The 143771-nt window shown below is 38.0% G+C and overlaps 10 protein-coding genes and 1 pseudogene across 10 annotated transcripts; 4 read left to right on the forward strand and 7 right to left on the reverse strand.

Annotated features, from left to right (window-relative positions):
• Positions 1-1475: 1475 nt before the first annotated feature.
• On the reverse strand, positions 1476-15310 carry LOC145782216 (uncharacterized). The gene is made up of 18 exons (XM_082593990.1): positions 15146-15310; positions 14606-14707; positions 14400-14535; positions 13780-13987; positions 10213-10295; positions 10044-10121; positions 8449-9773; positions 6844-7872; positions 6412-6565; positions 5923-6103; positions 5177-5350; positions 4824-4922; positions 4163-4477; positions 3672-3773; positions 3444-3546; positions 3015-3148; positions 2507-2652; positions 1476-2127 (listed from the first exon to the last, which is right to left on the reverse strand). The coding sequence occupies exons 1-18, from the start codon at positions 15308-15310 to the stop codon at positions 2042-2044; spliced, it is 4620 nt and encodes a 1539-aa protein (XP_082450116.1). The 3' UTR covers positions 1476-2041.
• Positions 15311-15319: 9 nt separating this feature from the next.
• On the reverse strand, positions 15320-18913 carry LOC145781692 (uncharacterized; the record flags this gene model as incomplete). The annotated part of the gene is made up of 3 exons (XM_082593365.1): positions 18777-18913; positions 17020-17241; positions 15320-15451 (listed from the first exon to the last, which is right to left on the reverse strand). Coding segments are annotated over exons 1-3 (420 nt in total), but the record flags the coding sequence as incomplete, so codon positions are not given.
• Positions 18914-36848: 17935 nt separating this feature from the next.
• LOC145781986 (uncharacterized) lies at positions 36849-51574 on the reverse strand. The gene is made up of 5 exons (XM_082593708.1): positions 51449-51574; positions 50730-50901; positions 45323-45849; positions 37933-38186; positions 36849-37160 (listed from the first exon to the last, which is right to left on the reverse strand). Exons 1-5 carry the CDS (start codon positions 51493-51495, stop codon positions 36940-36942), a joined length of 1221 nt encoding a protein of 406 aa, XP_082449834.1. The 5' UTR covers positions 51496-51574; the 3' UTR covers positions 36849-36939.
• Positions 51575-51591: 17 nt separating this feature from the next.
• On the reverse strand, positions 51592-61139 carry LOC145781987 (protein PBDC1-like). Its single transcript, XM_082593709.1, has 5 exons — positions 60928-61139; positions 59369-59428; positions 54621-54761; positions 54388-54496; positions 51592-53092 (listed from the first exon to the last, which is right to left on the reverse strand). The coding sequence occupies exons 1-5, from the start codon at positions 60958-60960 to the stop codon at positions 52959-52961; spliced, it is 477 nt and encodes a 158-aa protein (XP_082449835.1). The 5' UTR covers positions 60961-61139; the 3' UTR covers positions 51592-52958.
• Positions 61140-70336: 9197 nt separating this feature from the next.
• On the forward strand, positions 70337-75372 carry LOC145781584 (histone-binding protein RBBP4-like). The gene is made up of 3 exons (XM_082593255.1): positions 70337-70898; positions 71345-71771; positions 71986-75372. The coding sequence occupies exons 1-3, from the start codon at positions 70369-70371 to the stop codon at positions 72313-72315; spliced, it is 1287 nt and encodes a 428-aa protein (XP_082449381.1). The 5' UTR covers positions 70337-70368; the 3' UTR covers positions 72316-75372.
• Positions 73220-73917, reverse strand: LOC145781693 (uncharacterized; annotated as a pseudogene).
• Positions 75373-75406: 34 nt separating the features above from the next.
• Positions 75407-81826, forward strand: LOC145781583 (CDK5 regulatory subunit-associated protein 3-like). Its single transcript, XM_082593254.1, has 10 exons — positions 75407-75548; positions 75888-76067; positions 77068-77205; positions 77591-77817; positions 78018-78174; positions 78341-78517; positions 78981-79109; positions 79301-79506; positions 79828-79999; positions 80478-81826. The coding sequence occupies exons 1-10, from the start codon at positions 75447-75449 to the stop codon at positions 80547-80549; spliced, it is 1560 nt and encodes a 519-aa protein (XP_082449380.1). The 5' UTR covers positions 75407-75446; the 3' UTR covers positions 80550-81826.
• A 2613-nt stretch (positions 81827-84439) lies between these two features.
• On the forward strand, positions 84440-99152 carry LOC145782285 (phytanoyl-CoA dioxygenase domain-containing protein 1 homolog). Its single transcript, XM_082594072.1, has 8 exons — positions 84440-84549; positions 84655-84815; positions 86667-86745; positions 88503-88640; positions 91992-92150; positions 95696-95830; positions 97678-97790; positions 98826-99152. The coding sequence occupies exons 1-8, from the start codon at positions 84523-84525 to the stop codon at positions 98989-98991; spliced, it is 978 nt and encodes a 325-aa protein (XP_082450198.1). The 5' UTR covers positions 84440-84522; the 3' UTR covers positions 98992-99152.
• Positions 99153-104757: 5605 nt separating this feature from the next.
• LOC145782430 (B9 domain-containing protein 2-like) lies at positions 104758-106055 on the reverse strand. Its single transcript, XM_082594214.1, has one exon. It carries the CDS (start codon positions 106026-106028, stop codon positions 105501-105503), a length of 528 nt encoding a protein of 175 aa, XP_082450340.1. The 5' UTR covers positions 106029-106055; the 3' UTR covers positions 104758-105500.
• Positions 106056-109307: 3252 nt separating this feature from the next.
• LOC145782331 (intraflagellar transport protein 122 homolog) lies at positions 109308-126838 on the forward strand. Its single transcript, XM_082594121.1, has 26 exons — positions 109308-109466; positions 111860-112011; positions 113402-113480; positions 114165-114241; positions 114835-114901; positions 115631-115777; positions 116528-116603; positions 116910-117104; positions 117719-117937; positions 118302-118442; positions 118912-119049; positions 119399-119563; positions 119720-119958; positions 120309-120462; positions 120545-120706; positions 121486-121652; positions 121934-122105; positions 122554-122656; positions 122758-122898; positions 123008-123105; positions 123472-123575; positions 124168-124333; positions 124702-124813; positions 125445-125629; positions 126034-126195; positions 126413-126838. The coding sequence occupies exons 1-26, from the start codon at positions 109408-109410 to the stop codon at positions 126512-126514; spliced, it is 3582 nt and encodes a 1193-aa protein (XP_082450247.1). The 5' UTR covers positions 109308-109407; the 3' UTR covers positions 126515-126838.
• Positions 126839-126840: 2 nt separating this feature from the next.
• Positions 126841-138407, reverse strand: LOC145782333 (leukocyte elastase inhibitor A-like). The gene is made up of 7 exons (XM_082594123.1): positions 138011-138407; positions 135123-135256; positions 134673-134786; positions 134314-134560; positions 133664-133848; positions 133356-133523; positions 126841-127338 (listed from the first exon to the last, which is right to left on the reverse strand). The coding sequence occupies exons 1-7, from the start codon at positions 138210-138212 to the stop codon at positions 127153-127155; spliced, it is 1236 nt and encodes a 411-aa protein (XP_082450249.1). The 5' UTR covers positions 138213-138407; the 3' UTR covers positions 126841-127152.
• Between the last annotated feature and the right edge of the window lie 5364 nt (positions 138408-143771).

A 143771-nucleotide genomic window follows, 5' to 3' on the forward strand; every position in this document is an offset into this window, starting at 1 on the left:
TCACAGGGTATAAAAACCTAGATATAGACACCAAAACTACGTGTTTTGGTCATGTGATGGACCGAGTTATGGTTAATTTACTATGTTAATTTAATGGTTTGGCGGCCATCTTGTATTGCCATATTGAATTTAAAGGCTATCAGATAATTTAACAATTCTGATAATTTCTGATAATAGTCTCATTGACTTTACAGGGTATAAAAACCTAAATATAGACACCAAAACTACATGTTTTGGTCATACAATGATTGAGTTATGGTTAATTTACTGTTATTTTAATGGTTTGGTGGCCATCTTGGTTGGCCATATTGAATTTGTACGCTATCAGATAATTCAACAATTCTGAGAATAGTCTCATTGACTTCACAGGGTATAAAAACCTAGATATAGACACCAAAACTATATGTTTTGGTCATATGATGACCGAGTTATGGTCAATGTACTGTTTTCTTCAATGGTTTGGCGGCCATCTTGGAAGCTATCTTGAAAATAACCACTTTTCGGAAGTTGGATTCCTTAAGATTTTGAATATGTTAGTACTGACACCCAATACTAATCAAATCAGCTGAAAAACCTTTTGTTGCAATTTTTTTGGGGTCAAACCATATATGCCCCAACCTATAGTTATTGCCTACCTACCATACTAACCTATAAGAAAAACATCTGGAAAAAAATCACATAACAAAATTATGACGTCATTCATGATGCACTACTGACGTCATATTTGAAGGGGTAATTATTTTAGCTTTGGTAACTTATTGTAACCAAAAAAGTAACACCAACAACAAAGCGACTACAATAAGAAAAAAACAAGCAGAAAATTAATATATGACGTCACAGTGACGTCTTTTAGACTAACATAATTTTGTGTGATTTTTATCTCGTGTATTTTGTAGTGGCAGTCAGTCCAAACGTAAAAAAATAACGTATCTAATTGCATAAAAATGCCGTGAAAGGAGCTCAAAATTGATTTGGGGGGATTCCCCGATTTGGAGGTGATCACGTGACCCAAACAGTTGCGGCACCCACTTAAATTGAAGTTAGATTCATCAACTACAAAAAAACGAAAAAAAACAACGTGTAACACGTTTCGCCTAAAGGTGCTCATTTTTGCCCCTAAGGGCCTGCTCTAATAAATGGACTCGTTTAAAAGAAACTAAACACGGTCATGAGGAACTACCACATATAGCTCTTCGTGAGAGTGGTAGCCTACGCACCCTCTCAGGTGGAATATTGATCTGTATGTAGGCCTAGTAGATATTACCAAAGGCCGAAGTTGCAATTCTCCAGCGGAAACATCCTGCCAATATATTGCCTCCGGTGCATCACTAAAAATCTCAGAAGGATCGCAATAATTGCAGGATTCTAGATAAATCGCAATCAAGCTGGATTCTTGTGAGCTACCTTGCTTCAAGCAAGACTTCTTTTCTTGAATTTTTAATTCACTCTCAGTCTGCTCAATTCTGAGAATGCAATATGATAAACACCCGATGTTTATTATCACCATGAACACGATTTGCCGCAAGTACTCTTCAATCCCAGCCAGGAAATCGGTGGAAAAAGACTGATCCGCTGGCCGGGGTAAACTAACACGCAAAGTTTAATAACAATGAAGAAAAACGTCAAGTGCACACAGGATTCGGGCATAACAACCTGGAAACAACACAAACGAAAAAAAATGATAACCGAAAACAAAAGAAAACGGGACAACAAAAACATGCCTTGGCACGCATCCATGCTGACATATGCTGTCAGGTTTGTTTTGAGTTATCACATGAAGGCAAGGCACATTCACAATTGGTTTCAGAGTGAATGCAAGGCTAAATTGATTCATCGAGAGCAAAGTCTCAGTGAGATCGGCGAAGTTGAAATTAGAAAGTAAATTACGTAGTGACGACAACAGTGGAAATGAATGCGAAATCGTAAAATCGAAAAAGCAAAAAATCCAGTCAGCTCTGCTGTAACTACAAAAAAGGGTTTTGACAAAAATACATGATTGACCCGAGTGTCTGTTCTCTTGTGCTCGCTCACTTCGTTTGCGCTAAGACCTGCGCATCGCTTGCCGGAGCAAGGTGTCGAAGTCATCTTCAGCCTCGTCTTGCTTCAACCTTGTTTCCCCCTCATCGTCTAGAATCACAGAATAACCACAAGCATTAAAACCAGTGACATAGCCAGGAAGAAATCTTTTTTTTGGGGGGGAGGGGGGCAAAAACAACTGTTGGCGGGTAAGCATTTTTTATTTGAAACAAAAGAGTTTGTTTAGAAATATAGCTAGGTCTAATGAATGCAGACGAACATTTATGAAACGTCATTCAACATGTAATGTCATTATCATTAAAAGAAACTTTTGTTTTGGGGCGATTGCTTCCCCAAGCCCCCCGTGGCCACGTCTATATCCCAGACAGCAAAATCTGTCAACGTTTCCAGACGTTGAATCAATGTAAAATGACGGATTTTGTTGTCTGGGATACTATCAAACCAAAGCTAGCCTCCTCCACATGCTCACCAAGATCAGCATAGTCCACTTGACAGAACTGTCGTCTTCCTCCATAGCACAGTACGTAAGTGGGTGACGCGTCACCCTCATTGCCGTGATCGATGGCCGACGTCGCATCGCAAGAGAAGCGAAACGTGACAAACGCGTAGCTGTCCCTGCAGAGGAAGAGATTGAGTTTGTGCATTGTACAGTGCGGAAGGTCTGAACCAAAACCAAAACACTTTTCACGAGGAAAAGGCTTGAAACGCGCTCCCAGAATTTTGGAACGCTTTATTGATTTATTCGAATAAATCTATTTTTCAACGTAGCCACTGTCGAGGTTAATGCACTTTTCCAGGGAGTGTTTTCATCGATTTAGGGCCTTTTAAAGAACTTTACAGAGCCCTTTGTATATCATGTTTTTTCTTGTCTCATAGCGTTGTTTGCCGTCTACGGCGGTTAGTTTGCTAATTCGAATACAAGCAGCAATTCGAGTAGTTCTAGGTGTTCATAATTCACACAGCGCTGTCACACTGACTTTCCAGTCCTGAAGTGCAGGGCCACGTCATCAATCTCGCCAAACTTGCAAAATCGCTGCTGCAAGAACTGCTTGCTCGTGCCGTCGGAAATCCCGCCAACGTACATGACGCGTCGCTGACGTATGGCTTCGTCCTGGAAAACAACCGAAACCGGTAAGCTGAAGAAAGCAAATTACACAGTGGGGGAAGTCAAGACGTGATACGCATGTTTGTGGCATCATAATGGCAAATTTCCAGACAGCAAAATCCGTCATTTTTATATTGATTCAAATGACGAACGATGGATTCAAATGATTGAAAAATGACGGATTTTGCTGTCTGGGTTTCTGATCAAGAGGGTCAGGTATGGTTTAAAACATCTTTTGTTCATTAAGAAAAATCGACAAATGCTCAATCGTTTTAGGCCATGAGCCGGTGAGAAAATTCACCTTTGTCTGTTGGATTTCATGCTTCTGTTTCTGTTTCTCCCATCGTTGTCGTTGACCCCATTCAGACTCACGGGAAGACGATCGTCGTCTCCGGTATCTGGACCTGGAAGAAGCGAGTTGCAAAGACGTTGAAATGTTTTTTAACTTTGCAAGCTGACCTCAATTTCGTGTCTAAAGATGAAGTTTCTCAATGGAGTCACGAAACAAAGAAATAAAAGGAACAATTACCGAGATGTTCTGTGATCGGACTCGGAAGAGTATCTGTCTCTCTCATGTCGCTGAGAACCATGACCACATCTTCCACTGCTTCGTTCGCGTCTCCAGGATCGTCTGGAATAAAGAAATTTGCAATCAAAGTGATCTAAAAAACGTGATGAACAATCTACGACCTGTCGAATTGTAAAACAATGTTGCCGGCAGTAGCCTGACAATATCAAAAACTAGCCCTTGTCTAAACTAAATATCTTAGTTTCTGTTGGCAAAAAAAAGACAACTTCATTAAAAAGAATGCAGTTTTACAACATTCTGGGTTTAACAAATCGTTTTTCAACTGTAACTCACTGCTGATATTAAAACGTCTAATTAGATTAGATTATGAAGTAGTTTCTTTCACTTGTTCCGCCGATGGTTAATGATTAAGCTATTCTTAAAACCGCATTTTCCACAGTCTTAAAAATAGAAACGTAACACAAACAAACGAAATGATGTAGATCACTAACCTTGGACTTCTGGAGCGTGATCTGGAGGAGCTCATGGATCTGTCGCTTCTTGGAGAATACGATCTTCTGTAAGATCGCCGTCGTTGCAATGGTGATCTCGATCTGGAATCCATCTCCGAATCAGAGGAAAAGCTCCGAGAAGATGAGTAGGAGTGTTCCGACGCGCCTCGCTCCGGAGCAAGTTGCCTACGACCGGACAGCAAGTAAGATGGGAGCTTGGAATACAGAATCCTGTCTGCATCCGATCGCTTTCCGCTCTTCCTATGCTTCTTTCGCTTCCTCTTCTTTCGTTTTTTCCTCTCCTTTCTAGATTTTCTGCAAAAATATATCTTAATAGGCTAGCAAAATAGTATATCAAAAGCAAACTAAAAGGTTTACTGTAATAATTAAACGCTTGATTGACAGACTGTGCTTTCAAAACTATAAGTTTTAGCGATCAAACTGAAAGCAATCTGACTTAAAGCGGAGCCATGGCTATTGGCTAGCCTTAGTAAACTTATGACAAATGCGGGTCACAAAATTTCAATAGATGTCGGATTCGAATATACTGGCTAGAACCGCATGCTTATGAGATTGCATGTGCATTGTGCAGGTAATGACATTATCTTTTGTTTGCAATCGAGATTAAAAAACATTAAAGATCATAAACAAGACAACTGACCTTTCTTCGTGTTGCCTTTCAAGCGTTTCCTCCGTCACGACGTCATCGGGCTCGTCCGGCGGTTGAGTGACAGTGTCAACTACGTGAGTGCGTCCATAGCTTCATGAACATCACACCTCGTTAGCAATAAAGTATACACGGGATTTTGAGTAAAAAAAAAAAAAAAAAAAAAAAAAAAGAAGTAGAAAAATCCTGAAAGCATGAAAAGTGATTTTAAAACCGGTTTCTTGAATTTAAACAATGGAAGTTGTTCAAACGGGTTCATCAGAAGAAAACAGCTTAAGTTATCACAGTAGCCGAAGCAAAGGTTACGAAATATCAGCTCCTAGTTTAGTACTCAGTTTTCAGTTCACCTGTAGTAAGAAGGCAATCTCGAGTAAAAAGTATCGTCCGTGTCAATCACGTTCCCGTCTGGCGTGTACTTGAGCTTGCTTGGAAAGCCCGAACCCTTCTTCTGCAGGTCGCCATCGATAGTGACTTCGTGTGCGATTTCACCGCTACTGCCTAGTATGAGGTCGTCGCTCTCCCTGCAATATCAACTGGTGAAGTGTCTTCTTTCGATAACTAGTGACTCCACAAGATAATTTCAAAATGGAATATGAAGGGGAAATTGGGAGCATTTATTTACAAAATAGAAATTTAACAATATGATATATAATACAGTAAAATTCGCCTACAGTGACATCTGAAGGGACCTTTCAAAAAGTGTCACAATAAAAAAATGTCACTACGGCTGAATATAATGCATTTTATAATAATAATAATAATGTTAGTTTTTATATAGCGCTGTATCCATCGCAGAATGCGTTGCTCTACAGCGCTTTACAAAGCAGACAGTGTCAATGCAGCCGTATAGAGGCGCAACTGAGTACATTATTACCCGAATCCACTCTATTACTCAGTGCCAAGCAGAAATTAGATTCAGTACCATTATTAAAAAGTCTTTGGTATGACCCGACAAGGTATCGAACCCATGCCTACCGATTCAGAGGCGGGCGCACTAACCACTAAGCCACCGAGCCGTTTGTGGATTTTCAGCTTACCAAATGTATTGGGAAGCTCCGGAGAGAGAAGCTTCACTAGTGCAAAAATGAAATACCTTGGGCCCAGCTTCCCACTGCTGAGGTAGTGAGGCAGCTTGTTGTACTGGATGTCATGCTCGGGATCACCAATCTCGTTACCGATCAGAGGATCGTTGCTAAGTTCCTTCAATCCCGTTCGGGAGGAGTGGACATCACTGCATCCCAGATAGACTCGATCGCGCATGCTGTTGCCTGTGTCTGTTGAGAGCCAATAGAAAGTAACTAACAATTCAGTGACGTGGCTCAGTGACGTATCTCCACTAAATTTATTGGTTGAAAGCGAAAAAACAAAAGTCGCGTAAAGGTAACTTGATACAGTTTAAACGTATTATTATCTCTCATTTGCATCAGACCAATCAATAAGTCCCTGGCAAATATACAAAAAAACAATACATTCAATAATTACAATAAAGCAGTTAACAGACAATGCTGTTGCGGAGAATTGTCAATGAGTAAACTGCGAATGGCACCATCGAAGTACGACGGAAATGTAGAACCAGACAAACCTGTTTCGTTGAGCACCTTCCCACTGTACATGTAGGCGGGCAACTTGTTGTAGTATTGCGAGTCGCTTCCAAGGTTATTGGCCGTCTCTGCTTCCTCGAGGTTGTTCTGGACTTTGGCAGATATTTGAGGCTGTTGCAAAGTGTACACTAAGACCTGGAAATGCAAAGAGTTTCAAAATAACTTGGTAATTTTGAGACAAAAAGAATGAAAACACATGAAGTAATGAAATTAAACCAACACTCATGCTGGAATTGATGCAAAAAATATACAAACCAAAACTGCTGTAAAAACACTAAAACAACTGCAGCATATATGTGACATTTAAATATTAATACATTTACCAATGCCAATTGTTGTTATAGTTAGATGATAAGTTACTAATAAAAACGAAAAAAGAAAGTCTTCAAATTGAAACAAACGATTTGTCTTACCTCTTCTTGGTTACTCTCTATGATGTCTCCCGCCATCATTTCAGCAGCAGCCATGCTCCTACGGATTGGTATGTCCTCCGGTTTGTGGGATATTACATCTTCTCTCAGATCCATCACTGCACATTGAGTCAATTCTTCGGACCTTGAACTCGACGATGAAGCGTCAGAAAAAGCTGGTGAAGACATTACAGCAGCAACAGAAGAAACATAGTCGTGTGACAACTGGTTGACTTGCACTGATTGACGACTTTCGTTCCTGGCGACTCTATTACAGATTTCATCCAAAGTGTCGCGAACTATCAACTGTGTGAACTCGTCAGCGTACTTGTCTTGGTTGTCCACATCGGTGATTGGCTGCTGATCAATGATCACTGGAATGCGTGAAGGAACAGCTGTAGCTGAGCCGACAGCGCTGCTCAGCTGCTTAGAACTGACTGGCTTGTCAACAAAGATGTTCAAGTAGGGATCTTGAAGGGCGGTCAACACTTTATTGTCGGTTTGAAATTTCGGTAAAACCGTCGGTAGCGGGTAAGACAACCTGCAAGAGGTTGGATTATCCTGTGCAGAAACAACGGGTTGGCTTAGAACGGAAGGGGAAGAGACAGGCTGAGAAACCGAAGCGGGTATTTTATTTAACGATGGGCCGGATTGTTCTTGGGCTGGCTGCTCGGTGACGGAAACGTTTGTAGATCTTGACCTTGATCTAACTTTTCGCGGCGTCTCTGCAACAGGAGCTGCTTCTTGAGGCTTTGACAGAAGACTAACTTTGCTCATTTCGTTCTTTTTGCTCATGTTTTGCTTTATTTCGTGTATCAGCGATAGAGGGGAAGGAACACTTAAGCTTTTCTTGCCCCCTTTGACAGTTGGCTGAACACGGCTGGTAATGGCAATGTTTGACGTGTTCATCAAGGGGCGAGTGTCGACGACCGATGGCGCTGTGGAAGCCGGCTGCTTGGACTTCATGTTGGTTATAGTCGCTAACAAACGCTGCTGCAAGTTTGAAGTTTCTTTTTGCTCCTTAACCTCTCCCTACAAAAGATCGTCACAACGTGAACAGACGGCAAAGATTCCAGATAGCAAATCAACCGTGTTTTACATTGATTCAACATTGATGCAATGTTGAATCAATATAAAAACGGTTGATTTGTGATCTCGGATGCAATCTGTGATCTAGACACCAATTTGCGAAAGAAAAGCGTTAGTTCAACGTGTAGTAATGTATCGCTCTCCAGCTAGCAAAATTGGTCTCATAAACGTAATTGGTCTTAGTTCAATAAAAAAGGATCGATTTTGCTAGCTTGGTCCGAATAGCACTAAAATAATCATGTTCAACTAATTACCAAGTTTTGCACTGATTAAGCATTGCAAGCGCTTTAAATCGTTTAAACTGTTGCAGTTGCGCGGCGTTAAACTCATAAGATAACCTTAGAAAAGTTAACACATAAAAGCATGATTTGTGCTACAAATTCACAAACACACAGTTAGTTTACTGGTGAAAAACTTTATTGATTTATTTTTAATCTCATAACCAGCAACATGGTGAATCAATTATTAGCGATTTGGAGAATTTTTATAAAAACAGAAGTAGAATTGAGAGCGTATTACCTGTTGTTGCTGACGCGCAAGCAAAGTGAGGATTTCCTTCAACTGGCCGGTCACTCCGCTCAATATGAGCGATTTTGTTTCGACGCCAGCATTGCTTGAAGTAATTAACTTGAATGTCGGTGAGGAATCTGACGTTTTCTTCCCCTCAGGATTGCCACTAGCTTTCGCTTTAGTGGACGCCACCTGCTTGGGAACCGCTTTTGCAGAACTCCATTTCTCTCGAGAAATCGACTTCAGAGCTGTCGGAAGGGGTTTTGTCTTCTTTACTGATATTCTAGGATCGTTTATCAATTCACTGAAAGAGATATTGTCAGCATTTTTTGGTTGCAGTGGAGGATTCTTTGCAGAAAGAACTTGACTTGTGACAGGAGACATCACAGTTTTTGAACCAGATGGCTTCTGCGTCGTGGTCACACACGGCAATCCAACCACGTTGGCTGCACTGGCTCCGGTGGGAATTCGTATCATGACCAACGGCTTGTTGGCTGACAGATTAGTCTGTGATGACGTCACGGCGGCCGTGTGCACTTTGCCGCCACTGTGAATCTTAATGAACGGCTGCGAAGGAGCGATCGGTCTCGACTGTTGCACCACAGGCCGACACGATGACATGGCCACCGTGACCGCTGCAGGAGTGACCGGTATTGGGGTCTGGCTGACTTGAAGGATTTTTCCGGTCGCGTTGTTCGATCCGGTCAGCGAGTTGGATATCGCGGCGTTTGCGACCTGCTGACCGCTTTGCAACTTGGCCAGATATTCTTGGAACTCCTGTAACTTGATGGGATTTTGAACTTTAGTCTGAGTTTTGATCGCAGCTATCGGATCAACTAGCTGAGTGACTGGTTTCGACAGTTTCTGCTTCACGACGCCGGTGCTAGTAGTCACCATGAAATTGTTCACAGGGCGTGCTGAACCCCGTACGATCTTAGGTGACGTTGTCGGGCTGTTGGGTGCACTTCTTGTGCCCAGCCGAACCCTTTGAAGGTATTCCTCCCATTTTAAAACCTTGTTGTTGCACGGCGGCTTTGAAGTAGGCACTTCAAACTTGTAATCAGACGATTGCGTGCTTGCTAGCCCACTCGCTTGGATGGCTGCTGAAAGCACGTCCTGATGACCAGTTGTAGATTTGTCGGTGTTGTGCTGGCAATAGTCGTGTTCAGCAGATGGCCGATCGGTGCATTGCTTGCTTTCAATGCCCACCCGCGTCACGACGTTCGGTTTCTTCGTCTCTTCGTTTGCACGCAAACGCTTTTTCGGCAATGGGTCGATCAGCACAGCTCCCCTTCTTTTATCTGCGGAATGACCGAAAGTTTTTCCGTCGGCTTCTGCAAAAACACATAGATGCTACGTTAGTTGCATCAATGCTACGTCATAGATGCTTCGTCAGTTGCGTCAATACAGCACCATCTGAAGAGTTACGTTGAAATAAATCGATCTATATTTTTCCCAAACAAAATAATCACCTTTCTGACAAGCTTAAAATGTCGCTGCAATTCATTAAACGACGCAATCAAGGCTCAAATCAGCTTGCAAAAAGTGGGTCACGTTGCGTCGTTTCAACGTCGTCTTGCGAAATGGCAACTTACTACACTGACCTGAGTTGAGATTCCAACCTTGGGAGCGTTCAACTTCAAACATGTCCAGCAAGCTGTCAGCGTCGGGAGCGACTATCACTGAAAAATATATCAAGGCATCAACTATCAAATCAAGGCATTGGTTGTAAAGAAATTGCATGTTTAGATCACAACTGCACGATTGCTCTACCTCTTTCGGATTCTTTGTTTGTTTTGGACTTCAGTATTGTTGACGAACTCACAATTGGATAGACTTTTGTAACTTGGGATTTTCTGCCACGAAAAAAAGTGGTTAATTACAAGCAAAAAATCCCTCATTGATTGCCATTGAGTATTTTACTATCAAAGACAAAACCAATTGCGATCACAAGAAAAAAAAATGGCTGCAATCAACCACGCATTAATTTTCTCACCAAGTGGCTTCGTTAAGACCAAAAGCACTCGTATAATCAACTAGCTCAGGAATTCCCCACTAGGGGGGAATTTTGTAATTTGTAGGGGGGAATTTGGCTTTACGATTGTAAAGCTATTTAAGCCTAGTAAGTTGGCCTAGACTAGAGCTTTAGAGCGTGTTCAAATCACTTTTTAAATTAATATGTTTTCACACACTAAAACTTTGTGATTTCATATCTCTCACTTAACAGTTGAGAGTATCAATAGGTACCGCAATGAAAAGATTGAATTTGGATTGCGCGCTTACGAATTCCTCGCAAGCTGGGTATTTTAGCTTTGTCCTGTAATCTTAATATCACCTACATTTTAATGTTTGTACACACTGTTAATAAATATTCTCACGTTCCTCACTGTATCTGTGTAACATACTGAATATTCGCCGCCCCAGCGTTATGCCAGGATCTGACAATGCTGAATGATGAAAAGCTGATGCCTTCCTTCAAGATTTTCCCCATCTGGCAACACAGAGGCACGTGCCTTCGTGTTGCAGTTGCAGACAGACAGGACAAGGCAAATTGCAGAGTTTAGTCAAAGCAGGGCCGCCAATTGCCATACCAGTTGCATATAAGGCATCGTTCAGTAACCGTGTCAGTAATACGACGATGTAACACAGCTCACGAAATATTTATATTTTAGTTAGTCTTATTTGTACAAAACTCAACTGATGGTGAATAGACCAAAGTTTGTGTCAGCAAGTCAACGGTGATATGACCATTAAATTAGTGCTAGATCACTGGTAATTGACTTGTCAAAAAGCAGTTTAAACTTCATTTAGGCTACTAAAACTAGGGATTGTTAAGTGTGAAGCCTCCATTATGTCTTCAAAGTTTTGTGCCAGTGATCACAAAGGTATAATGTTGTATACTGTACTACTTTAATGCTATGCCAAATCTTTCAATATATCTGTAGGCTATAATTTTGATTTGATCGCAGCATTTACTAGTTGAGGTAACTTTGCGTATTTATTCGCTGCTTGTAGCTGGGTTTCGCTACCTTGGCCAGTAGAAGTAATTGTAGCCTACATGCTTGCTTCAGATAAAAGTTTGTGTTCAGGAATAATCAATGTTGTATTTTCTAAATTGTGTTTCTAAATTTTTCTTAGTAAGTAGGCTAAGCAAAATTTTATTCAGCAGCGTTGAAAAGTAATTTTACCCTAAGTCTTACTTAACATGAGTGTCAAAAAAAGAAAACAAACAATTCATATATTGAATATGGATTTACATGCATCAATAAAAATGGAGAAGAGAGACCTCAATGTGTGATATGCAATAAAGTTCTGTCAAATGATTCTTTGAAACCAACTAAGTTAAAACAGCATTTACAAAATGTTCACTCACAATATAAGGATAAAAGTAGAAGCTTTTTTGAGCGTCACGCTTGTGCTTTGAAAAAGATGAGACTAGATTCAAGTGGGACATATTATGAAACAAATACAAATTCAGTAGAAGCTTCTTACTATGTTGCTTTGGAAATAGCGAAGCATAAAAAGCCACATACAATTGGTGAAGATTTGATAAAACCTTGTGCTTTAAAAATAGTTGAACTTATGCTTGGAAATGAAGATAAGAAAAAAGTTGCTGCCGTTTCCTTATCAAATAATACAGTTCAGAGAAGGATAAAAGACATGGCTTCAGATATAAAAGATCAAGTTATGCAGGAGATTAAGTCTGCTGCATGTGGCTTATTTTCGATTCAACTGGATGAATCTACTGATGTGACATCGTGTTGCCAGTTAATGGTATTCGTAAAGTATGTCCATTCAAACGCATTCAAAGAGGAGCTTCTTTTTTGTTCCTGTCTTAAAACAACAACGAAAGCTGTTGACATCTTTGAAAAAGTTTCTTCTTTCTTTAAATCCGAAGATCTTTTGTGGAAAAACGTATGTGGGTGTTGCACAGATGGAGCCCCAGCTATGTTAGGAGCTAAATCTGGATTTCAAGCTCATGTTAAGAGCCAAAGTCCAAATGTAAAAGGTATTCACTGTATGATTCATCGTCATGCGCTGGCTTCTAAAACGCTTCCTGCTCTATTACGTGAAGTACTTGATCAAACAATTAAAATGGTCAACTTCGTTAAAGGAGGAGCCCTTAACTCTCGATTATTTAAGGAACTGTGCACTGACATGGATGCAGACCATCACGTACTTCTTTTTCATACAAATACTCGATGGCTTTCAAGAGGAAATGTTACCAAGCGAGTGTTTGAGCTCAGAGACGAGCTTAAATTATTCTTTGAGCTTCAAAAGAAAGTGGAATTTGTTTCATCACTGAATGATAATAGATCGATAAGATGTCTTGCTTATTTGGTTGATATGTTTGATTAATTGAATAAACTAAATCTGAAGATGCAAGGGAAAAACACCAATATAATACTATTTAAAAAATGCTTTGGAAGCTTTCACCAGCAAGCTTGATAATTGGAAGAGAAAAGTTAGAAAGAACAATGTTGCAATGTTTGAAGAATTATCATCAGTTCTGGTTGTTGATGGCAAAGAACAAGCTCTTCCAGAGTTGGAAAAAGAATTGATTTTGCAACATCTGACAGCATTAGAATCAGAATTCATTCGATATTTTCCTGAAATTAATGACGATGAGCTTTGATTTAATACGAAATCCATTCACTTTGTTGGTGGAAAGAGTTCCCGATAAATTGCAGGATGAATTTTTAGAACTCAAAACGGATTCTTGCGCAAGAGACTTATTCAGGAAAAAATCAATCACTGAATTTTGGCCACTGATGTGTAATTCCTATCCCAAAGACCCAAAGTGGCAGAGAGAGCTATTCGAACTATCCTTCCGTTTGTCTCCACTTATCTGTGTGAATCAGGTTTTTCAACTCTTTTGCAAGTTAAAACAAAACAAAGAAACAGATTGAACGTGGAGAATGATATTCGCTGTGCTCTTTCCAATACTCTTCCACGCATTCATGAGTTATCGAGACAGAAGCAGTCACAAGCTTCACACTGACTGTTAAATGCATCATGACTCTTATATTTTGAATATATTCTTTGAATAAAATATTTATCAGCAAAGTTCATGATTAACTATTTTAGTACAAAGAGGAATATCATAGGCTAAAGAGCTTATAACTAGTGGGAGTTTAATTTCTGTTCTAACAATTACATTAAAATATTAATGTAAACGATATTTTAGCAAACTAAATTTGTAGGGGGGGAATTAGATTTGAATATCGACTAAAAGGGTGCACAGGATAAAAAAGGTTGGGAACCACTGAACTAGCTGAAGCGAAAGCAATTGTACTTAGAAAACAAAGAAAAAATAACACGGGACTGCCTAGTGCATACTTTCCAGTCGAGGTAGCTACGAGTGGTGCTTTGATGTTCTTAGAAGAAATGCTCGTTTGAATAGATGCAGGTTTCGCTACGAGGTCTCTCTTTGCCTTGACATTTCCGGCATCAGACACAGGAGAAGCCACCCTGCTGGGTGGCGCGGAGCAATACTGTCGCATGTATCGGTTGACGTTAACAAGCTTTGTAGTCGGTTTTGCTTGTCCTGAAACCGAAACTAAGTTTCAGTGAGTGCAGTTGCCACCTTTGCACAACTGTATTGATTTTAAATGTACTACAGTAGCAAAGAAGAGCACTTTGAAACTTAAACTCGCAAGTCGATAAAGTTGACAACGTTTCCAGAAAGTCGTCCGTAATACAATTGCTTACATTACGTATGTCCCAGAACCAATTTAAAAAGCAAAAAATAGAAGCCGTAATCGCAGATGCAAAAAGATTCTGTCCAAATGAAATGAATTTCCAGATGGAACGAAAATTTATTTACATCTAAAGTACTTTCAATAGAGAAGATGCACCTGAAAAGGCATTGCTTGACGCATACATGAAAATCTTTAAATGTCTTTTATTACTTCATTTAAAGTGCTGCGAAAAAAGATAAAGGCGTTAAAATAACCAACCTTTGGGTTTCTCGCTACCCGGGCTTTCGAGATGTTTCAATAATTCCGTGAAAGGCTTTTTTGCAACTTTCTTCTTTTTCTTCATTTTCCTACTCAGTTTTTTCTCTTCAATTAGATTACCCGAACAACTTGAAGCCTTTAAAATCAATCGAAATTTTATTTACTGGTTTTATTGTACAAACAAAGATACATGATGAAGAGCGTACCTTTGGCAACACTGGTTCGGAAGAACTGTGATCGATACCATTGCTGCCAGAATCAATTTCCTTTGGATAGTTTTGATGAGGATTGAGCAAAAGCTGTTTTAACTGCAAATGAGCAAAAAAGAGCATGATAAACTGCAGCTACAGACTTTTAGGTCATCAAACTATTACTGCAGCTCACAAAACTACTACACGATGTGTGCAAAGCCAAGTGCATGCAAATCGGGCAACTGCAATAGGTTGGCTCCGCGACGGAAAGGTCGGGAATCACAACACTCTTGCGTTTATGTCAATACTATACTGTGCCCACCTAAAGCCTACGATCGCAGAACGTTTAGAGGTGCGCTCGGGAAACTTCGTGAACTTTCGGAAATCTAGTTCGTAAATTACCCATCCCTCTCGAAAGCAGTCGGGACAAAATCAATCTCCAATAATTTCACGATATTTACTTGTAAAAAATTTATGGCAATTAATACAACGTCACACCCAAGATTGCAAACCCATTGAAGTTTCAAAAAGAAAAAAAATCTATACGATATGTACCATAGATTCGTTTTCCAAATTCCTGTTTGCATCTTCGGGCGGAAGCGAGGAGGAGTCTAAGGATCCGTTTGAAACTTCATCAGCCAGAAGAGTGGACGGTGAAGACATATCTTCAGTTTCAACCGATTGCCCCACATCCACAGTGACAGGCAATGTGGTATCCATGAAAGATAGAGAGTCAGCTCCCTGCTGAAAGTTATAGTTGCTTGGAAACATATCTAGTAGAACTCCACATTCAAATTGATCTTCCATGGACTGAAGTGCTTCCATAAGTCCAGCTTCGTTTTCTTCAGCAAGCTGTTTGTTCTGTAAATATTCGAAAGCATAAGAACACATTAATTGCTTGTTTAGTATGGAGCTATCTTTATCCCAGAATAACTTTTCACTGTACCAACAACGAACAAGAGTACAGTAGCTTCATAACTCAAAATGCATAGCTGAAGTTCACAGGAGTTACAAAAATCGTTATGTGAACAGCCTTTGGAATCTTGTTCTGTAAGAGTGTTGTTGAAAATTGAATACCACTTCATGGTTGAAGCTAGCTGGGATGCAGCGTCTGATCATTGATCAAAGCAGAAACGTTTGCATATGTTGTAGGTTTGTCCTTCTGTATTTACGTCATTGCGCATCATTTTTATTAGCAAGTTGCTCTCGATTGTAAACCGCATGTAATAGTGCGAAAATATCATAACAAAGCGTAACGTGCATGGGTGGATTATGGATTGTTATGGACAATCGGACATGTGGATTGATTGTAGATTATGCTGTCGCATAACTTTCAAGGTGTTATTTTTCCTGCTTACCAAACAGATACTAAATACGACGACTATGTTAATGCGCATTCTAATCGGAGGTACATTTTATTCACATAACTGGCGTTGCATAAAGACAATGCGAACGCATTGTTCGAGCGAGTGTGCGAGAACATTCATTGATTTATCCTGCAGGCTTGGACATTTGTTGACCTATTTTTAGACTAACCTAACATGGCAGCATACTACAGTACTTGTAATTTTAAAGCAAAAATTTGGTCTCATAAAAAATGTAAGCTATCCTTGAACTTAAACGGCATCTGAAACGATAACCTTGGTGAGCTGCGGAATAAAATAGATATGGTATGCAAGTTGATGGCAGACAGATAAACATTAGACTATGGACAGAAAAACAAGAAAACCGACCTTCTTTCTTGTCATATGTGTTCTACACATGGCTCGGTTTTATACCAAAGTGTTAAACATATATCCTCACAGCGATAGTAGGTTAGGACCTCTAACTAGGCTATGCATGCACAAGTAAGAAGTGTGAGCAGGTCCTTACTGGGGTGTGGGGCTATAATCTTAGAAATGTCACAGGATCAAATCATTATGATTCATCAAATGTTTGTACCAGACCTCAATTTATTTCTATTTTGGCATATGTGACACCTTGTTAGCACCACTGTCACTCTTTCAGCGCTATTAAGCATGGGAGTTTTGTAAAAAATCCTCTAAAATAATCATCCTACTCCCATTCTTGTTTGAAGCTCCGCTTTTCCGGCAACATTAAAAAGGTCAATTGTCAATTTGATAACTTTTTTATCCTTGCTACTAGCTTGAATTTTAATAAAAAAAAAACTTTGTAAACCAGAGAAAAAATGTTAACAATTCAGCCAATTCTAGTGTTGAAAATTAGCCAAATGCGGATGTAGTTCAGTATACCCATGAGCAAAAATCCCTATTGCACAAATATGATTGCAATGCAGCTTTGCTGCTACTGTAATAAAACAATAGTATGTGAAAAAAGTTAAACAACAAACAAGAAAGTGGAAATTTGTTTGTTACCGGTACTTGAAAATAAAGTCCAGATGTAGCCTGCTTAAAAAGACAATGCCTTACTTCAAATTCAATTTGGGACTGACACAATCTGTTTCGCAACTCCAAGTGCTCCCTGCACCAAGCTACATCGTCTGCATAATCAATGCATGATGAACATGATGCAGGAGTCTGAATGACGTCACTTGCATTTCCAACATCCAGCAAATCATTGATGTCAAGATAGTCTTGGGACGCATTCAATGAAGACATAATTTCATCAACGTCCAACAAACCAGCATCAAGCTGAAATGTAAAAACTAAACATGAATACCTGTAAAACGAGTAGTAAAAAAAAACTACAAACCATGTACAATTGTACATATTAAGTTACCTTGGAAAGTTTCAGGTTTAAACCAAAAAATAAAATGCAAGTGACACATAGGTTCTTTGCTCGACATTTTTGTTTTTCAAATATATATTTTACTTTATAACTACATTAATAGTAGGCTAGTCCCGCTTCAAAACCGGACGACTTTGGGCTTATAAAACAGGTGGGCCTGGCCTATTGACCAAAGGACAATTCTCTGACACTCATACACATTCAGTAATTCCGGACCGGACCAAATTGGGCTTAACTGGGTGGGCCTATTTACCATGGTTTTAACAAGCGGGGAATACTGTATTGAAAACAACACAAGGTAAATTACAAAATAAATATATTTTGAACATTGCTATGCGTGAGCACTGAGCACAAAAACCTCCAGCATCTTTCCAAGCATGCAAGACATGCAATTGCATTGTTCCATACACAACACCTCAAAATAAGCAAAAGTTATCACATATACAAATAATACTTTCTCCGAAAAAGGCTGTCTCCGAATCGGGATTTATCCGAATCGGACTCTCTGAATCAGATTCTCCGAAACAGGCCATTCCGATTTCTCGGAATGTAAGTTTGCCATAAATTTACGTAGACGATTAACTTGACAATACAAGTAATTTGAAAAATACCACAGGCCACTCAAAACCTTCCCGCGGGCCACGGGTTGGACACCCCAGATCCTAAGTAAGGATGTACAACACGGTGCATAAACCAGGACACAGTCTATGCCCAATGCCCATGATTATTTATGTTGTCTTCTCAAGTTACTGGTTAACTCTGCAGTGCAAACGATGATTATAAGGAGAACTAAGAAAATGAAAACAATGAGCCATCAGAGCAGCATTGGTTTGGCATACCTTCCAGAAAAAAGGCAAGTACAATGCACATTTAAGCATGTTGTTATCAAAATAAATTTGACCCTTAACCTATGGTTTTCGTATAAATGATGCTTATCTTTCACAAGTCATATCAATATATGCTAGCAATGCAAACCATGCAATAATATCTTAGTTTTAGGATATTTATTAGCCTAGCTTTTTTATATACGAATAATTACTATATGATACTATATAATTAGAAAATTAATTTAGTTTTTTAAATTCTATAGAATTTTATCTTTTTGTGCCAAAAACGTAAATAAACCAAGTATTATCGTTATCGATCTTGTGATTAGTGAACACGTTTTTTTTTCAAGATATATATAAACAAATTTTGTTAAACAAAAATGAAAATATAACCTTAGTTGTCATTCCTTGATGCTGGTGGCAAAAAAAAATTGACAAAATAAACATGAAACTAAGCAACTTCACCTTCACGTTGCTCTGCAACCAGCACATTTCCCAACATGCCAGAAAGGTATAATAAATTCATCATACTTGATGCACAATATGCCTCAAACAAAATACATTGACTTTCAAGATTAAAGACAATATTCATATCATAGTACATCACATACCCATGATGAGTTATTGTTTGGTCCATCTTGGTTCAACGACTGACTGAGGTCAAATATTTGTGACATGATATAGTAAGGTATGACTTAAATATCAACATTAAATACTACATTGCAGCAAATTTTAAAGCTGTTTCAAATTATATATGTGGCTAGAAAAGCAGGTACATTGCATAAAGTATTTTAAAATGAAATTCCCAGCTGATACAAAAACTAATTTCTAATAAGCTTGAAAAGGTCTACAAGCATTATAGGCCAAATATCAAAATCTAATTATTGATCTTGACAATACAAAAATATCCTTTGAGCAGAGAAGGCCAGTAACTGAATTTCTGACCTCTGACATACCCTAACAGTGATATGACACTTATTTGGCACAATTATCACAACTTGTTCGTTAGCTTGCCTTGTCCCCCGATTTCGTCACCCAAAAAGATCAAGAAAAAAAATACAACAGAGCCGAAGTCGCTGATCGAAGTTGCTGCAAACATTTTAAGATTTTCCCTTAAAAAGATTGAGAGAAAAAATACAGAAGCGCCGAAGTCTCTGATCAGAGTTGCCGTTGCCGGAGTTGTTATTTTGAAATACTGGATATATACCAAATATAGCCTCAATAGGATTGCCAGATAAGGAATTCTGCCCTAATTTGAGAAAAGTTTAAAGCTGTTGAAAACAAAAACTTGGAATTTTTTTTAGTCCTGGGCAAATATCAAAACCCTAACCTTATTGTTAACTCTAACCCTTACCTTAACCCTTCATAACTTTAACCCTAACTCTGGCAACACTTGATTGTAACCATGGCAACAAGTGGGTAAAAATAGCCACTTCCTAAAAAGAACAATATGTATAGATGAAAACGTTCGCTTTCTTTTATTTTTGTATTACACTGTGAAATGTTGTATTGTTGCTGAGTTATGTCAGATTATTGTTTCTACTGTGTATAATACCTTTCAACAAGATGTGCTAAATGGTCTGCAAAGGTGAAGTTTCATAAATCATTGTAAGAACGTACACAACTACCACCTAACGTAAAACCTCCAATCACACTTGAAAAGCTCATACACAGCAATCGTTCCACACTACCACTAGCCACGTGGACAGTCAACTAAACTATGTTTGTTTTCAAAACGTCTGTCGCCTTCCTATTCAGTCACTGGCAAGCGAACTGCGAACAGAAGAGTGGTAGAAAAAAGGCTTCAAACTCTCCACATAATCCAGAAAGCAGGTTTCCGTTTTCGATATCGTTCTAACGTCTGCCGACGTCAAAGCGTAAAAAATATTAAAGCGTCAGCGTCAACGTCGCATGATTACAACAGGTGAACGTCAGCGAAGCAATAAATCAACCAGTTTGTCGTTGCTTTTACTTTCATATTCATCTGATGAACGTTACAACTAGCGCTAGAAAGTTAGAAACGATTCATTGAGAAACTGATTTACCCAGCCAGCAAATCAGTTTTTTACGTTGGTTCAACGTCTGAAAATGCACACGCGGAATCAACGTAAAAATTACTAATTTGGGTGCTGGAAAGAGCAACCACAGATGTGTGAATGCCAATTCAAATGTAAAAAAGACGTCACTGCGTATCGCTGGGTGGTACCAATGCAAACCAACAGAAAATCATGTATTTCATGCAACCAACGCCGCTCGCACCATCTGCACGTGTTCAGCCAACCACGTGGATAAGATGATTTGTCAAGACAGTTCGCGCGAAATGAAAAGCTGGCAGAAACCGCAGGGCATTCGCGATCTCGCCACCAGCAGCAGTAATTAATTACGACCATCGGATGATGCAGAAAAAGCGATACAATAGCGTATGGATCATTCAAGGCTTTTATAATGTAACCAAGGCCATAATCTAACCTACAGTAAATGCACAATGTATTGTTTTGACAATTACATTTACACTGCTTGTTTGTTAATTTTTGGCGTTGTTGAAACAAAATAAATTTACTTGACTTGACTATAAAACAGAAACAACATCAATTGACATGGCAATGACAAATATTACAGATCGTGATTTCAACTAATAATTCTCATTTACATTTTTTTTTTTTTTGAAACACTTGTTCCAGTAACTAACTAATTTTGTGGAAGTTTAACCCAAAAAACAAACTCATTGTGATCAAAGCTACAAACTAAAAACTATTGCCCGGTGACGTATTGAAGCAAAGCAATCCAACAACAGAACGATCAAATGCTTTTTCTTCTAACTGGCAAGCAGACGTAAAATCAATGTAAAAATACGACTTATCAATAGTGTTTTTCAAAATGACCTTCGCATAGGAGTAGCAAAACGAATGCTCGTGTCACCAACGAAAAAGAAACCTTCGAAAGTGCAGCATCTGTTATGTAACAATGACAAGAAAGCATTTCCCTTGAAAGGGTCTGCATTATCGTGAGACTCTGACGACGAAATCATTTCAGCACTAAATCATGTCAATTCCATTATTTTTACTCTGCCAAGCAGAAATGTTGAAGGGATTTTTGTCATGAATTATTGCATCCAATCGGTGCCTTTGAATGGAGAACAATCTTTGAAATGTCTTGCTCAAGCGCACACTTTGAGAGCCGAACTCACGCCACTTGATCTTCCGGTTTCTTTGAGCACAAAACCAGGCACTAAACTAAACCAACTGAGCTATCGGGGAAGAAAAATTTAACAACACAGACAAGCACAACAAAACAGTGAACTTATTAATAAACCGCCAAGATCAATAATAATAGTTCATACTGTTGATTTTCACGCAGAGCAAATCTTACGTTTTCACAGAGCTTCCGAAACTGTGGATTGCAACTCAGATAATTGTCACCAAGACATCGGGGTCCAGGGATGAATTGCGAACATCTACGTTTTCACAATTAGTTTACATGGTTACAAATACAGTCGCAATACACTCTTTTTCAACAAGTTTCAGAAGTCTACAATTATCTTACTAAATTGTTCCGCCAAATCACCTTGGATATTATCGCAATATTGCTTTCATTTATTTTGTCAATTTCCGTCTTATTTGAGCAGTAATTTCATTTTCAGGTGAAAGACTGCTATTGCTTCATAGGCTAGGCCTAAAGTCTGCCAAGAGGCTTGCCTTATTAACGCAGGCGCAGAAACGCTACACGAATGCACTGGAGATCAAATGTGAACGCTTAGCTTGCTAATAGTGAAAATACTCAAATTGCTCATGAATGATATGTTTTTATATAGCGCTGCCGCTGTATCCATCGCGGATATGGGTTGCTCTTAGGGCTTCAAAGTATAAACGTCTCATGCTCATGCTTTATGACCAATAAACTCATGCTATAAAACTATTAGTCTTTAACGCTTGAAAAATGAAAATTCTTTCACTGCTGGTAATTTCGAAATGTAATCTGTACTGTTGTCTGTATTAGAAAAGCTGTAGAACCAATAGCGAACAATGAAACAAAGGACTGAAATTCAATATCACCACCTCCATGAACGTCATTGTGATTTCACTGTTATGTCACACACTACGTCACAATAAAACACACGCAAAAGGCGACACATGACTTTATGACGTATTATGTTATGTAACAATGACAAGAAAGCGTTTCCCTTAAAAGGGTCTGCATTATCGTGAGACTCTGACGAGTGACGACGAAATCATCTCAGCACTAAATCATATCAATGTCATATTTTTACTCTGCCAAGCAGAAATGTTGAAGGGATATTTGTCATGAATTATTGCATCCAATCGGTGCCTTTGAATGGAGAACAATCTTTGAAATGTGTTGCTCAAGCGCACACTTCGAGAGCCGAACTCACGCCACTTGATCTTCCGGTTTCTTTGAGCACAAAACCAGGCACTAAACTAAACCAACTAAGTTATCGGGGAAGAAAAATTTAACAACACAGACAAGCACAACAAAACAGTGAACTTATTAATAAACCGCCAAGATCAATGATAGTTCATACTGCTGATTTTCACGCAGAGCAAATCTTACGTTTTCACAGAGCTTCCGAAACTGTGGACAGCAACTCAGATAATTGTCACCAAGACATCAGGGTATAGGGGTGATTCGCGACCATCTACATTTTTACAATTTGTTTACATGGTAACAAATACAGTACATTCGCCAAATCACCTTGGACATTATCGCAATATTGCTTTCATTTTTTAGGCAATTTCCGCCTTATTTCAGCAGTAATTTACAGTGAAAGACTGCTATTGCTTCGTAGGCTAGGCCTAAAGTCTGCCAAGGGGTTCGCCTTATTAACGCAGGCGCAGAAACGCTACATGAATGCACTGGAGATCAAATGTGAACGCTTAGCTTGCTAATAGTCAAAATACTCAATTGCTCATGAATGATATGTTTTTATATAGCGCTGCCGCTGTATCCATCACAGATATGGGTTGCTCTTAGCGCTTCAAAGCAGACAACATGCTCATGCTCTATGACCAATAAACTCATGCTATAAAACTATTAGCCTTCAAACGCTTGAAAATTCTTTCACTGCTGGTAATTTCGAAATGTAACCTGCACTGTTGTGTTGCCTGTATTAGAAAAGCTGTAGAACCAACAGCGAACAATGAAACAAAGAACTGAAATTCAATATTGCCACCTCCAAAAACGTCATTGTGATTTCACTGTTACGTCACACACTACGTCACAATAAAATACAGGCAGAAGGCGACACATGACTTTATGACGTAGAAAAGGACATAAAGCGCGCGATGCAAGACCGGCGTTGCGCAACACTGGTTAAACAATAGCTCCTTTCTCTGGTATGATAATAATGTACCAAATATTTCTCTGGCGTGACTAGTAGTGCAAATGAAACTTGCACGCTACGAGTTGCAAAGAGTAGACCTACCTTACTGTGATTCCACACAAAAGTACCAAAAATGAACCAAAGATTATTTTTACCATTTCTTTGCCTTTCACAAGTGCTGATATAAAAAGTTTATGAACGATCGTTTCACACATCACGTTGAACGAAAGTGTCACAAAATTGAAACACGTGTTACGATATGAAACAGCCAAACAGGAAAGCTTTTCTTGTGACGAAACTGGTTGACATGGCGTCGTTTCATCACAACTTGTCGTTGTGTTTTGCGATGCAAGAATTGTCTGCAGGCTGTGAGGGGGAAACTTGTGGCCTGAAGTGTATGCGTAAATGTGACTAAATGCTCCAACTAGCCCTTTCAAACCAAGTTGAAGATTTTTTTTAACAGATAAAAACAAATTTAAGAGCATTTTGCGGAAAAATGAAAAGTCTACAAGGAATATAACTTTTGAGCTTTTTGGAAAGCATTACTGTAAAACCTTTTGTTTCTACAACTAAAGAAATTTTCAGAACAGTTAAACTTGCTTAATGAATTGAAGATATACAAGAGCCAAGAGGGCTAAGTCTGGAACAGTGGAACAAGCATGGCACAAGAAGTTGGAGAATCAAAATGAATTATCTTCATTGGTAGAAAAAGTAGTAGAAAAAAATGTGTGCTTACTCTTGTGTAGGTTATTTATAGTAGTCTTCAGCACAGACTTTTTGCATGTCACACTTCGGTCGCATTAACCAACAACGCTGAACGCTTGCAATAAATGAATCATAAAAATGTTAATATTTCATCTCGATACTATTCTGTATTTTACTACAAAAATACGAAAACCTTGCCACTTATTTTGTTTCATATTCAGCGAAACTGAATGCTCTTTGTTGCCGGCCGCAAAGGAGGTGACCACAGCTGTTCTAGAACATGCCGATCTGCTTGCCAGTTGCAGCGCAGCGACGATTACAATGATTCTTCACACGCTGTGACCGGTTTCTTCGTTGTCAGAAGCTTCTTCGCCAGTTCAAGGGTGGAAAGGCTTCTTTCTATCACTATTCGGAAGACAGTGGCTGTGGCCCGGATTTTCGTAAACATACACATAACCTGGCTATAGTGCCAAACTGAAGGCAAGGTAGTCAGCCGGTAAAGCGGTTACTACAGACAATCGAGATATAAAAGATGAAGCTACACAAACAAGGTCGGGCCATAAATGGATACATGAATTTGAGATTGCCACAGAGACTAAGCGAAATCTCAATATACAATCTCATCTTACTTTAAAACAAGCCTTCAGTGTTAACACTTTCTTTGAACTGTTTCAACGAATGGTGTGGTCACGCCTAAAAAAAAACTGCGCAAAGGCTTATAAGGTTATACTTGGTACTGTGATATCTAGTTAGGTTCATAAACTCTCGGCTCCACTGATTGTCAAGACTACTACGCTGAAAAGAGGTCTTCTGTCTTGTGGTATACCTGCACATTGCACACGCCGGTGACTTGACTAGTACCATCACTCTACTTCAAACGTATATCCGTTGTAAGTGATATATCGAATACACCGCTGTGGACTTGATGGTTGCCAAGCCTGAGTTTTAATCGTCAATGAAGTCTGTTCCATAGATAACATTACGTTATTGTTAGCAAAGAAACAATCCCAACTCGACACTAGCACAAAACGAGACACAAACAAAACCCTCGTTTTCAAATCTCACTCAACGAATGAGCGACTTAGCGTCCTGAAAACAAAGGATTTCTCTTTGATTGGGAACCGACACGATGCAATCACAAACAAAACGAGACATCCTTTTGTTTCTTAATTCATTGGATTTACGAGCTGGGATCAGACTTAAAAGAAAACTTGAAAAAATCTTGCTGCACATTTATGTATGTTTTTGGACCTAATCTGATGTGGTAATTGCCCAACCGACAAAAGTTTATGTGTTTTTTTAACGTTTAGCGACGTTGAAACGATGTCAAAAAGTTGCTTTTGTTTGGTTTGATAGAATTGCATGAAAAGGGAATCTGCAATGAGATTTCAATAATATTTTATTACATTGACCTTGGAGTGGAAAACGCCTGTGCCGTTGAGTAAAAGCAAATATTGAACGTTCAAGTAAAACAACTTCAGATCGTTGACGAAGTCAGTGCGGCTGAAAGAAAAAAGAATCAAATGCAAAATATGATGTTGTTGCAACGTTGCTTAACACTGTTTACCAGGGCAGTCCCTTGCGAGATTTGTAAGGTTGCATGAGGCTTCAGAAGAAACAGGTATGTGGTTTAGCATTGTATCTTCAGTGAAAACTTGAATAATTCAATACATCAACCAATCTGTGTAAAGTTTTACTCCTTACATTTAAACAGCTAATGTAAAAAATGAAAAGGTGGTAGAAATTTTTTGGTAAAAATTTGTTTCCTTTACATTTCAGGATCACTCTACTGTTCATACCACAATAAAAGGTAACAAAAAGAAAGCTCTGCTAGCGGCGTATACTTTTTACAAGAAGCAATGAAACTTCATTTCTGCTGCGGCTGATTTTAATATCCATATTTTTTACATTGTTGTGTTTACCTAACTGCTTAATTGTTTTACAAAATGCTATCAATAATGTATTTGCCTCCACATTAAGACTCATATACAATTTACTACGATAAATCGAAATGGTAACCAACTCTCAATCAAAGACAACATATAAACCAGTCAAACTAATTCTCTGTCTCTAATCTCTGCAACCTTCATTAATCTCCTTCCAGCAAGCTTTCGTCGAAGCTTGTACTGGAATGCAGTTTAATCAGATGTACAATGGACAAAACAGAAGTAATTATCGCCTCCAACTAAGTGCGGGTTGGCCCAGCAGCGCTACAATGAGCTGTTCTATTTTGAAACCAACCTCTTAGAAAATTTTTACGTCGGTTTATTGCAAACGAACGTTGCATTATGCTGAGCTACAACCGCTGCTCTGGATAGCTCTGAATCTTTTATTCTGACCACTGGTCTTGTGACCTACTTTAAAATTAACAACGCTTTTTCACAAAAAGGCTTGTGATAACTTTCAGAAATAGTGAGGAGGGATGCATTGCGAATCACAAGCAATGACTGATGTCATCAGAGTTGTATTCATGCAACCAAACAGCTGCATCTTCGAATCTGTATTGATCAGTTTAACAGAAATAAATTGTAAACTTTACCAAAACTCTCCACTAGCTTACAAGATAAACTTCAGGATTTTGATGGAGATTTGAAATCAATAATCCGCCAACTGTGACAGTTTTAGCAAAAGCAAATTGAAACTAAAAAAGGAATAGATGAGAGTCCAGCTACAAGCTCAGCTGCCAGAGTTTGAAGTGACAGGACACCTTCATATGATCAATCTTATGAAGCTATTTGCAAAGATGTGAGCTCAATGAATAACTCAAGTCAGTTGTGTACTAAAATTAGTAGCAGACTATACTGAAAACAGGTGATCCAAAATATCACTCAATTTTTAGCATGAGAAAGCACAACATTCCATAGTAATCAATCATATTTATTTGACAAAAGTTATTATGGGATATGCAAAACACTATTTTGTTTTAATGATATTTCACAAAGTCGCTTCTATATCTGTGTGATAATTGCTTCTATGCGTTGGTACCAAAGCTGTGCTTGTTGACAGTCAGTGATGGGCATGTTGGCATGCTATAGGGTCAGATCAAGTTAGGCTTCACCCAGAGATGTAACTAAACAACCAATCGACTGTGTTCTGTTCTTTCTAAAAAAGTGAGGATGCAGGGAGTCAGGAAAATATCACCACACACATTATAGGTACATAATATAAATTACAAAAACTGCAATGGTACATAAAATAATTTACTTAAGTCATTCTTTATAATTTGAGTGGCAATGGTTAATTGACAATAAAATTAAGGCTCGTGGTACCGTACCAGAGATTCTTAGAAGTATAGCCTGTAGGATGCAAACTGCCTTATTAAACTTGTTGTATTAAGTAATAGTGTCACCAGGTGTTTTTTCAGTATAAATGTTATTTTCCCTAAATCAAAAATAGACCAATATAGCACTTAGTTTTATAAGCCTATCTCTCTTCTATCTTGCTGCTCTCCATACTGCAATACTGCAACAGAACCTCAACAAATGTCTACTCTGTTTCTCCATTCCACCTGGTCCTGAAGGTTGATCGAAACAACATCTGCCGACCACAGATCCTGATAACTTTTTTCTCAAAATTTGCAAAGCCATACAAGTTTATTTTAAAATTACTCATCAAAGCAAAAGCATTTGAAAATTTAAGAGACTCTTAAAATCATACGACCTAAAAAATGCCAGTTTACCAAATTCTGCAGCGAAAAGCAATAGATATATCTATCAATTAATATATCAATTTAATTTCCTTGTAGGTTATAATTATACAGGGTTAACTAGGCTACCTAGACTGTAAAGTTATTGATATTATTGCATTGACAAGTAGCTTTGTTTGCGCTAACCAGGCAAAATATTCAACTGATTGATAAAAAAAAAACTTGGTTTAATTTTCACATTTTTGAAAATTTTGGGCTTTGTTGGATTAAAACATGTTGATTTGTATTTGGGCTAAGTGATAAAAAAAAGATTTTGCTGGAAACGTAAGATCTGACAACAACACTATTGTTATTTTGTATGATATATATATACATCTTTCTAACTCATTCAAGTCTCAGAATGACAAAACTTCTCAATCTTCTGCATTAACTCGATTGCCTTTAAAATGAAAAAACTACCTGGAAATTTCAGCAAAGTCGCAACTTATGATTGAAAACCAACTGTTGCAAAATTAAAATGCATCAAAAGAGCCACTTAGTTGTTTTTAGCGACAATTTATTTGTAAATTGTTTTGTGTCAAATCTTGCAGTCAATATAATGCAACAAGAAGTAATGACACTAGCATAATTAAGCTGGTGGTTAGCCAACCAACTTCCATGCAAACACGTACTCCGGCCATATAAAAGCAATTAAAAATGAGCAAAATCAGAGTAATTTCGCACATGAGACCATGTCTAGAGTATTCATTGTCAAGAAGTGAACATGAAGTATTGACATATTAGATTTTTATGTAATCTGTCAACTTCAAAAGAAAAATTCCAATGCAAAAGAACCAAATTTGTTAGCAAAATACAAGCAGGGCATACATGAACAAACCATAAAAAAAAAACTTTGATCCATATTTATATGCATATCACAGAAAAAATCTGGCTAGCACCAAGTCAGCTTCTACTCATAGATTCAAAAAACAGCAATAAAATATAGTATATACATTATACACATATTTTCAATGCACAAAAATTAGAAACAAATACATACATCTGACCGCGGAATGGCCCGTTTCGGTGAGTCCGACTTACCAAATCGGACTCACCGAATAGTAGCAGACCCTCTGACCGGCATCTTGTAAATTGCACAACCAGACAAGAACATCAAAACTCTTAAATTATCTTAACAGATTAGCTTTTATAAACTCATTAAATTAACGTAATAATGAAACAAGTGTGAGAGGCTAATGAACAATCATTAACCACAATTTACCAATTGTTGTGCTTAATTATAGGAAGTATGCTTACCTTTTAATCACTCCTGCTGTGTGTTGAATAGATAAAACTTTGGTATTACACTCAGATCTTAAATAATGAAGTAAATAGGAGCGTTGTTAAATTCAAAGATTGATGTAATAATTCCATCCAATAACATCGTGTTTTACAGTAACTTAGCACACTATAAAAAATTTAATCATATGTTGACATCAAAAATAGCAACACAAAAATTGAAAACAGTGTAGGGCTATCTTGCAATATTTATACCTACTGAATTACTGTAAAATGGTGTAACTTTGGAAAGATATTCATAGGCTTATTGAAAATAGTAGAGAGTACTGTACCACACTAAATTGGCAAATTCAAGTTTACTATAGCTTTCGGCACACAAGTGTGGATTCAGAATAATTATGATAAACTGCCAGGATTAAGCTCTGCAAGAAGCTTTCCCAGTCCGAGGATAATTAAATTCAATCAATCTTAAAACAGCAACAAAGCTAAAGTGGCAATAGGGAGGGCATGTATCAAGATTGACAGACAACAGGTAGGTTAAAATTACTAGAGCGAATACCAAGAAATACAAAAAGAACTAGAAGACTGAAAAAAGATGGCAGGATGACATTGAGAAAAGAATGATAGGCTATCACCTGCATCAGCGTAGTCCAACTGCAGGCCCGCGGGCCAAACTTGGCCTGCAAGCTCCGCTTTTTTGGCCCGCAAACTGATAGTGATAGTCAGCTTTGCTGTAATCTAGCAAAATATCATTTCAATTTTTGTTTCTTTGTTATTGTCATTGACAAAAAAACTTTGTGAATGATCCTTTGCGATGCATAACAATACTACTTTGTTCAAAATTTTTTTCCATGGGCGAGACAGTTAGTACCGTACACAGCCTCAGAGCTTCGACTTCAATTATGGGAACTTCAAAACGATCCGTTTTTGCTGTCAAAAAAAATGAAAAATCATGCAAGCTTTAGGAAGTTAGTGTCAAAGGAGAAATTTCTCCTTTTAAAAGATGCTGTTCTAAACCTGTAGGCCACTCGATGTTTGGCCACTCGATGTTACATACACTTGCAAATGTACGTTTTTGGCAATGAACAATATTAAAACCAAAACTTGAAATCAACTTGGAAACAAGGCTCTTTAGGCTTGCGTTCGCATGGCCACAACTACGATTATCGTGGATACCAACGTTATTGTCTAAAATTAAAATCCAAAGTTGATAAAGTTAAAGATGATCTCCCTTTTAGGGTGAAACCAGCTGTAGAGGTTTTAGAGAGTAGTAACTATATGCCAAGCCAATGTATATTTTGCCAGCAATAAGCCTATGAATCACTATTTAAAAACATTGACCCCTAAGTTAAAAAAAAAAGGTTTTTGGCAGCGATGAACAGAAGTAGGACCACGCTGACCTGAATGAAAATAGCAAGACAGAATGGTGTGGAGGTCATCTGCCAGCAGTGGCATAACTAGTTGATGATAATTGTGTTTAAAATTAGTGAGAGCAATCCATAACATAAATTGCATAATCAAAGTATGGCTAGTTTATTCTTTAAATTTTGATTGCTTAGCTTATTTTTTAACCATAAGCTCAGGCGTATGTACTTCAACACCTCATCTTTCTATAAAGTTGATAAGATAGAAGACAAAATGAGCATTGACAATTACGGTAATATGAAAAAATACAATATCATCAAAAGTGTATGGAGTGTTAAACCAAGGATATCTATTTCTACAGTCTTGTCTACACTAGGCCTAATATATCAATCAAAGGTGTGTTTGATAGAATAAAGCAATCAGCATGATGCTTTTGTGTGATCTTTAGTCTTGAAATGATCTTTGCGTATATGTTTTAGTCAGTATTTCTGCTCATAAATACAACAAAACCGCTATAGAACATTCCAGTTTTGCTACTCTGAAGACCAAAAGCATGAGGTACGGTAATTTGTCCAAGATGCGTCACTGAGCTACTTTTAAAAATACATTTTGAAAGTTTGAAATAACTTGACAATCTCAGAGTATCATTCAAGGTCACAGGAAAATTTATGTAACGTAACTAACGTTAACAAAAAAAAAACGGCGCTCCGGTTTCATGTGCAATGTGATTTTACAGTATTTGCAATTCTTTATTTTAAAGGAAACTTTGTAATTGGCAACCCTAAGAACACGGCTTTATCTATTTGCACGAAATGCGCATTGAAGACACACACACCACACAAGCAGCAACAAAAAAATGTGTTGGGATGATACACATACAATAGAACAGTTGGTCACAACGGTAAAATATAATCTCTTCGTGGGAAAATTGTAACATAAATTTTCCGGATCCGTTCGTCTGCATGCAATGACCGAAAGAAACACTCTTCCGAAAATGTCTATTCAAGAATTGTATTTCTGTAAAAATAGCCTCAAGGTAGTAGAAGAATGGAGGAAACACCGTACCCACTAAAACTTGTCACTGCAATACAAATTACTGAGATAAAAACGGAAATTTCGTCTAGTTGGTATAAGCACAAACCAGTAGCGCACACAGAAAAAAAAGTTAGGGGGGATAATTCTGAAATGTCGGCCGATTGATTTGCGACAATAGTGACAGCAACGAGATGGTGACAGTGACAATAAGCCAAAGACCGTCCCATTGATTAATATTTGAAGGCACTCACAGCCAGTGGCGTAGCCAGGAATTTTGAAAGGGGGGGTTGACGGCCGGCGGACGAAGCCCGCCGGCGTGTTCGTCTAAGTCTAAGATGACACCCAGCGGCGGGGGGGTCTGGGGGGGCTCCCGCAGAAAATTTTGAAAAATTACTTTTAATTTGGTGCATTGTGAGAGCATTTTCAACAAAAATGTGGGTATGAATATTCCTGTAAAATGGTGCTGTCTGGTGGTATAGCAAAAGGATAAGATCATGTTTTCTTCGGCATTTTTCGGAAATAAAGCTAAATCTCTATGTTGTCTTGTTGCTAATTCCTGGCTGAGATAGTTGAATGTTTGGTATTGGCAAAACTCGCTCTTTTAATGCAATTTTGCTTAAAATTAGGCAAACTTTGTTTTAAAGACATAAAGAGAATGAAAGTTGAAGCCTCCCCCCCCCCTTGGCTACGTCACTGCTCACAGCCCACCGGTTGCCTATACATCAGGATTCGTTCTCTCAATCAAATTAGAAGTTGAAACCCCATGCTACTAGCACCATCAGTTTATAGATCTCGACTTTTTCGTCATGTATGCCGAAATAGAATTAGCTTTCCGTTTGCCAGCACAAATAAGTGCGAAAACAACAACTAGCACGAAAACAGTTTGAAACAAAACACTAATTTTGTTAACAATAAATTTAATGTGGACGTTTTTTCTACTTACAAAACTTTCTTTTTTTCTACTTACAAATGATTTTATTTGTAACCAAGAGTAGCCTACTGTGAAGCCGCCTTCACGGCGGCGAAAGCTCTACGGTAGGCTACTAATAAAATATTTGTAGTTACCAAACCTGGTTGCTTTTTTACTCATTCAAATTTAGTTCGTATTTTCAACTAAAGTCCCAGAAGTTTTCGTCTCTCTGCTCAAAAGTCATATACAGTTTTACATGTCCGTGTGATTCGGCATTGACGTACGGTATATCGGTACGTATGTCCACCAGACATTTGACCACGAGAGTAGCCTACAGGAGCATCTGAACTTTATGGAGTTAAAGAAAAGTGCCATTAAAGATCATATCATGGAGTGTTCTTTTTGCTCTGATCGAAAATTCTCTGCCGACTCATTTAAAATTTTACGCAAAGATAAATCCCAATTTGACGCCAAAATTTAGGAAGCACTGTTAATCAAACGCTATAACTCAAATTTAAACAAACAATTATTTGCTGGAGGCGTGTCTATCTTCCTCAACATTTACTTGATGTAGCTATCACCTTCCCTGCGGAGCAATTTTTTTCGTAGTTATTTATGTAGTTGCCTTTTCCTAATGTAATTTTACCTTCAAGAAGTTGAAATCTATAGCATTTTTATAAATATTTTCAGATTCCTGATGAGGGCTTTAGTTAAGCCGAAAACGTTCAACAGTAAAAACTATTTGTACGTTAATTATGTAAAATATATTGTTATAATGCCCAGCCCTGTTGTATTGTTGTGTCTTATTCATATCTAACCTGTAAGCAAAATGTATAAATGAGGAGCATACAAAAACTTTATTTTTAGTGGCGGGTTTGGGGGGGGCTTGAGCCCACTAAGCCCCATGCTGGGTGCGCTACTGGCACAAACAAAATCGTTTTAATATGCGACCAACTTTTCAAGCAACAATTTTAAGAATGAGACAATAGATTGCAATATTCCAAACGGCAAACGCACGTAGCCATCTTCTGTGACGTAATAATGATAAGCTTTATGAAGCTCAACATCATGTTTTCTTCGGCATTTTTCTGAAACCAAGCTAAGTCTCTATGTTTTTTGTTACTAATTCCTGGCTGAGATATTTGAATGTTTGGTATTGGCAAAACTCGCTCTTTTAATGCAGTTTCATTTAAAATTAAGCAAACCTTGTTTTAGAGACATAAAGAAGGGCGTTATAAAGGGGGTTTAAAACCCCCAACCCCCCCCCCCCCCCTTGGCCACGCCTCTGGTTGCCGATACATCAGGATTCGTTCTCTCAATCCAATTAGAAGTTGGCCTAATGAACCCCATGTTACTACCACCATCAGCATCCTCATCCCTATGGTCACAACGGTAAACCCTAATCTCTTCGTGGGAAAATTGTAACATAAAGTTTCCGGATCCGTTCGTCTGTATGTAATGACCGAAAGAAACACTCTTCTGAAAACGTCTATTCAAGAATTGTATTTCTGTAAAAATAGCCACAAGGCTGTGTCACGATTTTTTCTATCTCTTACCAGAAAAGAGACTTGGAAAGGTTCAATGACGTAGTTTAATGGGTTATAACCAAAAAGCAGTCAATTAAATTCACGGATAGTTCTACTAGTGAAATGATATATGAACACGCTTGAAGGACTCCAACGAATGGTTCACCACTTCCAGCAATTAATCAAAGTAACAGAAACAGTAAACAGCAATAGATTCCAATACTTGCGACTATTGATCGAGTTTAACGTAATCCACCCACAGCTTCTCATACAATTCTAATTTCAATCAGAAATTATATTAGCATCAACTATGCTTTACTCGTACTTAATAACTTCAACTCTCGATCAACAATAATCTTTGCATCTACTACCAACTGCCACCACTACAACAATGATCTCTCACAGTCAACTTATAATAATAATGATTACGCAAATTACACCGCTATTTATAGAAGGTTTGTTCGGTCTAGTAACTTCGAGAAGGTTACGTAATAATACATCATAGGACTCATTGTTCTGTCGAGTTGCATTAAATTGTACACAACAGAAGTCTGGACTACTGGTCATTGACCGATAATAACATACCGCTCAAGAATTCCATAATTAAAAACAGCACGTTCTGTCAAGATACAAAGCAACCCGTCGCGAAACCTCGCACATTGATTGTGACAGGCTGTCCAAATTGGGACGCAACACCGCACGCCACTAAAACTTGTCACGACAATACAAATTACTGAGATAAAGACGAAAATTTCGTCCAGCTGGCAGGCACTAAGCAAAACAATTAAATATGCGACCACCCTAGATCCACTCTTGCAATCTTTTATAGATCTAGACTTTTTCGTCCTGCAGCCTATGACAAAATAGAATTAGCTTTCCGTTTCCCAACACAAATAAGTGCGAAAACAACAACTAGCACGAAAACAGTTTGAAACAAAACACTAATTTTGTAAACATTAAATTTGATGTGGACGTTTTTTCTACGTAGAAAACATTCAAAATTAGTTCCTATTTTCAACTAAAGTTCCAGACGCCTTATCGTCTCTCTGCTCAAATGTCGGATGCAGTTTTACATGTCATACCATGGAGTGTTCTTTCTGCACAGATCGCAAATTCTCTGCTGGATCATAATTTTACGCAAAGGCAAGTCTCAATTTGACACCAAAATTCAAGAAGCACTGTTAATCAAACGCTACAACCAAAATTTAAACAAACAATTATTTGCTGGAAGCGCGTCCATTCTCATCAACATTTAGGCCTACTTGATGTAGGGGAAGACCTTGACCTACGAGCCACTTTTTAGATTTTTTGCGTTAACTTTTTTTTGCTGAAGATAGAATGCTCAAATTTTTAAAGCATTTAACATAACTATTGGAGCAGATCATGGGCGAGTTTCAGGTCAATACCTTTAATAGCGTATCAGTTATAAACATTTTCCTGAAAGTCTCCAAAGTGGCTCAAGGGTCCTGCTGGGAATGACCCATAAACCACCCCGAATTACCCATGAGCCACTGCAATTAAATAAACCAACTTTGTTTGATTTCTGTTATGAAATGTACTTTAGACGCAAAAAAACACAAGCATACAAAAACTACAGTTGACTACGAAGGTAGCCTACTTTTAATTGACCAACTGAACAATCCCTCCCCCAGCAAAATCCGTAGTTTTTTCGCCCCTCCTAGCATAGCTCAAAATAAGAGTGGGAGAGGAAAATAGTTCGGCTGAGCACAAGTGGGGGAAAGATTTCAGCAAACCGTTTTCCTTCCCCCACCCCATTTGAGGATTTGCTAGGAAGGACGGAATTTCTACAGATTTCGATGAGGGAGGTATTCTTCAGTTAAACCCAACTTGCGAGGAATTTGTAAGCGCGCAATCCAATCAAATCTTTTCATTACTTATTGATACTCTCAAAAATTTTAAATATGATTTGAACATGCCCTAACCCTACCAAGCTAAATTACACTTAAACCTTACAACATAATATACCTATACAGTCCTACATACTATGACATAATGGCATCACCCATGAACCACGGCTCAAGAGTCATGCTCCTTGGTGGTTCATGGGTCAAGACCAGCCTGATAGGTATGCTTTGCATCAGAACTAAAAAATTAAAGCAAGTTATTAGCCACAGTCTGACTAAGATTCAGCACTAATGCCTACAATTGCATATCCGAAATACAGCTTCCTGCACTGAGCTAAACCTTAGGTACCAGAACAAAAAATCAATGGTACCAAAATTTTACTCTGGAAGGCTCAAAACAGAACTTTCTTAACAACTGGAAAACTCCTTTGAGCTCTAACCCAGAATTTTCCATGGAACCTTCTGAGGCATTAGCACGTTCAGCAATGGTAGAAGTTGGCGCTAGAGTGCAACAGAATTTTTTTTGAAGGGGGTGGCTCATGGGTAAACCCGGTTCATAGGTCAAGACCTTCCCCTACCGTTATCACGTTCCCTGTGGTACAATTTTTTTGTAGCTATTTATGTAGTTGCCTTTTCCTAATGCAATTTTACCTTCAAGAAGTTGAAGCTTATTGAAATTATTTCAAATTTCTGATGAGGGCTTAAGTTAAGCCGAAAACTTTCGACTGGTAAAACTATTTATAAATATGTAAAATATATTGTTATAATGCTCAGCCCTGTTGTATTGTTGTGTCTTATTCGTATCTAACCTGTAAGCAAAAGGTATAAATGAAGACCATACAAAAACTTCATTTTTGGAGGCGAGTTTGGGGGGGCTTGAGCCCCCTTAGCCCCATGCTGAGTGCGCCACAGGGCTATGCTGTGCTACTTCAAAGCAGGTTTATTCTCGCGTACGAAAGCAAAAAGAGTGTGTATGATGATGTTGACAGAAAAAAATGGAAACATTTGACTCAATTTTTATGACAATGTTTTGACGGAGGTTGGACTGACGAGACAAAAACCTTGTAAGCTACGCTGTCCAAAGCAAACACCCGATTGAGATCATACTACAGCAGCCTTAAATTTTGTTTTGCAGAATTGCGTGCAGACAACAATGGCAAAGAAAACTGGCGATGTGTTTTTCTACTCGTTGCGAAAAAATTCAAATCATCTTTGAAGAAATGCGAAGGGGATTCCGAAGTCTTGGGCCTGAAGACATTCAATGGCTTGTGTCGTAAAAAGCATATTTTGAAATCTTTACAAGTCGTAAGACGTCTTCCATTAATTTCTACATAAATAAAAATAGCCTGATTGGTTGGTGAAATCCATAGGCGCATAAGCATTCGCTTTTCCTCAGACTGAGAAAACTTCAGTGGAAGTTTTGCTTTGCAACTTTCGTATAGGCTACTACGTTTTAAAATAAAGACAGTGGCCGTTGAAGTATTCTGTATGTAAATTGTTTCATCCACTCGGTGTTGTTGAAAAGAAATAGTGATTGAAATAATAGTCACAGACAGACCCAATGGCCAAACAGTTGGTACAACAGTGGACCAACAGGGTTAATTACTTAGCTGTTGGCCCACTGTTGGTCAACCGTTGTACCAACTGTTTGGCCTCATGTTGGTCACTGCGTGTCCAGTCCAGCCATGGCTATGTAGGCTAAGGTACCTCCCCGTTAACCGTATAGCTTACTGATTGCAGCTGATCCATTGCCTGGTTGATTTAAGTGGTTGGTTGGTTTTGAATCTTCATCCTCGGACTAACAAAGCGGCAAAGCCTTTATAGGTTATTCCTGGTAGTTTCGCATACTCGCAGAGGCATTTGATGCAAGGCCGGTTATAGAGATTGACAAGAGTGAAGTTTCTGATTGTTGAAGTGTTGTTGATGGGGAATTATTCCTTCCATTAAGTGCCACTGAATGGAGAGCAGTCCTGAAATGCGTTGCTCAAGCGCACACCCTAGACTCGAACCAGTGCCGCTTGACCTTGAAGCTTTTACGTTCACCAAGTCACGCGCTAACCAACTGAGCTATCGGGGCGGGCAAGTGTTGATTAGCTTACCTATCAAATCATCACTTGACTTGCTGAAATGTCGCTTTTCTTCTTGTGGAAAATCAACCCGAAACTTTGTATTTTTCTGCTTTGCCTCAAATGCAACCTTTCTCGCAGGCGGCTTTCCGTTTATGCCAGCAGTGCTGTTTGTCACTGGGAATCTAAATCCAGCTGATTTTGATCTCATTATGTGTTTTTGTAACTTGTCAAATATATCGGTATCCAATATTGGAGCAAAAGGTTTCAACGCATTATCTGAATCACTGCAATTACAGTAATAACGTTAATTAGTGCTACTGTCATCATCATTTTGTTCCTTCCTCGTATGGAGGGTTGGATACAATGCGCCATTGTTTTCGACCATGAGCTGTGCGTACTGCACATTCATAAGTTAATTTTGTCCATTTTGTGATGTTTGTTGTCCAAATCACTGTTATCACTTGTCCAAATCACTGCTACTGTAGGCTACTTCAAATAAAAGTTGACAATGATTCACATCGTATCTCCAAAAATCGGGATGCGAAATTACCTTCTCAGAGTAGGGTGTAAATAATAGCATTGACAGATGTTTTTTCTGCATTGTCATTGATTGAATCTTTATCTTCGGACTGGGAAAGCTTCTTGCAGAGCTTAATCCTGGCAGTTTCGCACCTACCGTACTTGTATTGTAGAGGCTTTGAATCACTGACGCAGGCCCGGTCATGGAGATTGACAGAGTCAAGTTTCCGATTGTTGAAGTCTTGTTGCCGGGAAATTGTTCCATCCATTAGGTGCTACAGAATGGAGAGCAGTTCTTAACGTGCGTTGCTCAAGCGCACACCACGAGAGTCAAACCAGCGCAGCTTGATCTTGAAGCTTCTTCGTTCCAGAAGTCACACGATAACTACCCGCACAGCAAACAATGTCGGCTGATCGTTGGCCAACGGTCGCGAACGTCGCGGTCGGCTTTTCGCCGCAAAACAACCATTTGCCAACTAACATTATTTCTTTAACTGGACAAAGAATCAGTAAAAAAGGGTACAACATGTTATAATTTGGTGATATAAACCACATAAAACATTTTTTTTACCAAATATGTATTGTGTAAAACTTGGTTGTGGACACAATGCTAAGACAATGGTGGGCCAACGTCGCATTTGTCGTCGTGGGCATTCAGTTGAAAACCAACCTCCAGCCACCGATTGTTTATTTTGATATTCCGGGTGAAATAATCTTACATAATGAAAAGTACCCATTACAATTCTGTGAATTGAAGCTTTTATAAATTTTTATTTCAACAAACGTCAATATCATAAATAGGTTGTTAACACAACGTTGAACCAACGAAGAACCAACGTCACGTACGTCACCGTGGGCATTCGGTTGTCAGCCAACCTTTTGAGAATAAATCTCAATTTTGGTGTTTCTGGCAAACGAATTAAGAGATATGGCAAGTATGTATTATAATTCTGTGAAATGAAGAATTTTTAAAGTTCATTTCAACAAAAATTTGATATGACTAATATAGTTGTTGACGCGACGTTGTGCCAATGGTGGACCCCACAGCGCGTTCGTCGCCGTGGGCATTCGGTTGTGAATCAACCTTTCTACAACAAATATCATTTTTCGTATTCACAACAAAATAATTCGAAGTATTGGCCAGTATATGCTACAATTTGACAAAATTAAAGTGAACAAAGGTTTATTCTAACAAAAACGCTATGTAAAAAATAGTTTGTTGACGCGACGTTGAGCCAATGGTGGGCCCCACAGCGCGTTCGTCGCCGTGGGCATTCGGTTGTGAATCAACCTTTCTACAACAAATATCATTTTTCGTATTCACAACAAAATAATTCGAAGTATTGGCCAGTATATGCTACAATTTGACAAAATTAAAGTGAACAAAGGTTTATTCTAACAAAAACACTATGTAAAAAATAGTTTGTTGACGCGACGTTGAGCCAATGGTGGGCCCCACAGCGCGTTCGTCGCCGTGGGCATTCGGTTGTGAATCAACCTTTCTACAACAAATATCATTTTTCGTATTCACAACAAAATAATTCGAAGTATTGGCCAGTATATGCTACAATTTGACAAAATTAAAGTGAACAAAGGTTTATTCTAACCAAAACGCTATGTAAAAAATAGTTTGTTGACGCGACGTTGAGCCAATGGTGGGCCCCACAGCGCGTTCGTCGCCGTGGGCATTCGGTTGTGAATCAACCTTTCTACAACAAATATCATTTTTCGTATTCACAACAAAATAATTCGAAGTATTGGCCAGTATATGCTACAATTTGACAAAATTAAAGTGAACAAAGGTTTATTCTAACAAAAACGCTATGTAAAAAATAGTTTGTTGACGCGACGTTGAGCCAATTGTGGGCCCCACAGCGCGTTCGTCGCCGTGGGCATTCGGTTGTGAATCAACCTTTCTACAACAAATATCATTTTTCGTATTCACAACAAAATAATTCGAAGTATTGGCCAGTATATGCTACAATTTGACAAAATTAAAGTGAACAAAGGTTTATTCTAACAAAAACGCTATGTAAAAAATAGTTTGTTGACGCGACGTTGAGCCAATGGTGGGCCCCACAGCGCGTTCGTCGCCGTGGGCATTCGGTTGTGAATCAACCTTTTTACAACAAATATCATTTTTCGTATTCACAACAAAATAATTCGAAGTATTGGCCCAGTATATGCTACAATTTGACGAAATTAAAGTGAACAAAGGTTTATTCTAACAAAAACGCTATGTAAAAAATAGTTTGTTGACGCGACGTTGAGCCAATGGTGGCCCCACGGCGCGTTCGTCGCCGTGGGCATTCGGTTGTGAATCAACCTTTCTACAACAAATATCATTTTTCGTATTCACAACAAAATAATTCGAAATATTGGCCAGTATATGTTACAATTTGACGAAATTAAAGTGAACAAAGGTTTATTCTAACCAAAACGCTATATAAAAAATATTTTGTTGAAGTGACGTTGAGCCAATGGTGGGCCCCACAGCGCGTTCGTCGCCGTGGGCATTCGGTTGTGAATCAACCTTTCTACGACAAATATCATTTTTCGTATTCACAACAAAATAATTCGAAGCATTGGCCCAGTATATGCTACAATTTGACGAAATTAAAATGAACAAAGGTTTATTCTAACAAAAACGCTATATAAAAATAGTTTGTTGACGCGACGTTGAGCCAATGGTGGGCCCCACAGCGCGTTCGTCGCCGTGGGCATTCGGTTGTGAGCAAACCTTTTGCCAAAAAATCTTAATTTTATTTTATTTATTTATTTGCAATCAGACTCAAAGTCCATAGAATTCAAAATGCTTAGCCTACGCAATTGAATCAAATAGTTTTCAATTAGAGAAAACACAAGTCTCACGAAACAAAGTGTTACAATCACTTATACAAATAGCCTATATTAAAATGTTGCATGACCAAATGCTGCATAAATTTGATTAAAGAAATTCATCTTTTGATAAACGTTTTTACAGCTTTTCAATAGTTTATAAGTCAGTATATAATGAAATAAGTCAGTATATAATAAATGAAATATAAGCCGTCGCCAAAAATTCATATAAAAATAATATTTTGTTGAAAATGCAACCAAGAAAACTCAAAATGCAAAAATTTTGTCTTGTTTGAGGATAAGGATTTTCGTTAGCCTACATCTGCCGTATTTAACGTTTGACTAGAATTAACTACATCAAAATAAAATAATTTAATTTGGACCAAAAAAATGATTTCATCATGTTTTTACAGTAACCGCAAATATCCCCAATAAAGTAGCCTACAAATGATCATATGAATGTTTGTGGTGGGCAAAACTATTTCTCAACCATTCAGACTTTCGAGTGTTCAATACAAATTACTTCCTTTAGCCACAAAACTTGTTGTTCTCATCTCGTTTGCTTCGAATTTTCGAAGTATTTCGTTTCGACCTAAAAGTTTCTATTGAAAAGCAAAGTCCAATTTTTTCACATTCATCCAATGTTTGAAGATGTTGAATCAATGTAAAATGCCTGATTTTGTTCGCCAGTGATTTAACCCAAATAGAATTGTGGTTTAATTAAATCCAAAGTTTGATTGAATTGAATTAAGTTTAACTACTAGATTCACCCGGACAACAGAGCAGAAATTGATTTTCATTGATTCAACGTTCACAGATGTTGATACAAAAGCATGCTTTGCTGGCTGGCAATAAACAGCTCTTTGTTAATTAGGTCATGCATTGGTGTTAATTAGGTCATCCTCTTCTTTTTTCATTTTTTTCCCATGCTGCCCTGCTTTCAAATTTATTCACAGTAAGTTGTGACGGCTTGAGGGCTTGTACGAATTACAAAGATAATATTGCGGTGCTTTGGTATGTCAGCAAGGTCCAACCAATGAAATTGCGAAAGATTTTAAGCCTACAAGCTCCAGCCTCGAATACTATCATTATTCGCCTGGAAAAGCATTGGTGAGTGTATACTAGGTACTGCATATCGCTGTTTTTATTGTTGTTAGCATTTTTGATAAAGCATGAGATGGTTCAATTAGTTCAATGTAGTAGCCTACTATAATTAATTATAATGCAATACCGATACATAATTATTCATAAATTTAGATTTTAGGACACACCTGGGTGTGTACTGTGCAGTGCATTGATTTTTGTGTTAGTTTTGATAATACTAAATAGCTTATCTCCTGTTTTTTCGATGAAGTCAACTTTTTGTAGCAAGCTTGCGCGGTGCGTTTTTTGTAAGGATTCTGAAAGTAACGAAAAGGTTCCAGATGCTTGTTTAATAGATCAATGAAAAGTCAATTCAATACCATTACTTATTTTAAGTCAGTTTGTTTTAAATGGACACTGGTAAGCAAAATGTTTCCTCCTACATTGATAAAAAAAGCTCACCCTCAATAATTTGTTTATTTTTATGTCGCCAGTTTTGTGGCTCAGACTACTGTCTTGTATCGCAATTTTGCAATTTTGGTACGATCTAATTGATTAAAAACAATTAGTTTTAACATAAAATCTAAAAAAACACTAAATTATTGGGTCAAGTTTTTGTTAGGTCATTAAGGTCATTTTCACATTTTAAAGTAAATTGTTTTGAATATTCAGGTCGATGAAAACTTGCTCTATTTGTGAGGAATAGGCTGATGATGATGGATGATGGTGATGACGGATGATGATGAGGCTACATCAGATTTCGATAATCCTTTTTCACTACAAGCACAAGCATGGTCAGCTTAAGCATTTACCCCTTTACCTTATGTTTCTTTTTCAACAAACTCTCAGTTTTTAATGAATAATAACTACAGACAAAGCTTCTGTAGTTAATTTAATGCAAGGTTGCATGAAAAAGGTGTTTATTACAGTGACGAAAAATCATAATTTTGTATTTGTAATAGAAGTAATTCGCAAAATCTTTGAAGAAATGATTTCAAAGTTTATTTGTAGCAGGATAATTCTCATTTTCTTTTCCAGACTGTTGTAATCAATGTAATTCTGAGTTTATCCATGGGAGATACTTTCAGAACTTTTTCAGTGTGATTAGTTCATTGCTTTATGGGAAAAAGTTGCTTGTTAGAGTTAGTTACGTGGCTTCAGCAACCAACCTTTTCCACTAGACATATTGGTTTGGACCAGCTATTGGCAATTTATCCCAATGACATTATTATTTTTAGATGGAGTACGAAGAACCCATAACTTGTCCACAGCAACAAATTCAAATATCCATGCCGCTATTTCAGACTGGCTGAAATACGTAAGAGATGAGGACTGAGAAGTTTGAGAAGAGGAAGACAGGAAATTTGATTTAATTTGCCTCATGCCCTTTTCTAGACCGCTGTTATATTTAGCATGTTCTTTGTTTTTGCTGTGATGGTTAGAAATAAAAACAAACTTAACTGCCATCTGTCCTACTCTTTGCTTGTATGAGTGCCTTTTCTAGCAATGTTGTACCGAGTGGAATGCTAGTATGGTAAGTGATAAGGTTTACTGCGAATTGAGGCCTCAATCCCACGTCTTCGTGGTCATCATTTTCAGCACAGATTAACTTGAAAAAAGTGAGTTAACAACACGCCACCATGTGGTCAAAGTTAAAAAACGTTTTCGGTTTGGTGAGGTCGTAATGTCTAACCCTTGTCAGAGCAAAACGTGAGCGTTTGGTCGTAGATTAGCAAATGATGGCCAACGCTAGGCCCACGAGTAACCAAATCGTTTTCGCCAGAGGGGATGATAGTAAATTGCGTCTTCCACGTCGACCCAACGAAAGCGTTTGGTCGTAGGTTGGCCAACAGTGCACTAACGTTGGTTCTACGATTAAACAACTCTTTTTTGCCACAGTGAGGATAGTTGTAGGCTAAATTGCGTCGTGGATCCCACGTCGAACCAACAAAAGCGTTTGGTCGTCAGGTTGGCCAACAGTGCACCAAAGTTGGGTCTACGATTAGCCAAGCATTTTTTTTGCCACAGTGAGGATAGTTGTAAATTGCGTCATGGATTCCACGTCGAACCGACGAAAGCGTTTGATCGTAGGTGGCAAATGGTCGGGAAAGGGTTGGCCAACAGTGCATCAACGTTGGGTCTACGATTAGCCAAGCCTTTTTTCGCCACAGTGAGGACAGTTGTAAATTGCGTCGTGGATTCCACGTCGAACCGACGAAAGCGTTTGGTCGTCAGGTTGGTCGCAGGTGGCAAATGGTCGGGAAAGGGTTGGCCAACAGTGTGCCACCGGGGGGTCTACGATTAGCCAAGCCTTTTTTCGCCACAGTGAGGATAGTTGTAAATTGCGTCGTGGATCCCACGTCGAACCAACGAAAGCGTTTGGTCGCAGGTTGGTCGCAGGTGGCAAATGGTCGGGAAAGGGTTGGCCAACAGTGCGCCACCGGGGGATCGACGTTTAACCAACCGATTTTTGTGACTGACGATTCGCCCAAGGTGGCCCGCTGGCCAAATTTGTTACGCGCCAACGTCGGAAACCAACGGAGGGCCCACGGGACGTTTCCGATGGTCTAACGTTGGACCAACGACACGTTGTTGTGCGGGTAACTCAGCTATCGGGGCGGACAATGGTTGGTTAATTTAAATCTTCTTCCTTAGACTGAGAAAGTCTCTGATAGGTTAGGCCTACCCATGGCAGGTAAAGACTTTAAATCACTGATGTAGACCCGGCTACCGAGATCAGAAAAATGAACTTCCCATGTGTTGTTGCCTGTGAATTATTCCATCCACCAGGTGACGCTGAATTGAATTAGTGAATTGAACTCACCCTCTTCTGAGAAGGTAATTTCGCCATCCCTAATTTATGGATGCATTGTTAGAGTAATCATAATACCACATCACAGTTGAGATACATTTTAGAACAGGATTTTAATATTCCAAAGCCTAAATTTGAACTGGATAGGCTACAGTCAGTGAAACCAACCTGCAAATTGTGTGGTGATTGTGGTTGAATGGAAGTTCACTTTTGCAACTATCACCTGAAGATAAGCATTTGCCGGTTTTACATTCATCCATATGGTCAATGGCAAGACAAAGATCCTTTATTTTTAATTCATTGTTATTGATTTCAACATCGTTGGAGTGGGCAACAGCTTTTTTTCTTTTTTCATCGACTTCCTCTTTAGACATACATTCAACTTTCTTTTGTAAATAAGGTGGTTGTATTTTGCATTTCAATTTGTTTTCTTTTTTTGATAAACGGTTGAATACAGTTTCAACATTTTTATTAACCTTTTGATTGGAGCAAACATGTGATGTTTCTGTTGTGTCTCGTCTAAATTTAACCTTTTTGCTTGCTTCATGAGTAAATTTTGAGTATGGTCGTCGATGGATGGGAATAAATTTTGTTGTTAAAGCTGAATTCAGTTCATAACGTTGATGCCATACGTCACTCAAAAGCGGAGGTTCAGGTGATTCAAAATCACTATGTGAATCACAACTGCCTGTGCTCTAAAAAGCAAGAGGTGGTTAATTTTATAGACTTAGTTCGACCACTGTCAAATAAATTGATAAGCTGAGAATTATATTGAATGTGCTGTTCCATGTTCCAAGCATACCCATTTGGGACAAATCTTGTAAGTCCAACAAATAAATCTCTGCTATAAACTTGCCGACTAAATTAAACGCTGTTTTTGAGGCATGATGTACCAACCAAGTCAAGTTGGTTGGTTTTGAATCTTTATCCTCGGACTGACAAAGCCTTGATAGGTTAGCCTATTCCTGGTTGTTTCGCATAGGCCTACTTATAGAGCAGGGCTTCCCGATTGGGGGTGCTCGCACGGTGCGAGTAGCTGTTTCTGGGAGTGCGAGAATCCACCGAGGAAGAAGAGCTATAGCCTACCGGTACCTTATATACAGATGGATTTTGCTTAACGAAGGAGGTGGTGATTATCTCTCAGAGCATTCTATGTTGGCCTATAGCCTACAGCACAATGCGCAACAAAATACCACCCAAGTTGCTGAAAACAAAAAGGCTGTGGTGCGAACGTCACATGATTGGTGGCGGGATAATGCGATAATATTGTGTCAGCAGTTGTCTCATTATTGGCAATTTCTTATCGTACACATTGGGTAAGAACGCGTTTTAAGTGAGAACAAAGTTTTTCACGTTGTAGACTGAGGATTGACTTACGAAAAGGAAAGTGTCAGCTACTAGTCAGGCTAAAAACATAATTGATATTGGCCTGACTAGCAACTGGATTGGTTTTTCTGTCAATTTGAGTGAGCTAAGTTGGACTGATTGGCCATTGGCATTACACGCCAGTGGCCCTTGCAATAAAGGAAAGGCAGAGGCAGGAGAAAACTCAAAGATCTTTATTAACGCCATTATTTTCTCAGTTTGTGTTATTTCTTTATTTACATATTCGCTTTTGCATTTTGTGCGATTGCGTTGTTGAAGGCTGTCCTTTTTCCTATTCGTTAGCCATTTAGGCCTAAAGCTGCTTTTCTGCGTTGTTTTCGTACGTATTTTGAATTTTTTTCCAGAACCACTCCGCTTCAAAACAGGGGGTGCGAGATTGGCTTTGTCAATCCCATGGGGTGTGGGGTGATAAACGAATCGGGAAGCCCTGTTGTAGAGGCTTTTGACGCAGGGCTGGTTCCGAGGTTGACAGAGTAAACTTTCCGATTGTTGAAGTGTTGTTACTGGGAATTATTCCATCCATTAGGTGCCACTGAATGGAGGGCAGTCCTGAGAATGAGTTGCTCAAGCGCACACCCCGAGACTGGAACCAGCGCCGCTTGATCTTGAAGCTTCTTCGTTTCAGAAGTCACACGCGCACGTCACCTGGTGGATGGAATAATTCACAGGCAACAACACATGGGAAGTTCATTTTTCTGATCTCGGTAGCCGGGTCTACATCAGTGATTTAAAGTCTTTACCTGCCATGGGTAGGCCTAACCTATCAGAGACTTTCTCAGTAATGACCGAGTGGTTAGCGCGTTGGGCTCGCAGTCGAGAGCCTGCATGTTCGACTCCAGCCACCCCCACTTGCTGTTGTTTCTCTGGGCAAGAAACTTTACGATAATTGCCTCTACCCAGTGATCGATTTCGAGTAATGGGTAGTACCAAATTTAGGTCATAAGTAAAGTAGACAATCGAAAACAGACATTGCCGTCGGCTGCAGCGTGGGTCAGGTGTACGTCGGAAGGCGTACACCGATGCATAGCGCTCAAGTCCGCTTTCCCGCAATGCAGGGTAAATATATGAAAAAAACAAACAAACAAACAAACGCTAACTAACCGAGCTATTGGGGCGGAGATGGTGGAAAACCAGTTTCTTTTGAGAGGATTTAGCCACTGAGATTGAGAAACAACTGCTAATAGTTGAATCTCCATTTTCAGACTGAGAAAGTCGACGATAAAGATTTAAACCAGCGACCAAGATTTAACCAGGGACCAATATGTAATATCGCAATATGTGCATCTATAACTTTTATTATCACGAAGCCGTTCGCACAGTCATTCACTTAGCCAGTGTTGTACGTTGACGCCGTCAATTTGACGACGTCATTTGACGGCGTCAACTTTTTGTTGACGCTGAGGCTAGCGCCGTCAGTTTATTTTTCATTTGACGGAAGTGATAGCGCCGTCAACTATTTTGCCGATTTTAAGCGTCAAGCGCTAAGCGTCATTTTTTGTTTTCATGGAAAATCTCGTTTCACAATAAGAGTTTCACAATGTATTCTGGCCAGCGCGACTCATCTGAATTAACGGCTTTTGCGTTGGTTGGAATGGCTCCCTGGAATACATGCAGAAGAAGTTCGCCAAATGGTGATCACCCATGTATTGAGAACGAGAGATCAGAGACAGAATGCAAAAAATCCATGAATGGCATCGCGGACGTTGAATATACTTTATTTCAAGAGCTCTATCGTCACCACCGTGTTATCTCGGAGGCGACGGCTCTATGCCCCTGAAAAGAGCGATGTTGGTGCAGTGGACCTCGTTAAAAGATGTATACATGCTAAACTATCACAGCACGCTTGGAACAGTGATACCTTTCCGACTAAACGTTTTCAACTTGTTTTTGAAATACAACACACCAATACCAACCAGCGCTGCTGTGGAACGCATGTTTTCACTTGGAAATGACAATATGCGCAGGGGCGCCGGAAGCGTGGGGGAGCGGATGCCCCCCTGCCCTCAAATTTCTGTGGATGGGGAGGGAAGAGGGGGCAATGGTGCCATTTTAAGGTCATGTAAGCTACTGCACACTTTGCAATATAAAAATTTATGCTATCCGCTTTTAGCCTAATTATAATATTCTATTTTTGCCTCAAAATAATAGCCTATTCTCGACACAAAATTCTCCATCACAGTAAGTCATATTACACATTGTTCTTTGTATAGCGGACACTTGTATCATTACTCGATAATGAGCTGATAGATGAGCATTATCGCTATATCTTATCTTAACACTTACAAAAAAAATTGGCCTTTCAGCAACAAAAGTGCCCTTTTTTTAAACTCCTGCCCAGTGCCCATCCAGTCAAAAATTGCTCTGGCGCCCCTGAATATGCGTCTCAAACGCAGCAGATTGTCAGACAAACGTTTTGAAATGCTTGTTTTTCTGCAAGGAAATAACTAATAGGCTGAGCAGCTAATTACAATACAGTCTCAAAACATAATACCTGCTCTTTATTTATAGGGGAGACTGGGGTAAAGTGTGCAATGGGGTAAGATGAGCAACCCCTGTTTTTGGAAAAATGTCGGAAGGACAAAAATCGGCGGAATTTTTTTATTATTATTCTGGATGTATCACTCATAATGCCACTTCATTCAATGTATTTGTTATGTCCACTGAGAATTGCATTTTACAATGGCACGCAATTATATCAGATTATATTGCTTATGTCGAAAATTTGAAATTTTTGTTTTTTTGCCAAAAACTGAATAACTTTATTGTTACACTATGTAAATCAAATCTGTTTTTTTGTATTGGTAAGCATAAAGTGTGAGGATATTTAATAAAACGTTCAGGTTGGTTAGTCTTGTAGTTTTTTAAATATTTGTAATTTTGTCACAAAAATCAGGATGGGGTAAAGTGTGCAATGCTAGTTGAAGTACTGTATGTTGGAGCAGTTGCTCAACTTACCCCAAATGAAATAGCCTTAGCTTATTTAATGTTTGAACTGTTGAATTTGTGTCTTTTTAGGTTCGTATTGGATAAAAAAACAGTGTTGTGAAGCATAATGCCTCACAATTATACAAACAAACTGACCGGGGAGCAACTTTTGAAAAGGTACCATTATAAAATCCCCTTTCAACTTGGTTTGGTAATTAGAGAAGAAAAAAGAGCAACAGCTGTGGTGGGAATCAAACCCACCTCAATGTGATTACTTGGTTGGTTTGGTTTTGAATCTTTATCCTCGGACTGACAAAGCCTTGATAGGTTATTCCTGGTACTTGTTCGCATACTTGTAGAGGCACTTGACGCAGGGCCGGTTACCGAGATTGGCAGAGTGAAGTTTCCGATTGTTGAAGTCTTGTTGCCGAGAAATTATTCCATTCACTAGGTGCCGCTGAATGGAGAGCAGTCCTGAAATGCGTTGCTCAAACGCACACCCCGAGAGTCGAACCAGCGCCGTGTGTTCTTGAGCCCGGCGCGTAACCACTGAGCTATCGGGGCTACCACCGCCCTAACCCAATGCGCCAAGCCAGCCGATGGGGAAGGAATGACTAAACTGAGCTAGAATATACGTTTTCGTTTGTTGCGCAGAGGGGATTTTTTTATGGTACCTTTTCAAAAGTTGCGACCGGGGAATGCTTCAACTTAATCGAATTGCTCAACTTACCCCAGGTCATTGCTCAATTTACCCCATACAATTCATGCCGGGGTAAGTTGAGCAACACGCGAATAAGTATCAATATAAAAATCGCAAGGTGAAAAAACTCAATCTAAAATGTAGCTGATTCACTAGTGCTTTAAGTTCACCCAATTTAAATTTTCCAAAACAAACCGTTCTTTTGTAAAAGCGACTTAAGCAAAAAGGTGCTCATCTTACCCCACCCTCCCCCTAGCTATTGTTAGCCTGAACTTGGTTGAAATATTTTCGTTTTACGAGACGCTGGCAAAAAATAGCGCTAGAAATTAGCGCTGACAATTTCTTTAAGACCTTACGCAGTCCTTTACGCCGCAAAGTTTTTAGGCAATTCGCGCTGACGCCGTCAAATTATTTCAATGACGCGTACAACACTGCACTTAGCCTACATGAGACAAAATGTGACTGTGTGCTAGAATAGGCTATAGCGTTTGCCAAACGAATGTTAACTTATGAAACTTCACGGAATATACAATAGCCTATTTTACAAATCACTAACTTACGTACTCCAGTGAAAGATGAGTCCAAGTAACCGGTACTGTTTTCGTCTGTTGTAACGTGGTTATTCTTTTTCGTAGCAACAGCTGCGCAAAATGTTTTTTTCGTGTGTGACGCACTGGGAAACCTCTTGCAATTTTGTTTTCTTGTATCAGGCTTTCGTTTTGATGATCCAGCAAAGCTACACCAAATTTAATGAAAGCTATTTTTATGAAACTATTCAGAAAAGGTTGGGCTATCACAAAAATGATGCGATAGGCTATCCAATTTCACACAAAGCAGATAAAGTAATTGTGCCCTTAACGCCGAGGTTTGTCCGCCCCGATAGCTCAGTGGTTACGCGCTCGACTCCAGATCATGCGGCGCTGGTCCAGCTTTCGGGGTGTGCGCTTGAGCAACGCATTTCAGGACTGCTCTCCATTCAGCGGCACCTAGTGAATGGAATAATTCCCCGGCAACAATAATCAGAAACTTCACTCTGCCAATCTTGGTAACCGTCTCTGCGTCAAGAGCCTCTACAGGTAAGCAAAAAGATTCAAAACCAACCAAATAGGTAAGCTGTTCAAACATTATATGGCGCCCTCCAAGAGTGGTTGTTAGAACCATCCTATTGGAATAAGCACCATTAGCCAATATCACATTCGGACAACTCTTAACGTGATTTCTATAAAATCCGTCATATAATAATAATTGATCTACAAATAATAGCATGGTACTAGGTAGCCGACCTGCAGTTCCGCTCTCTTCCCATACGATTTAACCGTTGATCTTCCATAGCTGAATCGAACACAAAACTAATATCGATGCAATAATAATTAAATTATTTCACAATCCAGCACTTGTACGCAATTCTGACAAGTGGTTTGGCTCAATTAGTAGTTTATTTCAACAAAACTTAACAACTGCTTTGTTGCGTCATAAAAACCAAATTTGTGAATAATTAAAATAAAGTGGACATTATCACACCCAATCAATTTTATTAAATAGAGCTTTAGCCACATGCTAACACATCAACTCAGACCAGAAGTTGGATTACAAGAGATGCCCGACGCTTGCGCAGAACAATGAGATTTAACGCTTTAGTTTTGAAGTAGTTCGTCAAAACTTACGCAACACGTGCTTTTCCATCAGCTTACTGCACCACAGTACTGTGGAGTGCATTTATTTTGACAGTTTCCACATACGTAGCCTATCTCCCGTTATTGAAAAGCTTACATTGCAGTTGCTAGCCCACTCTTATTCTTTATGCACAGATTTGACAAGTATATTTGGGCGTCAGGCGGAATCCATTAATTGGTTATTGCAAAGGTGGGAAAAACATTTAGTTCTGTCGGACCAAGCACACCCAGCCACAACCGCGTTTTATACATTGATACATATGCCTTGACCGTTGAACTTAACTGTGATGATATCGTGGTATAATCAACGCAGATTTTGTGACCTTTCCACCGACCACAAAGCTTCGACGTTTGGACCGCATTTTCTCCGCGGTTTGCACACATTTGAGTTGCCGTACTGCAACATGGACGAAATCATGAAAAAGCTTAGTTCGAGTTAAAACAAATCCCCGTTAGGTTTTAAACTGGCGTTGCCCTGTCTACGCTTCATTTTAAACTAGAGTGACAAGGCGATGTAAAAGACCATCTCCGTCAAGCAAAAGATCTCCGCTTATCGCTTGAAACAAAACCCGAAATTGCGTGCAAGGGAAGCTGTGCATACACCAAGTTTGAAGCATTTATACAAGTCAACAGAGTTTCTACCTTTTTGCATTAATTATTCGTCGCTTCACCTCACTTCGTCACGTTTTTCTAAACCCTTTGAGGTGAAGAAATAAGCAAATTCCACGCATGAAAGCGAAGAAAGCCTCGGCCAAACTAAAAATGATACCTTTTGAAGGAATAAATAATTTATCAATCCTTGTAACTTCTGTACTGTGGTGTCCGTAGCGCATACTGAGACCATAAAACGGTGCAATAAAAGACTAGCAAACAAAACAAAATGTCCACATGTTTTGCAGCAGATAAGATTTGGTATGTCGTCAACTTGTTCTGAGCAGATAATTAAAAATGTACAGTTGCAAATGTAATCATTTTGACTGTTAAAACAACCACAACGTTCGCTAAGATCCTCTACGATTTCCTTCAACCTCTTGAAAACTAACGGGGTTAAACCTGAACTCGATGCCAAAAACTTGCTTTGCATCCATAAAAAAGGTTGAATACACAAATTAGGAATCGGTTACGTATCAATTGTATCGTTGCTGATTGCTTTATGTCCAAGTTTTCTTTTAGATAAATACTGGTTGTATAATTTTTTGCTCAATCCTTCTCTGTTCCTTGCAATTTCGATAGCCAGGAACTGAATTCGAGTTGCTGAAATAAAAAAATGCAAGACTTTATGTTTAAAAATTAGTGGCACGAAGTTGCTCGAGCATTAAAAATTAAGCAGAATACTTAAGAGATACATGTAAGGTGCAAAGTGCAAACACTAAAAGATATAAACGGCAAGCAAATGGATTTGATAGTTTGTAATTTCTTCTTGAAGACAGTTATTAAGTGGAATTTTTAACTTTGAAAAAACTATGTTTTTCACAATGATACGCATCATAATAAAAGTGGTATAACTGCATATAGACATTGAACAAGATGCAATATCCTAGTGCTACATAACGCTGAAAAGCAGAGTTACACGTCTGAAAGAAGTGAAACAAATGTTTTAACAATTTCGGTAGATGGTCCTTCTGTGAGGTAAGCATGGTAGTTCACAAGTAGCCCGCTTTTTAACAGGACTGGAAACTGTCTGGAAGCCATGTTTCGCACGTCATAAGATAAGCTATCGAGCAAAACCACAAGGTGAACAAAAAGTCCTTGGACTATTTTCGTATTATGATTAAACAGATTGAATGTCATTTATATGCCTTTTAATATGCTAAATATCTTGCTAAACTCTCTAAATTTTAGGTCTAATTGTAGGCATTAATTGCAAGGACTACCTAAAATGAGCCAAAGAAGCCATCATTCAGCTCCATCGCGCGAGGAAAACCAACTCTGAGATCATAAAGGCCTTAAAAGTTGTCAAATCCACCGTCTACCATATTGTAAATAGATGTAAAGAACTTGGTACATCTGAAGATCGTCCTAGGAGTGGAAGACCTCGTAATGCTCGAAGAAAGTGGTTAAGACTGTCTGAGAGGGTGAGGAGAAACTCAAACCTATCCATCCGTCAAATGGCCAAAGACACGAATGTGAGCAACACTTCAATAGGAACCATTGTGGAAAAGGATCTTGCTCCTAATCGCCTGATTTGAATTGTGAGTGGTCGTTATTGAGGACACAGGCCTGTGACGTTGCTCACCCAAGTGGTAATGCTCTGAAGCGATTACTGTTGCGGAAATAGGTCAAATACCCCTACGTGCCTCAGTCAAAAACTTCCGACAAAGAATTCAGAGAGTTATCCAAGTGAAGGGCAGCCACATTGAAACTAAATAAAGAAATTTATGCCTAGTACTGTAAGCTCTCATTGTGATACCTTTTTAATAAAATTTTATTTATTTTCTATTAATAAATCGTTTATTAAGTTGGTCCAAGGACTTTCTGTTCACCCTGTGATCCTGTATTCCAATCTAGGACGGTTTCTAATTCATCTATTCTAAGCAACAAATAATCACCAAACATTGTGTTTTCATCAGAGTAAGGAAGAAAGGGATTGATTCTTAAAAGCGTTCCAAAATTAAAATCGCGCAAGTCTTCAAACTTGTTGCAAAATTCTCGCCATTTCTGAAAAAAAAAGCTTTGAAAAGCTTGTCAAAAATGTTATGAACTGTTAAAAAACGTACAAAACAGAATGTGGAAGGTTGTGCTAGTGCACTGTGCAGATGTAAATAATGTGAAATTAACTTACTTTCTTAGCTGGTTCGGTTTTCATTTCATCTTCTGATATGTGTTCTATGTTGAAGTCTGGAAAATTTGTTCGAAATTCCTGATAAATCTCATCGTCATGTGTTGAAAGTTTTAGGCAACTGGGATCGACAGTGGTGATAACCTATAAAATTATGTAAATTATAACAATTTCCAGCAAGATACGTAAAATTAGAGAGATACCAACAGAGGCAAACCAAGCAGGATTGGGCCAACACAACCCGACAGCAAAAGTAACTTTATTCGCTGTATATGTACGTCGTACGAGTACAAGGTTGGGTTAAGTCAGGAGTCTCAAACTCAAATTGCTCTGAGGGCCAAATGAATACTTATAATTATAAATATACCTGAGGGCCGCAAAACACAATAAGAAGCATTAACAAAATCACACAATGCAAACACAATCAAAGAGGCAGTAAGAACACACCAAGAATGTAAGATGGTAATACCCCAAGCAAAAATAGTAGTAGCCTAAGAACAACTTTAGAGAGAAAAAACACCGAGAGCAAAAAAAAAAAGCAAATGCACCGACTTGGACCGGCAGAGGAAAAATCTTGCTACCGACATTCAAAAAGCACAGGAAAATTCAAATTCTTAAACCGACTGAGAAAATTGCAATATCCGCACAACAAGTAATGTTATTGTGATGTATCAACATTTTCGGATGCAATAAAATAGGATGACAGACTCAGTGCTATAAAAGTCTCAGAATGCATTGCGAGCCGCACCAAAACGTTGTCTCGAGCCACATGCGACACGCATGTTTGTTACCGTCGGATTAAGGCAATTAAGGCATGGTGTTGCAACAAACATTTCAAAGACCTATGTCAACTGATCCGTCTCCCATTGTTTTATAAGATTATTAATAGCGAGACGCCTGACATTCAGGTACTGTAGTACATTCCTGTAGCTTGTCAAACAGTTGAAATTGTGACTAGGATTTCATTTCAGACATGAGTTCATAGAGGTGAGATATAAAAAATAAATATTGTTACCTGTTTAAGTTTGCTTTGGTAAGTGTAGTAGTAGTAGTAGTCCAGTTTTAATCCGGTGATGTCCCCGTTACCGAGGGTGGCCGGATTCACCTCCAAATGCCGCAACCGCCTTCACACCCTGCCTCCACATCAATCTGTCTAACGTGTCCTCTCTTGTTAAGCCCACCTTGCTGCTTTCTTCCTCAACTTGCCTTTTCCACGTTTTCTTGAGTTTTCCTTGTTTTCTACGACCCTCCACTCGCAACTCCAGCGCTCTTCTCAAAACATCATCTTCATCCCTTCTCAAAACATGCCCATACCACCTTACTCCATTCGCTTTCGTCAACTTATCAACATTTTCATTCAACCCAAGCAAGTTCATAAGCTCTTCAGTATTCCTTTTGTCCATCAGCTTCACACCACACATTGCTCTCACCATCGCTCTCTCAGTTCTTCTTAAAATCGCCAATTCGTTTTCCCGTAAGCACCATGTCTCACTTCCGTACAGCATTGCAGATCTCACACCACAACTAGTATAAATTCTTCCTCTCATTTTCAACGCAAATCTTCTACCACATAACAACTGCGTAGTCGAGTGGTGAGAACGTCTGCGCGACGTTCGAAAGGACGTGGGTTTGACACCGCCCCAGAGCACGCGGCTGTGTCTCGGCGAAAGACACTTAAAGGCAAGCCAAAATAAAGAGAGCAGCTAACTCGAAGACTATATGTCACTTCGCTGCTTCCTGTCGTCTGTTGTATCGCATCTGTGATCGCAGTGTACTGTATGTTATCGCAATGGGCGCAAATAAAAGCATGATTATGATTAACTCTCGACACTCTCTGAATTTCACCCAACCAAACCTTACTCTTGCAGTCGCTGCCGCTTCACAACCACCACTTGCATTCAATCTATCTCCTAGATAGCAAAAGGCATTCACGGATTCAACTTCGTCATTCAGCTTTTTAACAGGACCAACCATTCCTTCTTCAATCTTCCTGCATCTTTCACATTCAAAACCATCTCCGGATCTGCATGTCACTCTCTTCATCTTTGCACATCTCCCATGCACCCACTTCCTGCATTTTGTACACTTAACAGAATTTGCCATCACTCTTTTTCCACATACACCATGTGGTTCAATTTTGCTCATTGTGATTTCCCCTTCCGTTCCACTTATTACGACCTTTGTATTTTTGATGTTCACACGCATACCTTTACATTGAAGCGACTCCTTCCACATCTCAAATTTCTCTCTCAGGTCTTCCATTGTGTCACTCAACAAAACCAAATCATCCGCGTATAGTATAAGAGTTAAAGATTTAACTTTGTACCAGAACTGCAAGCTATATCTCTGAACAGCACAATCTTAGCAACTGACACAAGAAACAACCAAGTCTCGTGTCATTCAAGTTAATACCGTACTGCCTTAACACTATCACAGCAATCATGTAAAAAGTTATTACAGTCTTGATGCATACAGACCGAGTCATTAGAGTTAGTCATTTCAACTGTATCACAACGATTTGCTCAATAATCTAACACATTTTACTTGACTTTGTAGTGGCATGTTGCAAACAATGAGAAGGTTGCGTGACTGCGTGTTCATATCATCTCGGAGTCACCAAAAATATGTAGTAGCTGCACGCTGCTTGTAAGCATGCCCGCTCACAAACCTCACATGCAGTGGTCGAAGGGACAACAACACTTCTGGGCATGATGATGGCGAGAAGTGATTAGGACATGATGGTCTTCGCTATTGATTCATTCCAACATAATAAGCTTGACGTTAAATGACAACATCCAAGCAACAAGAACATCAAATGAAAAATACCAGAAGAACGGACAGTCCCACCAACAAAAATTAACATAACGCTCTGTCGTCCTACATTGCCAACTTAAACTCAAAAATTAGGAGTTCTTCTTGAATGAGTGAGAATGAGATTGAGTCAGAAATCATGGCTGTGTTCACTTAAAAAGAACCTAAGTAGTCTTGATTAGAAAAATGCCACTGTAAGCATTGCCATCGCTGTACACAACGACAAATCTAAGTGTATATGAAACACTAGCCAGAATGTGATTAAGCATTCCTTCAAAAATTCAGTGCTTACAATCCCTTAGATTTCTAAGCAAGATGGGGGATTGCGCTAAAAGCCAGCAAATTTGTACAAATTAAGTGGATTCAAGGATTTTGAGGCGACGCCAGTGAAGTGCGTGACATCAAACGAAGCTCTTGGGCACTACAACTCGATTGCATCGTAAGATTAACAAAGCTTCTTTTGCAGCTATATATATCATGTTACCTTTAGTCACAAAGCTTGATGCTTTGACTTAAGATACCATAGGCGCCGACTTTTCAAAAAACCTTGGGGGGCGAGAAAGGTGATGACGTCATAACCGTAACGCTATTTTACTCAATTAAAATAGTCTTTGATTAAGCTTAGTGTCTTGTTTATATTGACAAATAGGTCACAAACCGAATTCATTAGAACCGCTGTTTGAAACGATTAGTTTTACGCATGCAGACGCAGTACGCCTAGTCGTAAAAATTTTGATATTGTTAGCTCATAATTGGAACAGTTGGAAAACAAGACGATTCGTTTCCGTTTCGTGCGAGTGAGTAACAACGATCAAGACAGTGAAGTTATCGAAATAAAACGCAAAAAATCATATTCTCAAGCAGAGTGAAAACCCGCTATCAGTTATATTAACCTCGTTTCGCTAATTACTTACTTTCAAAGCGTTGACAACGGCGAAGTGTTTCCTCTTCTGTTTTTTATCGAAAGTCTTTGTAGTCTTTTATTGAATACAGTAGGCTATATACTCGAGTACAGGTCGAGATGTTCGCAAGTGATTTTCACCTCAAAAAGGCAGTTCAACTAACACGTGGACATGCTGTTGTCTCCAGCTCGGCAGTTTTCAAAATGAACGCACTAAAAATCATTGTCGACGTAGATTACGGAGTGTGAAATCGCGTCGGCCTAAGTAAAAGTTTTGAATACGTTTATTTGCAGTGATTCAAACTTAATTTTCAAATTCAATGATTTCTTGTCAATTCTAAACTTTATGCACTTGTTGAGCAATATGCAAAGCTCACGAGACAAAACAGAAAGAGCTGTTTCAAGAGATCATTTTTTTATTTTTGCGTGTAGGATATAATCGTTCTTATTATTACGTAACATTCCATGATCGTTAAAGTCGATGTCAAACCTGAGCGGCCGCATAAAACAATGATGTCAGGTTAGCTAGGTGGTAATAGCGGTAAGAGACGTCGTTAATGCAGGCAATATCTGCGACCAAGACCATTAAACACCTTTTCTTTTATCGGTTTTCGATTTAATTCTCACACATTGCGAAGAAAACAATGCGTTCTGTTGAATCATAATTGTCTCACAGCGGGAAAACCTCGTTGAAAATAGCGCATCTAATTTAGCTGGTTTACTGTCCAGCAGCGTAAGTTACTTTACCATCTACTTTGAAATTTCCATATCGTATGAGAAAGCCATGCGATCAGCTGCTGTTTTGCAGGCAAGAGCAACGTAGGCTTTTCTTGCTTTCGGCATTCTTTAAGTCCGTTTAAATTATCTAAATTTCTTTCGCAAACTTTTTATCTTTAAAACACCACTTGGAATCACCATTTTTGTTGCCCCTCAACCATAAATTTACGGGGGGCGCCGCCCCCCGGAAGTCGGCGCGTATGTAAGATACCATAAACACATCTTATAACTAGCCTACAGAAAAAATAATAAATCTACTTACATTAAAATGAATTTCGGCTTGTTCATACGCTTTGTATGCCCATGCAATCTCCACATTTTCCTGCAATTACGAATGACTGATGATTAAAATAAGATTGCATCAATAATCCAGTATTAGTAGTGTCACTGCTTTGCTTGCAGATGACCATATTAGCTTGTGCTAATTTTTACTCATAAAAGCACGTAATCAAAACAGTCTTTTTGCTATCATCAGTACAGTAATCATTTTTTGCAATCACAATCAGTATAACCTACTAATAAAAAAAACGTACAATTTAGTAATATTTCTAACACTATGCACATGGTTAAAGTAGTCGCTATAGTACTTTTTCAACAAAATCTTTTTATGAATAGAGTTTTTTGATTGATTGATTGAATCTTTATCCTCGGACTGGGAAAGCTTCTTGCAGAGCTTAATCCTGGCAGTTTCGCATACTTGTAGAGGCTTTGAATCACTGACGTAGGCCTGGTCACCGAGATTGACAGAGTGAAGTTTCCGATTGTTGAAGTCTTGTATACACTATTTATATAGTGTATACACAAGCAACATGGATATGATCAATAACTCATTTTGTTTTTCAACTTCTTGTTTTGTTGAGCATTTTAGAAATAAAATAAAAAAGTTTAATCTACTTTGCTACTTAGATAACCGTAATATTTTGTTATAAACTTTAATATTACATCTTGTTGCATGTACGCATTGTGTGTATAAGTATATTGGATACTATCTGTAAAATAAGAATTGTGTTCTCTTCTATATGATGTAGCTCAGATTGTTTTTAATGGTGTTTGCTTTATTGTATCACTGTGTCTTGCCAGAGTTATATCTGCTTTAACTGTTATACCGGTACCTTGAATGGTATTCCATACCATTTTCTTCATTGTATTATTAGACAACTGCAATGTATCTTGTAGTGTTTGCTCTCTGTTTCTTAATGTATAGCCTATATATTATATACCTTAGTTAGTGGACTAATTTGTAAGTTTATTGTATGCTATAATTATTTAACTATGTCATAACAGGTGAAAAAACACTACCCCTGGTATGTGTTGACAACACTAGGCCGGATGCAGCCTATTCCGCCCCTGAACACTTTGTCCTTTGAAAAGATCGAGAAAGAATAGAACAAAGCCGATGTCCCTGATCGGAGTTTTCGCAAACATTTTAAAATTTCCTCTGGAATTTTTATGGGCTACAACAAAATAAGTGTGACTAACCCAAACCCTAACCCCAATTTTAATTTGATAACCCTAACCCGAAAGTGAGGTTCGGTTTAACAACTATTTCAGCAACTTTGGCACTTCTGTATTTTTTTCTAGATCTTTTCTAAGGAAATATTTTGAAATGTTTGCGGCAATTCCGATCAGTGACTTTGGCTCTGTTGTATTTTTTTCTCGATCTTTTGAAGGGACGAGAACAGGGGACGAAGTGTTTAGGGTACGGAACAGGTGGAACCCCGCAAGGCCAATTATCATTACGGTATATTTTGTTAAACATTATAAGGTTAATGGTATCATATTAAAAGCCCTTGTTTTAGCAAAAACAACAATTTAACTTACGCTGTTACTATAGTTTGTAGCGTTTTCATCCATTTCCAAGTTTTTTAAAAGATTAGTTATGGAATAGGTACTGTATATGCTTAGCAAAATATATGCATATGGTAATCAAGTTGAAATAGACCGAGGAGACTGTATATATTGTACAGATACTATTGTGCGCAATGCACACTTGCTGATAATAAAAAAATATTTGAAGTTAAAATATATCACAAGGCATAAACACTTTGGTCAGCGTTTTTCAGGACAACAAAGACTGACTTTTCATGTACTTTTACCAAAACCTTACGTAGCCTGAAAAGGGATACACTGGTTAACAGCGTTACCTATCAGTGAATTTTTTGCAAGAGAGCTTTAAAACATCAAGCAAGCAACGGATGATAACTAATTCTAATGTGTTTTCTGAAGAAAATATACAAGAATTAATGCCAAGTTCGCCTTCCTAACTGCCTATTTTAAGAGTAAACTAGGACAGTGCAATGTTTCCAAAGCCGATCTGGCAGCAAGCATGATTGCATTTGCATGATTGTATGAAGCACGGCGAGCTATAATAGAGGCCAGCGCATCGTGCACGCACGAGATCTGACTGACGGCCGATATGCTTTATGTAAAAAAACACGATTTTGTCACTTTCCTGGAACGTTATTAATAGTTAGGTGATGTTTCGTCAAAATTTATTAATTATTGTAATTAATATACAAACAATATCACATGGATATAACTTGATCATCATATGTTTTACTGTATTACAAATAGCATTTAGTAATAACAGCAGTTTTAGTAGTTTAGGTAAGCAAATGACAGTGGAATCGCTGCATAATGTTGATAGACCACAATTTCTACGAATCAGTTTTCTGCATTTCTCCTATTGACTTTAAACAGTATTATACTTACTGTAATTCAAAATATTCAAGTAGCCTACTGGATGCATAAAATATAAAACCATTAACAGTTTAAAAGCACAGAAAAACTTAAACATGGTAGAAATAAAGTACTGAGCATCATACATATCTGCAACTAATTTCCATGCAACATTAATAGCAATTTAAACAAAATCGTGCTGATCAATAGTTTTCAATTGAATCATGCCTTCACAGTACAATGCAGGTGAGCCGGACGTTGCTCAAACTATATCGTTCGTTAGATCGCGCTGCAAAAGATCTTATGTGTTGGCCTTCTAGACAGATATTACATCCAACTCTCCTATACAATCAGAAAATACAGTGAGATTAGAGCAGTAGAAACTAGTAAACAAAAATACGCCTGCTGGTAATTTTATCCAAAAATAGTTTTGAGTTTAGACAATAGACATATACACAAAACAATAAGCATGTAAGCAGTTCTGGCCACATCAAAATGAGTCAGTGTTCACCCTCTGAATCTGATATTGTATGGTTATCTCTGAGTCATCAGTTGATGGAGGGAGAGGCACCTGGTGTTGGTTGATCAGGATCAGCGTTGGTCTCTGTAGTTCATACCATTGATAGTGCGATGTTCTTCTGCCATATAGTCACTTATAAATGGTGAAATTCTGTTTTCATATTCATCTGACAGACAGAGCTATACTTCAAAACTTTAAGCTCAACTCTTCAAATATCAACAGTCAATAAATTAATCAATGAAGCCAGTCTGCCTAGCCCTAGAGCGACTGCCTAAAATGCAAAAACAATAAGGTTAAACAAAATATAAAGCTGTAATTTTACAAAATGAACGAGTAGAAGAGAAAGTCAAATGAGTCACAATTATATTGTGATTTACTACAATAGAACTATAGAAGTGGTTAATTGCAGATGGTGAATGATTACTACTGATAAATGCAGCCATATAACGAAGTAGAAAATACTTACTAAATAAATACAGTAGAAATGTTGTTTAAAAACATTAAAAGTTGCATGGAAAGTAAAAGCTTACCTGGAAAAATATACAAATAAACTACCAGGCATTTTTATAACATCAGATCAGCTAAATAAAGATTCAAAGAAAGATTATGCCTTTAGCTATCAGCAATCAGCATGTATAGACTATATTCTACGAAAGTTTTAGCACTTTCAATGCACTTTCTTTTGAGCATCTGGGAGACTGCAACAGGGCATAGTTCTTTAAAAATACATTAGCCAATGTGCGACAATGAGACAATGTCATGAAAAAGCAATGTCGTTCAGATATGGATAGAAAGTTACAGGAAATAAATTTTCGACACATTTCGCCAACAACACTTGTAAAAAAGATGTAACAAAATACACACCACTGTACAACACTATCCTTAGGACGTGTCAGACCACCTCGATTTAATTTATCAACATATGAACCAAATCTTTCATAATAGAAGTATGTGTCTTCTGCAATAGCACATCCATTCTTCAACTCAACATACCCAGCAATATAAACCATTGCAATTAAAACCTCTTCTGAAACTTTCCCTTCCAAAGCACATAAGCTATCCAAAATTTCAAGCTCACTTTCTACAAGATCACGATTACAAGCGGCACAAGCATGACCTTCGGCAACATCAAACTTTAAATCTAATTGCAGTGAGAGCTTCGCATGTTGAATTCTTACCTTTTCCAAAACTGACTGAGCAGTAATGAAATAGGTACCTCCAGACCCTTGTCGAAGTTTACTGAAGCACTTTTCTAATGGGTCTGTTGTAAACCAGCCAAAGATTACAAAATCATTTCCACATGAAAGTAAATAATTTGCTAGATCTACAAAACCATGGCATATATGGTACAAGAAGTTGGCAGTATCTGCCGTTAACTGACGAATTCTGACTGAGCCAGTTTTCTTCATTTTTTCTGCCATGCTTGCAACATCTAGCAAAAACTGTAGCCTTGGGTCATCGGGTGACCGAATCACTGCCCTAGTTGGATCGTTAAATCTCACATCAGTACCAAGTCTTCTGACATTAAGAATCTTCCATAATTTAATGAAAATTTTGATAAAATTTGCTGTACCTGCAACAGGAAGATGTTTCAGTTTCGGATGAGTTTGTAAAGCGGCGACAGTTTCATCACAAAACACCTTCAGACAGGTTGACACCTTTTGCCTCTCAATTGGTTTTGGAGAAACAGCCACATTTGTTAACTTCGAAAGCTTCAGTAGATGATTTGTTTCCATTTCATGTAACTGCTTTAGATCACTCCACTTTGCAACCTGTCGCTTACCATCAAATTCAAATTCCAGCTCGCCACACTTTTCAGTGAGCCAGTTATTTCGAATACATTTCATAACATGAACATAATCATACAGCAAAAATGTTCCTTCATCTTTGAGCCATGGTTTCCCCTTAACCGTGTTAAGTTTCCTAAAACATTTTTGGTTGGTTTGATGCCCATCTGCAATAATTGCTAAAATGTTTCCACCAGACTGATTGATACATTGCAAAATAGGTTCACTTTGACTGATTAAAAAATCTGATGTCAAATTACTCACTGGTAGAACTTTTGTCAGGAACTCCGGACCACCAAACAAGCACTTTACCATCATCCCCAAAACAGTTTTTGCTAAGCATTCTGGATGATCTGCAGCTTTGCCTAATAGTGTGCCACCATGGTATGTGATCATAGATTTAATATATACTTCATCCCACAACAAAACACAGTTACGTTGACGCGCAGGTAAACCATCTAAAACATTTTTTAAGAAAGCCAAATCAGTTATGTTATCCACTTTCGAAGTAATACGTTTCAGTGTACTAACACTCGGGAGCTTGTAATCTTCACGAAATCGGTTGTATAATGATCTTGACAATGCGAAATATTCAAATGCTCTAGTGACTGAATCTGGTGAATAAATAGCTTCCCCAACTTTCTCTTTTCCCATGGCACTCAGTTGCTCAAAAATGATTTGGGTTTTGTGGTTTTGCTCTTTATGTTTTAAAAATCGAATAATTTCATGAAGAGTAGACCAACGATTGCAAGAAGTGACTCTGTTTGCTGAAAGTGTGTTAACTGTACATGAGGATCCACAGTGAAATGATTCATAGGTTAAATCACTTTTTATTTTGATTATGAAATGTGGTACACCTTGCGTCATTTTTTTTGACTGAATAATTTTACTTTCATCATCACTGTACACAAATAATTCTGAATCATGTAACTTCTTCTCAACCTCATTCAATGTAAGCATATCAGCTTTTCAAACTCTGCGATCTCATCTGGCAAAACACTTCGAACACAGACAGAAGATTGTATTGTTTTTCTGCATTTGGGAGGAGGTGAGGACAAACAGCTTCTTGGAATATTGGGAAAGACACTTGGGGGTTCACTGGGGCGCAGTTTTCCACGACAAGCAACCATCTTGCAATCATCTGGCCAATGTTTGCGACAAATCGTAGTGTGTTTCGTTACTACTAAATTTGAACGCGGTATCATGGCTATCCATTTCTTTCTGTCTTCCTCATCTTGTGGTAACTTATATATGGACACAACAATCCCAGTAGACTTATAATTTGAATTGCAGTTTGGTACGCAACACTTTAAAGGCATTTTTTAAAACAGAGGAATTATCTTTCATGCAAATTAATCAGATTAGTAAATCTAAATAATATCAAACCATGCATGTTAACTACTTTCTACTGACATGCAGATCATGAATTCTCACGATGTATGTATTGCAAAAATCAAAACATCTTGAGAAATAAATGAAAGCATAACAAATAAAGATCCCCCATCATGCATGTATTAAATGAAGATGCTACAAAACTAAACAGTTGTTGAAACTGGGCAGTCAATCTATTAAAAATTGTTGTACTACCAGTATAGCCTATTGAAAGTTACTATTTAAGTTAGTTAAGATTTGTTAGAACTCTATACAGTAAGTACGGTAATCCACACAAATTAATAACATTACATTCTACAAAGATTAGCTTTGGTACTGGTATTTAAGAAAATAAATGTAATATCAGTGAAATACTTTTTTGTGAATATTGATATGTTATCTATAAGAAAATGGTGAGTGGACAGAAGACATGTATTGTTGCTGGCAAGCAAAAAAATACGGTACATGAAGATTTGTAATATAAAGTACAGGTAAACATTTAGTATCAACATTCAAAATTGACTGAAGCTGTTAAACTAACTTACCAGTAGTGAGTAACATTGCATACAACTGAACATATAAATGGAGATTTATTAAATAGGCCTACCGTACTCTATTTGCTAACTTTAATAAACCTGGAAGAAATACAATTTTCTGCCTACTTTACCCACAACATGCTACAAGGAAACTGGGCAGAAACTTATTATTAAAGAAAACATAGATTGGTAATGGCAGTTTGTTGTGAATTTTCTGTGTAACCAATGACTTCATGAACAGATAAAAGCTCCTTGAAACAAAAACATTGTAGCTCATACCTAATTTTGTTAAACTAAGCTGCATAACTGTAACTGCTTCAGCTTTTCATAAAGTTTGTAACTAAACTTCTACTTTCTGGCAAAGATGCATAGTTAGTGAACAAGTTAAGGAAATAAGTTCAGTAAAACTAGAACCTTAGCATAAAGTATAGACTATAGATGAAGCATCTTCCTCACAACTGATTAAGTTAAGAATAGGCCGTCAGTCACGTTTGAAGTACGCGCGATGACCTGGCCTCTACTAGAGGGCGCCATGGTATGAAGCATTGAAGCTACTCAAGCATGACTTTGGTATTCAGAGTTGCCACTTGCCAGATAATAAAAAAAACAACAATTTTAGCCGACGCAGGATTTTCTTCAGGAAAGGGGTCGTTTCATATCATCGATCACTGTTTTTTTCACTTTTACAACTATCTTTTTTTTTAAGAGAAATTTTACACAGTATTCAACCTGAACTTCAAACTAAAAACTGCAATAGCTTCCAGTTACCATCCGACCTGTTACCTGGGTGCAGAGATGTACGTATACGCCGCAAATTCTACGCCGCATACTTGCGGCGTAGACTTTCTGTTTGCGCTAACGCTTGCGGCCACATTTTTTTGGATAGTTTGCGCTTGAGGCTACGCCGTAAAGTTTTTGCGTTTTTTAGCGCATAGCGTCAACGCATACTTTTTAATGTCTTTTTTTTGCTACAACACGCAAATACCTTCCAGCGCTGCAGTTGAAAGAATTTTTTCAATGGGCAAAGACATATTGAAACCAAAACACAGCAAAATGTCAGATGAACACTTTCAGATGCTTGTGTTTCTTCGTGGAAGTTCAAAATAAAACTTGTTTGTTTCGAGTGGTTTATACCGTGTGACAGTGGCGTAGCCAAGGGGGGGGGGGGGTGTTGGGGGTTACAACCCCCTCTTTGGCACGCGTGTGACGTCACGATATTGAGAATGATGTTTTCAGTCAAAAAAAAATTGCTTAATTTTGAACAAAATTGCATTAAAAGAGCGAGTTTTGCCAATACCAAACATTTAAACATCTCAGCCAGGAATTAAGCAACAAGAAAACATAGAGATTTAGCTTTATTTCCGAAAAATGCCGAAGAAAACATGATCTTATCCTTTTGCTATGCCACCGGACAGCACTATTTTACAAGAATATTCATACCCACATTTTTGTTGAAAATGCTCTCAGAATGCACCAAATTCAAAGTAATTTATCAAAATTTTCTGGGGGAGGCCCCCCAGACCCCCCGCCACTGGGTCGTCAAAACCCCCCCCTTTCAAAATTCCTAGCTACGCTACTGCCGTGTGAAAGGTTGGCACCTAGCAAACAAAATGAGTTTACGCTAGTGTATGCGCTGACGCTGACGCCGCCAACTTTGTTTACTAGTTACGTTGACGCATACGGCGTATGATTTTTCGAACGTTTGCATTTACGCTGACAGCGTCAATATTTTTTGTATGCGCGTACATCACTACCTCAGTGGTTAGCCTACGTGCACGAAGACTCTAGCCTACATCACGCGGCGCTAATTTGGCTCTTGCGGTGTGTGCTTGCTTGAGCAAGTCATTTCAGGACTGATCACCTTTCAGCGGCATCTAGTGGATGAAATAATTCTCCAGCAACAACATTTCAACAATTGAAAACTTCATTCTGCCAATCTCGGTAACCGGTCAAAAGCTTCTACAAGTGCAAAACTACCACTTTCAATGTAATTTGCCGATGCTTGTCATTTGTCACATTAAGAACAGGGAAGCAGTTGACTCGATGATTCATAAAAACTTACACAAAAAAACTTAAAATTTATTATATGAAAAAACTTTGTCTGTGACTGTTTTCATTGCCACAACATTGACGAGTGTTATCGCAAATTTTTCGGATTGAACATTGTTGATACTACGTAGACCTAGGCCTACTACTCACAAACTGGTGCTAAGTACTACAGTAGAATTCGCCTATAACGGCTTCGTTTATAACGTCAATTCGCCTATAACGTCACATTTCGCTCGGTCCCGGCAAAATTCCTATCTTTTACATACATTGTAGTTCGGCTACAACAGCATCGCCTATAACGTCAATTCGCATGTAACAGCACCCTTTATTAGTCCCCAGACGTATTTTGTTCGTTTATAACGTCACTTTAAGCCATCACCTTCACCACGAACGGTCAGTCTTTTAATCCAATTAGCGCTGCTGCTTGCAAAATGTCTTCCATTTATTTTGCTACGTCGTTCTCAGCAGGGACTTTAACTGAATTAACCTTTTTCTCGCGTGAAAAACTATCACGTGTAAAAAGCAGCTCTACAGCTGACCTTTAAACAACTCAAAGCAACAGTTGTACGTGCAGTACTGTATAAACTAATTAACGTTTTTTCCCGCGTGAAAAACTATTAGCCTACGTGTAAAAAGCAGCTCTACATTCTAGTCTACAGGTGTGTCAAATCCGTGTCAAAACCGAAACAGCTCAAGATCAATGCCTTCTTCGCTAATAAACAATGAACTTCTCTACTACTGTATGCAACGAGCTGTAGCCTATTGCGCAAATTTCCTGTACCTTTCGCTGTAGGTTATTTTTTTAAACAATTTCTTTGTTTACTGTATTTTCTGCGTGCCTTTTGTCAGTTTGGTGGTACCGGTAGGCTACACAGTAGGCTAACCCTGATTGGATTATACACCTCTTTCTTTAATCAAAAGACAGTTGTGGAATAGTTTGCGGTAGTTCGTCTATAACGTCAATTCGGCTATAACGTCAGTTTTTGCAAATCCCCTAGAGGTGCCGTTATAGGCGAATTCTACTGTATTTATTAACAGCTGTCATCTTATTAACTGTATTCAAGTCGGCCTATAAACTGACTGATTTTGTTAAGGTTTAAAGTTATATACTATGATTAGGCCTACTTTTAGTGTTCATGCTTCGTCTTTTATGCTAGCAGTTAGAAGTTGTTGTTTATGCATAGTTTTTTTGTTTGTTTTTTTTTTTTTTTCTCATAACTTACTACTTTTGTAGGGCATGATTTTTTTTTTATATTTGAATAAAACCACAGGAATTCACTTGACTGTCGCAGCAGTAAACAACTTTTTGTGTTCATTTTTTACGGAACTTAAGCTTATCCTGTTTTAACGCATATCTTGGTTTCAACGTAATGCCGATGTTTGACATTTGTCACATTAAAAACACGGGAAGCAGCTGACTTGATGACTATTGACTAATATAGTCTTTCGCTGCTTCCTGTCTGTTGTAGATTCTAGTTATGGTGCTATTTTATTTGCATTGTCTATATTTTGTACCGTATACTTTTCTCGCAACAGACAAAATAAAAGGTTTCTCTCTCTCTCTCTCCCTCTCTCTCTCTCTCTCTCTCTCTCTCTCTCTCTCTCTCTCTCTCTCTCTCTCTCTCTCTCATACAGTCTTTTGCTGCCTACTGTCTGTTGTGGTATCTAAATTGCTATGGTGCTATTTTATTCGTACTGTGTATAATTGTACCATACTATTCTTGCAACAGACAAAATAAAAGATCTTTTTCTCTCCCTACTAGGAGAAACTTATCAAGGCTTTGTCAGTCAAAGGATAAAGATTGGATTTTTCACTGGAAAATATTAGGCTACCGTATCATAGTGAATTTTCCATGGAGGATATTTACCAGGGTGGATTTTCCGAAAGATTTAATGTGATTGTGGGAATCTTGATCTTCAGACAGAAAGTTTTTTTGTGAGCTGAATTCAGGCAATTTTGCATGCTTGTAAGGGCTTTGTATCAAAAATTACACAGACAGACCTGGTCACCGAGTTTTGTAATTTATTCCATCCACTAGGTGCCGCTGAATGGAAAGCAAAAATTTAGAAAGTTGAAACTTGAAAGTGTGTTACTCAAGTGCATTATTCCTTCCAAAAGTCGAACCAACACTGCTTTGATTTTGCAGTTTTTTTATTTGTAAAGTCAGGTGCTTAACCTTAACCAACAGGGTTTTATAGATCATTAAATAAATAGAAAAGGGTTAATTTTGCTAGCTGAGTTAGTAGAGGTTTTCAATATTTGTCTACATTCCTTAAATGCAGCTAGGCAAATATTTTTGAAAGATTAAAACACATTGACATGGAAGATAAAAGTGAGGATGCTGCAGAGGATCGTGTTATCAATGAAGAATATAAAATATGGAAGAAAAACACTCCATTTTTATATGATCTAGTCATGACACATGCTCTTGAATGGCCGAGTTTAACTTGTCAGTGGCTTCCCGATATTACCAAACCTGAAGGAAAAAATTACACTGTACATCGCCTAATTCTAGGAACTCATACTTCTGATGAACAAAACCATCTCATCATTGGTAGTGTTCAATTGCCCAATATTGATGTTCAGTTCGACTCATCTCTTTGCAACAGTGAAAGAGGGGAGTTTGGAGGTTTTGGATCGGTCAGTGAAAAAATTGAGATTGAAATTAAAATCAATCATGAAGGAGAAGTAAACAGAGCAAGATTTATGCCTCAGAATCCATATATTATTGGCACCAAGACACCATCAAGTGATGTTCTTGTATTTGACTATTCAAAACATCCAAGCAAGCCTGATCCTAATAGTAAATGCAGTCCAGATCTTCGATTACATGGCCATCAAAAAGAAGGGTATGTCTGTATTTTAAGACCATGGTTTTTAACGTTTATTTGTGTCACAGCTCAGTTCAAAGCCTGTGTAAACTTAGTCCCGACGTGAATAGTTGTGTTCACCCCTGGTAAGATTTCATTTGTCAGAGCAAATGTTGCTGCTGCTAATTTTGCAATCTTTGACTAAATGACAATGACTGTACAGAAGAACAATGATTATGTATATACTTCAATTATTCAACTTTCAATGTATTGTATTTAAACGTTTTAGTTTGATTATAATTTTTATATTTAATCAAAGCCTTTTATTTTAAACTGTTTAATGTAGTAAAAACAGAGAGAGACTGTTCACCAGGCATTTGATAATTAAAGTACGGTAACTAGTAAATAGTCACCAGAAAAACGCAAGTTACTTTAATTGTTTAATGTAGCTTATATATATATTATAATCTTTATTACGGTTTTAGGTATGGTCTTTCGTGGAATCCAAACTTAAGTGGACATCTTCTTAGTGCATCAGATGATCAGACCATTTGCCTTTGGGATGTTGGAGGCACTCCAAGAGACGGGAAAATTTTAGATGCTCATCGCATTTATACAGGCCACACTGGTGTAGTTGAAGATGTTTCATGGCATTCGTTACATGACAGTTTGTTTGGATCTGTTGCTGATGATCGAAAATTGATGGTCTGGGATACTCGATCACAGACATGCACTAAACCAAGTCATGATGTTGAAGCTCATACAGCTGAGGTCAATTGCCTGTCATTTAATCCCTTTAGTGAGTTCATTTTAGCAACTGGTTCAGCAGACAAAACTGTTGCCTTGTGGGATTTGAGAAACTTAAAGTTAAAGCTGCATTCTTTTGAATCACACAAAGATGAAATTTTTCAGGTAACGTTGTGTTGTAGTTGACTATTAAGAAATCTCTTGTCTTTTCATCACCTTTTCTTGAAACTGATAATATTATTGTGTGTTATATTCTTCAACATACCGTACACTTTTAAAGAGCCTCTATCTTAATCGTGTTTCATTTACTGGTAGCCTATTTCTCAGGTAATGGAGCTTTGTATTGGATGATCTTGTTTAACTAGTGAAACATTTGTAGGTTCAATGGTCACCTCACAACGAAACAATCTTAGCTTCAAGTGGAACTGATAGAAGATTAAACGTTTGGGATTTGAGCAAGATTGGAGAAGCACAAAGTGCTGAAGACATGGAAGATGGTCCTCCAGAACTTTTATTTGTACATGGTGGACATACTGCCAAGATTTCTGATTTCTCATGGAATCCAAACGAGCCTTGGGTTACTTGCTCAGTCTCTGAAGATAATATAATGCAAGTTTGGCAAATGGCAGAGAATATATACAATGAGGAAGAAGCAGAGACCAAAGGAACTCCGGCTCCTGCTCCTAAGCTTCAAGAAAGTGCAACTTAAAGTTGCGTCAACAATTCAATTCAGTGCAGTATTTTCTTTTCAATCGGTTAATATTCAACACTGCCAGTTATGTACATCAAAATTTCCAACTATTTTTATACTTTTTCTTTGTATAAGCCCAACCTTGTTGCCACAGGCTTTCTCTCCTTATATTGATAGTAGAAAGTACAACTGTATAGTGGATATGTGTGTAATGGTGATACACACCAGGTGACCGGCATAGATGCTTTTTACACAGCATGATTTAACTATTTCCACAATGAATATTGAAAAGTTTGGGTGTTCATCAGAAACATTATCCTTTCTAGCAGTAGTTGCAGCGTTCATCTGATAAATGCGAAAATGATATTTCTGCTTTTACTTTCTCATTTATCAGATGATTGTTGCAAGAACTGCTAGAAAAAAGATTTTTTCACAATCCTACAAAAAGTTACATACATGGATGCTTAATTAATTTGACCATTTTTTTGACTGTTTACTTTCATTGGTTGTGCTCCAGTGCATTGCATCAATATTTACATCTCTCTGTCTAGTCTAGTGATAAATTATAGAATTGTCATAAAAAGTGTTAAGATAGTCTGTAGAGAACCTAACAGTACACAATTGCATACTGCGCTGTTTTTTTTTATAAAATTTATTTTTTTCAAGAAACCGTTGCACCTTTTATATTAGTCATCATCCATTTTGCTTCAAAGATCCCTTGGTCTTTATCCGGAAACATCAGGGTTGACCAGTTGTCTGCAGCGACTCTTCCATCTCTCTCTATTGTTGGCATCTTCAATTTCCAGGTTTCTTTTGTTCATGTCATCTTTCACGGTATCATCCCACATTTTTTTTGTCCTTCCTTTTCTCATTTTTCCTATCACTATCTTATTCCAAACTAGCTTTGTCAAATTGTTCTCATTCATTTGTTCAAGATGTCCAACCCATAACCACGCAAGGACTTTTCAGTATTCTCAATATCAATCCACTCTCTCAAGACATCATTTATTATTTTGTTGAGAAGTGTCTTGCCACACATCATACGTACCATCCTCATTCCTATCATTTGCATTCTCCTAATATATGCCCTCTTCATCGCCCAGCATTTTACTTCCATAACACATCATGCTTCTTACAGATGCTTTGTACAACCTTCCTTTCAATCTGCAAAAAAAGCATTCCACCACAAAGTGTGCCTGACAACTCTTTAAACCTTTTTCAACTCGCACGTATCCTAGCCGTCACAGCTCTGCTAGTGCAATTATCTATTTCTAACATATCTTCAAGATAGCGGAACTCCATAACAACATCTCATCGCATCCCACTGTCACATGCTTCTCGTGCTTTTCATCAGCTACATCATCTTCTACTGTATACTCAAAATGCATCCCACTCATCAACCTTCCATGAAAGCCTGAACATCTCTTGTGCACCCAATACTTGCATTTAATACACTGAACATAATGGCTCATTACTCTCTTGCTACATATTGTGCATGCATCCATAACATTGACTGCCAATACCTCATTTGAACGTTTTATTCACATTCACTTTTAAACCTTTCTTTTCCAATGCATTTTTCCATCTGACATATTTTTTCCACCTCTTTACAACTGTCATACTTGACACATACCACTAAATTGTCAGCGTACAAAATTCTTTCATTGTCTTATCCAGTTCATCTGTTAAAGCATTCATAACTATTACAGAAAGCAACAGACTGAGTACTGAACCTTGATGAACACCCACTTTCACTTCAAACCATTCTGACATTTTATTTTCCAGTTTCACTGCTGTCTCAGCTTTCTTGTACATTTCCATCACTACTCTTACTTCTGATTTCATCACACCTTTCTTTCTTAATGCCCACCAAATCACTTTTCACGGAACACAATTGAAAGCTTTTTTTCTAAGTCAATGAAGACAAAATACAGTTCTTTTCCGACTCTTTTGTATTTTTTTAACATCTGTTGTATAGCAAATATAGCATCTACTGTACCTTTCCCCGGCATAAACCCATGTGAATTTTACTTATATATGTCAACTCTTTGTCGGATTCGCTCTTCAAACACTCTTTCCAAAACTTTCTTCGAATGTTCAAGCATTTTCAGGCTTCGATAGCTAGTATATTCTTTTGTCACCTTTACCCTTGTTTTGTGCCTGGTTTCATTTTGAACATAGCTATGTTTACATCCTCTACTAGAATTTCTTTCACGGGTCCTATATTTTGCTTCAATTCAAAATTGTTATCCCACTGACTCTCTTTATTCAATAACTCTTCACAGTATTTTTTCCATAATTTTAACTTGTCTACCATCTTCAACTGGCGGTCTTTGAAGATGGATTTGGTAGACAATTTGAAATTATGGAAGGAATAGGCTACTTAAGTACTTATATTGGTGTGCCTGCTTAATTAAGTACCGGTAATGGTACGCAAAGTTATTTTGACTAATTAAACATGTATCACTTTTTGTTAGCAGTTTATAATTGTTAGAATTTTCTAGGTATTTCTTGACTCTAAAGAAAATGGTAAACTAAGTTATTTCATACCATGCCCCTTTAAAAAGAGTCAAAGTTTCAATTTTTTCCAGAAAGTAAAAAACTTCTGATACAATCCACTACTCTGATGCTTTTACTCATCTGGCGTTTAGTTTTGAATTTCAAGAAGTTCCAAAGAATCATTTCCTGCTCGTAGTGCTAATGTTTAGTCACGTAATCATTGAGAATGCATGAGGATTTAGGAGTAGTAGGATTTGTTGTGTGCAGGTCATAAAATTGCTCGCAAAGTTTCTTGGTTAGTTGTTTAGACGAAGAAACATTGTTTATTTATGTGGTGAAGTGAAGTGTTTGCAAAATTGGGCGCAACCTCAACATACTGCCGGTTGAACGACAAAACTTCCTTCATAACTGTAGTTTATTGATGGCTTTCAAACGTTTTAAGAAACCACTGCTTTGTGTTCATTACATGTGATGACAGTGACGTTTCACTGCTATGGATTCATGTTAGTAGGCTATCTGTGCACTGTATTTTGAAAAACTTGCTGTTTTGGAATTTAGCATATTTCGTTTCACAGATTGAGATTGGCCGTTTTTATTTTATTTTTTTAATTTGTCAGTAGAATAAGTGTGTTACAAAATAGAAACTAATCATGGATGATGACATCATTCCTATTGATATCCAATGCAATAAGTTAGTTGACTGGTTAATCGACAGAAGACATTGCAACATCAAGTGGCAAACAGCAGCTGAGGTAATTATGTAATTGCAATATAGCTTAGTTTGTCTAATCTAAAAATAAAGAGCCCAAAATGTAGATACTAAACTCATGTTCAGTAAACACTTCGAAAACTAAACTGTTTATCTTCTATGCTAAATTTATAGCACTGAAGACGAAGACAGTATAGTTTTTGAAACGTTTGCTAAACATGAGTTTAGTATCTACATTTTGGGCTCTTTATTTTTTCATTAGATTAACCAGGCGTTCCAACCGTTTTGCTTCTCAGCTTAATTTGTTTCTGCCAAAAATTGGACAAAAAGTGTGTAAACTCAGTACTGAAATGCTCACTTAATAATTGTTTTATATTATTAGGTTGTAAAAGAAAAGATCGCTGCAGCCTTGAATGACATGCCAAATACACAGGAAATGCAAAACCTTCTGGAAGGATCTTGTTTCCATTATTTTAAATGCCTCAAAATTGTTGACGTTTTGAAAGATACAGAGAAAGGCAGTAAAAACATTTTTGGCATGTACTCTTCCAAGCGAATGAAGGTAGTGGCTGCAATTACTTTATCAATTAACAAAAGAAATAATTGCGTAGCCTAGCCCACTTCATATTGTGAGTTAGCTCACTCATATATGTAAATATTTTTCAGATTTCGTATGTCGGTTGGCGTAATTGTGCAATTTAAATTATGAAAAAAAAATGAAAAACTTAGGTCGATTAGTTTTCAAGTGATAATTATTCTGTTGTTCTTCCCATTGTGAATTGCGATCACAGATGACAAATTGCGATCACGTAGTGAAGGGCATGTAGTCGTTGAGTCAGACAGACAGACATTCTTTCGAATGTCGCATGGAAGTTCTCACTCTTGGCCATTCAGCTGACAAATTTATCATGTGTTTAATGTGAAAACCTGCCACTTAATGGAGATTTCAACAATGCTTCAGTATTTTTTATATTTCTACATGTGCATAGTTATTGGATTCTTAATTGTGGAAAGGCTTATTCCACGGATTTTAAATATTTATTGCAAATACTACGCGCAGACAAAATTTTGCAAAATAGGCGTTATCGGGTTTTGGGCTGCATGTTGCATGATGAACTTTCGTTGAATCTTCTACTTTTTATTATCTAACTAAGGTAGGCTACTTTTTGGCAAATTTTTGATTTTTCAGTTAAGCACATATACAGCTTGTTATTAATTAGTAAACTAATTGGTAATTATTTAGTGAAAATTATCTGTTAAAAACCCATTAAGCTTCACCAAAACTCATCATGTAGACCAGTGGTTCCCAACCTGGGGGTCGCTCAAAGGTTTTGTGGGGCCACGACCATCGACTTTGTTTGTCGCAACCGTCGACACTGATCTTGCTGTTTAGAAAAAATAATTGGGCAAAAGGAGAGGAGTCGCAAGATAATTAAAATCAACATAAGAGATCGTCACCCAAAAAAGGTCTGGAACTGCTGATGTAGACAGACTGTCTAAAAATCTACTCTCACCAAGAAATATACTGTCAAAAATAATTTTGATATAATTTTGCATTACAGGACTGGCAAGAAATTGTAAAGCTTTATGAAAAAGAAAACCTACACTTGGCAGAATTATCAAGTCGCTTGTTGCGTAATTTAAACTACGAATTACCAGCCATCAAAAAACAAATATCAAAGTGTGATCAGTTACAACAGGTATTTATATATGATTTCATTGAGGCTAAATTGATTTGTTTTTTATTACCGTACACAGCACAGGTAATATATTGTTAAAAATTCTATGAACTTTATATCAATTTAAGTCAGAAGTTGTCATACATCAAAACATACATGCGTAAAAAATAAAACGATTTAGGTTTTCATCTTTATTTTTCACATAATAGTGAAGCTGTTGCTGATCATGATTATGCAGCATGACATGCGATAATGTCCTAGGTCCCGCTACAGTACTGATCCAACAGCAAAATTTGTCATTTTTTATATTGATTCAACGTCTGCACACGTTGAATCAATATAAAAAAAAAAACTGACGGATTTTGCTGTCTAGGGATCTCACCAACTACGTTCACTGATTCTGCAGGAATGTAAAAAGAAAATGCAAGATTGTGACCGGAACACTCGTGACGTGCATAGGAGGTATGCCGAGGGGTGCAAGAAGGTTGGAATACCTGGAAAGAATGTTCGAAAAGAATTATTCGCTCTTGTGCGTGATCTTCCACAAGAATTTGACAATGTTGCTAAAAAATGTAAAGATATCTTCTCCGTTCTGGAATATTACGTTTCCTTTGTCGAGTTTTCTCTTTCAAGGTGAGCATTCACAAATCTTTATCTCAATCTCAACCTTGTCGTTAAAACTTTTAACAGTTTTCAGTTGTTTCAAATGAAATGAAAATACAGAGCTTGTTGAAGTTGGTTCTTCATGACCTTCTTACTTTGGAAATGAAGCCAAAGACAATGTTAGAAAATGTGTTTTAAAGCTCTCCTTGAAAAATTGTTCGTGATTTTAGCGACAAGTATTCTTCCGAAGTGACACCGATGATACGACATTTAAGCACAGTGGGTAACTCAACTGTCTACCAATGGAAACACGGTGTTGTGCCTGATCGAGTCATAAAAGAAGAATCAAACAAATCTGAAGACATCGAAAAAGATGTTGACGGAGAGGTAATCTCATCTTGCAAAAATATATTTAAGTTTCGTCAATTTGTACCTTAAGCATATGTCTCACCTCAACAGCACAAAACTGCAGCGTACGTTAAACCATTGACTAATCAATAATCATGCTGTCAGTGGACTCGAGCTGTGACTTATCGAGTGTAGTTTTCTCCAGATTGATTGGGGCACAACGTTGGAGCGTGAGCCTGCGCAGGATGATGACGTCATTAACTTTGACATTGACGTCACCGACCTTGGCATAGTCGTGGAAAACTCTGGCGACAATGAAAAAGAGGCGGACAATGGATTTGAAGTAATCGCGTCTGATGCCAATAGTTGGGAAATTGAAGAGGTAACATTTGTAGCTGTGTTGTTAGAACCTTTGTAACGTTATGAATAGGGTCTGCTACTATTCGGTGAGTCCGATTCGGTGAGTTCCTAATTTCTAACCTCTAACCTTAACTCCTAACCCCTAACCCTAAAACGGCAATGATAATTAGGCTACGGTACCCGATAATTTAAAAAAAAAATTGAAAAAATCCCCCGTTAAGGGATCGGACTCACCGAATCGGACTAACCGAATCGGACTCACCGAATCGGACTCACCGAAACGGGCCATTCCGTTATGAATATGCTTGCGAGTTTCGAGGTCAGGCTTATATAAAATTAACTCAAGCGTTTCACAGACAAATGCACAGTTTGCCTCTACCTTTTGTTTTGTGTCTGTTGTTTGAGGGACGTTGTCTACGGTGCAGATGATAAGTGATCACGGAAATCATTCCGTGAATATTTGACACAAACGGCCATTGTTTCAGGTAAGCATGTCAGAAGTTCCGAATGGGAAGAATTTAGTTCAAACGGAGAAGGTTGCCGAAGGTGAAGAAGCCTTAACTGTTCTAGAGTGCGCCACCACAAGGACTCTATTTATCAACGAGCTGATGGAGGTATGAGGGGTAATGACGTCATTAAAACCATCGACAAAATGAAGAATTGTACAATGGTAGTATATAACTTCACATTTTAAAGACTGCTATAAAAGTATCGATGTTAAGATAGGGTGATGCCTTAGTTGTTACTCAACTAACAGAATCAGTCGCTTTTACATTGATTTAACATCTATAGACGTATATTTCAGGTGCTTGGGTTCCTTTCCCAGCGGCTTGCTGAAACTGAAATGGAGGCCGATGTTCTTTCCATCAACCAATTCCAATCTGCGCCTCCCATATTGCAACTAACCTCCGCAACAGAACTCAGAACGATGCAGGATTTGGTGCTGTCGATATATGACAGCCTCACCTCCACAAAGATGATACAACTCTGCAGGATTCTCGATTCCCCCAAGTGAGTTTTGGTGTTTCATGCTTGCTGTTTTGAAAATTATGCACATGTGCTTGAGTGTAATGCTCTTGAAGTGGAGCCTGCTTACAATAACAGTCACTTTTTAATTTCAAAGTTTTGTGTCCTTAATTTTGAAATTTCAGAGTGAAAATTAGTTTGTTTCGTATCATTCTTATGCACATTCAACTAACGGACAATCAATCCAACCGCGTTATTTTCTGACACGCTCACGAGATGTATCTCCTCTTCCTCGATACAGTTGTTTTTCTCGGCAGTTGATTCGTACTTGTTGACAAACTAAACGTTCCGATACGTTGTTTTCAGGTTTGTAGATCGAATAGCTGGTAATCTCAGTCGAGAACTCGCGCTCACAAAAAAGTATGAATCGTTAAAGTCCTCCCATGAGGACACGATACGTCAGTCAGAAGCGGAAGAATCGTCTCTTCGTCCAAAAATAAAACTCCTTGTTTCGGAAGTCAAAGAGTGGCAGAAGCTGGTAACGTTTATTTTAGTTGTTTGTTTTTATTGTTTTTTTTTTCACAACACCGCCCTACAACTAACTCTAATCATGACAATTGCGTGCATACTGCATATGTAAAAACAAAAAAGGATTTATTGATTTTAGCGAGATTCGAACTTACGCTGCGATGTTTACTGAACGTACTTGACAAGCTAGATCACATAATCTAGCAGTAGAAGATTAGCTTTACCTGAGACCAGACTTTAGCGAGGTCGGGTTGTAAGGTAAGATGAGACACGTCGCGAACATAGCGTCATTTACCATATTATCGGGCAATCGTAGTTTTTCTCACACTTTCATTATAATAATTAGAAATCACGCCATGTAATATTCGGTAAGTCACATAATCAATGCAATGGCAGGTGATCGAGTTTACATTTTGGGAACATCACCGGGCCCGAAAGAAGATTGATCACTTCTTGAATAACTTTGATGTTTTGCTTTTTTCTTACAGATTGAAAGTGAAATATCAAAGCGTTACAAAGACCGTCCTGTTCATTTAATGGGAACTCTGAACTTGTTGTAAAAACCACTCGCACCTCACGGCCGGCAAATCAGGCTTCCTTTTGCTGGGTACAAGGTCATTTTTTCTGAAAACAGTTATTCCTTTTCACATCAAAAATGCAGAAATCAAAGACAAATATATTATTAGTATTTGTTTCCGTATGGTAATGTGATTAATAGTATGCAGGTTATTTTTGTTTATAAATTGCAAAGCAGTCTGATTTGAAAGGCAATGGAGGAACAACGGGTGTTTAATGCGTGCAATAAAAGGCGAAGGGTCATCCATGACCCAAGGCTTCCGCTTAGTTATTCTATTGTGGAATTTCTATGATGCAATATTTTTCTGCGTTGTTATAAAAGTTTTTAGTGTTGAAAGTCATAGAGAAATTTGAGTTTCCATCACCTCTTTTACATTCGACCACAAGCACATCTGTGTAAAAAGAGAAGATACAATAATTTGCGCTGGATAAACTATTTTATCCAGGATAATCTGGATAGTTTTATTCTAGTTTTGTGTTGACCAATATCATTATAGGCCCAATCAGAAATCCTTTTCTAAAATTGTTGAAAATCGGAGAATTCTCTTAGTAATATGCTACGTAGTACAGCTATTTGTAATATTTTTCTTCTAACAGTTTATACTAGGAATGTCCAACCTGCGGCCCGCGTGAGATTTGTGTGCGGTCCGCTAGTCATTTTCACTCCAAGTAGTATTTTTTATCATAATTATAAATGATTTTACTTCATTTCATAAATTTTCTGAGATTCATGCCGCACCTCAACAGCCTTCGTACACGATACACCGCCCGTGCAACTTGTAAGTATGGCACGGTTGCGTCAATGTTAAGCGAGAGTCGCTAATGAATGAGTGTGTGTACGGCTCTGTGGCTCCTATGTGTGTGTTGTTTGGGTCTGTTTTCAAAGATGAAATTATCTTAAATTCTTTAATTGATCTTTAATTGTTTTTTTTATGTACCCATTTTTTTGAAGTTTAATAGGTTCTGTGGCCCACTGAATTATTTCAAGTGATAATGCGGCCCACTGTGATAAAAGGTTGGACATCCCTGGTTTATACCTTTCAACTGTGTTTGGTTCTTCATCTACATAAGACAAGCTATAGTGCATGTGGTTATTTTGCAGTAATCTATATCTGTTTTAGAACAAATTTAACCTTAATCTTTAGTTGTGATGGCATAGATAGGTGTTTGTTGACGATTTACTTGTTTGTGAGGTTCTAGTGTGAAACTGTATTGTCAGTTCAGTGAAACAGGTTTGGTGATAATAAACAAACTCACAGTGTGTCCATAATTTTGTGTTTGATATTTGTAGCAGGCAGTGGCGTACGTACGTACACCCAGCGCCGGGGGGTCTGGGGGGCCTCCCCCAGAAAATTTTGAAAAATTACTTTGAATTTGGTGCATTCTGAGAGCATTTTCAACAAAAATGTGGGTATGAATATTCCTGTAAAATGGTGCTGTTAGGTGGCATAGCAAAAGGATAAGATCATGTTTTCTTCGGCATTTTTCGGAAATAAAGCTAAGTCTCTATGATTTCTTGTTGTTAATTCCTGGCTGAGATGTTTGAATGTTTGGTATTGGCAAAACTCGCTCTTTTAATGCAGTTTTGTTTAAAATTAGGCAAGTTTTTTTTTAGACTGAAAGCATCATTCCCAAGCATAAAGAGACTGAAAGCATCATTCTCAATATCGTGACGTCACACGCGTGCCAAAGTGGGGTTGTAACCCCCCCCCCCCCCCCCCCTTGGCTACGCCACTGGTCATTGATATCCCAGACGTCTTCATGATATGCCAGTATGATTTTAGTTTAGACTTTATCCATTTCTCTCTCACTAATCACTATAATAGGCTTACAGAACACTATTCTACATTGGCATACCTGGGGTGGGGTAGGTGGATTGGGCCATGTATTTCGTATTGGCTTAGTCTATAAAACAACATTGTTACAGTGATTGCTTTGACAGAGCAATGCAAAACATATTAAATGCCTTAATCTACGTCGTTAACTATTAAACCATTTTTAAGGGGGGGGGGGCATGGCCCAATGGCCCCCCCTGCGTACGCCACTGGTAGCAGGAGTGGGTTGAGAATTTCGCTTGTTTGGTGTGTAAGTATGTTCATAGCTTTCGTTGTGAAGCAAGAATTTCGGTGTTCTGTCTTTGTATGTAAGGATCCTAAATAGTCCATTGCAGTGCTTCTCAACCGAGGGTTTGCGAAGCGATTTCAGGGGGTCCGTGAAAGTCAGCGTATAGATTATTGGTTTTTGATCCTGTGTGCCAACATATAGCTCATAACTAGGGTCATTTTCATTTTGACCTAAACAAAATTTTTGACTTTATTTTGACCTAACGATGGTGAATCGGCGAGGCCCACTGGAACATGTTGCTGCTAAAACGGCCCACTCCAGTCCGCAGGCGATTACTGCTGAAAGTTACTGCTGATCTAAGTGGGCATTGTGACATATTTCCTGCTTTTATGGGTTAATACGGTTTAATTGTTTCGCAGCTCCTGATTTACAATGCTTCCACGAGGATTTTGACAAAAATTAGTCTGAAGAAACTCAAAAAGTTTTTCAAAAGCCATAATTTGACAAATTTTGACTTTATTTTGACCTATAAACTTCTTAGAAACAGTCCCCTAGGTGCTGAAACCACTTTATTCTTTGATTCGCGGATAAACGAGGTCCTTAAAAAAATTTGACTTTTGCGGGCCCTATCATAACATAACTTCGTCAATGTTATCAATTGTCATAAGTGCGTCGCCAGTTCAGCAAATTTTTCTAAGTGTGTCGTTTTGAAACTTATGAAACATTTGATTCCATTGGGGGACGCAATATATCAAAATTTCAGATAAAAAAATTTTAGGGGTCAGCTTTGAAGGCAACGAAGAGGGTCCACCATGACAAAAAGGTTGAGAACCACTGGTCTATTGTGTCACCCAAACCTGCTTGTACAATGTACAGACCACTAATGGGACTATTACGGTTTCCACTTGCCAAGTAGTCACAGCAAGAACAACATCGATGTGATCTATCAGCTCATCCAAGTAAAATAGGGGCTCGGCAGCTCAGCAAAAAAGCCAGTCCACGAACATAGGATAGGCTATTGCCTGCTCATGCCTAAATCCATCAGGAAGCCACAGATCTGCTATTGTTATATGTTAAACTGGTAAATACTAGAAAAAGAGTAGACTACTCTAAAGTAAAAATAGAGACATTATAAGAGTCCTTTATAAAATTAGACTACATATGAAAACAAGAAATGCCAGTTATGAATTTTGACTTAATTGCTTGGATGGTAACAAAAATAAAGCAAGATCAAGCAGTGCCGGCTCGGGAAGTGCGATTGAGCAACGCGCTTCGAGGACAGCTCTCCATTGGTGAAATAGCCTACAGGGACAACGAGTGAAACCTTCACTCGCCTATGAATTTCGGAGAGGAGCGAGATGGTGCTCACATGGCCCTGCACATATGCTGAACGTGAATTGTCCAGGTTAAATAACATTAAATTCAGTAAAATTGTCGAACATCTCTAAATAAAAAAACAATGAGATTTTTTTGTTTTTTACCTTTAAGTGCCTTTTTAATTTCTATGGTTGCGTTTTTTGGGTAGCCCATTTAAAAACAAAACAAAAATTAGAAATTGCCTAGGCTACTGTTTTGAATCAGAAAATTCATGTTTGGGTTAGCTTATTTTCTTAAACTTTATCAAATATAACCCATAAGCATATTGTCGTAATGTAGATGTACGAATTTTTGTGCCCAATGAAAGTTGCATCGGTGCTGACTTTATCCAAATATTTGAGGAGTTCACATAGCTCCTACTTTAAACAAATATTGACCTACTATAGACTACAATAAATCAAGTGCATGATCTAGATCGGCATTTAGCGCAGCAGCAAAGGCAGCAGAAAGGGTGTAGTGCTAAAATACCTACATAGACTATAGCGCAAAGTGGACAATAACTTTCTGACAAGAAAAATGGTGAAAGAAAAGCATAAAGAACAAGTAAGCAGCCTTTTATTTACAAAAATAACATCTGGGTAGCTGCTAAATATGGGCCAGTGCCCTAGCCTACTTAGATAATTTTATGCATGAATCAACTGATTGCAGGACTTGCAACACAACCAAATTCCTTGGACAGATCAAACTACAAAGAAAACAGATTGGAGTACAGTTCATATGAATTCTGGCTCACTGATCAAGAATCCAACAAAACCTTCAGAGTGGGCAGAGTTTAAATTTTCAAAACAACAAATTGATCACTTTCGCAGGTAAGCTAAATTAGGTGTTTTGTTACAGACCGTTCTATGGCCTAGGTCACATGTCTGTATTGGCCTTCGCGTAGCATCAGGCAAACAACTTATTGTTGTTCATTGCTTTGCAACACCGCCCCATTTTTACGTCACAGCAATAGTAGTTTATCAATTTTGGGAATCTTTATCCTTGGACTGAGAAAGTCCGTTAAGAGCTTAATCCTGGAAGTTTCACGTAGCCTACGTTGTAAGTAGGTTACTTGTGGCATCCAGGCCGAATAGCGACTGTCAAAACAGCGACTGTCATAATGGCGACTTCATAATAGCGACGTAATGAAGTGAGCGACATTCCAAACAGCGATTGTATAAATGCCGACTGCATTAAAACAGCGACTGTTATGATAGCGACTTAACACTTTAAGTGCCATAAAAATGCCCCATCTGGCACCTATGTGGCATATTTTTGAATTTTATTTATTGTAGGCGCCAAATTTGAACACAATTAGTTTTCAATTTAGCTATAGCGAGAAGTTTTTGGATTTCTATCATGCCAGTCAGCAGGTTTTGACTTGGAGGCCAAATTGGGTGGTTCTGTATGGCACCAGCTTGACAATGATTGCCTAGTCTAGTTGATCTGTGATAAAGTTTGTAAAGTATTTTTAGGGTAGTTTTAGTTTACAAGTTTACAGTTAGAATTAGTAGGCTAAGGTATTGGAAGTACAGATGCTCAGCTTCTTGGTCAAAAACGTCATGAGTCAGAATCGACCAAATATAGGGTGAAGTGTGTGAATACCATCCAGGCAAAAGCTGTTTTATGCCTTTGCTGCTGTAACTTTCATTTGCTATTTTGTCATCTTAAACCTTAACTTGTAGGGTTAGAAAATAGCAAAGCAAAGGTAAAGTAGTGAAGGCACTATATGTACCTAGCAAAAGCAAAATCGAGGCCAGTATGATCTGCGGCAGTTCCTTCGAGCCCTTGCTCACAATTTAGAAATAAACGTGGCTTGATTTTTATTGCAAGACTTTTGGTTGTTTTAAAGTCCCTTTTGGTTTCAATCTTTTTCTATACCCTGAATTTTATTGCAAGGCTTGACGACTTTCTGTTGTTTGGCTTGACTAGCCTATTTCTTTTTAAATCATGTGACTTCTATGGATAGTCCAAATAAAATGTTGTTTTAAAGTCCCTTTTGGTTTCAATCTTTCACTACGCAGTGTTTGCCTATTTGTGCGTGCATACGTGTGTAGAGAGGTGTGGGGGATGGAAGGTATGTGTGGAGGGGGTGAAAGAGTGCGTGTGCGCGTAAGCCTTGGATTTAATAAAAGAAGTGAGGTCGCTGTTGTGGCAGTCGCTGTTTTTGATGAATCGCTGTCGTGTAGTCGCTCTATTGACAGTCGCTGTTTTAAATGAATCGCTGTCGTGTGGTCGCTCTGTTGACAGTCGCTGTTCTGACAGTCGCTATTTGGAACCCGAGCCGTTACTTGTATGTCAACAGGCTTTGAACTACGAAAAAGCCCGGTTACAAAGTTTGATTGTGTGAAGTTTTCTATTATTGAAGTGTTCTTTTCTTTGAATTGTTCCATCCACTGGTAGCCTCTGAATGAAGAGCAGTTCTTGAAATGCGTTGCACAAGCGCACACCCCAAGAGTCGAACAGGCGCTGCTTGATCTTGAAGTTTTTCGTTTGTAACGTTAGATTCTTGACCAGCTGAGCTATCGGGACGAACAAGTTTCCCAGCCTTTTCCCAGTTTACAGAAGTTTTTTTCCCAGCCTAAGAGTAAAGGTTCACAAAATCAACACACAAGAACAGACTATAACTTCATATTTGAATTAGTTTTTTGATAGATTGAAGTATAGTGTGTTTGTGCTAGAGATGGATACATAGCACCAATCAAGATTCTCACCGATAAAGAATGCGACTTACTACTGCAAGACTACGAAACCTTTCTGGTAAGTATATTACGTAACATGTTAGCAGAGTGCCCTCGTTATTGTAGGAGCCTACACAAAACTTTGTTGATGTAAGCTACAGATTGTGGAGGTTGCAGACCTATTGATTGTTCAATGTTCATCCTTTGTATTTTTGCAATGTAGCCTGCATACTTTTAGAGGTCTTAGCATAAAGTGAGCAGGGGCGCCGGAAGCGGGGGGGCAGGGGGGGCAATGGTGCCCTTTTAAAGTCATGTAAGCTACTGCACATTTTGCAATATAACAATTTCTGCTATTCGCTTTTAGCCTAATTATAATCTTTCATTTTTGCCTCAAAATAATATTTACGGCACAAAATTTTGCAACACAGTACAGGCCTTAAAACTCGTTTTTTTTTCGACAGCCATCGTGGCCTAACGGGAGCTCCTTCTCGGCGGCCAAATCTGCGTGCTTGGAGGCCAAAATACAAATAACGATAGCACAAGTAAACAGAATTAAACTTGCAACAATGCTAAAATGATCACTTAGCGTTGTTGAAGTCTGGGCCTGGGCGACGTCCTACAATAGAATCGCTGCACCACGCAATAACTGCTTTATCGGGATTGTAATCCAGTACTATTCAAACGACACTCGCACGAGTGTCTCCAATGTGGCTGATTTTATAAAAGTTCGCTACTCCCCTAGAATTCTTTTTAGCAACGAAAAACAACGTTCGACATGTGTTGACGATGACGGCAAGGTAATAAAATAAGTATTTCAATGATTAAAACATTACTTGTAGGCTTTAACTGCCCTTTATCAGAACTGACGATGCACTAGCAAGTGCGAAATATTTTTTCTGTTAAATCTACTGACATCTGATCCTGTTGCCTTAGCAATTGAGGTTTTAGCTATTTCAATGATGTACATTACTAAAAGACATTACTAAAAGAAGCATAATTTTTGCAAAATATGATCAAAAAATGTTTTCCCATTGATGTCAACTAACTTTGTTCTCCTTTTTAACAACGATTCAATGTCCGACAACATCGAATCGACATAAAAACGACAATATTGCCAGCCGATGTAAATTAGCAATTCGGATTAAGACTTTGTTAAAATAAACGTCGGGAATTACAAACAAGACTTACAGCGCTGGCGATCGCAGATGGATATTCCATCAATAACAAATATTCCCCGCACAATGCAACAGTGGCGATTATGACGCGCTGATCTAACTTTGCGTCACTCTTTGATACTGCATGTTTTCGACAGTTAATCCACGATCATTGCATTGCGAAATTAAATAATTGGCTAGGAGAGACCGGCGGCCAAACTTGACCGATTGAGGAGGTAGCACCTGCGGTTCATTCAAGCACTACTTAGCGGCCATGGCCGCAGGCTGCTTTAAGGCTTGACAGTAGGTTACATCATTATAAAATAGCATGATGCCCTTCTTTGTATACCGGACACTTGTAGGCTATCATTACTCAATACATAGTGAGCTGATAGATTAGCATTATCGCTATGTCTTATCTTAAAACTTGAAAAAAAATTGGCCTTTTAGTAAACAAAAGTGCCCTTTTTTCGTAATCTTGCCCCCCCAGTCAAAAATCGTTCCGGCGCCCCTGAAAGTGAGGTCCTAAACTACGTTCATTTAAAACTTTATAAGTTATTCGTAGATCATGCACTACTTAGAATGAAGCTGCTTAGAGGTAGGCCTACTCTACGGTAGGCTATGACAAATAGCCTAGGCTGTTCTCACCCATTCACATCGATTTAATTTCTTTTTTTTATAGCAAGGAGATCAACATCCGTTTTTCTACGAATTTCACAGAAATCAAACCGGTGATGTGAACAACCGTTTGGTGCATGCCTTGGGACAGTGGAGAATCTCACAGCTCTTTCATGACCTTATTTTCCACCCCGCTATTTGTGTACGTTATTGTAGCCCTGTTGAAACTTGCATTGTCAGTGAATTGGCTAAAGATATTTGTCGGAGGAGTCAAACATGGCTATCACGGGCTCAATGATTGGCCTACACACTTGATAGGTTACAAATTTTGCTTTTTGAAACATAAAACATTAGCAAACAAAGTCTACAGTTAGGCTACCGGTACCGTATCGTGTTTAGCTTGGCATGAGGGGTAGCTTGATATCTGTGTTCATTGTGCTCCTGCTGGAGTTCAGTTTTAAAATTCAGTTTTTAAGCAAGGAATAGGCCTACCATAGCTAACATCACCTATAACTAGGCTTACCATACGTCCCGTTTTATGCGGGACAGTCCCGCTTTTTAACGTCTTGTCCCAGCGTCCCGACCGGTCAGCCAAACGTCCCGCTTGGGCGTTCAGCCAGCGAGCATAATACACGAACATTACCAATTAGCATGTTCTCGTTACTGTTGTTGCTGTGTAGCGTACCGGTAAAGCATACTTTGCAAAGAATACTTGAAATGTTTGAGGGATTGAAAAGTTAGTTCAACTCCCAAGAAGGTTTTCCTACTCTCATTAAAAAATGCTTTGAAGAACCAATACAAGAGCTCCATTTGAAATTTGTTCATGGGCAGTTGAAATACTTCAACGAGACTATTCTGAATTCGTATCTGGATCTTTATGATGGTTCTTATAAAGATGTGCTTCCGCATCTTTGGATCGACCTAAACAAAAAAATATCCTGGGTGTGAGTGTGTGAGTCTGCGGAAAAGATCAACATGATGTTTGGGAAGCAGGTGATCAACAGCGACTCTCTTTTCGACGAACAAGTAGGCTACCAGAGAAACGGCACATGTCTGAACGTTGTGTCGTTGTAAGGAAGAGAGCTGGCAAAATGCGTCTTTGAAACAAAAGTGGGTCGAGATGTTCAAAGAATTTGAAAAAAAATACATACGCGTTTCAAACTTTCAAAAGCTGATAGAGTTCATACTGTATTTTGTTTACCCGGAACATCCGCACCCGTTGAAAGAACTTTTTCTATCATGAAGAGCATGTGGTCTGAGAGCAGAAGCAGGATGCTGGAGCAGAACGTGAAAGCCGTTATCACATGTAAAATCAATACTGATTGGTCCTGCTCTGACTTTTACGAGAATGTAAAATTAAACAATGTCTTTTTGAAGAAAGTGTTATCTACAAAAAAGTATGATTGCGCGAATAAGTAAATTCGCATACGCAGTGTTTGGTAAATTCAGTGCAATTGGGAGATATTTATCGACTTGAAAACCGCAGGCTATTTTATTATTCTTTCTTTCTTTTACTTTACAGAAAAAGTCTAAATTCGAATTATTTTGTATCGTTAACGTCAATTTCTTTATATTTTTCGAACTGAAACCGGTATTTAGACAGAGAATATGCGCATGAACTCTTGATGACAATACGGTCAATGAAAACAGCCGGGATGGCTTTAAATGTAGGCCTATGTAATAATATCGGAAAATAGCTAAGTGGTCTTGGTCTTTGGAGGCGTCCCGTTTTGAAGTCACAAAAATATGGCAAGCCTACCTATAACAAAAAGTGTAGAAAACATGGTCTCGTTTTGGTTATAATTTGCGTAAAATATGACAATTGTATCAAAACGGCAGTGGCGTAGCTAGGGAGTGTGCCGCCCGGGGCGGATTCAGATTTTGCCGCCCCTTCAAGAAAAAGCATGTGAAAATGAAATGCGTTTTTTTTATCAGATTATGATCAAAAATCGTAGTCTGAAAGTGCCGCCCACAGACGTGCCACCCGGGGCGGTCCGCCTCCCCGCCCCCCTAGCTACGCCACTGCAAAACGGTACCGGTAGTCAGTGAGTCCATTCAAGTAGTCTATGCTTGTTTCAAGTACAACTTAAAATTATGCCATTGTTTGCCAGGAACCGCTTAGCCTACTTTTTGCTTCATGTAGGTCGCAGATTTCGTTGCAGAGATCATTTTATGAAACATACCTCACGGTGTGGTTTTTTTAGTGTAGGCAGGGAAGGAGGAACCATTTCAAAAGTAGGTGGGCCCAAAGGCGTAGCAGTCAAATTTAATCAAACTTCTGGGGGGCTTCGCCCCCAGACCTACCATAACATTGCTGCATTTCTAATATTTCAAATCGCTTATACATTGTGGTTTCATGATTACCTTTTGTGCCAACCAGCAAAAAGTTTCCGTTTTTGGGCCCGATTTGGCCAAACAAATTACAAAATTGTTAAATTGCTCTATAGGGCTGTACAAAATATGGCGATGTACACACAAATAAAAAGGCAATATACACAGTTATAATACCAACCTGGGAGAAATAATCTGCAGCATTATACAATATACAGTAGGCCTACGTGCATGCACTGCAGCAAAAACATTTTTTTGCAATTTTGAGCCCCTATAGATTTAACATCGTGTCGTTTATTACAAAACTGAAAGTAATCCCAGGCACATTTCTGAGTGTATAAACGCCATTTGAAACTAATCACGTTGATTACAACCCAAACAAACGGCTATTTAACCTTTACTGGCCTAGTAACAATCAAAATACGACGTGAAACAAGCCTTAGGATACAAGATGTAGAATATATAGCTTGTGCTTTGCCTTAATATATTTGTTGACTCCAACAATATCAGACTTGCTAACTAAGCTACTAAGTACAAATAAAATACATACATTGTTTTGCTTAACAAACTAGACGAATAAGCAAAACAAAGCTATCGATGAACAAAGGCAATTCTTTATTATGGTAGGCATACTAAGTTATGCTGAGCAACACCCATCAAGGTACGAAAGCCATTTATATAATTACTGAATATAAAGTTGTGTTCTTCAATAAAGTAGCTGCTTAAAATTTTATCCTTGTTACACGGAAGAATGTAATCTTGGTTCGAAATTCAATTCCTGGTAGTTTCAAAAATTCGAAAAAACTAAGTGCGTTTTGGGAATCAGGGGCCCTGAAATACTCAAAAATGACTCTCACCTTGTGTGAAAATTTTTTTTGTTTGCCTGTGTAATCAAACTAGTGTGTATCATATGAGTGAAGAGCTTTTTTTTGGAACTCCTTCTCTAATTTGCCGTTTTCACTACCTTTTCAAAGAAATTTGGCTTTCAAAAGTGGGTGGGCCAGGCCCACCCAGAAAATAAAGTAGGTGGGCCCAGGCCCACGAGGCCCACGTGGTTCCTCCATCCCTGAGTGTAGGCCTACCTGCTGTAGCCTAATAATTTTTGTCTTGTAAGTTGTTTTGCTTCTTTGAAATCCGGGATGGTGACGACTTTTGTGTCTTTTCAAAGTAGCCTATCAAAATTATTTCATCTTGCAGTCTAAAAAGTTGCATTGTGTTGCAGGTTCCTTCATCTCAGCTTTTAGGTTACAATGGAAAAGAAGACAAAGTACGCTTTTTTCATGATCAGCTTTTTGCAAAGCCTGCCAATCATGGCGGTTGTGTTGCTTGGCATCAGGATTACAGTTATTGGACACGGACGTTTCCTATGCAACATTTAACGGTAAGTAGGCCTACTCAATAGCTTAACGTTTAGGCCTATGTAGGCTAGAGCTAAGTTATATGGTAAGCCGTTGGAAAGACTAATCAAGACCGTAGAACGTATTTGGTGCATTGTCTCACTGAGCTTGAAACCAAACTTTTTGAAACTTCTACAATAAACGTAGGGATCACTCGCGGAACGAGAAATTATATCCTACGTTTGCAGTTCATCTTTTCTGCTCTGTGTTCTATAGGCTAGACCAGTGCTCCGCAACCGGTGTGCCGCGGCACACCGGTGTGCCGCGAGGCGATGCTAGGTGTGCCGCGGGATAACTATCATCAGAACATACTTTTTGAAAAGAAAGGAGTTTTGTGTTTTAAAAATTCGCGCTTTACCACTGCAAGACAACTCAAACTCCAGCTAGACTTCCCACTGTGTATTTATGATGTTTTTATGACTCACAATTAAAGTTTTCGCAATGGGAAGGCTGCCTTAGTTCTGAAAAAGGCTGGTTAACGTGGTTAGTGTGTTTTTAGAAGTCAGGCTAGGTCATTTCGAATTGTCAGTCAGCAGTGTTCAATAAAAATTTTCGTATTTGTTTCCTTGTATTTACAATTAAAGTTTTCGCAATGGGAAGGCAGCCCTAGTTTTAAAAAAAGGCTATAGTTAACGTGGTTAGTCTGTTTTTAGAAGTCAGGATAGGTCATTTCGAATTGTCAGTCAGCAGTGTTTAATAAAAATTTTCGTATTTGTTTCCTTGTATTTTTCTAGCTTCGCTTTATTGTGAGCAAATAAGCTAATTCATTTGCAGTCCTTAAGAAAATCCTTGAAAACTAAAATTAACTAAAAATCTAATGGATAAGTTCTTGAAAAGATCAATAGAACCAGATAGCATGCCTAGTACAAGCCATGTTGCAAAAAGACCGAAGGTTTTAAAGAGGAAATACAAAGCAGATTACCTTCGGTTTGGATTTACTTGGTGTGGTAACGAAGAAGCTCCGAAACCACAATGTGTAATTTGTGGAGAGCAACTTGCAAATCAAGCAATGGTTCCAAGTAAACTTATCCGCCACTTACAAACAAAACATGTCAATTATGCCAACAAGGATAAGAAATTCTTTCAGCGGATTTTAAGTCAAAATAGAAAGCAAAAACACTTTATGAAATCGTCTTTCACAATTTCGGAAAAAGCATTAGAAGCTAGTTATCACGTAGCAAAACTGATTGCACAACAGAAAAAACCGCATAGTATTGGGGAAAAACTCTTAAAACCAGCATGCCTAGAAATTGTTCGATTGATGCTTGGACCAAAGGAAGTTGAAGAGGTACGGAAAGTGTCATTGTCTGCAGAAACTATTAAAAGACGAATTGATGATATGTCTGGTGATATACTTGAAACTCTAATTAATAAACTAAAAACGTCTGGGAAGTTTTCTCTTCAGATTGATGAAACAACAGATATTAACAAAAAAGCACAGCTGTTAAGTGTAGTACGTTTTGTCAAAGGCGACTCCATAACAAACGAGTATTTATTTTGCAAAGAACTTCCAGAACGAACGACTGGCCAGGAAATTTTTAGAGTGACCAACGAGTTTTTCATAGCCCATGGTATCCATTGGAATAACTGCATCAATGTTTGCACAGATGGTGCATCAGCAATGGTGGGCGAAGGAAGAGGTTTTGCTGCATGGGTAAAACGTCAAAATCCAGCCATTCAACTTACGCATTGCTGCTTACACAGGGAAGCCTTGATGATCAAACATTTGCCAACGGAGCTGACAGAAACAATGAACGACTGTATCCAAATTGTTAACTTTATTAAAGCAAGAGCTTTGAATTCAAGAATTTTTTCATTGCTATGCGAAGAAATGGGATCAGAACATCAATCACTGCTATTTTACACTTCTGTGCGTTGGCTTTCCCGGGGAAAAGTTCTCGCAAGACTTTTCGAACTACGGCATGAAATAAGTCAATTCTTATTAAATCAGAACAACCATGATTTGTATAAACATCTTAAAGATGATCATTGGATTGCCAAACTTGCATACATGGCCGACATATTTGAACACTTGAATGAACTCAATATCAAAATGCAAGGCAAAGGTGAAAACATACTGACATGTTCTGACAAGATAAGAGGATTTAAAGAGAAAATAGTACTCTGGAAAAACGAGTTAAAAAGGGGATCACTGAAAATGTTTCCCAGAAGCAACCTAAATAGTATTGATAAAGAATTGGTGTTTGATTTGGCCAAAGAGCACTTATCTTTGTTGCATGAGAAATATGACCATTACTTTTTCACAATTAACACGGAACAATACGATTGGATCCGAAATCCTTTTGCGGCTAATGCTGAAATATCAACGCAAGACTTGACTTTGCCTGTTAGAGAAAACTTTCTTGAACTACGAAATGATAGAACTTTGAGATTAAAATTCAGCGATGTTCCACTTGATGAGTTTTGGATTTCAATTGAAGAAGAATACAAGCAAATTTCGCAGGCTGCTATTAAAATTCTGCTCCAGTTTTGCACCACTTATTTGTGTGAACAAAGTTTTTCTACTTTGGTATTGATCAAAAACGATAAAAGATCCTGCTTAAAAGAAATTGATGGTGAACTTCGAGTTGCTCTTTCAAATATTGAGCCAAACATACAGCGACTGTGCTCATTGAAACAAGCGCAAATATCTCATTAATAAATTAAGCTATAGTTTTTTTTTACATTTTGAGTATGTGTCGGCCAAATTGTGCCGCAGAACTCAGGGATATCTAGAGAAGGGGATACGAAGGCTCGCAGGGATTGCCTTATTCTCATGACACTACCAGGGCGGTAGTTTGTAGTGCTTTAAACATGTGGTAGTTTTAAAATCGTAGAAAGTTTTGTAGTGCAGCTGGTACAATGAGCTACAGAAGACAGTTAGCAAATGTTATGGTGAGCACATTTAAAAAATACTTGTTTACAAAGACAGTTGAAAAGTTACCAGTAAGCTGTTTTTTAACAAAGCCTTTGCAGTAGGCTAGATGTAAAGCAAGTATACCGGTAGTTGAATTAACAAGCAGCCATGAGCATGCTGTGAATATCCAGGCCTGATGCTAATTAGCAGCGCAATGCAAGTTATCATAACAAGATTTATTAAACTACTATCGGTGCCAATTGTCATTTTTCGGTAAACACTGATTTTTTACGATAAACAAAAGCCCTTCTATTGTCAGACGTAATAAAAGCCTTCGTATCCCCTTCTTTAGATATCCCTGGCAGAACTTTAAAGAGTTTTTAAGTGTGCCGTGAGTAAATAAAGGTTGCGGAGCACTGGGCTAGACTACCGTAATTACAATTAATCTACAGCAATTTGTTTAACACGATTTTGCTTTACCTTTTCCGCAAAGCCTACTTGTAATCTATTCATTGGGAATGATAAATAGCCTAATTGGTTTTAGAAGCCTCTCCAGATCTATCGTTTGCAATTTTATTGGGCCTGCGGAAGTTAGATTGCAAACGCTTGACACATTATTTTTCAATCACCACGAGTCCACGATACGGTTAAACTTGAAAGTTTTGCTTTTAGGTTCATGTTGCGCTGGATGAGCAAACAATAGAAAATGGATGTATTCACTACATACCAGGATCCCATCGGTGGACAAGAGATGGGCAGCCCCTTCCAGTAACTGACTACAACTTTAAGGACATGGAATCAATTAAGGCAAGTGTTTTACTCGTAGGGCTACCATACGTCCTCTTTCAAGAGGATTTGTCTTCTTTTTTCAATAAAAATGAATTGTCCTCCGAGGACACTAAAAAATGCTCAAATGTCCTCTTTTTTGACAGTTTAGGTTTTCATGCTTATATTTTCAACGGGATTATATTGCTTGATGACGTTTCAGCGACGGCGTGTGGTCTATTTGTTTTCTAAACATTTTAAACGACATTTTAAAGGCCATGCTCACACTTTCACAAAAAAATATTCTTTTGCCTACATACGTTTTATATTGATACAACGCTTGTAGACGTTGCTGGTTACCAACTGAGTGTAGCAAAAAACCGAAACGAATGTCCAAAAGTGCAATGTGTAGGCCTATAACACCAAAGCTACAGCAAAACGAAATCGTGGCATGGACAGGCCTACAGCTTTGCAAGGAAATGAACGGCTTATTAGTTCACGCCGTTTTTAGCATCTTAACGGTAATGGCCAGCCTGCTGTTTTAGTCATATTTCTTGCAAATAATTTAACAATTTCGTTAAGGCTGACCATTCCTTGTGTTCCTTGAACACCTGCTCTCCTGGGCGACATCGAAACGGGCTTTTGCCTGAAGATGGGTTTCTTTTATGTCGGGTTTTCTTTCTCCATGCTCATCCACATCAATATTGGAACTGGCAAATTCAGTCCACAACACTTTTCATTAGGCTGCCATTCATTACTACATGTGTGCTTCTCTCTGTTTTTGTTTTAGTTTTTGTTATTTGTTTTTTGGGTTTTGTGGCCGCTCGTGCTAACTAGGCTACTAATATATAGCCTACTTCATGATTTTCCATTCAGGCACGTTTTAAACCTTTCAAGGTTTTGCCACCTTTTCCCATTCATTAACGTGCTATGGTAGGTCGATAGACTATATCGATTTTTGTAGTAAGTAGCCTATCTTTTTCGTCCCGGACGCGTTAATGACGAAAAATAAAATGATTGATTGAAAAAAGTTAAGGCTTGACCTGGAGATCGTGGCTGATTTGTCACATTTTGCAGATTTTTGCGATCATTGCTGTCTGACTGAAATTGTCTAAAAATTGGGTCTTTTTTCACTTTTTGCCTACCGTACTTTTAAAAATATAAAATCATTTGTTGTCTTAAGTAAGCACCAAAAATGAGAAAAAATAAGTTAAACGTTCAGTCAATCTGTTTTCTTGTTTTTTTTTTTTTTTTCGGTAACTTTTGCTGCATAGGCCTAGCCTATAGGTATAGCCTACTGTAATGATCTAAAAACATGTAAAAGATTCTTCAAGCGTAAAATTCGACTTGCTGGTGAAACGTGTCCTCTTTTTAGGCGATGGAAATATGGTAGGCCTATTTACTCGCGGCCACGCCCTGGCTAAAAACACACCTACAAATCTATAAAATAGTGGTAGTCTACCAAACTGGGGAGGAATTCCTCCCCAGAAAAGAACTTCATGATTTCAGAAGAGGACTTTTAACAGTATGAAAATTTTTCGTTTAAAATTGACATTAACTTTATCAATTAATTAGCCTACACCACTTTTTATTTGCAATTGGAAAAGTTTTTGAACTTGTTTTGTCATATCTTGATTTAGGCCTGTAGGTAGCGGTATAGTTTTGACGTAAACAAGACTGCAATCTATATTCAATAAGTGCCTTCGCTTATGTGATGTAGATTGCTCACAATGAGAGCTAAATTTACGTGCTAATGTCGTAACGTAAAGCTACAGACGTTCTTTATTACTCTTACCTGCGCGGCTAAAATTTAATAATTGCAATTGGCCTAATAAACCAAAATAAATAGCCTAGCCTGTATATTGATGAGAGTTAAATGTTTATGGTAGACCATTTTGACTGATGAAGAACTAGCAGCTTTTATACCAACACCATGCACATTGAAAAGAGGAGAAGCAAGTTTTCATCATCCACTTACGGTGCACGGATCTTATCCCAACCGGTTAGTCGTTGTAGACTGTTTCTTCAAACCAACTAATTAAGCTAGCCTACTGTCTATTGCTTAACTTACAACGTTGTTGTAGGCCTAGGCTACTGAGGCTGTAGAAAATTTATATCGCTGAAGAAAAAGTCCACGAAGTGTGTATAGCACAAGGAAGTCATTGGAAGTGCTTTGTTGGCCCAATATAAAGTTGTTTTCCTCTGTCAGTTGCAATCTATTTTTATTAACACAGATTTGTGGTAGATTCTTTTTCCTGGGTTTCAAAAACTGCAAAAGTTTCACGATTATTAAAAAGTAGCCTAAAATCTAGAAAGCTATAAGTATACTCAGGCCCACAACCAGCAAATATTTTCGGGGGGGCATTTAATTTTTATCGAAGAACAAACATTAAAATGATGCATTGTGACATTTTTATGTTAATGTCCACGCCCATTGATAGAGTGTGTGGCACTACCATGTTACGGTTCAGTGGTCATAACTTATGTCAATCACGTTTTTGTTTAGTACAGTATGGCTGTACGTGTACGACGTACACTTCATACTCCATAAAACGCTTAAAATTTTTTCAAAAAATTTCGGCAAATGGCAAATGCCTCCCCCCTGGTTGCGGGCTTGAGTATACTTCATTTTCTTGTCTTAAGTATTATCATATTTATGATCCCTTGAGGAGTGTGATAATCGTGATGTTGGGTAGGCTAAAACTAATGCAAAATAAACTAAAAATTACGAACGTTTTCGGCCATAGGCCTACTCATGTTAGCTTTTTTCAAGTAGCCTAACCAACTGATTCAGTCAGTTGGTTACTTGAAAAGGGCTAATATGAGTATGCTAACAAGGGCTAACACGGCCGAAAATGTTCGTAATTTTTAGTTTATTTTCATGTTATTATGTTAAATGCTGTCTGGTTATTATGTTTTATTTGTCTATGGTTAAAAACAATCACCTCTCTTCTCTCTACCAAAATTGAGTTATGTTTTGGTCTTCATACTTTTATTCAAGACCTTCTATCAGCAAAATGTTATTTTCAACACGCAGATCGGCACAGCCCCGAAGAGCTACCGTGGTGAATTACTTTGCTGATGGTGTTAAATCAAATTCGGATGAACCACTTCTCAAAGGAACTTACCTGATTCCAAAAAATGAGCACATATCTGGACAATTTTATCCTTTAACCTATGACCCGAACTGGGCAAAGCAATAAAATAACGTATTTCCTGAAAAAAAGCTGCAAAAAATCACCATTTAGTAGAAGTTAGGGTTGGACATATCAATTGAAAATCGCCCTTTGATAGCACTATTCACTGCTTTTTGATATTGAATATTTGAGTTGAGACTTTTAAATAAAAACGTCAAATGCTTGTATCTGGGCCTAGGCTACTGTTATTTTTTCATCCTTAATCCTGTTCTAAAGTTTGCACAAGGTTAGTAGGCTAAGCTTTGACAAGTTTGTCAATTGGTCCCAACAAACTTAGATAAAATTTTACGATTTGTTTAAGGAATTATTACGCTACAAACAAAATGCAAGTGACAGAAATGAAAATGTTGCTATGGTCTCTAGTGTTGACAAAACAGGACAGAGTAAGAAATGAAAGCCTCAGGGAACAAATGCAGTTCGGAGATCTGGAAGACAAGCCCTAAATGGTTGGGTCTCGTCGTTAGGAGACACGAAGATTATGTCAAAAGAAGAATAAGACATTTGGAAGTTGGTAAAAGAAAGCGAAGAAGGCCGAAAAAAAGATGGAGAGACTGTGTGACAGAAGATATGAAACTACTGTAGCAGTGGCGTAGCCAGAAAAAAATTTTGGGGGGGGCGAAATATTTGATGAATTGAAGAGAACGACAAAATGTTTGATTTAAGACATCACCACCTGATGTGCAGTGGCGCATCCTGGTGGGTTAAGCAAGGGAAGCAATAAAGCTGGTGGGGGTTAGAGCGTGCCGAAGGCACGCGTATTCTAGGGGGGTCCGGGGGCATGCTCCCCCGGAAAATTTTTGCAAAATTACACTTAAATAATGGATTATAACGCTTTCTGGAAACACTTTCAGGGTCATATTTGTATGAAACTTATTAGCAGATAAACAGCTATTAACTTATTAAAGGTAGTTCTTATCTACACACAAACGGGCAAAAACTGCGGCTAAAATTAGAGAACACAAAAAACTCAGCTACACAAAAACCCTACAGAGTATGCGATTCTGAAATTGCTTCCACAGATTAGTTAAAAGAAGCGTAAATCGCGTAAACTTTGCGCGATTTACGATTTGCAAAATTTATTGGTGTCTTTTTGTGTGTCTAAAACAAGTCCTGGGGGGTGTTAATAGCCAGATGTCTTGGAAAACAATATAAATTTATACAAATTATATTATATTTTCAACAAAGGGTTCAACTTCGGAATCCAAACTTTGAAAATTTGGGGGGGGCCATGGCCCCGTTCGCCCCCCCCTGGCTACGCCTATGTACTGTAGTGGGAGTAATTAACATGCTGCTGACAGAGTGATGTGGAGGACTGCAATCTGCAGCGGCGACCCCACTGAAGTGGAAGTAAAGCCAGAAATAGAAAAATATTACCCTACACAGATGTGCTATTCCCCAGACAGCAACATTCGTCATTTTACATTGACTCAACGTCTGTAGATTTGATTGCTTATACATTTTTGTTCCGTCTGTAAACGTTGAATCAATGTAAAAATGACAAATGCTGCTGTCTGTATCGGAGCTCGGAGTTATCTGGACAATGGACATCGATATCAAACAATTTCCAGCCAAAAAATTAGCTAATTGTTACATTATTTTATCGTCTGCAGACGTTTAGACTAATCAGTGAAAAAAATACTGATTTACTGCCTGGGTGGTTCCTTTGTGTTAAATGCATAAAGTGAACTTCACCATCTTCATTCAAGATTGATGAAAAGCAGTACAGCCAAGCGGATTGAACTAGCCTACACCTCCCACTGAAAACCTGTGTGACGGAACAATTCAATTAGTCTAATAATATTATTATCGTAACGCCATACACGTTGCTTCTAGCAAAAGTGTGCAAGTTGTTTGAATGCCAAGCGAGAGCATTGTAGACTTTTTTCTCTGAGTAATTTCTTCTGTTAAAACTTTAAAAGGAGTGTAGCCTAGTGGGTCGAAACAAAATTTCGTTTTAAAACACGCGTTTTTGTTCCAAACAGTTACCGTACTGTATAATGGAAAAAAAAGCCCGATATGACTTGTACACTCACACAACTTTTATCTGCAAAGTAAGATTTAAATTGACTAATAAAACTTTTCTGTTTTTAGTGAACCACCCAGCAAACTGTCCACTTGAAGCGGTTGACTGTCTCTTATCATTAGTCTCGTCCTGTTGCTCAACACAACAAACAGTGTACTGTACCAGCCTCATTTTTGTAATCAAATATCGATTTCGCTTTTAAAGCATCTTCAGTTTGATATTGTCAAGAGCCAGAATTAAAGTAGTAAAGAAAGAAAATAAGAGAAGAATAAAATAAGATAAGAAGAATTAAAGAGAAGTAAGATTTAAAGTAGTTTTTCCACAGATGATCTTTGGATATTGTTTTGTTGAAACAGTTTGTTTATTAAGAACATACCAAGTTTATCTTAGGTAAATCAAATTATTCTGATCAAACTACAGTAACCTTAACAGCATTTTTCTCTTTTAGCGGAATGTTCAACGATTCTCATTCGAATAAATCGGTTCTGTAAGTTCTGAAAGCTTAGACCAGAGGTTCTCAACCGAAGGTTCGCGAAGCGTTTTCAAGGGGTCCGTAAAAGTTTCCTAGATTGTAACATGATTGATAAATCTCAAGGTTTAAAAGTTGGTTATGCTTTATTTGTGTTGTGTATTACAGTAAGCTAATTCTCAAACTGTGCGTTGTTTGAAATTTCCAAGGACATCGCACAAAGGTTCGGTTTCCTAACTAAAAGAACAAATTATTGTAAAATACTTAATTCTATTAATGAAGCTATGTAGGACTGCAGGTACCGGTAGGTCAAATTAATTTTTTTGAGACAACAGTTTGAGGATTAATGCTTAGGCTAACTTATGTAGTTAGCGCCTTGTCATTTAATTATTGCATATTACTATTACGTCTTAACGGAATGGTTAGTGCTTTTTCAACACATCAAAGTTACGTAGGACTAGTTAGTTTATTTGAAAAATCAACCAAACGACAAGCTGTACCAACAGTGACGATAAACTAACAGGAATTTGCAAAAATGGATACAACTTTTTCGATTATTTCAACGTCTGCTAATCTATTTAATACTGTATAAGTTTTCAGCAATTTTTTGGTGCAGTTGCCCAGTAGAAAAGCACAAAAATAAGAATTAATCAATATAGCGGCTACAATCGCTTTGACGAAGAGTTTTAGAAATTTTATAAAGCAATACAAATGAAAAGTTGGACATACGTTTCACTTATCGTAATTCGTAATCATACATTCATAAAGCATACGGCATTTATCAACGAGCAAGTGTGTTTTCCTGTTCATTTCAAAACAAACTCATCCTGTCAACTACGCTAGTGCAATCTTTTACACATGTCCCATGGATAATACACTGGTAATTTACACATTTTAAATATCAAATACTGACACCAGAAGAAAAACGATGATAGTAAGTTGCAATAATGCAAAGGTCTAGAGCAGAGCTTCCCAAACTGTGAGCCGCAAGAAACGTGTATAGCGAAAGTTTGGTGATTAGAATGTTGCAGCCGTGGCGCAAGCTGCAAAGTGTCAAATTTGTTTGAAAAAAGAGTTTGCTTTGATGTTGCATTAGGTGGCTCTAAATTGCAGACAGATAACAATTGTTTGCAAAAAGGAGGTGTTTCCAAAACACTCCAAACCAGTTAGTCGACAGCATAACGACAATTAGAGAAATAAAACAAAGTAACTTCAGCGGGTTTAACATGATGTATTACATACACATTACACAAATAATAACATAATTAAAAATAAACTCTAACGTTTTCGACACGTACGTGTGTCCTCATCAGAAATTACATATCTGCAATATACATAAAATGAAAATTGTAAGGTAAATTTTACTTTGCACTATAACTGTATACTAACGACACTCCAGACTGAAAAGCACAACTGAACGAGTGACAAAGGAATGATTACAAGTAAATTATACGGTGGAAAACTTTTACCTTTACAAATGGTGGAAAATTTTACCTTACAATTTTCATTTTATGTATATTGCAGATATGTAATTCCTGCTGAGGACACACGTACGTGTCGAAAACGTTAGAGTTTATTTTTAATTATGTTATATTTGTGTAATGTGTATGTACTACATCATGTTAAACCCGCTGAAGTTACTTTGTTTTATTTCTCTATGGTTCAACAAAGCAAACTCTCTACCAAAGCTTTATAACGACAATTAGTTACAAATTCACGTGAACAAAAGTTCCCACCCTGCCATAACTGCTTACATTACCTACATTGATTAAAATACAACTTAAATAACTTCTATCATGTATAGTTTGTCCAACACAGCAACTTCGTTCAAAACATTGATGAAAGGCATTTACTTCGACAAAAAACATTGACGTATGAAGGCAATGTGCCACGGTAGATTCCGAAATACATTGGTATGCCGTAGATCAACAAAATTTAGAAAACCACTGGTCTAAAAAACTAAAGAGAATATATGCTCTGTGCAGTGGTGATTTCATCCATAATTCACAAAAGTGTTTTTTTATGATGTGTAATTCTCTCACAGGGGCTTAACATGACAACATTGTTGTGCAGTCTTTTATCATAATTATATAAAATAAACAAAACGCTCACTTTACATATCGACGGTCGAAAACAAGAAAGTCGTAAGTGACATTTTTAAAAATTCCTTTTCTTGCATTTTCAAAACCTATGTACTTAGGGCTATCTACTACTATTTTACTACTATAGTTACAGATATTAATGCTCAAAGTAAAAGCATTAACAAAATTTGAAAAAGAAAAAAAAAAGTGTTTTTTTGGCCTTTTACTCCAAAGTGTAAAAATGCACAAGTTTACAACTTTTTTGTTTTCGACCGTAGATATACTGCAGCAGCAATTTTGTCAACCCTTTTTTATAAATGATCAATCAACGCCATCAAGCTCAAGTATAGGAAAATCATTTGAATGCTGGACTGGACTTCATTTTTACAGTCGCGCTCAAAAGTTTAAGACCACCTGTCAAAATTTTGGATTCTTACAATAATATATGGAAATCATCTTAAATGTTATGTCATATTGGGTTTTATGCCATTACTGCAGTGTTATGTAACAGAGCCTTCTGTTTAAGCCATTATGAATGAGCTATTTCTTTCAGAAATAAAAAATTTAAACTCTTTTTCAAGATTTGTTGCTGAAAAAAATGGGCAAAAAAAGGAGCTTTTCAGCTGTGGAGAGGTCAAAAATTGTTATATTAAAGGAAGAAGGGTACTCAGAAAGAAAAATAGCCGAAAGACTAAAGTTCAGCAAGACAGCAGTCCATCAGGCAATAGTAAAATTTTAAAAATTTGGAAGTTTAGTGGACTTGAAAAAGGGTGGTAGACCCAGGGTTACCAGTTCAAGAGATGACCATGTGATGAGGAGGATGGTAGTGCGCTCACCCCCATGCTCCAGTAAAAAAAAATAGATCGGCTTTGTTGTGTAAAGGTACAAATGTAAGTACATCTACCATAAAACGCCATCTTAGCGATGAATTTGGCCTCAAAGCACGTGGGTGAGCGCACTTCCATCCTCTTCATCACATGGTCATCTCTTGGACTGGTAACCCTGGGTCTACCACCCTTTTTCAAGTCCACTAAACTTCCAAATTTTTTAAATTTAACTATTGCCTGATGGACTGCTGTCTTGCTGAACTTTAGTCTTTTGGATATTTTTCTTTCTGAGTACCCTTCTTCCTTTAATATAACAATTTTTGACCTCTCCACAGCTGAAAAGCTCCTTCTTTGCCCATTTTTTTCAGCAACAAATCTTGAAAAAGAGTTTAAATTTTTTATTTCTGAAAGAAATAGCTCATTCATAATGGCTTAAACAGAAGGCTCTGTTACATAACACTGCAGTAATGGCATAAAACCCAGTATGACATAACATTTAAAATGATTTCCATAGATTATTGTAAGAATCCAAAATTTTGACAGGTGGTCTTAAACTTTTGAGCGCGACTGTAATAACGTTTCATCTATGGCATGTAAAACCCACAACACCTGCACTGCACAGTGCACACGCATGGCTGTTTTTTTTTTGCTGAGACTTTTCGGTCATTTGTCCAAAATGACTTCAATCAATCAATCAATCATTTTATTTTTCGTCATTAACGCGTCCGGGACGAAAAAGATACTAACTACAAAAATCGATATAAACCTACCAGCACGTTAACAAACGGGAAAAGGTGGCAAAACCTTGAAAGGTTTAAAACCTTGGCAAACCTTGAAAGACTTGAAAAAGTTCGGTCATTTTTTGTGATAAAAGAATTTCCGTTTTGACCGAATTGACTATATATTTGTTTCGGACATTTTGACCGAATTGACTATATTTTTTTCGGACATTTTGCTAAAAAATCGGTCAATGACCGACAAATGACCGAAAAAAACCCAGACGCATGGTGACATACTACGAAGAAATATACATGTGAAGCTTTTTTAACATATTACATTACAAAATCCACTTAGTGGTACTTGAAGCTGCATCACATTTCAATGGTTTAATGTTTCTAGCACTCTACACCATACTTGTCAAAATTTCGAAAAATTAAATTGAGATCAATATGCACTTTCCCCATTGCTCTGGTATGAAGCTTATATCTATCTGCACCACTGTAGATCAGATCGGGACTCTTTAGTTGAGGACAGCCACCAACAAAAAACTGCATTAATTCTTCTTGAAATGTCCCATTAGGCTTCCAAGTTGCACACTCCAACTTGTGTCTTCCAGGCGAAGTAGGTACATGAATGAATCCATAACCATAAAGTTCATTCCTGCCATGCCCGTCTTGGTGCCAAACCTGCAAATGCAACCGAGGCCAACCTTGTAACCCTTTAGCTGCATAATGAACATCTATGGGATGCGACCAATAGGCGTGGTCATCATCGTCAGGTATATCAACTTGCGTTTGACCTTCTTTAACACCAGCTATCAACTTCCATGCACCTCCAGCATGCAAACCCCATTTGCAAAACAGGCTGTGAGTTGGAAACTCACTAGCCCCAACTATCTGGCCTATAACATGAACTTCAGCCATTTGCTATACCATTCTCGCCAATATCAATACCCCTACGTATCACGACAACCTGAGGAATAAAACCATACAAACTAGTAAAGAATATTCAGTGAACACATTTGAGTATTTATTTGAAACAAAACAACTACATATATACATTTTTTCTTAATTGTTTTATTGTCTCAAATTTCTTAACTAAACCTATCTAACATTAAGTAAAACCATCAGTCAATCATATACCACAGGAAAAAATTGAATAATTGTATCAGAATTTTCTTCTCGCTTATATGCTCCATTCATTTAATTATATATAATAATTGTCTTTGGCCAGATGTTCAAAGAAAAGGAAATGAATTGCATGATAAACATTTATCGACAAGCAAAAAGAGAATATTCTCCTTTTTTGCATAATTGTCTTCGACTTTCAAAAGTGAAGTGATAAAAATAAGGTCACAAGACAGATATGTGCAGTCAAAAGAAAGCTAAAGACTATAAACCCATGCGTAAGACAATAAGACATCATGCTGCAAAGATCCAATCTTCACACAGCTGGACTTCGTTAAGACCATTATCAAAGATAAAAAGTCTGATGTTGCAGTTTGCGAAAAGTGCCTTAATTGTACAGCATCTTTTAGGTCAACCGATAAAAAAGCACTGTTGTATAACATAGTACTAATAAACACCACCCTGGATCGTGATGAGTGAAAGCTAAACATGTCCATATCGTCCGCCCCGATAGCTCAGTTGGTTAGCAAGAAGCTTCAAGATCAAGCAGAGCTGGTTCACTCTCAGGGGGTGTGCTTGAGCAATGAATTCTAAGGACTGCTCTCTATTCAGCAGCACCTAATCCCTAATGGATGGAATAATTCCCCAGCAACAACACTTCAACAATCGAAAACTTCACTTTGCCAATCTCGGTAACCGGCCCTGTGTCAAAAACCTCTACAAGTATGCAAAACTACCAAGAATAACCTACCAAGGCTTCGTCAGTCAGAGGATAAAGATTTAAAAATCAAACCTTGTCAGACCTCATCCTACCCAGGAAGAAAAAGAAGTTTAATCAGAATTATAAACAGTTGTAAGATTTTACCACATATATAGGTGTTTACGCTCACTGCAAATGAGATAGTACATTGGTTACACACTTCCAAAAATCATGCCTATTCGCAAATAACCTATTTTTTAAAGTTAAACGGATCAATTAAATAATCATACAAAAATGTCTAGCAAATAGGATAAACAATTAACCAATCGCATCCATACATCTTTGAAAAATTAAAACTTGTGGTACTCTTGTAGTATAACTAGGTACATTTGAGGCCTTGCTGAAAAAGGCTCTTTTTGAGTTTATCAAACGTTGCGAAATCTCAGCTAATATTTCAAATTTGTTGTTCATGAAATCGGATTCTTTCTTATTGCCATCATTTCATAAACACTACAAACAAACAATTTATCTCGTATAACCTTATTCTGAATGTGTCTAGTTGTTTATATTGGCATAGCCTATGTCTTATAGTGCATGCAAGTGAATTTGTTGTTTTGTTTATTTCGCTTCATATCAATCGCAAGGTCTGAAATAAACATTTAATAATAAGGCAATGAAAAATGAATCTTTGTTAGTAAAGGCAAAGTTTTACCTTAATGAAAAGTGGCTTGAAATAAAACAAAACTCTTTGAGACCCTGCTTGTTCGACTCCAGCCACCCGCACTTTGCTGTTGTTTCTCTGGGCAAGAAACTTTACGATAATTGCCTCTACCCAGTGATCGATTTCGAGTAATGGGTAGTGCCAAATTTACCAGTTATAAGTAGAGTAGACAACCGGAAACAGACATTGCCGTCGGCTGACATTGCCGTGGGTCAAGTGTACGTCGGAAGGCGTACACCGATGTATAGCGCTCAAGTCCGCTTTCCCGCAATGTAGGATAAAGATAAGAAAAAACAAAAAAAAAACTATTCAAAACAAACTTTAATTTGATTTGGATGATTTTTAAAGTAGCCTACCGTATCGGTAGTTTTTTTAAGGTAGGGTTAATTACCTTTTTTTTAAATCCAACTTCAGCCCTGATTTTAGGATACAAAATAATATTTTAAGACCACTGGTAAATCTGGAATTGCTAAACTGCTAAATTACTGTAACTCATATGGATGTGAAAATTGTTTAGCCTATTTAAATAAAAAGCATTATGGTATTTCTAGTTTTTTTAAGGTACACTGGTACATGGCTAATTTTATTCTCGCTTAAAATCTAAAATCCACTATTTACACTGAATGTGCATGCCTCTATGCCGTTGGCTAAACTTGTAGGCTCGATATGATACATCTAACAAGACAATTTTACACAAACTAAGAAAAAAATGCAAGTTTTGGGGAAAGTGACCAAGCATCTCCAGGATCTGTTACTGTATGCCATGATACGATAACAAAAAGTTATGATGAAAAAGTGTATTTCACCCAATCATCAAAATCTTCCATCCTGGTTTATTCCATCTTGTCCCATGGCTCTTACACTGTCTAGTCTAGCTAAATAACCAGCTTTGCAGTGGAAAATAGAAATCACCAAAACACATTGTTTAATGCATAAGTTTAATTGTAGCTGTTCGAAGTTAAAAAGTTTTTCAACACTTTTTGCTATTTAAAATATAAAAAATGCAAGAACAAAATCAAAAGTACAGTTTTTTTATGTTTTTATTAAAAAATATAATGGTTCTATGTGCACTTTTGAAAAAAAATATTGAGAGTTTTATCTAAAATGCGTTGTTTTACCAGAAATTCTAAGAATGACCTTTTACGTTTTTTTGTTTCGCTTCACTGATTGTCTCTAACAACTATTTTTGCTTGGGCGATTCCCACAATTTTTTGACAAAACAAAATTCAGTGTAGCTTAATAGCCAGTGGCTGAGCTTGAATTGACCTACTTGTTCAATGATGATTGTTTCAGTAAATTTCTTCAATGAAATACTGTAGGCCTAATAGGATTCCATGTCAGTATATCTAATTTCCGATGCAATAACTCGTCAATAAGTAGGCAACCTACCCTATGCATTTGAGATTAGAAAAAGAGTGGTAAATCGGAGCTGGTATACAAGTCCCTCCCCCACCCCTTGGTAACTCATGACAAAGAGGAATTGACTAAAACATGTGGGTTGAAGTGTGTGAACAGTAAAGCAAAGGTAAAGTAGTTTCACCCTATATGTTTGGTCGAGTCCTGTCTTTGTCATGAGTTACCAAGGGGTGGGGGGACTTGTATACCAGCTCCGGTAAATCATACAGTAAAAATTTGTTGGTTTGCAGAATGTAGATTAAGCAATTACCCAAGTACATCTCGAGTGCAATTATATTTGTTACCATATTTATACAATTAACGTTTGTTTGAATTCTTCTGGATTGTACACATTTATCATGAGGACGGTTCCTCTCTGGGCTGATAGAGTCCTTGATAAATCTAATTTGGGATTATGGTAAGTTGGCTTTGTCAAAAAATTTTCACTAGATGTAGCTACTGATTTTGTAAACATAGAAAGTAAAACTATAATTGTTTATTTTTATGTGAAGCATATGACAAAATTTGTTTTGTTTGAAAGTGTAAGATGAGTTATTTCAAGATTAATAGATTGCATTTCTTGCTTAAAAGGCAATATAGTCTTGAAAAGCATATCACACTTATTGAATCAAGGGCATACAAAGCCGAGTAATGTAATCAGATTTAACATTACTTGGGTTCGTATGCTTATGGTTCAACAAGACAAACATTCTACCAAAGCTCTATATCATATTTACATTTAAATACAAACATCTGCGTACCGGTACTGGATTGGGTGTTGAGCACTGCTAGCGATAAACATTGAATGTTGGCATACCGCATTATTAAATTTAAGTGTTTCTTCAAGAATTTGTACAATAACCACATTTGTGTTTAATTGTTATACTTAATTGTTAAATACAAACTATACTAGGCAGGTTTATGGTTACGTACTATCTAAATAACTTTATTTAATAACTTTATGATGAATTTAAATAATTTGTTAAGTGAGAATGTATTTGAAGGTACAGCTGGTACACCCAACTTCGAGTCTTGCAAAAATTTAGCAGAACTGTTTCAAATCTCAAATTAGCTGAGATGGGTTACTTGGCTTATAAAGAATTCTTAAAAGAAAGGCAATAATTATGCTTTTCTAATGCAAATAGTTTTACCCCACATTATCTACAGCTTTAAGGATATCAGTTAGGATTCTTGCGTATCTTGATCTATATGCTGTAAATCAGGGTTTCCCAAACTTTTTTGGGCCACGGACCACTATTTGTGAATCTGTTTACTCGCGGACCCCCAATACAAAGGCAAAAATGAATAAAACCGAATTTTGTTTATTTAAAAAACTGACAACATCAATGGGACGGATGGGATTGCTTCTTATTACATAAGTCATCAATTCTCGGAGTTATTTGTGAAAGGCAAACTCGTAAGTCAGGGTCCATGGAAAGTCTGGACCTGTATTTTGTCTTCATATTGGTAAGAGCTGAAAATGCTGTCTCACACATGGTCGTGAAAAAAGGCAATAAAATTTTAGTTGCCTTTTGAGATAGTAATGGGTATTCCTCCACAACACTCAACCAGAAAGATGCAATAGCTGTTTTTATTGAAACTAAGCATTAAAGTTCAATCAGATGATAATTCGGCTAATTCTTCTTCTTCGTGTCCTGACAGATCAGTGTTTGTAACAACAAAAGGGTTTAAAATCCAGTCAAAATTCTCATATGTCTCTTTTAAAAAGTACTTCTTGAAATGTGCAGAAAGCAATTCCAAATGTTGTGTAACGTCATAGAAAATCAACTCTGTATTAATTAAGGATTTCTTGGTAATGTAGTCACACAGAACAGGAAACATATCAACAACAATTATTTATCCTTGTTTTCCATATGTTGAGTTTCTTTATGAATGCTGTTATTTTGCTTTGAGTAGGCTAAGTAAAATGTTCGCATCTCTTCCCTGAAGTGACAAGTTCAATTGGTTTAGAAGGTTAAAAATGCTTGCCAGGAAGGCCTATGCAAGTTTTCCAAGCCAAATTTCATCGGCTACTAGTGAAGCCAAGTCAGCATTGTGCGCTTGCAGGAAAACTGAAACCCCTCTCGCAGTTCAAATACGCGCTCTACAAGTTTTACTATTAGTCCAGTTTAAATCCGGTGATATCCCCGTTACCGAGGGTGGCCAGATTCACCTCCAAGTATCGCAATCGCCTTCACACCCTGCCTTCACATCAATCTGTCTAACGCGTCCTCTCTTGTCAAGCCCACCTTGCTGCTTTCTTCCTCCACTTGCCTTTTTCACGTTTTCTTGGGTCTTCCTTGTTTTCTACGACCTTCCACTTGCAACTCCAGCGCTCTTCTCAAAACATCATCTCCATCCCTTCTCAAAATATGCCCATAACACCTCACACCCACCAGTTAAAATGGAATGTTCAATACGAGAATTTTTCGTAAACAACTTTTTAACTGCAACGAAGGTGCAACAAGTAAGATTTACGATACTGGATAGCAAAAGCTTTCGGAATCATTTAAGTTGTAAAGAACAGCGGCAATTATCTTTGACAGGGTACCTACTGTACAACGTAGCCTATATGTGTGACTTTCTAATTTCTAGTCATATCGCCACGGACCACCTGTGCAGTCGTCGCGGACCACAGTTTGGGAAACCCTGCTGTAAATAATCACAATAAACTGTCATACACCTAAACAATGAAACAACTTTAGGTTCAATCATAAGAGAGTTACCGTAAACTAAAGTCATCCATGGTTATGAACCCAGGTGTTGTACATCTTTAACCAACCAATACATTTTATTTTTTTCTATTCACAGTGTACATAGAGTCGCTTTCAAGCCTGATGGAACACAGCTGTTGGTTGCTGCAGGATCAAGGGTCCTTGTGTATGATCCCACAGATGGATCATTAATTCAGCCTCTAAAAGCACATAAAGACACTGTTTACTGCATTGACTATTCTAAAGATGGTTTGTATTGTTTAGCCTAGAAACTATTCAGCGTTTAAAATAAATTTAATTTCTTCATTTGTTGAATTACTGATGCTCACATAATAATTTGCATTTGACAGGGTTGATCGGTTTAAACCGGGCAGTTTTGACCACCTATTACTGGTCAAAACCCCTTTAGTGTATGAATCAAGTTGCTTTTCAATTGAATTAAAAATATTACCCTCCATGTTTAGTAATGATGTTCAACTATATTTTGTTTTGATCAACAATAACCTAAATGCTGGATTTGGAACAAAAAATATTCAATTTCTCTGTTTATTTTTAATATTTCAATCAGTTGGTTACCGTATTTTGCGGACCATAAAGCGCATCCGATTATAAGGCGCACTGTCAATAAATTGCTTTGATTAGTTGTTTGTTCAGACATAAGGCGCACTGGGCTACCTACAGAACGCAAAGTATTTTAAGGAGTATGGGTTACCGTATAAAGCTCATTAAACAAAAATGCTTAATAAATGTAAGCAAGTCACAATAGTACAATGAGCAAAAGAAAAATTGGGCCTAGTGAATATCACAGTTGCTAGTTGCTTTTACCGTAGTTTATTGTGTAAGACGGTGGTTTATTTATATAATAATAGTATCGGTACAGGTTTTGAGTGTAGGCAATAATGCACTACTTGATCCATACATTAGGCGCACTGGCTTATAAGGCGCACAATTAATTTATGAGGAAAAAAAAGGATTTAAATTGCGCCTTATGGTCCGTAAAATATGGGTATTTTAATTATTGAGAAAATTCAAATTCTAAAAATAAGTTTCTGATGAACCAAAAAATGCTTGGTAGAACGATGAACAGTTAGCACAGCCAACTGAAGTACCGTACAAGAGTTTATTCCAACAAATTTTTTTTTATGAAAAACATTTGCCATCAAATTTTGCCTGACAGGTCGGTATTGGCGGCCATGAATGAAAGTTCAGGCGGCCATGGCCGCCAGCTATTTCGAGGCCTGCATATCAAAATGGTCACAACTCACAACTACTTTTATATTTCCTAAATAGCCCAGGTAGCCGACCATTCACTACATAAATAGATTTTTTCTGGGTTTTGACCGGTTTAAACCTAGTTTTGACCGGTTAAAACCAGGTTTAAACCGCTTAGTGGTCAAAACCAGTTTTGACCACTTATTTTAGAGATCAACCCTGGCATTTTATTTTGTATGTGCCTTGATTAATTACCGGTATATATTTTCTGGAGACATTTGCTTTTTGTTCCGGCGTAGGCTACTAATTGAAGTTTTGTAATTAATTGACTTAATTGCAAAAAATCATTCAAGTGCTTTTTTTGAAGTATTTTATGAGAGCCTGATAAGTTTTCTACTTTTTTTTAAATTTAAATGTTTTATTATAGGAAAGCGCTTTGCCTCAGGCTCTGCTGATAAGTGCGTGATCATATGGACAGATAAACTGAGTGGAATACTCAAATATACGTAAGTTGTAGGTTCATTTCACCAACGGTGTTTGTAAAAGTTACCTTTATCATCTTTTATGTTGATAGAAACTTTAAGCTAAAGAGAAATTTAATTTTAGATTGCTTCATACAATTGGTACAGTAATAAGTTTTGTCTAAAAAAACAATTTACTGGTTGCAACATTGCTAAGAGCAGGCTACTTCACAAAGGCATGTTGATATTTGAATTCTGTTCATTTGTTTTTTGCTGCTTTAGTGCTGTGTTGTCATTTAAATGCAATGCTTATTTATCTTTGATAGCGTTTGTTATTGTCACAGCATGCTTGCTTGTCATTAGCACTAGCAGCATTTATCTTGAATTCCGCATTTATTTTATTAATCCATTTATTAATTTTATTTATTTATTCCATTTTATTAATCCATTTATTAGTCATCTACTCATCTAATCCGCATTTATTGTGAAAATTACTTCAGCCTTTAACAAGCAAAAATAATGTTTGGCAACAACAAGTGCCTCGTTTCTAGCACTAGTTGCAACATGCTAGAAACGATAATTATCCTGATGAACACTTAAACCTTTTAGTAGCCTATTCAACCAGTGCCTATAAAAGGTTTGTTTAATCAACAAAGATAAGTGCCATATTATTTTATATAGTTTTTCATTGTACACCATGAGTTTCATGTGTTGTTAAATACTTTTCAGCCACAATGACTCTATTCAGTGCCTGGCATACAATCCTGTGACTCCACAACTAATCTCCTGCTCTAATACTGACTTTGGTGAGGCCTATTTAATATTATTTAAATTAACTTAAATTTTACTGTAAAATCTGACCTTTTTAACAAAGGTTTCACATAAAAATTAAGAACTTTGTACAAATAAGATCTTCAATATAATAAGTGCAAATATGACCATAAAGAAGCATTGCTTTAATACACATTACAAGAATAAATTTATCAACCTAAACTTTTAACTGATACCGTACTGGTATGTTAAATAACATGATATGCGTTCTTCTAATGCAAACTAAGCTGAACTATGACGAGATGTATAAGGTGATAATCTGCTTTTATTCTGACGTTTTGTCAATCAGACACGACTGACTTCTTCAGGAGGCTAGGTCAGACTCAGGTAGGTCTAGTGACCACCTATCTAGCATGGCAAAGAACAGGACCATGTTGCTGTAAGCCAACCAAACATGCAAAATGAAATCCAACTTCTAAACAAATATATGATTTTAACAATATTTTGTTGTATAAATCCACACTCTTTCTTGTTTGCAAATCTTCAACTTTTTACCTGTTTGCATATAATTGTTGTGCAACTTTGCTGTGTATGGTTAAAAATCGTTTGTTCATTTGTTTCATTCCAGGTCTGTGGGGGCCAGAACAAAAGTCAGTCAACAAACACAAAGTAAACAGCAGAATTACCAGTTGCAGGTATGTTTTGTGATTTATTTATCCAATAACTTCGAGCAAGCTTATGGACATTTAAAGACTGAACATTTTCAACTTGAAATCGCATCGAAGTTATAGCAGACTTCATTTTTTTAGTGAATTGTTTGTTGACTTTTATTTGTTCTGGTTTAGTTCAATTTGTCAAATACAAATAGACGACAACTTTTCCTTGTGTTAGACTGCAAAAATGCAGTCATAAGGAAATCAATCCTTCTGTTTCGATTTCTTACCTCCGAATGAGTCTTTTCTTAATGATCCTCTAAAATAAAGTGTTTATTACGCATATTAAGAGACTTAATCATATGTTGACTTCAAGGATCAAAAATGATATGGTATAACAAACAAATTTATTTTTCACACATGTCAGTTTGACTCGTGTAAAAATAAATTCGTTTGTATTATGAGACATGTAACCGAGTCGTTCATATCAAGCATTGTTGCGGGTTTGACTCCTGTCAGAAGATATAACAAATTTTTAAGTTGTGACAACGCAAGATTATTATTTTTAAGTCTTTATCAGAAAATAAATACAGTCAGTAACTATCTGTTTATTGCACTGATCAGTTTATAAGTTGCCTTTCGTTTACTTAGAAAGATATCTCATACAATCTTCGTCTTTCGAAGCGTTGTTGATAATAATGTAATTTGTCTCATGGGCTAAAATCATTGATGCTTTGTGATAGCGTTGCGTTTTCCTTCTTTTTCTTACAGTTGGACAAATGACGGCCAGTACGTTGCTCTGGGCTTGTTCAATGGGGTCATCAGCATCCGGACCAAGATGGGTGAAGAAAAAATTAAAATCGAGCGGCCCGGTGGCTCGCTCTCCCCGGTGTGGGATCTGAAATGGTGTCCGAACAAGTATGCTTGCGTTGTTTTCTACAACACGAGATGAGACTAAAAACATTGTAAGGTTGTCACTAAGAATGGGAACGTTATAATCAACATCTGCGTGAAATTGTCACCGCTTTATTGTTTCATAATTTCACTACCAAATAATGTATTCATTTTACAATTGTAGATTGAACCTTCTTTTTTTAGCCTAATGCTGCTCAATATGCAGCATTAGGCTTAAAAAAGAACGTTCACTGTACAGCACACTTGTAAAATAATTAGCAACCATGCTACTGAAAGCGAAACTCAAGTTATTCCATAATGTATTCGTGTTGTAATTCATTTCTATAATAAAGTTTAATGGAACTTCAGTAACAGGGTCTGCTACTATTCGGCGAGTCCTATTTGGCGAGTCCAATTCGGCTAGTCCGATTCGGCGAGTGCCCTATTCGACGAGAGCCCTTTTCGGCGAGTTCCCTATTTGGCGATTTTTTAAATTTTTGTTTTTTTTAATTATTGGGTACACCGTAGCCTAAATATCATTGCCGCTTTTACATCGTCTTAACGTCGCTAAACGTTGAAATAAGACCCTAACCTCTAACCCAATAATTAAAAAAAAAAATCAAAAAATCGCCGAATAGGGAACTCACCGAAAAGGGCTCTCGCCGAATAGGGCTCTCGCCGAATAGGGCACTAGCCGAATTGGTCTCGCCGAATCGGACTCGCCGAAACGGGCCATTCCGTCAGTAGCAGCCTAACATTTGTTTTTCTTCACAGAGAAGAGGCGAATGACTCACTTGCTGTGGTTGATTGGGGTCAACATTTGTCCTTTTACCTTTTAAACGGAAAACAGGTAGGCTAATCCACATGTCTAACACTGAACAACATTCTGTCTAATTTTCAGTCTCCACTCTCGTTTATCCCGCTGAAATATTTTGTTAAAACAACGTATAGTTTTTTACTCATTTTTGTTCTGAGTGTCAACTGCTAAGGTAAACATTTTTCCACCAATGATCGAAATAATATACCAAAATAGGAAATAAATCTTTGTTGACTTTTTTGATAACTGTCAGCTAAAGTTTAGTTTTTTGCACTTTTAAGTTCATGTCTGCGCTAACGTATCGAAAACATTCTTATTGCATATAAATGCTAAACGCAGATCGGCAAAGACGTGAAACTCGGCTATGACCCATGCTCTGTGCAATACTTTGACAAGGGAAAGTATTTGCTCATTGGGGGTTCAAATGGTTTGTGCAATCTCTACTCCAGGGAAGGTGTCAAACTTGGCCTCGTCACTGACAGCAAAGGTGGATGGGTGTGGAGCATAGTACCAAGGCCAGAAGCGTCCTCTGTGGTGAGATACTTATCAATATGCCCTATCTGTACCAGTACCTACAGTTGGTTCAGAGTAGGCGCTTTTGCACACTACTTTTGTTTATTTTTCGGTATGTTTACGAAATAGAATGTACGCATACTTTTTCAAGATTTGCGATTAGCCTACTCAAATAGCATCCAGATGCCTCAAGTCAGGCACCATCCATAGTTGCTAAAATACACATTATCTTGAGCAAATTTTTACGTTTTCCACGGTAGATACATCACACCTTTAATAAAGAACTTGAAAGCTTTCAATTAACGTAATGCCTTTCATGAAAAAAAATCGATTTTATTTGAATAGCTTTCAAATGGTTACAAACCTCATCGGAATGGTTTAGTGGTTAATGCGTCCGCCTCTAAATCGGTAGGCATAGGTTCAAAACCTTTCCGGTAAAAATGGTATATATTGAATCTAATTCCTGCTTGGCACTGAGCACCGGCTGGATTCGGGTAATAATGTACTCAGTTGCGCCTCCATACGGCTGCGTTGACACTGTCTAGTTTGTAAAGCGCTGAGGAGCAACGTATTCTGCGATACAGCGCTACATAAAAGCAAACATTATTATTAAATCAATCTTCTCTATCATCCAGGTTGTTGGCCATCAAGATGGCACCATTAGTTGTCATAACTTGACGTTTTCCACCGTGCATGGCTTGTACCGAGACATCTACGCGTACAGGGATAACCTCACCAACGTGATGGTGCAACAACTTGGATCGACCGTCACTGACGGCGACGACGGCACCAAAATTACCATACGTTGTCATGACTTCATTAAGAAGATTTCTGTTTATAGAGATAAATTAGCGGTAATTCTTTATATTTTTAGTATAGTTTTGCGTACTTTTGAGTAAAGTTTGGAGATCGTTTAGTGCGTAGAATTAGAGCCACGGTGCTTACCATATTTAATTATTTATGTTTAAGTTTTATTGCACAGCATTGCATTTGTAAATTATTGTGAACTTGTGTTTGTTCAATGCTGCAATGTTTGCATGAGGATTTTGATTTTTTTTAGTAGTACCTGAAAACCTGTTACTAAAGTATCTGTTACGTGAAAAAGCGTTGTACAGTTAATATATATATTTTTTTCAATCAAAACTATTAGCTTCGCTTATTTTTTTCCGTATCTATCCAGTATCTAATTTAGATCTTGCCGTTGCTCATCATATGCAGGTGCAACTGTCCGACCGTATAGTCGTCTATGAACTGGTTTCCAACGAACCGATGCCCGCGTACAAGCCTATCAACAGAATCATGAAGCAGTTCGAATGCAACTTGCTAGTCGTCTGCTCGGTGAACATCATATTGTGCCAGGTGAGGTGATTTATTCATCCTTTTTCAAAAATATGATTTTGGTAAAAAGGTGATTTTCTAGAACCATAGATTTAAAAAAAAAAAAATTTGCTTGTATGGTACTTCAGGGTCAAATTTACCTTTGTTTACCGTCTCCATAGCTTAGTGGTTAGTGTGTCCGCCTCTGAATCGGCAGGCATGGGTTCGATACCCTGTTGGGTCAAGGGATTACTATTTTTGCGATTAATTGTAAGGTGTTCACAGTCGTTGATTTCACCAGCATCTTTTTTTTTCTTTTCTAATGAGGAATTGTATATATTCAAACATTTCTTTAGGTTTCTGTGCGATTACGCTGATGTCATTTGAAGACTTTTTTTTAATTCCTAAGTTTACATGCGAAAATTGGAACCCCTGATCAATTAAAAAAAGACTTTCCAAACAGTAGAAAATCTAAATAGCGCATCTGTATTGTTTTGTTTTCTTCCTCTAGGAAAGCAAGCTCACTTGCTTCTCCATGGATGGAGAAAAGCAAAGAGAATGGCTACTGGATGCCAACATCCGGTACATCAAAGTGATCGGAGGCCCGAAAGGTAGAGAAGGACTTCTACTTGGTTTGAAGAATGGCCAGGTAAGAACCCAATCATTGCATCCCTACAAGTCATAGCATAAAAGAACTAACACTGTTCCGCAGGGCCGTCAAAAGGATAATTTGGGCCCGGTACCAATAAGATTCTCGGGCCCTGAATCAAAACACTGCTAAAAAAACGCTATATCCGAAAATACGCGGTGGTTTCTTCAAGTTCTCGGGTCCCTTGGAGAGGTCACGGAACCCTAACACTACCTCGGACCCGGGTTCAAAAGGCAATGCTATTGCTGTTACGTGAAATTATGTGGATTTTTGTGTGGATGCCCTAACAACAGTTGACTTTCACCTGTTTACACAATGGATTTAGGTAAACGGTTCCCCTTTTTTACAGGTCCTCCAAATTTTTGTGGACAATCCATTCCCTATAGAAATGCTGCAGATTAGCACTCCGATCAGATGCTTGGACTTGAGCATGAACAGGTCAAAGCTGGCGATCATAAACGATACTTCAACATGCTTGGTCTATGATTTAGCCACCAAAGAACTTTTATATGAGGTGAAAGAAAATTTATGTTACTTGCCTTTTTATAGTGTGTCACTAATTTTACAGGTCAATGCAAAATGGTTGTCAATGTTAAGCATGTAGCATAAACGTTCTCAGAATGTAAATAAACGAACTTTTGTCGTGTACGTAACAACCTACATTTCACAGGAACTCAATGCAAACAGTGTGGCTTGGAACACACAGAATGAAGACATGCTTTGCTACTCCGGGAAGGGGTTTCTCGGTATCAAGGCTGGTTCTTTTCCCACCCACCAACGTAGGCTGAACGGATTCGTTGTAGGTTACTGTGGTTCTCACATATATTGCCTCCACGTTCACGCCATGAAGAGCGTTGATGTACCCCAATCGGCGCCCATGTACCAGTACCTTGACAGGCAATTGTACAGGTTAGTTACAGTAAAGACAACAGTGGGAGTGCAGATAAAACATTGATATACTTACTAAGGGGAAATATTTTAAGAATCCTTGATTTGGCCATGATTGACTTCTGCTAAAATGTACACTTGTACAGTGTACTGTACACGTTTCGTGTTTTTTGTTAGTCCTTTCTAGGTTTAATAATTTTAATTAACACCTGACAAGTTCTGTCCTCCTTTAGTCGTCATTTGTTTTTGCTATATTTTACTGCGTTTTTTACTTTTTATCAGGTCTTTCATTGAAATTATTGATTCTGCCGTCAAGACCAGCATATCCATGATCATCCGATATATCTAATTGTTTTGTTTGATTATCGCAGCCAAGCTTACAAAATCGCGTGTCTTGGAGTCACCGACACCGATTGGGATCATCTCGCCCAGAAAGCTCTAGAAGGCCTCAACTTTGAGATCGCCCGCAAGGCTTTCACAAGGACTCGTAACCTTCGATACTTGGAGCTCATTCAAAGCATAGAGGTTGGCTTACAATTCCCAGCTTGTTTTGCGAATCGTAAAGCTGTAACTCTGTTCAAACTACAATAAATTCTTGTAATTACAGGATCGACAAAGACGTGGTGAAAATGATACAGATCTTTTTCTTGCTGACATCAATGCTTACCGAAGTAACTTCAACGAAGCTGCTAGGCTCTATAAGAAGTCTGGACACTCCCAAAAAGCTGTGGACATGTATACAGATCTTCGTATGTTTGAACTGGCTAAAGTAAGTTTCTTTTAAATTTTAAAGCATGAGAAATCAGAGATGTACGTATACGCCGCAAATTCTACGCCGCAGGCTTGCGGCGTAGACTTTTTGTTTACGCTAACGCTTGCGGCCACATTTTTTTGGATAGTTTGCGCTTGAGGCTACGCCGTAAAGTTTTCGCGGTTTATTAGCGCATAGCGTCAACGCATACTTTTTAATGTCTTTTTTTCGCTACAACACGCCAATAGCCTACCTTCCAGCGCTGCAGTTGAAAGAATCTTTTCAATGGGCAAAGACATATTGAAACCAAAACACAGCAAAATGTCAGATGAACACTTTCAGATGCTTGTGTATCTTCGTGGAATTTCAAAATATAACTTGTTTGTTTCGAGTGGTTTATACCGTGTGAATGTTGGGCACCTTGCAAACAAAATTAGTTTACGCTAGTGTACGCGCTGACGCCGCCAACTTTTTTTACAAGTTGCGTTGACGCATACGGCGTATGTTTTTTCGAACGTTTGCGTTTACGCTGACGGCGTCAATATTTTTTGTATGCGCGTACATCACTGTGAGAAATACAATAATCAGACTTATCAACCATTTTCACAGTACCACTTAGCAAAAGATGCTTTTTTACTTCATTTCAACGTCGCTAGATGTAAAAAAAGCATCTTTTGCTGGCCGTGATATCGAGTAGCAGATTCAGTTATCAGAAACTGGACATAGAACAATAAAACTTACTGTCCAGTCGTGAGCTCTTGAAAAGCACATCTAGTGACATGTCAATGTGTGTACAGGATTACGTCGAATCAGCTAATCCCGTCGAGCACAAGCAGCTTATCGCCAAGCAGGCGACCTGGGCGCAAACCACAAACGAACCCCGTGAAGCGGCAAAGATGTATCTGGCTGCTGGTGAGAATATGAAAGCGCTGGAGATCATAGGACAGCACGGATGGACAGATATGTGAGTGGTGTTTAACTTTACTTATATACAAAAAGGATCTCGTTAACCCACTGACGTGCCAAAAGTCAATCGTCCGCTGTTCCAATGTATGCTGTAACTTCTGACCTTGTAAAAAGCGCAATGCTTGTCTGCAATGGACACATTTCTATATAGAAACACTCACATTCCGTTGCTGTATTCGAAATCTTTAATTCCGTACCACAGACATACATATTGACAACAAAAGGCATTGCTTCATTCCTACGTCATTTCCTTTAGTCCTACGTCATTTCCTTTCTAAGGTTGATTGAGGTTGCACGGAAGCTTGACAAAGCGGACAGGGATCCTTTGACCTTGTGCGCACTGCATTTGAAGAGGCTCAAGCAATACGCCTACTGCGCTGAGGTTTTCAACAAGATGGGAGATCGTAAAGCTCTCGTGCTCCTACAAGTAGAAACGAAGAACTGGGATGAGGTATTTCTTCGTTTTGCTATGTTTGAAAGAGGAAGTTATTGCGATTAGGAATTTAAGATTGATGTTTTGAAAAGTTTATTTGTGGTACAGAATTTGAATAGCGAGGAGAAGGTTTGGCATTGCTCGGAAGCTGCAGTACTGCAGTCGAGAGTCAGACGAAAAGTATTGCAGCTTGGAGCAATGGCAAACCTTCTCGATTAATGTTTTAATTGAGATCCAAAAGCAGCTCTACTGGTCACGGGAAAGACTAATGTTCGAGATTTAACTGCTCGGTAAATTCCGCAAGTGCTTGCATTTTTTTAATGTTTTAAACTAAACTTTCTCAAGATACTTCTTAAATCTACTGCTGCACTTCCCCCTGTTTCGAGGGTTAGACAGATATACGCAGCCAGATACTTATGTTTGCTCTGTGCAATGAAAAATTAATCTGTCTTCTTGAACCTTATAGGCTTTCTCTCTAGTCGAGCGATACCCAGAATTCAAAGATGACGTCTTTGTCCCGTACGCTTGTTGGCTGGCTGAGAACGACAAGTTTGAAGAAGCACAGAAAGGCAAGCGACCACGGCTATAACAAAATCTATTTTTTGACTCAGAAAATACTTTTCAAGTTTGATTTTACATCTATGTATAACTGTGTGTATACATTTCACAGCTTTTCACAAGGCTGGTCGTATATCTGAAGCATTGAAAGTTCTGGAACAGTTGACTGACAACGCCGTTGTGGAAAGCAGGTTCGATGACGCGGGATATTATTTTTGGATGTTATCAATGCAATGCTTGGACATAGCAGTTGGTATGTTATCTAATTTTTTTTGTTCAATTTTACGCTTGCGCAAGTGATTACATGTAATTAGATGTGGCGTTGTGGTTTCATAAAACTAACAAATATTTTTCCAACGCAGATCGCCCTGAAAAAAACGATGAAATGCTGAAAAAGTTCAAGAAATATCAAAAATTAGCAGAGATTTACTACGTCTACCATTCCATCCAAAGATACACGGTACATTCTCCAATACTGAAATTGTTCACTTTATGCTTGTATCACCCTTACAACAAGCCTAATTTTTTAAAGAATGCATGCAAAACGAGTTACATCATTTGCTATGACCATTATCCTAATGTTTATGCACGTTATTTGTAAACAATCATCAATATTTCACCTGTGTGGAATATGTAAAATAAAATAATTCTAACCACATCAGCAATTTCTTGTTTTGGGAGACAGCGTTCTTGGAACGTTTGGTAACAGCATGGCATATATGTTGATTCAACGTCCTTCTACGTTGGTACAACGGCATTTCACGCCGTTTCAACATCTTGCAGACGATGTTCCGGTTTAGTTTCAACTTACCCCGTTGCTTCGCAGGATGAGCCGTTCACATCCCATCTTCCGGAGGCTCTCTTCAACATCGCGCGCTTTCTCCTCCACAGCATCACTGGGATGACCACTCCGAGAGGCGTGTCTAAAGTGTATCCTTGATTTTCTCAACAAGTTATAGTCCAGGCTTCCCAAGCAAAAAAGCCTGCTTGTTTCTCGGCTGAAATTAGTTTGGATAAACTTCCATAAACCGCCCATTTGGCATTCTCCAAATGTTAACAACATCATTTTTCTCTTTAAAAATTGCCAACACAATTGTTTTTCTCCTTATCAATGCTATCGATGTTTTAAGGTGTATCTGATAACTTTTTAGTATAATATTGAACTAATAGTATTTTTTGTGATGTGCGTGCTATAGTGTTCGATAAATGGGAGTTAAACAGAATAGTTTGGGTAAAATGGAAAGATACTGTGAAGGATGACCTGCCAAAAAAGAACTTCGAAATTGAAGACGCCAACAATAGAGATAAATGTTGGAGTCAATGCAGACGACTGGTCGACCCTGATGTTTCGGGATTGTCCAGGCTTCTTTGACGCAAAATAAAAAGAATTAATATTTTTGCTAAAAACTATCATGCGGTACTTGTTTATAATGTGTAAAAGAGTGAAAGTTCCTAAAATCCATGCAACTACAGTCTTGTCTTTGTGTTATTTTCTTGACTTGAATCTATCCGACCGTCACAGTGCGACGTTGTACGCTCTGGCAAAGCAGAGCAGATCACTGGGAGCGTACAAGCTTGCCCGGTTCGCTTACGAAAAGCTGCATTCCCTCAAGTTGTCGATGCGATTCCAAGACCTGATCGATCTTGGGTCTGTGACCATCAGATCGAAGCCTTTCCAGGACAACGAGGTATGATCGCTAAGGTTGATTATTTCATCGCTGACGAACCGTAGACTTGCTGTGTATGTGTGAAACAGGTCAGATTATATGCTGGTGACTTTTCCAAGTGATTATAGTTGGCAATTTTCTAAAAATCGTAAGATTGTTTTGTTTTACCCTTGATCTTCGAAGGGTTCTAACCTGAAGCTTAATCTGTGCGGTATGCTGCGGTAACAGTATCTTCAAACGTGCATCCATTCATTTTTCGTATTGGTCAAATTTATAAAATCTTTCTTAGTTAGCCGGACTTTTGGCCATTACTGTTGAAATAACTACCATGGCGTTACAATTTGTGTTTGTTCAACTCCAAATCAATCTCACTGGGTAAAATATTTCAGGACCTACAGTCGATGTGTTATCGTTGCTCCACAACTAACCCTCTGTTGAACACGCAAGGTAGCGCGTGTATCAACTGCAAGCAGCCATTCGTCTATTCATTTTCATCTTTCGGTAAGTTCATCGTATGGTTCAGCTCGGTAAGAAAACGAAAGTAGCAGCTGCGAGTGCAATATGCGATATCCCAGCATGCCAGTGAACCCAGAAAGTGGTAAAAAAACTAATGAGGTTTGGAAGTTAAGAATTCAAACACAATTAAAACCACTTCAAATGCAATGAAAGTATTTCTTCAGCGTAGTTAGATTCACTGTTTCATCGGTGTCCTTGTTCGATTTACTACTGCAGCAGTAGGTTATAGGACAATCATATGGAGACTTTTGTGTTGGTTGGTTTTGAATCTTTATCCTCGGACTGACAAAGCCTTGATAAGTTATTTCTGGTAGTTTCGCATACTTGTAGAGGCTCTTGACGCAAGGTCGGTCACCGAGATTGACAAGAGTGAAGTTTCCGATTGTTGCCGGGGAATTGTTCCACTCTTTAAGTGCCGCTGAATGGAGAGCAGTTGCACAAGTTGCGTTGCTCAAGCGCACACCCCGAGAGTCGAACCAGCGCTGCTTGGTCATGAAGCTTCTTCGTTCACGAAGTCACGCGCTAACCTACTAAGATATCGGGGCGGACAACCAACTGAGCTATTGTGTTGCACTGATGGTGTTCCCCGATTTATTTTTGGTTTGATCTCGTGCAGAGGTGCTTCCCCTAGTCGAGTTCACTTTGGAACAAGGAATAAGCGACGAAGAAGCGTCACGGTTGATCGGTTCCAACTCGAAGAAGTCGAAAAAGAACGAATGGCAAGGCGAGAACACGCAGACGTTGCGTATGGACATGGATGACGACGACGATCCGTTCACTGCGAGATTGCTCACGTTTGAGGTACTTGACAAAGGCTCTCAAGCAAAGTTTCCCTTTTTCACACCATGTTTTTGAAAAATAAGATAAGTTTTATACAGTATACCCAGAAGCACATTGAACATTAAGCCTACGTTTAGAATACAGTATTTTTTAACATATCTAAACTAGCTTGGCTTTTCTTAATCGTCGTAGGTCGTGCAATTCCCATGATATTCATCATTTGTTCATTGAGGAATGAGGATGTGCTGTCGAGATCTAGCATGCGCACTGCGCAGGCACTATAAGTGACACGTAGAAAAAGGACAATTAGCGTCATTTAAGCACGTGGCAAAGGCTTACTTTATTTTCACTCCAATGAATAGGCTACATTTTTTCTGACAACATTGCATACTGTAAAATGTTATCGATGTGAACACTTGCTGCAGGGCGGCGGAGACTATGTTCCTGTGGTTGTCAATAGAGCTGTACTGCGCTCAATGTCACGACGTGAGGTGCTGATCAAGCGTTGGCCGAAGCCACTTCAGCATCAATTCTTTAAAAATCTAATGCCTGAAGTCGCTGTAGCGATGTGCGACTCCTGCTTTCAGGTAAGCCACTGTTGCGTTGAAATTGATGGCGGTCTACTCTACTGAGAACTTCGTGTTTACATTTGCCATAACTTTTGTATTCTAGGCTTAATTTGAGATTAAAAATGCTGATGTATAACCCTTTCACTCTTCATCACTAGAAACGCATTTATTTTCTTGGTGGCAAGAAAAAGCTTCATTTTCATTCTAATGAGTGACGTCATGAATTGTTATTCAGATGTTCCACGCCGACGATTACGAGCTGATGGTTCTACAGAAGCAATATTGTCCGTTTTGTCGTAAAAAGTCACATCTGAACGACGAGAAAGGGGACATTTAAACAAGATTCTTCTAGCTGGAGCCTGACTTTCAGCTCACCAGATAGAATGTTACACGGTGAACAAGTGACAACTGCTCGTAGACTACTGTGAATATCTTTCGTAGGATTTTAGTAAGATTTTGGTCGTTGATCCCATTTTGAAAACTGATAAAAAACATATTTCGAAGTGTCCTCAAACTGCTGCTTTGTGGAATGCATTCAATTATTGGGAAACCTTTAATGTGAGTTGAAAAATGCAGCTTGAGATAAAGACGTGATGTTTTTGAGTAACAATGCGTTAACGTGATTTTATTTTTATATCAGATGTTCTTCAAGACTATCGCATGTTTGGTTGTGATTTTATTGAAAGTACCATTTGCAGAAAAGACACAAGGATAGTTGTTGGGTTACAGTTTTCTAATCATAGTAGGCTAGACGAAACTTATGCATCAATATACTACGGTAGGCTAACAGATAAAAAGTCATGCCAGTGGAAACAACCAAGTCGCCATAGGCTTACATTGAACTAACAAACCACTGGCACAAATTTTAACATAGCAATGTTTGTAATTCCATTTAGGTTTTTTACAACAGATAGAGGACTACTGCAATTTTAAGCGTTTTAAAACGCTGGAATTTCCACAAAGAGCAGATGAGGCTCATAATTCATCATGTGATCGGACTCTTCCAGCAGGTCTCTTGTAAGCTCCCATCAGGTGGAAAGCGTTACTGGATCGGCTGCGGATCAACAGAATAAAAGGATGATCGACGTAAACCACAAGCCGATCTTTCGCTCGGTTTGCTTCGGCTCGTTCAGCTTCTACTTTGCCGCCAGCTTCATCAACCTGTTGATGGATAGTAGATTTATTTCACGTATGCAGTGATTTACATTTCAAAACATGATTTATGAAAATAGCGCTTCCAAGAAACTAAATTCTTCCTATACGTACAAAATTCTTGAAGTGTAGCCAACTACTTTTTAACAACTAAGTTTAGAATTAGATGCACAAGTGAGATTTTCTGGGACAAAGACAGCTTTATAAACATATTTATCAAGCTACAAGATTTTCTTTCTTGCGAAAACAGTTCTTGTTTTAAAACGTCAACCACTGAATAGAGAGGAATAGGGTGTATAATAATTATCACATGACGTCATTTGCATCATATTATATTTCCTTCGCGACGTACGTCATCAAACTCCGTATGTCGGTCTTATTAGATGAGCTCAGTGGCTGGAGAGTTTCACCCTCGGGTCTAGTGCTAGTTGGTCTGAGAGCGATTCCAGGTTGGATTTTACCAAAGACTTTAAAAACGGTAGCTTACCGATAGCATTCTTTTTCGCATAACGCAGCGGTTAAGTCGGATAACAATGCGGTGACCTCGTAAAGATGATATAAAATTAAAATCTGGGTCATTTCATTATAATTCATCCAGGCCATGGAACCATAAAATTTATAATTGTCCCATTTTTTCACAGTTTAAAATGCTTGAAATTCTGAGTTATTTGGCACAAATTTTGTCAAAATTGGTCGAGCGGTTTTTGTTTTATCGCTATTTTAATGTTTAACCACCAGGTGGCGATTTTTTTAGTGAGCCGCATAAAAATGCTCATATCTTGGGACTTAGTTGCCCAATCTTCATAAAATTGGTATCTATCCCCCCATTTTCAGGGATGGGCTTTCCAAAAATGAAGGTTAAAATGAGCTAGGAGTTATACTTTTTGTGATATAAACATTTGTAGTGCTTCGATAGCATGGCCGATTTCGCCATGCGGCCACACATTTTTTTCAAAATTTTTTTGATCATTATTATTAGCATAGATGTTATATTCCAAAAATATCTTTTAAATCACTTACAATTCACAACCTCATAATAAAAATTGTGCACAAAAATGTAGAATTTTTAAAATAGTCAAAAACATTGGATTTTATTTTTTTTGGAATTTTGGGATAAGACTTTAGATTTCATTACCACTACTTGTATTACAACTATTTTATGAGCAGAACTGTAGTCAAGCTTTCTTCTCAATGCTAATATTGACGTAGATAACTGACTCCTATTCTAATAATTCTACTTTAATCACTAACAATTCATCAGCCCATACTGGGTGGTCCGCCCCTTCCCCCCCTCCTTACTACGCCACTGTATGTCAAGCAAAGCATAGTAGTATAATACACTATTACACAAAGTGAAGGAGTCAAGACATAAAGATGAAGGAGTTTAATACATCGAAAGGATGTAATGAGCTTGTCCGATGTGGGAAATAATTATATCATTTTCCAAACATGTCTCGCTGCTACTGGTACGACAGTGTGCACAGTACAATTGTGTTACTTTAATTTGTCAGAAGTTACATTAAAGAACAGCGACAGTCTTAATAGTTATATGCAACAATCTAAGAAATACATAACAATCTGAGAAAGAAAGTATATACATAACAAAATAAAGTCACACTATTCTGACAATATAACTACAAGTCTATACACTTCTGCTATCATTTCTGAATTGGAATACAGTATATAGGCTTTGTCTGCACTGATTATTGTAAAATTACATACATACATCATTGTAAGATTATTAGTGCCAAGAAGTGTACGAAACATTAAAGATAGTTTTAAGTGACTTTCTGCAATAAAATACAATTAAAAAGGATTCAATAAACCTATAGTTTTGCATGCATAACTAGTGCATCCCATTTAACATTATGTGACACTGGATATGAAATATGCTCAAATATGCTCACTGCAGAGCCATTACAACATGTGAGGGGCAACAATCGGAATGAATAAAAACGCAATTGAACAAGGGCCGCCATGCATGTAAATAAACCGACAACCACGGTTTCTACCATGTAGCTAAACATGTGAAAAGCAGCATGAATTACTATACAATTGAACACGGGTTGTCATGCATGTGAATAAACTGCAAACCACGGTTTCTAGCATGTATTGTACAGTAACTAAGCTCTGTGAGAGGAAGCAAAAATATAAATACAACATAAATGAACAAAGGTTGTTGCACACTTGGACACATAGAACAACATGCCATTATTGTAACATTAGTCAAGACCTAGACAGCAATTTCAGGCAATCAAACCCAACCTAATAGAAGCCAATCAATGCTCTTCTTGAATGCAAATGAAGCGACGATTCACAGTTTCCATGTTTGCAGCCGAAAATATGTATATTCTGCCTGTTGTAGTGGAAGGACTGTCCAAAATCATCATGATTGAAGAAATGTGCATGTAACACTTATCTTCACGGCCAGGCTAATCGAAAGATGGAGAGGGGCCACAAGAATGCATAAAATTGACCAGAACATCATTCTTTTCTTTGTCCACGATTTCAACAAGCCCAACCCACCACTGTCCGTCATAAACACATGCTACATAAGACATGACACTTACATCTTGGATGTTTATCATTGGGGCTGCATCGAAGAAACAATGTGTGCTAGGCTGCTAGCGAATTGTGAATCATCTGATACGCGCTTAAAACTGAAAGAACCAATACAACTTGAACTAAAGTAATGGTATCCACGAGTACCAGGCACAGTGCTTCCACGCTGGAATCTTTGTTCAAAAGTGGTCATTTTTTGCCACAAATCATGGTAAATCTCCATGGGACGGGATTGATGGAGTAGTAAAAAGGAAGCTGGGTAACGAAAGTCTAGGCAGACCAACTGCTAACCAAATTTTGACTGCTGCAGCTGCCTATCAATACTGCTCTGAAGCTGTAACAAGTGTACCTTTCTTCTATATAAAAGCTGAGGAACTGGTGCCAGTGAGAAATACTCAACAAAGATTCCAGCGTGGAAGCACTGTGCCTGGTCCTGAATTTCTTCAATCCAGATGATTTTGGACAGTTTCCACTATAACAGGCAGAATATACACATTTTCGGCTCCAAACATGGAAACTGTGAATCGTCGCTTCATTTGCATTCAAGAAGAGCATTGATTGGCTTCTATTAGGTTGGGTTTGATTGCCTGAAATTGCTGTCTAGGTCTTGACTAATGTTACAATAATGGCATGTTGTTCTATGTGTCCAAGTGTGCAACAACCTTTGTTCATTTATGTTGTATTTATATTTTTGCTGCCTTTCACAAAGCTTAGTTACTGTACAATACATGCTAGAAACCGTGGTTTGCAGTTTATTCGCATGCATGACAACCCGTGTTCAATTGTATAGTAATTCATGCTGCTTTTCACATGTTTAGCTACATGGTAGAAACCGTGGTTGTCGATTTATTTACATGTATGGCGGCCCTTGTTCAATTGCGTTTTTATTCATTCCGATTGTTGCCCCTCACGTGTTGTAATGGCTCTGCAGTGAGCATATTTTGTCCAGTGTCACATGATGTTAAATGCAAAATGGGATGCACTAGTTAGTTATGCATGCAAAACTATAGGTTTATTGAATCCTTTTTAATTGTATTTTATTGCAGAAAGTCACTTAAAACTATCTTTAATGTTTCGTACACTTCTTGGCACTAATAATCTTACAATGATGTATGTATGTAATTTTACAATGATCAGTGCAGACAAAGCCTATATACTGTATTCCAATTCAGAAATGATAGCAGAAGTGTATAGACTTGTAATTATATCGTCAGAATAGTGTGACTTTATTTTGCAATGTTATGTGCCGGTGGGGTGTTGTACAATGTACATACTTGCTCAGATTGTTGCATATAACTCACTTTACTATTAAGACTGTCGCTGTTCTTTAATGTAACTTTTGACAAATCAAAGTAACGCAATTGTACTATGCACACTGTCCTACCAGTAGCAGCGAGATATGTTTGGAAAATGATATAATTATTTTACACATCGGACAAGCTCATTACATCCTGTCGATGTATTAAACTCCTTCATCTTTATGTCTTGACTCCTTCACTTTGTGTAATAATGTATTATACTACTATGCTTTGATTGACATACAGTGGCGTAGTAGGGGGGGGGGGGAGGGGCGGACCGCCCAGTATGGGCTGATGAAAAAAATTAAAATCCAATGTTTTTGACTATTTTAAAAATTCTGCATTTTTGTGCACAATTTTTATTATGAGGTTGTTAATTGTAAGTGATTAAAAAGATATTTTTGGAATATATCATCTATGCTAATAATAATGATCATAAAATTTTTGAAAAAAACACGTGGCCGCATGGCGAAATCGGCCATGCAATCAAAGCACTACAAATGTTTATATCACAAAAAGTATAACTCCTAGCTCATTTTAACCTTTATTTTTAGAAAGCCCACCCCTGAAAATGGGGGGGTAGATACCAATTTTATGAAGATTGGGCAACTAAGTCCCAAGATATGAGCATTTTTATGCGGCTCACTAAAAAAATCGCCACCTGGTGGTCAACCATTAAAATAGCGATAAAACAAAAACTGCTCAACCAATTTTGACAAAATTTGTGCCAAATAACTCAGAATTTCAAGCATTTTAAACTGTGAAAAAATGGGACAATTCTAAATTCTATGGTTCCAAAATTTCAATTTTCTGGATGAATTATAATGAAATGACCCATGAGGCCTGTCGCTAAAAGAACCCCGCAGTTGTAAAATGACTATAAAAAAATAAATCATATCATCATGTCGGTCTGACAATCAATGACGACATTACATGATATTTGAACAGCCCTTCAATGCTTCTACAAAGTAAACCAAGAAAAAGTATATTTTCTTGGAAGATAAAACCCCATTCGTTTATGTCTTCTTGGCCAAGGGTGTAGCAATCTGCTTATTCTTATTTATAATTAGCCCAGCATAAAATAGGAGCAATGTTTTTTTTAAAACAACAGCTATAAGCTGGAGCGTAGTCAGGAGATGAAAAAGGGGCAATTTCTCCTCCGAAATATTTTAAATAAACATTTCACAATCTGTTACAGCATCATTTGGCAAAGTTTTAGTGATGATTTAGACTAAAAGTACTTTCAGAATGAGAAATTTCCAGATATTTTTTTCAAATTTATTTGGGGAAGCCCCCTGTAGGTGCTCCAGCTTTGGATACTCATTGTCGAGCTCACGTGCGCAAACATAGGCTACTTATTTTCCCCCTCCGAAATTTTGTGCTGGTTACACCCTTGGCTATAGGCTACAGTACAATGAAGCAGTCTTCGACTTGAAGCTTCATTGCTTGATTTATAGCTTGTCTTGATGAAGTGTTAATATTCCCACTCGGCCAAGTCAATCTTAGGAGGTAGATCACATGACCAGTTCAAGCATATGCCACATGACAAAGCGGCTGATCAATGAATAATCGCAGCATGGCGACTCTGCCCTGTTCGTCTTCCTATAATTTTGATACAAATGTTTTACAGGAATCCAAGTATTATCAAATTAATTTCAATAATATTGGCTAGTCATAATTAGGCCTACACATAATTAACAGCTGTAGTGGCCTGCTCACAATTGAATGATTGTCACAGTATGACCTAAACTACCTTTAGCCTACTACGTAATTAAAAAAACTAACGTACAGTACTTTAGATCACAGTTATGAATGAAACAAAAAAGGGGAGAAGGTGGTTCGTTCAACAAACCGCCTCCTTTTCCCCAACTTTGAATTCTGTACCATCAATTAATTCTTGATATGAAGACAAACACGTTGGTGCCTTCATGTTGTGTCTCACTTATAGACCAGGCACTTGTAAATGCGGTAGCTGTAGCCTGGTGGTTCCAACGATTTGAAGATATCTGAATTACTGTCTCATGTGAAATAACAGACTTTTCAACAACACGCGTAGAAAATGGCAATTAAGGTTTAATTATTTTATCTTATGTTGTGTAATATTTTCAAGTCAACAGATTGCTTCATTGTACTAAGTAGCTTATCACGTTAACAACCTGAACTTACTTCAAGGACAGATTTGTGGACCACTCGGTCAACACACAAATCTTTGCTTTGCGAAAACATTCCAGAAAGATCCGATTTTTCTTTGCTGAACATGTTTGCGACGCCCATGTTGGGAAGAATTTTGTCCAGGTGTAAAATCTCTTCTAGCTTAAATTTTGGAAGAGTGAGCTGCCAAACAAAAGCATTATGTCCTAACACCTTTTTAATCGCTTTCTATGCAGTTACTTTGGCTGTAGCAGCTGGATGCTTTCATAGCCTTAAATCGACAATAAAACAACGTGAAATGACACTTTAACGGTCGTACTCACATCTAGGTTTTTGTACTCAAGTGTGTCCAGCCAGCTGGTGAGATTTTCATAATTCAAAGATTTTTCAACCGCATCCAAATCAAAGTTGTCGGGTATAAGAATGACCATATTGAAATCCTTACCAGAATATTGCAATTCCACAATTTGAAGAGTCAGTGGTTCAATGTAACCAAATCGAAATTTTCCTGCGCAAGTTACAGCACGGTGACGAATAGAGAGTAAACTACTAAACTTTACTTGAGCAACGTGACCTGCGGCGGCCTCAAACTCGAAGAAGTAAACTGTGAATCTCTCAGCTGGCTATTATGAAAATCCCCAGTCTCAGCAAACTACGAAAAATAGGAATAAACTGCAGAATCAATGAAAGGCCATAGCAGGTAGGCTAAGCCAAATTATTATCTCAGGGCGCGGTAGTTAATGGGAAGTTTATAATTATGAGTGATCGATTATTTTAAAGAGTTTTTTGCTTTCTCGTGCGCCTTCAAAATTAGGGCCTAAATGTCATGTACTTTTCCGAATATTTCTCTTCAGAGCATTGATTGAGCGTACAAGAACATATCTGAGTGTCTGACTTGGACTAAACAAGAATAAGCAGATTGACTTTCTAACCAATTATAGCTGAAATGCTTGAAAGAAATTTAAATTCCTACCTCTTTGAAACATGAAGGGCGTGTCAACCACCTTATAATAAGATACATAAAATGCCCGTTTTTCAGTTTGCGATTCGATAAATTGTGAATGCCAATCTCCTTTGAAATAGACAGTATTCGCAATAAGTAAAGCTGTTGTTGCATTTAAAGAATCCTCGTGCATCAAAGAAGAAATCTTGCCGTCTGTCGCTTCTTTCATCCAATTGTTAATTTCTTTTACAGCCGCACCAGTGTCGGAAAATTTTATCTGCAAAACATTGCACAGTGCCAACAATGGTATCAACTATCAAGTTCTTGTTTTCGTAAAGGGTAAATCAATCCTTGTTTAAAAAATTGTAGATCTGTTTTAAATAACTTGCCTGATCAACTTGAGCACCATACACAGTCAACGCGTTCTTGTAGTCTTCCAAAACCCTTAACTTGTCATCAGCAAACACACGATTTGATGACTTCATGGTGACGTTTTCGTATTGCTAAAATTGCAAATAGAATAAGCATTTCATAACGTCTCTGTGGAGAAACTAAATAGAAAGTCTATCAAGTGTTTGGGTTACATATAGATATAAATACCATAAAATCAATAAGATGAAGAAGTTGACAAAACAATTCAAAATTTTGCGAGTGCAATAAATATTAGATTGTATGAAAGGATTGAATAAATAATAAGAACAATGCAAAATGTAGTGTAATTCCATGTGGAAGTAGGCTACCGAATACTGAACAAGGATTCTTGGTAATTTACACTTGTTGCATTTACGCTGCAACGAAAAGTTGACAACTGTACGAAAACTGCAAAGAATATACTTTACTTTGCTGAACATCAGTCCATGAAGCTCTCCAAATGCGGAATGAAATTGGCCGTCTTCAATGTCACTGAACATGAACGCTTCATTGATTTGATCTGCTGTAACTCCTTTTGCCCCCAAGTGAGCCAACGCCATTGCTGGACATACGTAATTAATTGTCAGCGAGTTGTTTGCCAGTAGGCCTAATGGTTTTTATTCCACATGTGTCACATTCCTGTGCCGCACCATGCTCCGGGCTATCAACAAGACCTATGAGAGGGGGATACGGAGGGTACGGCGTACCCTTGAGGGCCCAGGCCTGTGTTTGTTGGGGGCCCGAAATTGTGGTTTTATAGTTTACGAGCAAAAATGTTTGGTTAAAACCATCCTAAACGACTGATTTCAAGCATAAAAGTTGTTATTTAGTCCTGGGGGGCCCGTAATCTAGCAAAAGGGCCCAGAAAGGTAATCGAGTGCTTTGCGAGCAAATTAGGGGCCCAAAGTGGGTTCACGTCTTTTAGGCGCAGACAGTTAGGCGCTGGTCAAATAGGCGCGCACACTGTGGCGTTTGGATATTTAGGTGCGGAGCACTGTGGCGCCCGTTTATTTAGGTGCTATTCCTAGTAAAGTCTGCAGGTTGTATCAGCTTGGCAGGTAGGGCAATGCTTTTCACACAAAATGTTATATTGAACAGAAAAATATGTTGCTTTGTTAATGCGCCTGTGGAGATGAGGTCCGAGACAACGCTCTAGGCCTACTACTCTTGATATTAGCACATCTCCACAGGACATTTGCAATGCATTCTGAACACAGGTTGCAGCTAGATGAAACCTTATTTAATCTGTTATCTTTCGCAATTACTTCTACTCGGGATGGATTAGTCGTGTGGCGAGTACGTATGAGACGCTCTACTACATGAATACATTTCTATAGGGTATATGAACCCTGGCTACAAGTTGCAAGCATACTGGTGCGACTTTGCTCGTTATTAAACCTAGTCGGGGTTTTGACGGAAAACTAAGTTACTCTTCACTCAAGCCTACCACCCGCTTGAACATAGGCCACGGTATATTTTTTACTGATGTTTAGTGTAGTTATTATTTGACTCACTAAAAGTGACCTCAGTCACGTTCGGAAACTTGAAACCTGGACTAACAACAAATAAATGCCGAACACCCGCATTAAAATACAATATATTTTTCTGTTGAATATAACATTTTGTGTGAAAAGCATTGCCGGTTTTAGCAGCTTCACCCACGGAAGCCATGACATATTTTTCTGTTCAATACAACATTTTGTGTGAAAAGCAGTGCCCTGCCTACCAAGCTGATACAATCTGCAGACTTTACTAGGAATAGCACCTAAATGAACGGGCACCACAATGCCCCGCACCTAAATATCCAGACGCCACAGTGTGTGCGCCTATTTGACCAGCGCCTAACTGTCTGCGCCTAAAAGACTTGCTCCCCCCAAAGTGGTAATTTAATGCTTTACGTGCAAAAATGTTCTGTTAAAAAGCACCCTAAATTAAATCATAAAAGTTAGTTATTCTCCTGTCCGGGGGGCAACTTTCCAAAAGGTACCAGTAAAAAATTACCTTTGAACTGTGTTTGGTAATTACAGAAGAAAAAAAGAGAAATAGCGGTGGTGGGAATCAAACCGTTGATCAAACTGACATTAATAAAATGACTACCATCGTCCTAACCCTCTGCACCAAATCAGCCGATGGCGAACCTATGACTTAATTCAGCTAGGATTTGCGTTTATCCTGTGTTGCTTAAAGGTTTTTTTTTAATGGTAGCCTACCTTTTGGAAAGTTGCGTCCGGGGGGGGGGGGGAGGGGCATAGTGTAGCAAAAGCAGGTTTGAGAAAAACCCGGGCAAAAAGCCCGGGTGTTTTTGTTTTTTTGTGTTTTTTAAAAACTATTTGACAAAGGTAGTTTCACGCTTATTTCACTTCAAAATGAATTTCGGAGTTAGAGCAGGAGCCGGAGAATACTTTCGGAGCAGGACCGTAGCCGGAGTCAAAAAAGTGACTTCTCTCGTTCACCTCTGCTAGTGCTGGGCATGTGGTAAATGCAAAAGTTAATGAAGAAAGGTTAGGATTGGTCAGATGATTAACTTGATTATGTTTTAACAAGAGGTTATGTTTGAGCCTTGGTAGAGAGCTTGGCTTGTAGCCTACCAGATACATATAACACTCAGTAACGTTAACGGATTTAACATTAAACACACAAAACAAACGAAAAAAACTAGCCTACTAAATCCAACGTTTTCGACACCACATAGGCTAGTGTCCTCTTCAGAAATAATTATAAGCTACATCTATGAGAAATAAAAAAATGAATTTAAAAATTTTACATTAAAGATGTAGGCTACAAGCGACACCTCGCAACAGCACCATCAACAACTGACACACGAATTCAATGCAGGATACACAAATTGGCGAGAGACAGATCACATGATATGCACAACACAAAATAATAGTTTTATTGCAGCCTGATACTGCAGTAAAATGTTGTGTGGTGTGCAATACGCCTAAGCAAACATCACACTTTTTGCCCAAGACAAAGGGGGCCCGGAGTGAGAGGGGGGCCCGGAATGCAGTAGCGTAGCCAAGGGGGGGTTTTGGGGGTTACAACCCCCCCCCCCCCCCTTTGGCACGAGTGTGACGTCACGACATTAAAAATGATGCTTTCAGTCTAAAAGAAATTGCCTAATTTTATACAAAAAATTAAACATGAGCTCTGTGGCTAAAAGACCTTAGCAGTTGTAGAGCAACAATAAATAAACCATAACATTATTATTATTGCCATCATCAATCATTCGCCTTTGTACAAAACATTGTTGTAGGTTACGATACTTACAGTTTTGCTGTGACAAGTCAACATTTTAACCTACAACTTTACTTACCGACAGAAATGCTAATCGGGGAAAAGACCATGTTGTCCACATTCTTGTCAGCAATGAGTTGCTTGTACAAGCTTATGCTAAGTTTAATGTTGGTTTCGGATAGCTTTGAAACGTGCTCGTTGACAGCTTTTTCCATAGTTCCACCAGATACAACCCAAACAAACACAAGCAAAGCTATGATTGTACAAAATCGAATCTCCATCGCAGTTAAAGTTCAAATGAAATGCAGTAAGATTCCAGCAAAGCAACAAATTACAATTACAACACACTTTCACTTGCGAAATTCTCCAACCTACCGGCTCTTCACTAACTGCAGCGATGTGTTTGAGCTATAAAACCAACTACTTTGTCCTTTGCAATTTAAATTTGGCAGACAAAAGCCGAAGATTCAGATAAAAGCCGAAGAATATTCGAGAAAACTGCTTCGAGCAAGTCGCACTCAAGCGAAAAACACAGACAACTCGGCAAGCGTAAACAGTTCTTGTTACATTAATTCAACGTCTCAAAACAATGAATCAATGCAAACATAGCTTTCTTGTAGACCTGATCAGCAATGTAGACAGACTGAGGAAGTGCAAAACAAGCAGAAAGTTTCATTTCAAACTAGTATACTTGAAAGCGCTAAATCAACGGAAACCGGCAAGGTCGCTGTAAATGACATGGTCTGAAAATACATTAATCCTAATATCAGTGCGCCTGTCCACGAAACACCCACAAGACCATCATGATCTATTGTCATGAAAGACGCAATCAATCCTCACTACTTATAGTCTGTTAATTTAAGGTGCTTTTATTTTTTGGTCAAGTTGTTCTTGTTCTCGAAATTCGAGAACGTGTTTCTTGCTATCAATAGAGAGAGAGAGAGAGAGAGAGAGAGAGAGTCAATCAAGTCAATTGTGGTTCCCAAACTGTGGTACGCGTTCAATTATTTTTCAATATTGGAGCACATAGCATTGGGGTAAAACAAGAAATGCTATTAATACTACAAAAAGTGCTTAATGACAAGCAGAGCAAATTACATTTAATATAGTTATTACTTTCACGAACCTTTACCGTATAGCCTGTTTCACCTTAAAAGGGAGATCATCAGAAAGTCTTTATTCAAACAGAATCTAGGATTAGAAATAGGATTGATAGAAGATTGACAACAGAATAGAAAATTGAAATAAGATTGGGATAGCCTATAGTTTTCATAAAATTTGTAAACATCTGGATATTTTCTGGTCATATAATTAAATAAACTCTCAACAAATTAGACATTTATTTCTTAACTCTCACAACTTAAATCATGTTTACATGCATTAAATTCAACATAAAAATATTATTTTGATTATTTGAGTAACAAATCATAAATAAGTTCAATGTTACTGAAATTTTTGAAACATGCTGAAAGTTTTAACTCAAATTTTTATCAATTTTTGTTGACTAATTGAATAGCTTAGGGATGTGGTTGCACTTTACATGTATTTGACATTTGCATAACCATTATTTGAGCAAAAAGAAAATCAAAAATAAGTTGAATCTTAAAGAAAATTTTTAAAACATACTGAAAGTTCTTGCCCAAAATTTTTATCAAATTTTGACTAATTAAAAAGTTTGGGGGTGCGGTTGTACCCCCAGCTCTTACGCCTGTGACACAGATGATCTGCCACTACCTTAACTGTATCGAGACTATCGTGCCGCTTTGATGCGATTCTACGCTACAACACCAATACTGGTGAGGATTGCTCGATAACCGAAACTGTTCTGCTGACGTCCTGGGATAGCACAATGTCTTTAGGAATTCTTTTGACAGATTTTGCAACACAACTTATTTACCAATTGCATCTTTCATTATTATCAACACAGCCAAATGTTGACCACTTCGGCTCTAACCCGGTATTTTCTTCCGCCTTGGCGATCATGCCAATTTCGCATACAGGTGGTGGTTGCCATCTCTACCTCTTTTCCGATAACTGTAGTCAACACCGGGTTTTGTAGAACCGCTCCTAAAACAAAAATGACAAAATTGTCAACAACAGATAACTGTAACATTAAAACATGTTACGTGCAAATTACATAACCATTAAAAAAACACTGGATTTAAACGGAGATCCGATTCATCATCATTGTCAGCCATTGTTGTTCCACTGCAGGATGAAGGCCTTCCCCATATCTTTATAATTTTGTCTGTCTTTGCAAGTTTGTGTCCAGTGTTTGTCGAATTGGTAGAGTTCGTCTCGCCATCTTGTTTTCTGTTTCCCTCTTTTGCGTTTATTGTCAAGCGGTATCCAGTCAGCCGTGGCCGAGTGGTTAGCGCGTTGAGCTCACAGTCGAGAGCCTGCGTGTTCGACTCCAGCCACCCGCACCTGCTGTTGTTTCTCTGGGCAAGAAACTTTACGATAATTGCCTCTACCCAGTGATCGATTTCGAGTAATGGGTAGTTCCAAATTTAAGTCATAAGCAGAGTAGACAACCGGAAACAGACATTGTCGTCGGCTGCAGCGTGGGTCAGGTGTACGTCGGAAGGCGTGCACCGATGCATAGCGCTCAAGTCCGCTTTCCCGCAATGCAGGATAAAGATAAACAAACAAACAAACAAACAAGCTCTTCTTGTCCATCTGTTGTCAGTTGTTCGCATGATATGTCCTGCCCAATTCCACTTTAAACTTTTTATTGTTTGAGAGATCCGATTAGGTGATCCTTGAAGAGTTTCTGACGCTGATTCCGCAAATGTCTTCATTTGATTCATTTTTTCTCCAGCACATCAAGTTTCAGAGATAGTGAAATTTTTTTTTTTTTTTAATTTGACCTATAGCCTATCGACGCAAATGCGACGCAATTTTACCTAATAGTGACAATTTTGACCTCAAGCTTGCACAACGCGGATTTAACAATGCATTGTGATTACCAGTTGCATTTTAGGAACGTATTTTTTTATGACTAAATACGTAAAAATATCTAAAATATTAAAGAGCAAATATTTTCAAAACCTAATGCGGTGGAGAAAAAACGAGCGCAGATTCGGAATCAGCGCAGAAGCTTCATTTAAAAAAGTTTACTTGTAGCCTATATCTCTGATTAAAAAATTTAGTTGAAATTTGTTGACCAGTTAAATTAATCCAAAGTAAAGCAGTAAATAATTCGTGAAATAAGCACCACTATTCTGTACCAATTGCCGGTTGTGGGGATAGATTATTTTATTATGCACACTTTGACTTTCTCACATACCTCTAGTCTATACTCTACAGTTTTTTGTGACTTCAAAGTTTATACAATGAAAATAAAGTTCGAAAACTATTTCAGTGTGTTATTAGGCTAATGTTTTTGTGGTGTGTATTTTTGGTGTTAGATTTCACCTTAAAGTTTAATATAGAAACTAAATCTTTGAGCGTTAGGTTACTTACTTTTTATGATATCCACAATGTTCTTCATAGAACATAACGCCTTCTTTCGTGGCAAATTAGAATCTCCCCTCCATCCACTCTTTCTTGATTATATTTCTCATACATCATCATCAGCTGGTCATGCCACTGCTGGCAGGTGGCCTCCACATATGTTTCCACACCATTCTGTCTTTTGCTGTTCTCATCCAGGTGATGCCAATCTTTCTTCTACGCCATCTCGCCATCTTCATTTTGGTCTCCCTCTAGTTCTTCTTGCATATCTTGGTGTATATTTCATATATTTCTCATACAACTGATTTAAAATAATGCTCTCCATCACTCGCCAGCTGCATTCCTTCACTGACGAGCCAGCCACCACAGAAAGGCGAGAAATCTGAAACATAAAATACTCAGAAACAAAATATTACGCACCGATAATCTGCTTACTGGACAATATTTACTGAAATCGAATATCTTGGATCAAACGAGTCCTTAAAATGCTCTTTTATTACGAAATGCAATCTTAACGTAACTAAATTAAAAAACGTATTCACACTCCACAGGAAAACCTGCCAAATTTTGGATAGACAGTGGATTGCATTTATGATTTACATTGCATTGCCCACTTAACTAACAAATAGGCTACATTTGGTAAAATTAGTAATTAGTATAAAGCTTGCTTGACCATTTTGTGGCCCTCATCATATTCATCCGTACAATATTGCAAGCCTACGTTATGTGACCTATCATGGGTTTACTTTCGTTTCTGCTGTGAACTAAATGCAGTGATGTACGCGGCTACGCGCATACATAAAATATTGACGCCGTCAGCGTAAACGCAAACGTTCGAAAAGCTATACGCCGTATGCGTCAACGTAACTTGTAAAAAAAGTTGGCGGCGTCAGCGTCAGCGCATACACTAGCGTAGACTAATTTTGTTTGCAAGGTGTCCAACATTCACACGGTATAAACCACTCGAAACAAACAAGTTTTATTTTGAAATTCCACGAAGAAACACAAGCATCTGAAAGTGTTCATCTGACATTTTGCTGTGTTTTGGTTTCAATATGTCTTTGCCCATTGAAAACATTCTTTCAACTGCAGCGCTGGAAGGTAGGCTATTGGCGTGTTGTAGCGAAAAAAAGACATTAAAAAGTATGCGTTGACGCTATGCGCTAATAAACCGCGAAAACTTTACGGCGTAGCCTCAAGCGCAAACTATCCAAAAAAATGTGGCCGCAAGCGTTAACGTAAACAAAAAGTCTACGCCGCAAGCCTGCGGCGTAGAATTTGCGGCGTATACGTACATCTCTGACTAAATGTTGGTTACGTTTCAAATTGTAGGCCTATGTTGCAATTTTTTTCAAAACCTTCTCTCCATGAAACTTTTTTTCTGCGTACCGGTAGGCGTTTATTCCAATATAGAGAAAAATAGTTTTAATATGCTTACTTTAATTTGCACAGCTTACCTATTTCCCCATCAGTTTGCAGGTCAGAAAACTCTTCCGCCCTTATAGTTTTTTCAATCCTTTTTGGTACCGGTAAGTAGCCTAGTTGAAAAAAAAGTATTAGTAGCCTACAGTAGTCTGCACCATTAAACTCATGGTTAATAGGCCCACCCGCTTATCAACCTAATTTGATCCAGTCCAGAATTACTCCCATTCATTCCGGTAATGTAGAAAATATCCTGTCTCACATGTCCTGCTTAGGCTACACACCTGTCCTGCTTACATAACCCCAAAATTGCTTAGCCTACATAACCCCGGGACTACAGGACATAACCCCAAAGTGGGGATGATTGGTACACAATACATCTCAACAGGCATAGAGGAACCACGTAGACCTCGTGGGCCAGGTCCACCCACTTTATTTTTTGGGTGGGCGTGGCCCACCCACTTGTGAAAGCCAAGTTTCTTTGAAAATGTAGCAAAAACGGCAAATCAGAGACGGAGCTCCAAACAAAGGTCTTCACTTATTTGATACACACTAGTTTGATAATTATCTTTGATATGTGAACATGATGAAATCCAATCTTCAAACTTTTCTGTTGAGGCCACCATTGATGGGAATCACGTGTGGGTGTAGTTGCGTGTGATTGGTGGAGCAATCTATCAATCAATACACTGTAATTATTCTCTATGATTGAAACAATGATATCATTGTTTAGAACTTTAGATCAATGAAGTGATATTTAATTATTTATTATTTAGTCTCACTGAAATTAATACTGGCAGTAGGCCTACTGTATGATAGCCTAGCCCAGGGCTTCTCAAACTATGGGTCGCGACCCCAAATGGGGTCGCGTAATGAAATTTTGGGGTCGCAATGAAATAGATTAATTTAGTCTAGTGCCGGTAGGTTATAGTCTTGCCATGATGTTAATTGACCGCAACCGT

Source organism: Aplidium turbinatum, chromosome 13 (assembly GCF_918807975.1).
Source record: "Aplidium turbinatum chromosome 13, kaAplTurb1.1, whole genome shotgun sequence".
Lineage (NCBI taxonomy): Eukaryota > Metazoa > Chordata > Ascidiacea > Aplousobranchia > Polyclinidae > Aplidium > Aplidium turbinatum.

What these genes read in the sequence shown, in the direction of transcription:
- LOC145782216 (XM_082593990.1), bottom strand. Translation starts at nt 15,310, where the DNA reads ATGGATACCACATTGCCTGTCACTGTGGATGTGGGGCAATCGGTTGAA. An exon ending in AGGTTGGAATCTCAACTCAG is followed by an intron (nt 9,774 to 10,043) that starts GTCAGTGTAGTA and finishes GTGTTTTTGCAG; the next exon opens with AAGCCGACGGAAAAACTTTC. An exon ending in AGATTGCCTTCTTACTACAG is followed by an intron (nt 4,923 to 5,176) that starts GTGAACTGAAAA and finishes ATGTTCATGAAG; the next exon opens with CTATGGACGCACTCACGTAG.
- LOC145781986 (XM_082593708.1), bottom strand. Translation starts at nt 51,495, where the DNA reads ATGGAAGATCAACGGTTAAATCGTATGGGAAGAGAGCGGAACTGCAG. An exon ending in GGAAGAGAGCGGAACTGCAG is followed by an intron (nt 50,902 to 51,448) that starts GTCGGCTACCTA and finishes AATTTGGTGTAG; the next exon opens with CTTTGCTGGATCATCAAAAC. An exon ending in TGGACTCATCTTTCACTGGA is followed by an intron (nt 45,850 to 50,729) that starts GTACGTAAGTTA and finishes CTTGCTTTTTAG; the next exon opens with AGCACAGGCAGTTGTGATTC.
- LOC145781987 (XM_082593709.1), bottom strand. Translation starts at nt 60,960, where the DNA reads ATGGATGAAAACGCTACAAACTATAGTAACAGC. An exon ending in CTACAAACTATAGTAACAGC is followed by an intron (nt 59,429 to 60,927) that starts GTAAGTTAAATT and finishes TCGTAATTGCAG; the next exon opens with GAAAATGTGGAGATTGCATG. An exon ending in TGATGAAAACACAATGTTTG is followed by an intron (nt 53,093 to 54,387) that starts GTGATTATTTGT and finishes TTTTTATTTCAG; the next exon opens with CAACTCGAATTCAGTTCCTG.
- LOC145781584 (XM_082593255.1), top strand. Translation starts at nt 70,369, where the DNA reads ATGGAAGATAAAAGTGAGGATGCTGCAGAGGATCGTGTTATCAATGAA. An exon ending in CATGGCCATCAAAAAGAAGG is followed by an intron (nt 70,899 to 71,344) that starts GTATGTCTGTAT and finishes TTACGGTTTTAG; the next exon opens with GTATGGTCTTTCGTGGAATC. An exon ending in ACAAAGATGAAATTTTTCAG is followed by an intron (nt 71,772 to 71,985) that starts GTAACGTTGTGT and finishes AAACATTTGTAG; the next exon opens with GTTCAATGGTCACCTCACAA.
- LOC145781583 (XM_082593254.1), top strand. Translation starts at nt 75,447, where the DNA reads ATGGATGATGACATCATTCCTATTGATATCCAATGCAATAAGTTAGTT. An exon ending in ACTCTTCCAAGCGAATGAAG is followed by an intron (nt 76,068 to 77,067) that starts GTAGTGGCTGCA and finishes TTTGCATTACAG; the next exon opens with GACTGGCAAGAAATTGTAAA. An exon ending in GTCGAGTTTTCTCTTTCAAG is followed by an intron (nt 77,818 to 78,017) that starts GTGAGCATTCAC and finishes TCGTGATTTTAG; the next exon opens with CGACAAGTATTCTTCCGAAG.
- LOC145782285 (XM_082594072.1), top strand. Translation starts at nt 84,523, where the DNA reads ATGGTGAAAGAAAAGCATAAAGAACAA. An exon ending in CAAATTGATCACTTTCGCAG is followed by an intron (nt 84,816 to 86,666) that starts GTAAGCTAAATT and finishes TGTTTGTGCTAG; the next exon opens with AGATGGATACATAGCACCAA. An exon ending in TTTTCCACCCCGCTATTTGT is followed by an intron (nt 88,641 to 91,991) that starts GTACGTTATTGT and finishes ATTGTGTTGCAG; the next exon opens with GTTCCTTCATCTCAGCTTTT.
- LOC145782430 (XM_082594214.1), bottom strand. Translation starts at nt 106,028, where the DNA reads ATGGCTGAAGTTCATGTTATAGGCCAGATAGTTGGGGCTAGTGAGTTT.
- LOC145782331 (XM_082594121.1), top strand. Translation starts at nt 109,408, where the DNA reads ATGAGGACGGTTCCTCTCTGGGCTGATAGAGTCCTTGATAAATCTAAT. An exon ending in CCAAAGAACTTTTATATGAG is followed by an intron (nt 119,564 to 119,719) that starts GTGAAAGAAAAT and finishes TACATTTCACAG; the next exon opens with GAACTCAATGCAAACAGTGT. An exon ending in ATTCCATCCAAAGATACACG is followed by an intron (nt 123,106 to 123,471) that starts GTACATTCTCCA and finishes GTTGCTTCGCAG; the next exon opens with GATGAGCCGTTCACATCCCA.
- LOC145782333 (XM_082594123.1), bottom strand. Translation starts at nt 138,212, where the DNA reads ATGGAGATTCGATTTTGTACAATCATAGCTTTGCTTGTGTTTGTTTGG. An exon ending in CCCGATTAGCATTTCTGTCG is followed by an intron (nt 135,257 to 138,010) that starts GTAAGTAAAGTT and finishes ACGTATGTCCAG; the next exon opens with CAATGGCGTTGGCTCACTTG. An exon ending in ATGGACTGATGTTCAGCAAA is followed by an intron (nt 134,787 to 135,122) that starts GTAAAGTATATT and finishes TTGCAATTTTAG; the next exon opens with CAATACGAAAACGTCACCAT.